The 141711-nt window shown below is 42.5% G+C and overlaps 6 protein-coding genes and 3 long non-coding RNA genes across 18 annotated transcripts in view; 6 read left to right on the top strand and 3 right to left on the bottom strand.

Moving 5' to 3' along the window:
- Positions 1 to 9486: 9486 nt before the first annotated feature.
- Positions 9487 to 16383, bottom strand: LOC136712865 (aquaporin-8). The gene is made up of 5 exons (XM_066689669.1): positions 15873 to 16383; positions 12873 to 12999; positions 12117 to 12331; positions 10958 to 11092; positions 9487 to 10167 (listed from the first exon to the last, which is right to left on the bottom strand). The coding sequence occupies exons 1-5, from the start codon at positions 16124 to 16126 to the stop codon at positions 10125 to 10127; spliced, it is 774 nt and encodes a 257-aa protein (XP_066545766.1). The 5' UTR covers positions 16127 to 16383; the 3' UTR covers positions 9487 to 10124.
- A 3649-nt stretch (positions 16384 to 20032) lies between these two features.
- Positions 20033 to 28406, bottom strand: aqp8a.1 (aquaporin 8a, tandem duplicate 1). The gene is made up of 5 exons (XM_066689583.1): positions 28112 to 28406; positions 26686 to 26812; positions 22328 to 22542; positions 21809 to 21943; positions 20033 to 20703 (listed from the first exon to the last, which is right to left on the bottom strand). The coding sequence occupies exons 1-5, from the start codon at positions 28381 to 28383 to the stop codon at positions 20661 to 20663; spliced, it is 792 nt and encodes a 263-aa protein (XP_066545680.1). The 5' UTR covers positions 28384 to 28406; the 3' UTR covers positions 20033 to 20660.
- Positions 28407 to 41361: 12955 nt separating this feature from the next.
- On the bottom strand, positions 41362 to 51788 carry lcmt1 (leucine carboxyl methyltransferase 1). Its single transcript, XM_066689167.1, has 11 exons — positions 51388 to 51788; positions 50884 to 50975; positions 49714 to 49835; positions 48891 to 48967; positions 47163 to 47224; positions 46723 to 46825; positions 45016 to 45136; positions 44222 to 44323; positions 43438 to 43529; positions 41889 to 41986; positions 41362 to 41562 (listed from the first exon to the last, which is right to left on the bottom strand). The coding sequence occupies exons 1-11, from the start codon at positions 51471 to 51473 to the stop codon at positions 41540 to 41542; spliced, it is 978 nt and encodes a 325-aa protein (XP_066545264.1). The 5' UTR covers positions 51474 to 51788; the 3' UTR covers positions 41362 to 41539.
- Positions 51789 to 53170: 1382 nt separating this feature from the next.
- On the top strand, positions 53171 to 110179 carry LOC136713254 (rho GTPase-activating protein 17). 9 transcript variants are annotated; one of them, XR_010804925.1, is made up of 22 exons: positions 53171 to 53647; positions 81609 to 81648; positions 88120 to 88224; positions 88815 to 88891; positions 90371 to 90482; positions 90860 to 90936; positions 91364 to 91481; positions 93391 to 93459; positions 93921 to 94002; positions 95037 to 95164; positions 96842 to 96953; positions 97307 to 97388; positions 98108 to 98188; positions 98878 to 98991; positions 99205 to 99296; positions 99964 to 100120; positions 101571 to 101843; positions 103231 to 103400; positions 103813 to 104379; positions 105788 to 105811; positions 107278 to 107330; positions 108127 to 110179. XR_010804925.1 is itself a non-coding variant. In XM_066690319.1 (21 exons), the coding sequence occupies exons 1-20, from the start codon at positions 53595 to 53597 to the stop codon at positions 107283 to 107285; spliced, it is 2517 nt and encodes an 838-aa protein (XP_066546416.1). In that variant the 5' UTR covers positions 53171 to 53594; the 3' UTR covers positions 107286 to 107330; positions 108127 to 110179. The 9 variants fall into 9 exon arrangements, 6 of the variants coding, with proteins under 6 accessions (XP_066546416.1, XP_066546417.1, XP_066546418.1 ...); XR_010804924.1 differs by having other exon boundaries at positions 105788 to 107330; XR_010804923.1 differs by lacking the exon at positions 105788 to 105811 and having other exon boundaries at positions 107278 to 107600; positions 108127 to 108234.
- A 4909-nt stretch (positions 110180 to 115088) lies between these two features.
- On the top strand, positions 115089 to 118807 carry LOC136713016 (uncharacterized). 2 transcript variants are annotated; one of them, XR_010804903.1, is made up of 4 exons: positions 115089 to 115619; positions 116962 to 117081; positions 117471 to 117652; positions 118460 to 118807. It is a non-coding gene; the product is annotated as an uncharacterized LOC136713016 (long non-coding RNA). The 2 variants fall into 2 exon arrangements; XR_010804902.1 differs by having other exon boundaries at positions 115091 to 115619; positions 118456 to 118807.
- A 2906-nt stretch (positions 118808 to 121713) lies between these two features.
- Positions 121714 to 125661, top strand: LOC136712912 (uncharacterized). The gene is made up of 2 exons (XR_010804895.1): positions 121714 to 122299; positions 125243 to 125661. It is a non-coding gene; the product is annotated as an uncharacterized LOC136712912 (long non-coding RNA).
- Positions 125662 to 126060: 399 nt separating this feature from the next.
- LOC136712911 (acyl-CoA-binding domain-containing protein 6) lies at positions 126061 to 127383 on the top strand. The gene is made up of 3 exons (XM_066689735.1): positions 126061 to 126520; positions 126779 to 126939; positions 127085 to 127383. Exons 1-3 carry the CDS (start codon positions 126314 to 126316, stop codon positions 127140 to 127142), a joined length of 426 nt encoding a protein of 141 aa, XP_066545832.1. The 5' UTR covers positions 126061 to 126313; the 3' UTR covers positions 127143 to 127383.
- A 10875-nt stretch (positions 127384 to 138258) lies between these two features.
- LOC136712910 (acyl-CoA-binding domain-containing protein 6-like) lies at positions 138259 to 139397 on the top strand. The gene is made up of 3 exons (XM_066689734.1): positions 138259 to 138716; positions 138979 to 139139; positions 139285 to 139397. The coding sequence occupies exons 1-3, from the start codon at positions 138510 to 138512 to the stop codon at positions 139340 to 139342; spliced, it is 426 nt and encodes a 141-aa protein (XP_066545831.1). The 5' UTR covers positions 138259 to 138509; the 3' UTR covers positions 139343 to 139397.
- A 779-nt stretch (positions 139398 to 140176) lies between these two features.
- LOC136712546 (uncharacterized) overlaps positions 140177 to 141711 on the top strand; it is a 3463-nt gene continuing 1928 nt past the window's right edge. Inside the window, exons 1-2 of the long non-coding RNA XR_010804844.1 lie at positions 140177 to 140304; positions 140612 to 141711. The exon at positions 140612 to 141711 is cut by the window's right edge and continues 608 nt beyond it. This is a non-coding gene — a long non-coding RNA (uncharacterized LOC136712546). The remainder of the gene's footprint in view (positions 140305 to 140611) is intronic.

Raw genomic sequence — 141711 nt, 5'->3', positions numbered from 1 at the left:
TTGAAAAAGCTCGATATTACCTTTAGCCAGGACACTAGGGTTAGCCAGGGCGTCAGGACAACAATTTTAACATCTCATCTGAAGAAAACTCTTATATAGCAGGACATGTCTTGTTGTTGGTGTAGTCGTAGCACGTCTTCTTTTAGAAGCTGACTGTGAAAGTTAGCAAGGTCACCAATTTTTCCTGCATCTGTGGCAGTTCAGCAGCGATGGTGAGAAAGTGAGTATGTGTGAGAGAGGGAGCGAGAGAGAGAGAGAGAGAGAGAGAGAGAGAGAGAGAGGTTAGCTGCAATGCCTACTGTGAGAATAGCACTTGACTGTTCAGAAGCAGAAACAGCGTAGCTTTCTTTTACTATAACTATGCAGCCGTGAGTTCATGTTATATGCCTCTCACTTTGCAGTTTTTTGCATTAAAGGCTTTGGGCCATATAAATAAGTTAACATCGTTTTTTTCCTAATGGGGATAAAATAACAACAGCAACAGCAGCAGTCTTGGGCTCTGGACTCCTGAGTGGAGGATCGTGGGTTCAGGCCCAGGTGGAGGACACTGCTTTCGTACACTTGAGCAAGGTACTTTACCAAACTTCCTCCAGTAAAAACCCAGCTGTATAAATGGATAATTGTATGTATAGTTATGTGATGTATTGATACAAATGTAAGTTGTCCTGGATAAGAGTGTCAGCCAAGAATATTAATAATCATATAATAGTTAACAACAATACAAAGTAGTGAATTGTCACTTGAAATTTTCAGCATGCTTAATTTAAAGGAACAAAAGTAAATTGAAAGCTTTACTTTGTAATTTTGTACCACTGGGTAATGTGTTCTTATAGCTGAAATAAAGCAATATATTTAATGATTAGGTATTTAACTAATACGTTTCAATATGAACTATGGGTACAATGAATCATTAGTGGGTAACTACACAGTTTTAAGGGATGTACAGTGAGGGAAAAAAGTATTTGATCCCCTGCTGATTTTGTACGTTTGCCCACTGACAAAGAAATGATCAGTCTATAATTTTAATGGTAGGTGTATTTTAACAGTGTGAGACAGAATAACAACAAAAAAATCCAGAAAAACGCATTTCAAAAAAGTTATACATTGATTTGCATGTTAATGAGGGAAATAAGTATTTGATCCCCTATCAATCAGCAAGATTTCTGGCTCCCAGGTGTCTTTTATACAGGTAACGAGCTGAGAGTAGGAACACTCTCTTAAAGGGAGAGCTCCTAATCTCAGCTCGTTACCTGTATAAAAGACCCTTGTCCACAGAAGCAATCAATCAATCAGATTCCAAACTCTCCACCATGGCCAAGACCAAAGAGCTGTCCAAGGATGTCAGGGACAAGATTGTAGACCTACACAAGGCTGGAATGGGCTACAAGACCATCGCCAAGCAGCTTGGTGAGAAGGTGACAACAGTTGGTGCGATTATTCGCAAATAGAAGAAACACAAAATAACTGTCAGTCTCCCTCGGTCTGGGGATCCATGCAAGATCTCACCTCGTGGAGTTTCAATGATCATGAGAACGGTGAGGAATCAGCCCAGAACTACACGGGAGGATCTTGTTAATGATCTCAAGGCAGCTGGGACCATAGTCACCAAGAAAACAATTGGTAACACACTACGCCGTGAAGGACTGAAATCCTGCAGCGCCCACAAGGCCCCCCTGCTCAAGAAAGCACATGTACAGGCCCGTCTGAAGTTTGCCAATGAACATCTGAATGATTCAGAGGAGAACTGGGTGAAAGTGTTGTGGTCAGATGAGACCAAAATCGAGCTCTTTGGCATCAACTCAACTCGCCGTGTTTGGAGGAGGAGGAATGACCTCAAGAACACCATCCCCACCGTCAAACATGGAGGTGGAAACATTATTCTTTGGTGGTGTTTTTCTGCTAAGGGGACAGGACAACTGCACCGCATCAAAGGGACGATGGACGGGGCCATGTACCGTCAAATCTTGGGTGAGAACCTCCTTCCCTCAGCCAGGGCATTGAAAATGGGTCGTGGATGGGTATTCCAGCATGACAATGACCCAAAACGCACAGCCAAGGCAACAAAGGAGTGGCTCAAGAAGAAGCACATTAAGGTCCTGGAGTGGCCTAGCCAGTCTCCAGACCTTAATCCCATAGCAAATCTGTGGAGGGAGCTGAAGGTGCGAGTTGCCAAACGTCAGCCTCGAAACCTTAATGACTTGGAGAGGATCTGCAAAGAGGAGTGGGACAAAATCCCACCTGAGATGTGTGCAAACCTGGTGGCCAACTACAAGAAACGTCTGGCCTTGTGATCGCCAACAAGGGTTTTGCCACCAAGTACTAAGTCGAAGGGGTCAAATACTTATTTCCCTCATTAACATGCAAATCAATGTATAACTTTTTTGAAATGCGTTTTTCTGGATGTTTTTGTTGTTATTCTGTCTCTCACTGTTAAAATACACCTACCATTAAAATTATAGACTGATCATTTCTTTGTCAGTGGGCAAACGTACAACATCAGCAGGGGATCAAATACTTTTTTCCCTCACTGTATATTAAATGATGACAACAATATTAGGTAAGACCTGCTTATAATCTGTATGTTACCTCACAGTCCCTAGAATTCTCTTAGACGGTAAACTGAAATAAATGAAGGCACAAATTGAGTTAAAACTGGCTAAACTCATAAGGACAGCATTAGCATGCTAATCTCTTATGTAATAACAAACTGCATTTAAAATGTTTTGAAGTTTCCCATCATTCATATGTGCTATTAATCCATACATTCAGAATCTGTGCAAACTCAAATAATTAAGTGTTCACCAAACGATGTTAGCAGGGCTTTTTGTCTGACATGGAACATTTTCATATATTTTAATTCACTTCGTGTTTCTCTTGCAGGTTTAATAACTTAATTCAAAGTGGTTCACATATATGGAGCTGGCAGCCTTGACTAAGCTATTGTATTACAGTGCTGCCCCCCGGTTATCAGGTAGCAGTTATGCAAACGTTGAACGTTCAGGTTACACAGTTTGTTCTGGTACTTTATGGACGTTGATAAAATGCATGCATGCATGTATGTGTGTATTGATGTAGTTAACATCTCTATAATTTAAAGATGCGCAATTCGTTTTGTATTGATTGTATAGCTTATTGTGCTCAGTTAAATAGCATCACTGACAATGCAACGGTTAATATCCGAACGGTTGTTAAATCCGAATAATTTACAGTCAGCAATTGCTCACATTTCAGTAGAACAACCATGAATCATTAGAGCTGCTTTAAACTCCATCAAATATAAGAAGCACTCTCATCCATCGCACGGGGGCTGGATGCGCCACAGGTCCGCAGCCCACTCTCTATTACCGGATCTCTCATCGCATCTGCCTGACCCCCGCTCGTCGCACCTTGAGCTCCATCACACAACTTACTGAAGCTACATGAGAAAGTCTGCAAAAACAACCGAAAGAGCCTGTCCAATTCTCAGACAACCCTAAAGATGGCCATATTATCATGAACAGGATTATTTCCACTTGTCTGTTGAGAATGCCTATTGTGTAACGTGTATTTCCCCCTGGACAAAACAGTGCAAAACATATTAATACATAGATCAATAAAACCAAAGTGAATTTGTCATGGCACTTGAAGGTTTCCTGAGCTGCCAGACAGGTAAAGTCCAGCAATGTGTGATCGGTGGATTGGACTTGCAGATCAGTTCAGTTTTTCTTAGATTCTGCAATTAGCATTAATTACATTAGCTGGCACCGAAAGCCGAGTTAGCTGCATGGACTACACCGTCTGTCGTGTGTCAGAGAGCAATGCAAATAATGCGCCGCGCCTCTGACAGCCTAATCCCCCTTCTCTTTGTGTGATCAAGGTGCTCATATTACTTGTTGTAATACTTTTGATTGCACAAAACGGAATAATAAAACTCCAGCGAATTTGACAACTGAGCTCTCCGTCTGCAACTTCGGTGGCCCTGGAGCGGCACCACCTGAGGAAGCAAAACAGCGCCCTCTTGCGACCGCCGGGGCGATAAGTCAAAGGTATTCTTTTATTGAGTTATTCTGTTTTTCTTCGAAACTAGATATAAAACTCCACCACAAAAAAAAAAAAAAAATACTGTATGCACAAGTCAATATTAATTTACTCATTTTATGTACATGTATTCTATATTATACCTGTTCTTTCCGGTTCTTTGTTTTAAATAACACACACATATCAGTATATATCAGCAGCAGCTTTTAACGATCCCCTGCTGGATGATGGCCTGACCAAGATATTTCCATGATGAACTGGGTTTCTTTTCCAGGACATTGCGGCAAATCTTCTGATATCATCTTCCCATCTTTGATGTAGTCTTTGTCTGGGTCTTTTTCATTTCTATAGCTTATTGTGTCCATCTTTGGTCTGTTCTCCTTGCAGCGTGTCTGACTCATTGCCATTTTAAAATATTAACATTTTTCAATGATGTCACACACTTTGGTTGTTCTTGGATCTATTCATTTGTTTTTTTTCTGTCTCTTCTTGTTCTTCCAAGACATCTTTCCAAGCTCCATTGCGTTGTCTGCAGTTTCTGTATAATTTCTGCATTTAGTGGCCAGGTTTCAGGACCATAGGTGAGCACTGTTAGCTTTGATTTCCTGTCAACTATTGTACCGTTTCTTCCAAATGTTCTCCATCCCCTTTTTAGTCTTATTCTTCCATGAGATTTCCATCTGCGCTGATTTGTTATCCAAGCTACACATACCTTTTGACTCCAAGTAGATTTTGATCTACATTCATTGTATTAATTTTAACATTGCCTTTGGGTTTACTGAAGTTGATTTATCAATTTTCTGTCTATCAATTCATGGCAACTAAGATCGGAAATCCAAGCCATGAAAAAAATATTGAAAACAAATTGATTGTCGTGATTATCTATAAATGCCACAATTAAGACACTATCCAGCCTTCAATAAAATCCAAATAAACCTCACCGCAACCAGCCCCTCGCAATCGAGCACTTGCTGATTTTATGAGTCTATTAATTGCTTTTGGTTTATATGGCTGTTGGTCACTGCTCTGTGGCTACCCTGTGAAGGGCGCTATACGAAATAATTGATTGATTAATTGATTGATTGGTAAGGTATTCAAAAGTGAACCCATCAAAAACACACATGCGCATAAGACATGCTGACAATTACGCAAGACGCACAGAAAATTGGATATAAGTGATTTAACTTTAATTGCACCAGAGATTCACATCAAATAACTGCTCATTACACGACCTTGCAGTAGAGATGCGACACAGAAACCCGAGCAGCCGCTTCAATGTGCCGGTTGCATAACCCACCTGTCTGTCCCGCCCACCGGAGCGCGTTTGTGGCGGGTTATTGGTGGAGAGGGGGAACCTGGGACAGTGTGATTGGTCATAAACACTCTTTAGCTGGTGACGCCTCATAACATGGTGAGTGCAGGCAAAGTCAATGATGTCTTTAAAGTAGAGGCTAGAGACGGTCAAATAAATACATGATCATATTTAAACCTGCCGATCTGCAGGGCTCGCCAAAGGGTTGGGGAAGCAATTACGCATGCATCATTGGAGAAAGCCTATGCATAAACATAACTGCAATTGCTTACGTTATTCGTGTGTTTTGTAACACTAGCTGCCGGTGGCTTTAATATAATTGTACATGTTTTCTGTTGACAGATTAGTCATGCCTACATCCCCAGTGAAAACCAGAATCCCCTTGACTGGTTTTGGCCAGCTCATCACAGAAGTAAAGGTAAGAATTGGTAAGGCAGTGAAGGCACATTGCTCACCATGCACTTTAGCATTCAGGGGACCAAACTCAGTGGACATTGAAGGTCTGCAAAGGCTGACCAGGTGTCCCAGACTCCCCACAATGCACAGAGCTCGTTAGGGTGTTTATAGAGAAATGTACAGAAATGCTTTACAAAAGGGCCCACATCATAAATCATAAGAGTACGAGAAACCTCACTAATTTCCCTTTAAATTATTATTTAGATTACAAACATGCCTTGTGTATCCTTAAAAATAAACAAAGTGTTTCTGTTGCATACATGGCGCTCTACAAAAATCACCTTTCAACCACTTTCTGATTGTGCCCCTTTAAAAAAAAATAATGATGTAATAATTGTTGGGTGAGCAGAGTTACCATTTAGCCTACTACTATACAACTACTGTTCTTAATCTTATCCTGACACGTCAGCCTGTGTCTTTGTGTGTTCTTTGTCAAACATGAGGTGGGGGGTTATTTTATTGCAAGATGTTTGCAGACACTATAATTCGCTGTGTGTGCGATATGTGAGCTGTGAACTGCAGACTTTACTGGACACGTCAAGAAGGTGGCCTTGAATATAGGTGCCTTTCTCTCAAGGATCTGGATGTATTATAGCCCGAGTTTACAAATCCGTACAGGTCACCCCCCCTTGAGGGGAATCACTTCTGGAAAAGTATGACCTGCTATTGACTTTCTAAACCCCACTACTACCTCCTGACAGGGAATGAACAGGCTCAGGAGCTGAAACTGCAGCTGAATATGCATTTCAGGGATCTCTCTCACCTCACTGTTTGGCACAGTGCTTGTGTGAGAAGAGAGAATAGAAATGCAGTCCAATACAGTAATCTCACAAGCAAATAGACATGTTAGTTTTTTTCTCAATAATTATATATTAGTGCTGGCGAATAACTCTTGAGGCAAATTTGAACATGTAATTACCTTTGTTGTTGTTATCGTTGTGTGTTGCATAAGCTTGTGCTCTTTGCCCACTGGTCATAAAGGGCTCTACATATTTTTCAGCCTTTATGGCCTGCTCTCTGAAGGCAGGCTCATAAATCAACCTGATGCATTCGTATGATAGTCCTCCTTTGAAGTGGATGTCATTACTGTACTTGAGCCCTGGCCCCCAGAAAGAGGTGGGCTGTTCAGTAGCACAGTCACCTTCCTAGACCTAATCCCCCCACCACGGGGATCTATTCATCTTCCGGACTTCTAAAATGTGAAGCTGATCCGGCCAATACCCATCTCTGATTAACTGCATGAGAGGTCAGGTTGAATTAAGGGCAGGTTGTTGGGTTTCTTTTTTTGGATGTTAACCAGGGGTACAGCAGGAGCCATGCCAGTGTAAGTGTAGGCATGTAGACCACTGGTGTATAGCAAGGTCATTTAACACTTTACAACTTCATTGTGCTCTTTCTCAAGCACAACCCCTTGAAAATGATTATTTTGAGAGGTGTAATGCTGTGGTGTTCTCTTCAGAAACGGCTCTCGGAGGAGCCCCACACATCCTTCAGCACTGTGTGGCCTGATTATACCAGCAGCAACCTATACATACTGACGTGCATGTTTGTCTGTACCACAGAAGTTCACTATTTGGACCTCAGGGGAACAACAATGATTCAGATTTTTTTGGTGCCACCCAGAATTAAACACTTAATCCCATTAATTATTCACTTTACCAGTCAGTACTGCCTTTCCCAACAGAATCTTTATTGAGGATATTAATTGAGACGCCTATGATTTTGGAAGCCCCTGGTGTACCTGGAAGGCTGTGATGAACTGTGCTCCGTTTTGTCAGCACTGTAAAGCAAATCTCTTTCTGTTAAGCTTCCTCATGTATATTCATTACTGACTTTCGCTTGCGTGCTCTACCTTTCCGCTGATCTGTGCGTGGTTTTAGTGTGTCGCTTTTCCGGCGCCTCTAGAGTGAAACTAATAATAACGCGGCTGCTTTTGACTAGTTCCTCTTGCGTCTGATTCCAAGGTTGTCTGCCAGTGTTTCTTCATTATTGCCTGAGCAGTTGGTCAGGGTCACCTTTTGTAGATACTAGTGCTGTGTTGCTGGAAGCTGTAATCACTTCAAACTGGGATCCTGCCTACATTCGCTCCAGACATCAAATAACCCACAGCGGTGTTTGTAAAGGAGAGCTGAAATTCCTGAGCAGCCTGTTTTGTGGCCCAGCTGAATTAAGCTTTCCTAAGAAGAGACTGCCTTTTGTGTTGTTATTATTTTCATGTGTGTGTCCTTCTTTAATGAGGTCAAGGCCACCATTTGCAATTTTAAACGCACAGTTGTGATCAGCTTTATCTGTGACTGAATTCGAATGGTAATTGGATTCTGCCAGGAACGCGGTTTCTTTGGAGACGTCTCATTTGCTTTGTTACCTCAGTAGAGAACTCCTATTGAAAACAGGCTTTGACACAAGCGTAGCCCACATGCAGTGTTATTGCCGCCCGCATGTATTTAATTGTAGTCCTAATCTCATTCAGTTACAGGAGAACATTGTTGGAAGATGAATCTCATCACAGCCTGTCGGTATAATGAGGAGATTTTGGGCAGCCTGAAACACTCAGAAGGTTTAGTCTTGACTTAAGGATTAAAGTCCTTTTTTTCATGAAGTTTGTGCTGGGGAGTAATGCGAAAATAACGCAGGTAAAGAGGATCTCGACTGCCGCAGTCTCTTGAGACCTGAGTGCAATTCCTGGTCCTGTTTACGAGGCACTTTCTAGTTATTTTGAAGGCGAGGAGGTGATTGACATTGCCTTTTGAGACCCACTTGCCTCAAAGACGTGCTTTTGCTTTGTCGCCATCTACTTATCTGATCTTGACCATGAATTTTCAAGAGCGTATACACCCAGTCACTGTCTAAACTTAGGCAACTAAAAGTGACCCTAAGTCCTGTCTGTTGTTGCTTTGTTGTTGAATAATTGGGGGGGTCCTAATCAGAATGTGAAGCTCATCGGGGAGAAACAGGGGGATGGTAGATTTTTCATTGGCTCGATGGCCACGTTGACTCCACTCTCAAGGATCATAGATCACGACAGACATCAGCACGGCCCAAATGCTAGCCAGGCCCAAATGCTAGCCAGGCCCACCTGCGATGAAACGTCTCTGCTCCTTTCCTCCCAGTTCATTCTTTTGAACCTACGGCACCATCGTGGTCGCAGCTGCCCTCTACGCAGCAAAGAGGAATCGGGCGGGAGAGAGCGGACAAGAGCACGTCCAGCCCGGAAAATGAATGCCCTGCAGGTGACACGGGAGCCCTGTTTTCCCATCAACCCCTGCATTAATAAACTGCTGCTGCGGCTCTGGAGATGGGGGAAGCCAATGAGGAATTTCATGCTGCACCTTCTGTGATTCCTCCCTGACAGACAGAGCTAGACTGTGTGGGCTTTGCGTGCCTTTGCTGGGTTACCATGACAACGTAGCGAATTTCCTTGCAGGTGATTGGCTGGGCGTTGGGTGGTGGTGTTGATGTGTGTTGGGGACGGGGGGCTGCAGTTGTATACTGGCACAGTTAGCAGGCTTTACCTCAGTGACAGCAAGTTAGCAGGGGATGAGTTGTGGGATGAGCCGTTGTGTGCTTCTCAAATGGGATGGAAGGTGTGATATTAATGCTCCCATGTGTTTGTTATTTTCTTACCCAACCCCCAATTTGCTTTGCTGGTGTTAAAACTTTCCTGATCTCCCATGATAAAAACTAATACCAACAGGGCAACATAAAATAAAAAAAAGCTTTATTACATGATGTACAAAATGGGTGCTTGATTTGAACTTGAATTAGGCTTCATTAAAGAAATTCTGAACTATAGACTATGGGCTTCATTACATGCTTCTGATACATAATAGAGGATAATGAAAGACCAAATATGTGCGGAGTTTCCTAAAGGCATTCTGCATTCCTGTCTCTATAATGTACAACAGTGGTCTAAAATCTATATTTGTAACACCATAACATCATAGTTGGATATGTAGGGATACTTCACATTGGCTTTCAGCTCAGCTAACCCTATATTCCCATGCACTTTTAAGGCAGGATGCATTTTGTTTAGATTTTTTTATCAGTGTTTTATGGGCCTCTAATCCTGTTTTTAGAATTTCCTTTTCAATTCCAATTGATTCATTTCACAAGAGCGGAGCAATAATTCCAAGTTGATTGCAGGCAAGAGTGAGAAAATCTAAAAACCGAGAGAATTTGAATCTTACAAGTCTCAGAAGGAAGTGTTTTGTTTTTTCAAAAGATGTTTGTACTTTTTCCAAATGTACGATTCTGTGTGTGTGTGTGTGTGTGTGTGTATATATACGCACAGAAATAAAAAAAGCCCTAACAAATTCAAGCATTGCTTTCAGGCTCTCTGTCATTTCATGATAAGACGGATCTTCTCATCTCCCAGCAGCAGTCTGTGTGAGGAAAAAAAACAGAAAAACCGTTCTGGCATTAGTGTGTGACTGGTGAGGTTCGCTAGGGTTGCCAAGATTTGTACAGTAATTAAAAGGGACTGTCTTTGCTATTCTTGGACTCAAACATATCGGTGCTGTTTGCCAGCTTGTTTACTTTTCAAAGCCCCTGATAATTTATTTAACGCTCATGCGCAACACACTACTGACACGCACCAGTAATATCTGGTGTGAAGCTCCAGAGATAACAAGACATTGATCATGTGATCCTCTCAGATAATTGTTTTTCTCTAGCCTTGTTTTTATTTTAGTTTTTATACTAGAGAAAAGATGAACTGATGACCCTGAGCTATGTGCTGAATCTTACCAGCAATTTAATAGGGATCTGCATTTTTAATCTCGATTATAAACATCATTGTATTGCTGGGATATTCACCTCTGCAGCACGTTTATCACAGTCTGTATTATTATGGGAGCAAAACCACAGCTTTTACGCTTTGTAAGTAGTTGCTTAGAGACCAGCTGCTCTGTTTTCACACAGTGCTCACAATGTACTGCTGCTTCTGTTCTCGTACATTATTCTATTTGAATTACACCAGCCTGCCTGAGTTTAGCAGTCGATACCACACAGCTACTCCCAATCTCTGTAAATTGATGGTCATATCAATGTTTTGTTATGTGAGTTAAAGGGAATGTAATCCGATATCACTATGTTATTGAGCGTTGATATACTATAAAGGATATATTACCCATGCAAGATTTATTTCTTTCTTTCTGTGCAGTCGGGACTCACCTGACCAGTGCTGCTGCAACCAGGCAGCCCCCTATCGGGCCCACCCAGTATACCCAGTGATACGTCCAGTAACTGGTGAGCACAGCGGGGCCAAAGGCTCTGGCCGGGTTCAGACAGGTACCGGACACGTCGCCCCTGCAGAGTGAGAGAGGAAGGCAGCAGCTTAGAGAGCTTCAGTGACTTTGCTGCCTTGCAAAACTGAAGGTTTTTATTTCGGCATTCGCTTATATCTCATAAGGGAGATCTCTGACTTGCGATAGATCCTGGCTTGTCTCCTCTGATGAACAGAGCAGAGCTGGTTTCAGGAATGTGATTGGGGTGAGACGCCCATGATTCAGGGCTTGATCTGGGAACCTCCTAGTACCTCTGTTTGACTTTCAGAGCTTCGTGTCTTCTCTACTAGCCTGAACGACAGTGCTGCGCCACTCTCTAGTCTTGCAGCATTACTGCACTTCACTCTCTATCTCTCTATCTCGGTGCATGCTGATTCAGTGAGAGTTGGCTGCACAACCTGCAAACCATGCCAGTAAGGCTGGTGAAGTCGCACACAAGGTTCCCGATAGGGTACAGCAGGAAGAGATCAGCATCTGTCCATGGCAATGAACAGGAAAGCGAATGGAGAACTGTAACCAGACTGTTCCACAGCCAATGTGGTCCCGGGTTGGGGAATTGAGACCATTCCATAGATGTGAGATGCTGAGTTCTGTGGAGCATCAGCGGAAGCCGCCCTGCTTCACATGTGTGGCATGTTTGTGTGCTCTCATAAATTAAGAAGTGGGAAAATGAGGGGCCAAAACTACATCTTTAAAGGGTTTATTAAAGTAGTGTCATTCCATGGATTCAAAGGCTTTCTCAGTCTTAGACCTGTAGAAAGGAGAATACATGAAATAGAAGGTAAGGCCGAGTATGAAAGCCTGCCTTTATATAATATATAATATATAAATATAACCTGTTCAGTGACTTGTTATAACAAAGTGAAGGACAGCTTTGAAGTTGGATGCCATCATTTTGGATAATATTTTCATATCCACTTTTAAGAGAGAGATATGAAGACCAGCAAATATCTGTCTTATTTATTTATTAGTTTTTTATTTAGTGTGAAAATGTCTACTTGGTACAATGTTGGAGACGTGGTTGCTCTAACTGGAGCCATACTCACCCAGCCAAGACGTTTATGATGACCGTGCAGCCCACCAGGAACGGTGCCAGGGGAGTCTTGCTCCTCTTGTTGACTGCTGCCAACAGCACCACCATTGTGACCAGGCATGTCATTGCCACCTCCCCGAAAATAGCCCCTGCTAGCTGGTCATTTGATTTCAGAATGGTGAAGGCTGCTCCTGTAGCGTTAAAGTAGTGCTCCTTTGATGTCATGGCCTAGAAAATGAAAGCAGTGAAAGGAAGTCTTTTGTTAACAATGACAACCGGGATTTTTTGCTGTTAGCAGTGTTTTGTCTGTACATGCTTTGCTGCAATGTTCTGATTTGGAGGGGAACCCATCTCTAATAATGTACAATTTCTCAGTTCATAGAAATGCATGTGAAGGAGTATTGAAATATCTGAAATTGCTGGCCTACTACTTTAAGAAACAACTCTGAACATTGTGAGGAGAGATTCATGTGTTGCCATGAAGAGTCTGTATTTGCAAGTAGTTTTTTTCTTTTTTTTTGTGTGGGTACAGTGTTTGTGCTGGTGCAATTATGGCTAGTAAACAAACTTGACCGCTGAAAAGACAAAGGGATGTCCTCTTATTTTTGCTCAATCTGTAGGAATGCAAGTGATGCGTTTATGTTATTTCACAAAAGGATGACAGCGGAAGGGATTTTTATTGGCGCATAAACTCGAAGCAGAATCGACAGGAATGGAAATCCCAAGTTGAAGCCCTGATGGCTTGGAAAATGCGAAGCGTCCCACTGACCTTTGACATTGCTGCTCCAAGCACTCCTCCAATCACCTGGCAGACCAGGTAGGGGACAACCATGATGAATTTCATGCCCCCCACCAAGAAGATGGCAATAGTGAACGGGGGGTTGAAGTGGGAGCCACTGGGGGAAGAGGAGATATAGCAGAATCAGGTACTAGTTTTCATCGGGACTCCCAAGTTTTCTGTCTCTTCTCAAACATTTGATCTTTTAACGGTCACAGGAACAACAACAACAACAACTACAGCTACAACAAGGACCACCAGAACTGATAATGCCTCCCGAATAAGAATACTTTCCAAAATGATTCACAATATTAATTAAAAAATGTCTTCATTTTTTAGCCTAAACAAACTAATTTCTTAAGCTACCTTTTAGATAATGAAGTGATGCTCCTAATGTCTCTAAGAATAGTATTTGCACAGTTTCAGGGCTAATCAGATGAAATAATCAAATGATACTGTATAGTAAGGTGAGAGACAACAGAGGGCAGTATCTGTAGGGCATAGTGTTCCTCTGGGCTCAGTGCAGGATGAGGAGAGGGAGTCAGGCCATGAGAAGTTGGCAAAAGTGAACAGAAGAGTTTTGTAATTGGTTATTATGTGCTGTTGGCACTTGAAATGAAAAAGTAAGTCCCTGTGTACGGTTTGCTTTGATTTTGTTATCTGTTAGTTGGAGGGAAAATAGGACCTTAAATATTGTTCATTGGAAGCTGCAGCCCTGAGTGACAGAGATGGCGGTCCGGGCTGTGTGAGCACGTTCAGCTTTTCTGGGGTAGCACTACTCCGCGTCCATTGCCAGGGCAGCACCAGGGGAACTTTTGCACAGCAATCATTTCTGCCTTTGACAGTTGACAGCTTGAGTGTTTTCAAGCGGCACTTAAAGCGTTTGTGTTCCCCGTGAACTGAGGACAGTGTGGCAAGAAAGGAAAATTTCCACAAAAGTCAAAAAAAACATTTGAAGAAGATATCAATTTTAGAGGTGGATCAGTAAAGCCACCATAGTAGCTATACCCTTTCAATTAAATAAGTGTTCTTGGCTTAAGAATAATTTGAATCCTTAACTTCTTAAATTTGATCTTCATAGCATGCCAAGTCTGGAGTAGTTATTAGGTCACTGCTGTGTCTAATTTTGTGGTACAGACGCACTGCACAGATTTTGTGAAGTCTGACTGAAGCTTTAAATGCAGGTTCGGTTATTTGATTTACGTTCATGCAGCACTAATTAAAATTATAATCAGCCATCTAATAAGCCTGCTTTGTTCATAGCAGACATTCAGAGCATACATAAAGAAATACTGAACTGGCTAATTCTTCTTAATTATATGTCCATTCATCCACTGTTGAATATGAATGTACATAAGTTGTCTGCATCCTTTAGTAGTACTTGAATCTTTTTCAAATTCTCCATATTGTTTTCTTTTCCAAGAACTCAGTGAGCAATTAGCAAATATTAACACAATGGCAAATAATTAACTATGAGTCATGCAAAATATCAGTAAAAAAGTTCAAATACCTACAAAACAGTTGTACATGTAAAATAAGATCCACAATCATTATATATATGTGTATATATTCGTTTTGTTTTATTTAATTTTCTCTCACACAGTATTTTACACAATTTATTTTATGTGAATAACGCATGCTTAAGCTGCAGTTTGTAAAGTTATGGCTAAGTTACACGGATCTGTCAATAAGACCCCAGTCATTTGTCTATCTTTTCATTAAACATAAAACATCACTGCAAACATTTAGAAATGGAGTATACCAATTTAGTCTGTTCAGCACGGAAGTGTTTTATGGCACGATTATCATTGTTACAGCTTTCGAACCTGCAAGTCTATGAAATTTTGCCATGCCTGCTAAATCCAGCAGTTGAGATAATATTTTCAATGTATCCATATAATTACAGTATAATATCTAGTATCTCAACATGACTGCACAGTCCTGTAAATTAATGTACATTGATACGGATGGAAAATTTTATCAAATCCCCACTAAAGTTATCCCAGCAACTATTAAAACAATATTTTCAGCACATAGTATTACATGTTAGCCTAGACCAAAACTAATATTGCACATATTTTTAACTTTGTCTTAACTGAGAGAGTTCTTCATGTTTTGTGCCTGCAGTAAATCATGAAGCACTTTATCTTTGCCTATCTTAAAATAACTCCAGTAAAGCTCTATTGTAAACCCTTCAATAATCTCTTATTACCCATTTGTACAGACTGAGGTATACCAGAACTATGTTGATTATATATAGTGTTTAAAATTGCAGATGTAGCTGTCATTGCTGTCTTAATATAAGCTATGATGTTTGTTAGTTTTTTTGTCAGGACGTCCATATTTAATATATGTAATTAATCATTAAAATATGTCACTTCTGCAAAAATACTATGGCATTCTACTGAAGTATTTTCTTTGCTGAATTATCAAAAGCCTTCTAATCCAAAAGTTAGATTAATAACTAACACTTCACCAAATGTCTGACTCAGACTGCCCCGTTATTAGTGTTTCAGTAACCATAAGCACTTCACACATGCAGTTGGGATGCAAGCAGCATTTAAGTATAGCTCAACAGACTGAAGTGTTCACCTATACCTACGCAATAGCAGTGGACACAAAGCATTAGGCATACTTCAGCCTGATTGATATTCCTTAGAAATTAGGTAACGACTTGCCCTTTAATATGACAACAGCTCTGCAGGTAACCGCATCCACATATGCAGCGCTCACTGCAAAGCAAAGCTCACTTGTAATATAGTGCAAAATGTATACATGGTATATGTTGTATATTGTAATATTGTAAACTTTGAATAACGCCTTTGATAAAGCCCTCTGCCAGATGAATAATTATTTATAAAGTAATCAAATCCTCTCAAGGACTCTCCCAACTTTGTGATAAGATAAAGCTAGGAACCCATCTCAGGCCTAGCCCCAAGTTCTCCGGCCTCAGACCAGCAACCCCGGGCCGCAACAGAAAGCGGTGCCCACCTGATGTTGTCCATGATGGCCACCATAATGGCCACTGCCAAGCCGTGCACCAGCGCAGGCTGAAGGCGCCCGGCAGCTTCCACGTTCTCGATGACCGACACACAGCCAATGAACACGAAGAACATGGTGCCCACCAGCTCAGCCGCACAGGGCTGGACAAGCCTTTCGAAGGTGTTGGGGGTCCTGGTGGGCTTCTCGGCATGCTCCAGGAAGGTGGTCTCCAAGTTGCGGAGTTCATGCTTGTCCTCTGTCATCGTAGAGCCGGGTGAGAGCCAAGGACCAGGAGTGCCAGAGAGGTAGGTCGGCAGGCAGGCAGGGAGATAGTCAGAGGTTGGCTGATTATACCAAACTTATATAGCCAAATACTACTATGAACTTTGCCTGGTTGTCAAACTAAAAAGAATCAGCAGCTATTATCCATAAGAGCAGTTGATACCGTTCACATGCCATAAAAAATATAATTTTTCTCCGACTCCAAAGTGGGGTGATGGACTTCGCCCAGGCCGGTTTTCTCTTGATACAACCTTGGTGACCTTTTTGTTTGGCCGTGGGAGCACGCTTCATTCACTATGACTGCTATGACAAATGTCCCTTTAAGGAAAATGTAAAATTGATCTCCTGGGCATTATTGTTACAAAGGTCTAGGTTATTTCAGAATAGCTTTCCAGATCTGGCACAGTTCACTCCAGTATGAGTTTAATCAAGTTTAATAGAGCAATTCCAGGTCTGTAGCATGGCACAGACGAGCTACAAGCCATAAAATGCATTTCATTAACATTTCTCTATAACTAATTGGGAACATAAGTTTGCCACTTGGTAAGCCATTGTGAAGAAGTCTGGAAAATTCTGGAGACAGAAATACAATCACATTTTCATGATGATCTACCTTGCTAATCAATAGTGAAGTAATTATTAATAATTGTTTGTTGAGCAACTTATATCTGCAGTTCTACAGAACTATTGATCAAATGTAAAGTTTTTAAAGAAAGCTAAGCTGTTAAATGTGATCTGTGAACCTGAAATGTAGAAAGGACTATTACTATTATGAATCCATTACAGATTACAAATGTTTAATTTACAATGGAAGCAACTAGCTTTATCATTAAGCAGACATTCTAAGAGATGTGACCTGCTTTGTGTCTGAATTTTATTATTGTCCAATTTCTTGGTGGAATACCTTGACTATATTACTGAATGTTGTGACCAAACAGTCCGTGGCAAAACAGCTGTTATCAACATGTTTAATTAGGTAACTGATTTGCCGTTCCAGCTCATCTGAGAGGTGTTATGGAGCCATATCCTCATTCTGTCACTCTTACACCCCCAGCTTTGTGACAATGCATCATTGAGGATGAACTCAATTCAATGTCATCACTCTAGTCATATGTAGCAATATGTAATGTCAGTCATGGTGCCCTTCACAAAATACAGCCTCTATGTAACGAGGCCTCAGCTGGAATCTATTAGAGACTGAAGCAGGCGGGTTAAAATATGTTTTAAATTAATACATGTTCACTAGTTAGCCATCTCTGCAATATATATATATATATATATATATATATATATATATATATTGATTTTAGTTAATAATCTCCTTAATGAAGTTTCTTTCTGCGATTATGTGGCTATAGATTGAAAGAATGAATGTGGCTTGACTCCCTTTGGAATATCCTAAAATATCCAGAGTAGATTCTTTTGGGTGTCACAAATCTTGTTTTTCTTTGTCTTTTTGTTTGTTTTTATGTGTGTATGTTTTTGCAGTTAATAAACTCCAGTTAAAGGTAGCCCTGTTTTTTGGCCGGGTACACACACAACTGAAGGACAACCTATTAAACATAAACTTGACAGCTTCCCTTACCCCAGTCTCGTGTTCAGACGTTGCTCATTTACGGTGTGTATTGGACAAGGGGCCATAAATGTGTTGCAACTTGTTCCTAACTGCTATGGAAGATCTGTGCCAGGACTAGTTTAGACAATCGGCTGGTGTTTATCTTCCATTCCCACAGTGCCCTGCTTGTTTCTTAACTTACAACCACTTAAAAGCATATGGTACCTGGAGTCCAGGTTTAAAGAGCAAATCTATACACTCACATCTCTATGTATGTACTTGTACTCCTTTATATCATGGTATGTGTAACCTTTTTAGACTCCCCCAGATTTGGGGGAACTATATTGCTGCACACCAGTGTCTTCAAGCCAGAGTAGCAGATTATCTGTTGGCAACAGGTGAAATGCCAAGATCAGGGTTGTGAAAATGGCACAGTCTTCAAAAACACAAATGACCATGACCAAGATAAGACAATGTTAATAATTTCCACTGGGTATATTACTGTGTGAAGGGTTTTAATTTCCAGCTGAAACAAGTATTAACAAAATTACCTACAAGCAGTATACTTTCCTGCATGTTTCTACAGTGTGTTACCAACTGTGTCCTATTCAGTATAGTGTTGGCCCACCGTTCACCTCAGGGACTGCTGCACTCCTTTTGGAGTATAGCTGGAGAAATGGGTGGTCTTCTCTTGGTTTGCTTTTCCAGTTCATCCAATATGTCAGCTACGAACAGTGTCAGAGATGTGGCGTGAGTGCGCTTAAAAACATGCACCAGTGCGGGAGGGGCAGGTGAGGCGTGGGCACAGAGGGGCTCTGATATGAGAGAGAGAGAGATGGCATCTTTTAAAAGAGAGGTCAGGAAAAAGGACAAGGACACAAACATGCCCATTTCCACAGCAAGCAGTTTATGTGCAAATGCTACTGTTTGAAATAATATATCCTGAAATGGTCACATTTTAAAATTGCAACATAACTGGTCCGTTTAATGTGGGTTTCAAGATAAAGTGCTGATGGGCGTTTCATGGTTAATTGCAATGCGTAACCCTTTTGTTTCCTATTATCATTATGCTCTCTATATTATTGTGGGTCTGTTGTGCACTGTTCATGTACATCATGTTATAATCCTGACCTTATCAAGCACATCTATTCACGACTGTAGCTCCGTCAGTGACGTGGAAAACACGTATTAAAACAAGTATTAAACAACAAGGCGCAATGCATAAGACACTCCTTTTCCCTTTGCATTGCTACGGGTAAACTCTCTAGTGCAATAAGCTGACCATGTAAACCCAAGAGGGAGAGAGAGGGGCATTAATCTGTGACTGAGCATAGTGTCTCCAGTGAGGTCAGAACACGCGTGTCAGGGTTATGTATGATATATGTCATGTAGATATGATGGAGTGCGACCTTTACCCTCAGAGTGAACTTTGACTTCTTACCAACAGCCAATATTTAAAAACAGGCAATACAATATGGCTTTTCTCTCTGCCATATTAATAAACTAAAGCACTGTGTCAGTGTGTTTGGGTATGAACAGGTAGGCTTCCTCTGGGCAGAGCAATGAGTAGAGGCTCCTAAACAAAACTGTTTTACTGTTTTACAGAGTGAGAGACCGCCTACTGTAGAAAAACCAAAATCAGTTCAGTGGGTTAATTTGATGTACTGGATGTAAAAATCAATAGCTGCACAAAGGCAAGGATCATATATTTCTTTAACACAAATTCCTGAAATGCTCTACATTGTGAGTCCTGAAATTCAAGCATGTCAGTAAGGAGTAGGCAGAGGGCAGATCAAAGACATCCATGAAGACATTATTATTTCAAGAGGTTTAAGTTTGAGACACCAAACCTTTTTTTGTGGCTCTAGACTGTGCTGTTGGTCTCTGTGCCTGTTCTGGTGTATGTAGGACACAATGTCTTTGTCATTGTATCACGTAGTATTTGTGTAGTTATTTATCATGCACAGACGGGAATAGTGCTGTACCATATTTTTCTTAATCTCTAAGGAGCCCCACTACTCAGTCACTGTGTCCTGCCTGGTGAGGCATCGCTGCACTCTAGGGTGGAGGGGGTGAGATTGGGAATGAGTTGTGTGTGGGTGGGGGGGCACAGGGTTGCGAAGAATCAGAAATGATTCAAACGCTGGTACTTGAGGAAGTGGGGGAACTGTTTATATACCCTGGTTAAATATTTGTACAGAATTTCAAAATCGCTCTTTTCCAGAGGAACAGTTATCTGTAATAATAATAACAACAACATAAAATACAGGAGACTTTGCAATGTTTTAAATAAAATATTTGTATTTAAATATGTACATTTATTTATTTATATATATATATATATATATATATATATATATAATATATAAAACAAGAAAAAAAAACATTGCGAGGCGAGCCATTCCACAATGCAGTCATTCCTTATGGGTCTTCACAGATGCAGAGAGAAATGATCCCGGTGCCTGCATCGGACTTCTGAGAATTCGGAAGCCAGGCAGGATAGAAACTGATGAAAGAGGGAAGACTGGAGTGCACAGTCAGAAGCTGCACATCAATAGAGTCTCTGTCTTAAAATCTATTGATTGTGTAGGAATATCTATGTGAGTAACAAAGCCCTTGATTGATTTTTGCCTTTGTTTGTTTTAAATGCTGGAAGGATTCCCTATGCAAGGCGAAAAAAAAAAAAAAAAAGCTACAATCATTTATAGAAAAAGGCTTTCAGGACAATCATCCCCCAAGGTGCACTTTCCAACACTTCGCGTGTGAAATCTGTGGTTGAAACGCAGTTTTGAAAGGTTTTCGCCGGCCTTTTCCGAGGGGTCTGCAGTCAGTGTATTTAGGGAAAGAGGTAGGCGTGGATCATCCAGCAGGCGTGAATCATATTTCAGCAGAAGACGGGAGCAGCAGAGGTAGAAAAAGGCCTGTGGACATGGGGCTGCAGGTCGTCGGCTCGACAAGGATCACTTGAGAAGGATACGGATTTTACTGTCACCCAACAGCAGTCTACAAATGTAAGAAAACAATATTTAGACACATCTGAAGAGAGTAAAAAGCGGGATATATGAACATTTACAAATTGGTTTGGTAATGTGCCAGATGTCCCATTTTCTCTACTTTGCCATGGCATTCCACAGTTTGTGTCCCTGGGTTACTGCACCGCTACCTGATGTAGGTGCCTACACTTTACTGTGCTCGTGTCATGACATACTGCTTTTAGGAGGATGCCACAACACCTTTGACTTTATACACAAAAGCAGTATGTATTATTGACAAAGGAAGGGGTTTCAGTATATTGTTTTGTAAGTCACCCTGGACAAGGGTGTCTGATAAGAAAGAAATAATAATAATTGTCTTGAGCTGGATATATTATCAGTCTCCCATCTGTAGGCCATGAAAGGTTGCAGGGAACTATCTCCATTGTGAACTGTCAATTAAAGACATAAGGATCCCTCCCCAACTCCACAAGTCTTCTGGTATCTGATTCTGTACCACTGCATATACCATTATCACTTGCAATTAAAGTCATTCTGTAGATATTGTGCAATTGTCATTACAATCGCCCATATCTCCTACTAGATTGGTGAATTCTTAAATGGTGGATGCTGGCTGTAGTGGCATCTTTTCTCCCCCAGAGGGTGCTATTGTGCCCACAAGGGATTAAGGGCTAGGCTGATTGCTAAGGGCCTGCATAGCTGTCGACTCATGGATCTCACATCAGACTCCTGCAGTGTAACTCCTTCTCCCGTAGTATAATTTCTGCTGTATTTGTCCAGTTTATCAAACAAGCATTCTTTGCAGCACAATGTCACAACTGCAGCCCAATAATGGAGTGTGTGTCGGGTTTAGGACCCTGGAGGTGATGTGAAACACAAGGGGATGCCAGGCAGAGCACGAGTGCAAGTACAAGTTCAGAGTTCAACCACTGAATCTAATGAGCATAGATCTGTTGTTTGCGTATTGATCCCCAGGTTTGATGACTTCATAATGTATTTCCAGAAATGGAATGGGGATTTAATTACATGTTGATATTAAACAAAGGGCTCCACATATGTGAACTGTGAACATGTGCCATATGATACACAGGTTATCTTTACACAGGGTGCCTTACCTTATGAAGAAGGCAGTGAACAGGGCCCCAGCCATGGGCCCCACCCAGTAGATCCAGTGGTAGTCCCAGTAGTTTGCCACAACAGCTGGCCCAAATGCACGGGCAGGGTTCATACAGGCACCGGACGCAGCCCCTCTGAAACACCGCAATGCAAGAGTCTATTAAGTCTCGGCGCATACAAAAAGCAGATGATAGATAAAACAAAAACCTTGTGTTGCCAGGAAGGTAAAGGATCAGTGATTCAGGATTCCACTTATCATAAAGTGCACATGCGTAATAGTATAAGTTTCTGTCAGGCTGAAGTTAGGATTCCTTCCCATAGGATATTTGGTCATGTTCACCCAGGCCTTTCCCTCAATCTGTGAATTTCCCAGCACCCATGTTCTAAGCTTTGTGTAAATGGACCGTTGTGTATTTTACATTTCTCTGGGACCAGGCCTTGCCAACCCCCTATGTTAAGCCCAAGCCTGGTGGACAGGGTTTTGCGTCACTGTGTCGGCGCGGGCCTCGGCACCTTACCCTGCCAGGATGTCGGCGGCCACAGTCAGGCCGATACACAGGGGGGCCAGGGGGCTGCGGCTCTTTCCATTGACGGCGCCCATGCACACCACCATGGTCAGGAACAGAGTCATCACTATCTCTGCAATGATGGCCGCGTAAATCTGCTCGTTGCTCTTGACCACATTGAAAGCACCGCCCGTGGCGTTGTCATAACTCACTGGTGTTGAGATAGCCTTGGGGGAGGGGGGAGAAATAGATTTAATATCAGAAGGAGCCTCTGATGTCCCCTTGTATGAAAATACAAGTAGTGTCCCTGTTTTTGTTTTCTTTTTAGACAGGAATATCCAACCCCAAGAGCCCCAATCTGTTAGTGTTATAGGCCACGCATAAACCCGCAGTGTCTAAAAGACCGGGAACACATTAATTTGTTGAATCCAGAGACAACAGAGACTTGTGCTTGAGATCTAAAGGACATTCAGGTGTTTCCAAATGACTGTAAATCACAGCGGAGAAACCAGCCAATCACAGAGCAGAATTTCCAGTCATTGCAATACCTCTTATCTGGTGTATAAATGTAATCTCTTTTATCAGGATTTAAAAGAGAGCATTAAACACATTTCTTAACACATCTTCAGGAAAAATTTGCGCTGCTGTGACTAGTGATGCCCAGTAATACAGTTCCTTTACCAAAGTATTCATAAACTGGAAAAATAATAATTTCACACACGGAGCAAGACAACGCAGGGCAGACGGGAATGCATTTTGTTTCTAAGTTGCTGCTGGTCTCTGCAGTGCTGGTCACTACAGAGTCTGGCAGGAGACATATTGTCAGCTAGCCAAGGTTAATAAGTAGGATTACTCAGCGCCATATGTTCCCCCTTGAAGCGTGTCTTATTGAAATCCTTCTGCTTATTTTTGGTGGCATCTTCTACTTTATTTCAGCGGCACTGTAATGTTTGTAATTAAATCAATTCTACCTGACCCTCTTTGCAGCTCCCTGTAATTTATTACACAATAATGTCTTGAATACAAGCCATGTATGATATAGTATAGTATAGTATAGTATAGTATAACCCCCACAGGTTACTTCACTCTGTGGTTTTGGATGAGAATGCTGGAAAATCTTATGGGACAATATCACGCCATTTTACATGTGGTTTCCTCTTATGAAACTGTTTATTATTATTGTTTGTAACGTTAGAGAGAGGTTATCTCTAGCCTGCTGTATAAACACTTCCATAATACAATTAAACTTTAACACACTCCAACAAAACTAAATATTTAGCTTTGATGCCTGGTACAGATACAAATGATACAGAATTTAAGACCATTGACCATAATAAAATGCATGTGTTTTCCAGTGTTGGGCAAAAATAAAACTCTTGATTCAAAACAATGTGGAGGAATGTGGACTTTGAAAGTACAATCAGTGACAAGTGGAGAAAGGACAAACTCTTTTCTACGTTAACTATTTCTGCTCCAGTTATGCCTGCTCTGTTAGTGTAATCTCGACCACAGCAGTCATAAACTTCACTCTAACATTCTCTTCCCCTCTTGCTATTTTTCTGGTGGAATGTTTTTCAACCGCAGTCCCTTCAATTATTTTTGTTTCTTTGTTTTTTAACATAACCCGCAATTGTTTATGTCAGCAAATTATAGGCATAACAGGATTTGAATTTGTCCTCTGGGTTCACATAGACATGCAGAGTAGTCCTATCCAGGGTTTAAAAAAAAAAAAAAAAGGGGAGTGATTGGGTTACATGACAGTGATGGTCGGGGGCCTTTCAGTAGCAACAGTGTGTAATGCAAATTGGAATTTGTAGTATGTTTTATGCCTTGAACTGCACTGAATTCTTGCACTTTGTATTGCGCTTATATTTTGTAAGTTACCCTGGATAAGGGGGACTGCTAATAAATAAATAATAATAATAAATAAATAATAATAAATAATAATAATAATAATAATAATAATAATAATAATATTATTATTATTATTATTATTATTATTATTATTATTATTATTAATAATAATAATAATGATGTAGCACAACATGCTTTTTTGGGAGGGGATTTGAAAAAGGCAGCTCCCACTTTAACAATATGGCGAAACAACAAGACTTTTATCCCTGGGCTGCCTACAATGTAAATTGTGCAAAAGCATTAAATGTCACCAGCAGGGGTTTTAGTATTGCATAAAAGGAGGGAGTGTGGGGGAAAAATATAGAAATCCTATCCTGCCTTTGTCCTTGGTGTGCCGTTACTCCTAACTTTGTTATCAGCAGCTCACATTCCTTTCTTGCAACGTATTAACTGCAAAGTACCTTCTAATACAATTGGCAATGTAGAGGTTAATGCTTATTATTCATGAGTATTGATTATAATATTGATGAGATGGGAAGGCTTAGTTTAGAATGCCAATGAAATCACTGCTAGTTATTAGAAATGACCATTCAAACACTGTTTGTAAAATGTTAAGGCCCCTTGGGTGTATGTCCCAGAGGGGGTATAAAAGCTTTGTTCTGTCTTAAAACTTTTGAAGAACAGTGTTATACCAGCCTTAAATCTTTTGAGTTGTGTTTGACTGCTGTTCTTCCCGTGCACGTAATAAATTCTGATTAGAACTCCCGACTCCAAAACTTTCTTCCACCACAGGAGAAGTTGTTACAGATTCCTTGCTGCAATTAGTGCACAGTGACAGATGCACAGTCTATGGCCCTCCCTCCCCAGCCTGTATAATCCCCCCCCACACCCGTTTTCCCCATTACAATCCCCAGTGAATCAATGTAGAGATCACAAGGAACTTACTTATAATTTTTCCAGATAGTAACTGCATGTTTATTTTGGCTCACAGGGCAGCCTTTGTCAGGGCTTGACTTTGGGCATTCAGTAACATAAACTATTGTAGTTAACATTGGGCAAAGCAAACAACTGGTCGTCCGCCTTGTCCTCCTACACTGATGCAGAGATGACACAACAGGAGCACTTTGGTCCAATTACTATGTAGCTGTGAGTTTAGCTCTCGTGCTTAAGGAGACTCTGGGCTTCTTGTTAATATAACATCCCAAAAGTACTTTCAGGTCTGAAGGGACTCACTATCCCCCCTTGGATTGCTAGCTATTGTGCCCCAGCTCACCCCTGTGCAGAAATATGAGAGTTAGAAAGTTAGGTAGGCCAGACTGAATTAGAATCCAATCAGGATTCCAAACTTAGCTCCCTGACTCTGGAGAATGGAGGTCTGGGCTCTCTAATGACCAACGGAAAAGTTCAGTCTAACATCTCGTCTGATACATGCAAAGAGTTAGACAGAGTAAGTACTTTCAGTCACCAGTTTCAGAGGCATTAGAGCACTTACTTCCCAGCCCTGCTGTCAGAGCATCAGCATCAGCTCCCAGACTCCAGCTTTTTCATTGCCACAGTTCTGAATGCCCTGTGCACTTCGCTGCTCTACACTGGGAGAATAAGTTTCGAAAGGTATTGATTGCTGTGTTTTTGCAACTACAATGTTTGACTTTGGTCTGTGGTGACAAAGACTGGGCAAACTATATGACTTCTAAAGAATGACAGCGCATCATAAACACTAGTGAAAGTACAGGAAAGTACTTATGAACGCGTGCCAAATACAATACGATGTTTATAATGCCCTCAAGTCACCTAAAACCTCCAGGTTCTTGTTGACATTTCCACCTGCCAGGACCCACTATTCAGGAATTTATAAATATGCAAATTCACAGTACTTCCACCGTGCTGGTAGCACAATCCAGGTGAAAACAAAATCAAAAGACGGTGCCTCCTGGAGTTTATATGATATGTCTTATGTGAAGCCCCCCTTCTCCTTTGGTTTTACTAAGAAACAGTAGTGGTCTGGCTGAGTTCTGGACTTCTGTGTATATATGGTTCTAACACAGGGTTCAGAATGACATTGCAGCTCAGATACTGGACAATAACAGATTGGGTGGCATTTTAGGATGTAAATGAAACTGTGAATAGAGTAACAACAGCTCAATAACTCAGTATGCCCAGCACAGTCCTTAAAACAGTTGCATTTTCTGGACCTGCTTACTGACCCAGTCTCCGTTGACTTATGTTCTAAGATGATAGGAACAGCTTTTTATATCAGATTGTTGGAAATAATTTAGTACAAAACAATAACTGTATGAAGCTAGTTAGTAGTTTGTTTGAACCTGTTAGGCACTAGTAAAACTGTTGTAAAATCAGATGGAATGATGGATAAGCTATTACTGTAGTATGAAAACTGCGTCTCATACTGTTGACACATTAGTTTACTGTTGTGTTACTTATGAGCAGTGCCCAATACACCTTAATGGGAACTGTTTTTCGAGGATGTGTTGTTTTTGGGGGTAAAGTTCAGTCCTTACCATAGCCAGACCAGCTCCGAGCAGCCCGCCACAGCACTGGGCCACCATGTAGGGCAGCAGCAGGATTATGTTGAGACCCCCGATCAGGTAGACAGACAGGGACACTGCTGGGTTGAAGTGCCCCCCACTGAGAGAGAGTGAGAGAGTCCTCATGATTACAACCTGCACTAAAGCACTGGAATGAACAGACAGAAACGCACAGCTCAAGTAATTGTTTTGCCAAGGTTCACAATTTGCTATGTAAATAATGATTATTTTGATTATTTTGTTTGTCGCAAGATTGTCCATGCGGCTAGATCATTTTCCTCTGTAGTTTAAATATTTTGATAGCAATAATATACAGATCATATCAAAGGGATTTGTGCATGTGTGTATATTGAATATTGAATATTTATATATAATGTGTGTGTGTGCATGTGTGTAAATATACAAACATCACTTTTTAAATAATTTCAAATCAACTTGAGAAGAAGTTAAGAAGTCTGTCTTTAAATTTAGTGAATGTAAAAACAGTCATTAGTGGAGCACAGAGATCTTATATCAGGTTGAACTTTAATCTTACTCCAAGAGAGAGAATAATTTCCCTTTATTTTTTGTCTCTTGAGATTTTTCTAAATGCCTCCGATCTGAATAAAACTTAATTGAACAGAGCGATTAACTACATGATATACTGAGTTCGATCTAGACTGGAATAACAAAACAGAACATTAAATTTACATTTATGGATGGTATTCTGCATGAACGAAAAAAGATAATAATTGCACTATTTTAATATTGCCCCGGCATGCACCTGATAGCTCAGATGAGATATCGTTTACCAGTTACACCAGGCTTTGAATGAAAATAGCAAAGAAGCCAAACTGATCATGAAGATAAATTTTTAAGCATATAGAGGCAATTAATAACTAAGATCCCACTAAAGATTATGCATTTGTTTCACTGGATGGGTAATCTTGCACTAGCAAGCCCTAATTGATATGAATTTATATTTATATATTTTTAAAGAGAATCACAAATGCTTTCTACAAAGATGTTAATATCCATTTGATTGCATTTTGTTCTTAATAACTCAAAAGGTTGATTTCATCACAGAGGAAAAAGAGCAACTTTTCCAGATATCGCTTGCCCTCTATCAGGCAACCGTTAAAAATATTGATCTATTCTTCAAAACAACTCGGCTAAAGAGATTAACTCTCAATAAGTCTTTATTTTCAGTCCAAAGCTGACAAATTACATAACTTTGAATGGATGCATTGCTCTGTATCACCTTATTGAGTTTCCTTTTAATGATGAGGAATTGATAACAAATACCTTTAAATGCAGGTGTGGAGAGAAGAAGATCAGCATTGAAAAGTACCAAGCCTACCAATAGACCTGCACACATTTGCTGTCCTGTCTCTTTTGAGTCTAGTCTCTTTCTCTGTACCTGATTTCCCCCAGGACAGCGATGACGATGGCCAGCGCCAAACCATGGGCCAAAGCGGGCTGCAGCCTCCCCGTGCTCTCCACATTCTCGATGACCGAGGAGCAGCCCACGAAGATGAACAGCGCTGATCCCAGGAGCTCAGCAATGCAGGGCTGGGCATACTTCTCATACCAGTTGGGCTTCAGGTGGAAGCTAACTTTCTCCTTATCTGGTTCAGCGATGGAAACAGTGGACATGTTGCATAGTTCTATCTTGGACTCGGTCGCAGACATCTCGTCAGGAAGGGGAGCGTAATTTAGACTGGCATGGACATAGACACGTGGAAATGCACTATGCACACACACGCACACGCACACACACACATAGTGGCACTGATAAGGTTCTGGGAAAGAAAAATAGAGAGCTACATTAATCTCCCCCCAACCCCACCCCCCTAATCACACGCAGAACTGCCTACCAGCTTTGCATCAGGCTATCTGTTAGAAGGACAACAGCAAAATCAGGTCTCGACACGGTCAGGAAAAAGGGCTGATAAAGACTCTACATTTGAGATAGAGTTGTCGCCGGGCCAATGGGTTTCCAATTATGAGTTAGGGAGAAAGAAAGCAAAAAAGAGGAAAAAATAAAGTGATTGAAAGAATGCAATGCAAGTAAGAAAAGCTATTTACATTTTTGGAGAAAGTGCAGTTCTCCACATTGCAGTAAAGATGAGAGTTAATGTATAAACTTTTATTAAGGTCACCACCACCCTTACAGCTGCACTCTGATATGATATGATACTCTGATATAGGTCTGTTTTATCATATGAATTCACTCAAACTACAAGACCCCTTAGTGTAAAAAGCCAAGAATGATCATTCGGCAGTGTAACAGGGAATATGTACCCAAGTTGTCCTGCAGTATTCGTAATCAGCAGCAGGACCCACTTTCTCAGTCATTGTATCACCCACTTGATTTTTATGTTGGTTTTATTTGGATTTTTTTCTTTCCAGAAAAATGTTTGGTAATTATGCCTCTAATGACCATGAAAAAGGGAGCAGCTCAATCGCTCAAGTGTCTGTTTGAAGAGGATAAATGTCACATGTCAGCAAAACAGAACAGAATGTAGACCTCAAAAATGTATACGGGACTTTGATCCATTTCAGAGCTTCATCACACTGCTCGCTCTGCTTCCTGCAGCACTTCACAGTAAACAAACAAAAACACTATATCAGAAGACTGTGGTTTTTAAATTGTACTGTGCAATTATTGTTTGGATTTCATAAAGCGATACAAGGATTCTGAAATGATCCTCATAGCGGCGTTGTATTGAGTTATACAGAGTAATACACTGCTCTCTTCTAGTGCTGGAGGGCTGCAATCCAGCTCAGCTCCATAGTACACTTTAAAACACTAACACTTTGAAGAGAAAATGGTTGAATTTGTTAGTTTGATTGTGTAATAAATGGCTCAAATGGAATGAAAACCAACTCACACTGCGGCCCTCAGTGAGTTAAACTGGCCCAAGCAGTAGACATAATAAAACAGCACAACTTTCTATCACGTTTCCATAAATAAGCCTGCAGGGACCCTGAAATGTGTCTAGAAGTATAAAATATAATAGAACACCTGTTGCAATGTTATAGAATTATTATTATTATTAATTAACACCTATAAGTTGACATGGTGTTTCAGACACTTAAATGCTGCTTACTATACTAGTTCATTATTGGTCATAGGCTGGTTATAAAGCTTTATGATTCCAGTCTCTTGCACTCTTTCAGTTAACAGATACTTGTGTGCTTTCTGGGCCGGGCACGAGCACTGGGGCCGAGTGTGTAGGAGGGAAAGGGACTGTGTGGGTTGGATAAAGAAGTGATGTTGATTTTCAATGAACAATTAGTCCAATTGTTAGGGCCTAAATGAAACAATGCAGGTCAAACCTTAAAGACAGCCAAGCTAAATACTGTGAAGGACAGCACTGACGCCTGTGCAAAGGAAAACAACTTGTAATACAACGGAAGGAAATGTCAAATCAATGTCAAACCGTTACAGACTGCAATGCTACAGAGAGGGTTGTCATCGTGGCTTTGCATGGATTTCTGTTTAGATACCAAAGAGTTGTTGTTAATTATGTTTTAAATATGATTATACCTTCATGTGATGGTGACTAATTCTGCTCACCTGAGCATCATATTTTAAATTATAACAAAAATAAAAACATCACAAATGTTCGCCAAAGGTTTAATCTCTATAAAACAAACCCAAAATCCAGTGACTTGGTTGGTATAATAGACCCATAGAGATACTGCAATATACTTTGTCCAATCAGCTAGAATCTTTAGTTTTCTCAAAGCTGCAGCAATGGTCAACAAATAAAAAAACTAAAACAACACATTGAAATACAAGCACAGTTTAATTAAGCTCCTTTACTAACTCTTAACATATCACCAGATATGTCAGAATTAATGGTCAGATGTAAATACAATCAGTGTTGCCCGGGGGGGATTTCAGTTACAAGTTCATTAATTAATAACTGTGTGATGTGAATTATTTTGACATGCAAAAGGACACTGTTTTATTGGGGTATTGTACTAACAAAACTAAACTAAACTAAATGAAGACTATAGTATTTGCACTCTTGAAATATCAATAGACGTTTATGTGTTATAGACTTGTACACCATTTGTTTTTTGGACCATACCTGTATTGTCATATCTTTATGGTCTTTGTAGTGTTAACTAGGATAGTGAAATCGTAATATATAACTGCTGTAACAGTTTTATTATCTGCCCAGAGATATGGTTGAAACAGCTAGTTCAGGCAGGGAGGTTCTGCGAAGTAGAGGGTCCTTAAAGCCTGAATTAAAATAACAGTGAGCAAATAGTGTTCGAAACCATTCCCAACCGATCATTGGCCAGGTAGGAAATGCAGTCCCTCCGAAAGCTTGCATTTAATTTTCTTAAGAAGAGTAAGACAGAGATTTATCTGGTTTGCCAAGTCCTCCATTAACAGCAGATTACACACTGGTTTTTTTTGTTTTTTATGTACTTATCCCAAAATTGCATCCAGGCATTTGTTGAAGGAACCTATCAAGTGAGATCCAACTGGGCTGCATTACAGTGAATACATTTACACTCTTATATAACTATGTATTGTATTTAGTCAAATTCTGGTATCAGTAATGTTGAATATATTATAAATTAATAAAAATACATAAATAACTAATGTAAACCAAAATACTAACTGATAAGATCACATAACTATATATCTAATCAACTTTGCAGGAATGAGATGGAAAAGAGAAGCTATAGATCGAAAGAATGGGAAACTTCTTGGCCTTCATCCAGCAGTGGAATCATAGGTTGAAGATTATGATAATGATGATATATATAATCAGTATTGTGTAGGTTCTCCTTGGCCACATCACTAAGTTGTGATTAGTTCTTGTGTATTGTACCAGACTCCTTACACAACACACCATTGCTGCCATGCATATAATCCCAGACAGATTTGATGGGGTTAATATGCCAATAAATAAATAATATGGACTTTGGCATAGCCGTTCTAGTAATTATTAAATTACATCCGTTTCATTAATTGACAAATACTGCGTCTACATAGGTATCTGGGGAAAATATGTTTTGGTAATTAATCTATTTTGAATGGATGAGTGCTGATGGGAGGAAACTCTTTCACAGAATTGTACATGCTAATAGATGCAGAAATAATTGTTAGCATTGCGTGATTTTCCAGGTCTCTGCTCCTTGACGCAATGAACTCGTGTAGCAAACCTGCTGAATCAAGGTTTGAAGAGCCCTTGTCTCACCCTAACCCTTGCGCACGTGCAGCCACACACTGTAGAGGACACGCTGGGTTGCTATGTCTGTGACGATCAGATTGACTTAATCATAACCGACAGCCATACAAACAAACAAACAAGCTGACTGAGAGTGACCCCTGGTGACTTCTAAATGATGACTGCATTGCACTGCAGTGGTTTCCTGTCCCAGTCCTCGATTGCCCCGCTCTGTCAGGTCGTGTTATTGTATTCAGCCAGCGTGGTTCAGGATCCTGATATTCCTGACTCAGTACACTAATACCTAGTTGACATTGTGGCTGGAATAGAAACCAGAAACTTCCGTGGTTCGACCCATGTCGTGTTGCAGACCTTACTCACCGTGGTAGGGAACATAAACGAGGCCTGTGGAAATATTCTTTTTTTTGTGGTGTTCAAGGGAAGCTTTTCTCTGTTCTGCCAGTTGCTTTTGTTTCAGTATCTTTGTGCCTTATTTATGTGTGAGAGAGTGTGACTCATCCATCCCCACTTCAATGCAGACAGTTCACCTTGTGCAGTTAATGAAAAGAGCGCCGGCTGTTGTCTCCTGCGTTCCTCTTTATCGTCACCTCTACCTGTCTCTGGCAGGCTATGTGCGGGGGAAAAGTCATGTTCATTAGTGCTGCGAAGGAGACCTTAAATGCAACCTGACACAGGAAGTAGCGCTGGCCAAGAGGATAACTGCGTTGTAATATTTTTTGAGTTTGTTTCGTTTACTAGTTAAATATTTAATATCAGTACAGAATGTATCAGACTGCTTGTATCGTGTTCAAAGCACCCACGAAAAAGGAGGTGGATTGTGTAATTGTTTATTTTCCTTTTAGTTTTTTCAGGTTTATGTACCGTGCAGAAGGGTCAGCCACTGTTGGGTTCATTTTGCATTCCAGCAGTGATACATGCATGGTAGCCAACTGTAGCTAACACCTCAGGTTAGGTGTGCATAAAAAGGGACCGACAGCACAACAATCCCTGAGCAATTGGAAATTTGGCACACAAATGAAAAAACACTGCCAACTCACAGAACCCAAAAAGCAGATTTTCTAGTGGGATACCTTTCACGCATGGCAGAGCCGAATGAAATCGAGAAAATCAAAAGAAGAAAACTGACAGAAGATTTGTTTCGGGTAAGAAATACTATCTAGTGCAAGTGGCATAGTGTAGAGAGGTTAAAGATCTAGGGATAAGGCTTAATGCACATACACTGCAGGGACTGGGAAGAGAGGTAACAATTGGGTACACTAGAGCAGGGAGTATTAATGTAGACCATGCAGCTGTCATTCAAGTGTATAATAATAGCAACAAGATAAAAAAAAGGTGGTGGGGGGGAGGTGAATACATCTACACAACAGTAAATCCACTATTAAATAATCTACATCTATAAAGTCTGTTGTGTTGACTTTGTGATTCTCCACTGATGTAGCTAATTAGACGACCCCATACACACACACTGTTTTCAATTTCCACTAAAACCAGCACCCCTGTGTAAACTACTCAGAGCTCACTCGGGAAATGATTGTGGCGTGTCTGTGGATTGGAGGCCTCTGCAGGGCCTACACTGAGCTTTAACAACAATCTGCTCTCCTACAGCACTTCCTCAGAAACAATAGCTATAGTTGGTGCAACAGTTCACATCGCACAGCATATTATTTAGACAGAAAAATAATATCCAAACTCAAGCACCGACCTACCACAGTTAAGCTAAAATGACTGGAAAATTAATTGCATACATCTGCTCGTTATCTACTACCACTTCAAATGCAAAGTCCATTGGGAATATAGAGTGCAATCTTTTTTATTGTTATTTACAGACTATCATTTAGAAAATTGAGGAGGGCAAAGAATGGAAGGTACTTTGTCCCCCTGAGGATGAAACCAAGTGGTGACACTGTCAGTGCGTTGTGCCTAGTTCGACCACCTCATAAGCAGACAGTATGTAAAAATAAATATAGCAACTGAGAGGATAAACTGTATCCATTAGATATGAATCCTTCAGCTAGCATTAGAGTAGAGGCAAATCTCTGACCACACACACACACTTCTTCTAGGTACACTTGCACACAGTTTTTGAAGGAACTCGGCAGGTAGGTTGGCCCAAACATCTTGGAGAACTAACCACAGTTCTTCTGTGGATTTAGGCAGCCTCAGTTGCTTCTGAGCAGACTTCTCCAGACAGTAGTTGGGTGTACCAGGGTCCCACCATTTTCTGCTAATTCTGAGCTGATGGCACTGTTGGACATCTTCCGATTGTGAAGGGAAGTAAGCATGATGTGTCTTTCATTTGCTGCACTAAGTTTCCTTGACTTTGTACAAGTGTATCTAGAAGAACTGATGCTGCTTTGAAGGCAAAGGGTGGTCACACCAAATATGGATTTGATTTAGATTTTTCTTCTGTTCACTCACTTTGCATTTAGTTGAAAAATATAAACATGTCTATTTTTGAAAGCATTCATACTTTACAGCATTTATGCACACCTGCCTAAAACTTTTGCACAGTACCATATATATATATATATATATATATATATATATATATATATATATATATATATATATATATATATGTGTGTGTGTGTGTGTATATATATATATATATATATATATATACACACACACACACACACACACATATATACATGCCCTCTGGGAATAGTTCAAATCAGTTAAGTATGTCTGTCTACTTTTGATTTCATTATACCAAATGCACATTACATAAGGGATATACTGACACATTTCATTTGCAGCTGAGCCTGTTCCGCAAAATATCATGTTACTGCCACCCAGTCAGTCAGGTATCTCACACGTGCCAATCAGCACAGATGGGGATGCTATTAGCATGGAATTGGTGGATTTTTAGCTTTTCCACTGTTAAATAATAAAACAAGCGTTCAGCACAGAACTCTTTCTCATTGTGTAGGGGTGAGATATTCTGATCCTTGTGGGGCAGCACAGGGTTTCTGAGCTTTTCATTAGACCTTAGGTCTAAATGGCTTAATTGATGGAATTATTGGGATCAATGACATAATGACAATGTTAACAATTGCTAAATGAAAGGTATCCCTAATACCCAGAGAGACAAGCCCTGAGTGTTGTGAAGAGGTTAGAACTTAAATCTGCATCTGTTTCTAAAGAAGTGTGGGCATGGTAGAGAAATAGGCAAATAATATCAGTGCTACAATCTCAGATGTGTATATATGCACACATACATACACAAATAGGTTGGGAGCTTTCAGAAAAAAAACATTTGCTTTAATAATTCAATCAAATCATTTATAGCAGCCTTTAAAGCTCACAAAAAAGCAAGACAACAAGCAATCATGATAAAATCATCCACAAGGAAAAGCAGTATGTATTGATAATCACCTCTGACCTAAACACAAATGAACCTGATCTAAAGCAGGGGTGTCAGACTCCCGTCCTGGGGGGCCACAGTGTCTGCTGGGTTTTTGTGCTAACAGGAGCTCTTAATTATTACAGTGAATGTAATAACTTGATGTGAAACATAAACATTTAAGATTTACCACTGATAACGTAAAATACGTTGATTACTGAAAGTACAGTACCATCTGAATATGAGTCTGGAGATGGAGTTTTACATTTATTCAGTTAATCATTTAATTAGACCAATTAAGGAGCCAAGAGCAGGACTGGAATAAAAACCAGATGACCCCCTAGCACTGTAGGATTGGAGTCTGCTCCCCAATCTAAAGGTTAGATTGTAAACCAATGTCACTGATTAAAAGCAAAATTGCATTGATCTCCTTACAATTACGATTCTTTACAAGGGACTACACTCAACAGTCTAGCACCTGTTGAAAGCGATTTCTCATGCCCTGAGGACAGGAGAGGGTGTGTATTTAACAGGTGTACAGTATTCTGGCCAAACACCTTGGGGTTTGTTTGCCTTTCATAGTTTCAGTTTGCCCAATTGATGTATTGCAAAAAAATAAATAAAATAAAATACCATTCCAAAAGTATGAAGCAAAAGTATTTTCCATGAAGCAAAAGTATTGTGTATTTTCACGTAGAAGCTTGTATTTGACCTGTGATGGCTCAGTGGTTAACAGCCTCAGGCAACAATAATCTGCCATTTTAGCACGTCATAAAACTCCCTACATTACACATATTGTTGACATACGTCTGCATAGTTTTCAAAGGTGATGCTGTATTTAAAATGAGAGGTTGGTGACTTTAGGCAATACTGATTGTCAGTTTCCTATAATATTTAAATTAAAAAAAGAAAGAGTTTGTGCACAAAAGAGGTTTTCCACAAGGAGGTGCTTACCTCAGAGCAAAACCATTGAAAAATGTCTCCAAGTACCAGAGGCAGCTTACTCCTTTAGAAAGCACTGGGTATCCCATTCAGGTTTTTCCTTTAATTTGTCACCCCTCTTTATGTGTGTGTGTTGGTGTGTATTCTTTATGTAATCCATATATTGCAATGTGTTTCAACACTTTGCATGTCTCCATCAGACCACAGACTAAAGTTTAAAAGACACAATGAATGCATTCATTATAAATCCCCCAAGACCTGTGCCACACTCATTGGTAATAGACAAACATACTTTACAATCAATTCATATATTTAGCACTTGTCTTCAATACAATAATTTTCAAGAAACAGATATAGATACCTCAATTACACAAAAAGCACCACATAAGCAGTCCGATGATACTAGACAAGAAGTTAATGCAATTAAGGAATTACAAAATATACACTCACCTAAAGGATTATTAGGAACACCTGTTCAATTTCTCATTAATGCAATTATCTAACCAACCAATCACATGGCAGTTGCTTCAATGCATTTAGGGGTGTGGTCCTGGTCAAGACAATCTCCTGAACTCCAAACTGAATGTCTGAATGGGAAAGAAAGGTGATTTAAGCAATTTTGAGCGTGGCATGGTTGTTGGTGCCAGACGGGCCGGTCTGAGTATTTTACAATCTGCTCAGTTACTGGGCTTTTCACGAACAACCATTTCTAGAGTTTACAAAGAATGGTGTGAAAAGGGAAAAACATCCAGTATGCGGCAGTCCTGTGGGCGAAAATGCCTTGTTGATGCTACAGGTCAGAGGAGAATGGGCCGACTGATTCAAGCTGATAGAAGAGCAACTTTGACTGAAATAACCACTCGTTACAACCGAGGTATGCAGCAAAGCATTTGTGAAGCCACAACACGTACAACCTTGAGGCGGATGGGCTACAACAGCAGAAGACCCCACCGGGTACCACTCATCTCCACTACAAATAGGAAAAAGAGGCTACAATTTGCACAAGCTCACCAAAATTGGACAGTTGAAGACTGGAAAAATGTTGCCTGGTCTGATGAGTCTCGATTTCTGTTGAGACATTCAGATGGTAGAGTCAGAATTTGGCGTAAACAGAATGAGAACATGGATCCATCATGCCTTGTTACCACTGTGCAGGCTGGTGGTGGTGGTGTAATGGTGTGGGGGATGTTTTCCTGGCACACTTTAGGCCCCTTAGTGCCAATTGGGCATCGTTTAAATGCCACGGCCTACCTGAGCATTGTTTCTGACCATGTCCATCCCTTTATGACCACCATGTACCCATCCTCTGATGGCTACTTCCAGCAGGATAATGCACCATGTCACAAAGGTCGAATCATTTCAAATTGGTTTCTTGAACATGACAATGAGTTCACTGTACTAAACTGGCCCCCACAGTCACCAGATCTCTACCCAATAGAGCATCTTTGGGATGTGGTGGAACGGGAGCTTCGTGCCCTGGATGTGCATCCCACAAATCTCCATCAACTGCAAGATGCTATCCTATCAATATGGGCCAACATTTCTAAAGAATGCTTTCAGCACCTTGTTGAATCAATGCCACGTAGAATTAAGGCAGTTCTGAAGGCGAAAGGGGGTCAAACACAGTATTAGTATGGTGTTCCTAATAATCCTTTAGGTGAGTGTATATTGTAATAAAACCAGCAGGCAAAGGATGGTTCTATTGTGATTGTAATTGTGATGGTTATGCAAATGAAATTCACAGACCATCAAGGAATACAGAGTTCTTTAAACCTTTAATGAGTGATCCATTACCGGATTTGAATTGGGAAAGCGATAATCTCTCAAACGAAGCACAGGCAAGGAAATTGATTACTCAGAGTGAAATATGAGTTTCTCAAGATTGATTTCCCATTAACACCCATTTTTATTTTATACATTACCAAAACCACACACAATCCTTATCAATCCCCCCCAGTCAGACCTATTGTGTTGGGTAATCAATCAATCGCTGAGTTTTTATGTCAGCCTGTTGACTTTTATAATCGCACCCATTGTTTCGTAACTGCCTTGTTTTTTTGGCGGATACTAGAGATGTAATCAATTTGCTTGTCAAATATGCAGTTCCAGCTCATTCTTTTTGCGTCACATTTGATGTTGGAAGTCTTTATAGAACCAAACCGCATAATAAATAACTTATTATGGAACATTACTTTTCATGAATGCCGAATAATCAGCCTACTGATTTATTGCGACAGTGAACTAGATCGATTCTTACAATCATTTTATTTTAAATTAGAAGGATTATTTTCAGATACAAGGTACAGCCTCTATTGCTCCTCATTACATATTTATTTTTGGGTTTCTGGGAAGAACAATATATTGGGAACACTTCAAATAATTTATTGTGATCACACGGTTTTGGAAGAGAAATATTGATATACTAGTGGTTTGGATGGGTACTGAAGTGGATCAATACAAGTTTAAAGCTTGCATCAATGAGACCACACTTTATTTTAAACTCACTGTGGAGGAAAGTGAATCTGAGTTACACTTTCTGGATTGATACAGTGAACACTTCTATTTCTCCCATAAGTAGTTTTATGAATTGCAATTCTACACGGATTGTTCTAATCTTAAAGTGTCCTTTTGGTCTCATTTATGTAGGACAAACTAAAATAATCACAAAATCTGAATTGCAGAACAAATCAGCGATAAGGAAGAACATTATGCCATAGATAGACATTATACAGAGTTTAATCATGGTGCTTCAGCACGTTTGAAATTCATAGGATTTGGAAAGGTTTTGGCATCAGTTAGAGAGGTGGTAATATAATTAACTAGTTATTAAAAATATAAGCTTTTGGATACATATTGAATCCATTTGAACCCAATAGCCATAATGAAAAAATCTGAGTTATTTATGAATTGATTGATTTGGAGATTTAAGTTTTGGTTGTAGTCAATATCTGTATTTAAGGCTGACATACTTTAAGATGGACTGATTATGAGGATAACTATGTATACTTTATTAGAATTATTGGTTGTAAAGTATGTTTGTTTATTACCAATGAGTGCAGCCCAGGTCAAGGGATATATAATGAATTGATCCACTGTTTCTTTTAACTTTAGTCTATGGCCTGCTGGAGACATGCAAAGTGTTGGAACACATTGCAATTTCCTGATAAGATAAAGAATGCACACACACACACACACACACACACACAGAGGGGTGACAAATTAACAGAAAATCCTGAATAAATGAGTGGAGGAACTTAACGAATGCAGATGCCTCGAAACAGGTGTACTGCATGATACAATTAAGCAATTAACATCCTATCATGCTCTGTGGAATGTATATAATGTAGTGTAATGACACCAAGAGAACAGTACAGGTCTGACTGCTTGACCCCTACAGTGAGGAGGTCTCTGTTATGCTGTGGGGGGCATTTTCCTGGCATTTTTTTTTTCCCCCCACTTGTCCCTTTAAAGCAGGAGTTCCCAAAGTGCGGTCCGGGGACCAAATGCGGTTCTCGAGGATGTTTGGTGCGGACCCCCAAAGCCAACCTTCAACCACCCCTTTTCTGACGATTTACTGTATTTTTACACTTCATTAACATTTTCTATTACAAATTGTACATGTAACTTGCGGGAAAATAATAAAACAACAATTAAAGTTAATAAATGTTCCCTAACAGAAATGTATAGGAACTAAAATCGGTGGTTCATTTTGTACTGCAGCCACCCATGTCCCATGTAACCTCGGGAAATCGGCCCTCCCTCACCAGACATTAGGAACCCCTGCCTTAATGGGTTACTGCAAATCATTACAAAGTTATTCTTAGTGATCACCTTTATCCTATGGTGAAACATTTCTATCCTGATGGGAGTGGTCTCTTCCAGGATGACAATGCCCCCATCCACAGGGCACGAGGGCTCACCGAATGGTTTGATGAGTATGAAAATTATGTGAATCATATGCTATGGCCTTCGCAGTCACCAGATCTCAACCCAGTTGAACACCTATGGGAGATTTTGGAGCGACATGTTAGACAGCGCTCTCCACCACCATCATCAAAACACCAAATGAGGGAATATCTTTTGGAAGAATGGTGTTCATCCCTCCAGTAGAGTCCAGAGACTCTTAGAATCTGTGCCAAGAGCATTGAAGCTGTTCTGGCGGCTCGTGGTGCCCAACACCTTACTGAGATACTTTACGTTGTTTTTTTCCTTTAATTTGTCACCCATCTGTATGTATATATGTATGTAAAATATATATAATATAATATATATATACACACCGATCAGCCATAACATTATGACCACTGACAGGTGAAGGGAATAACACTGATAATCTCGTTATCATGGCACCTGTAAGTGGGTGGGATATATTAGGCAGCAAGTGAACATTTTGTCCTCAAAGTTGATGTGTTAGAAGCAGGAAAAATGATCAAGCCTAAGGATCTGAGCAACTTTGACAAGGGCCAAATTGTGATGGCTAGCCGACTGGGTCAGAGCATCTCCAAAACTGCAGCTCTTGTGGGGTGTTCCCGGTCTGCAGTGGTCAGTACCTATCAAAAGTGGTCCAAGGAAGGAAAAGCAGTCAGGGTGCCCATGCTGACCCCTGTCCACTGCCGAAAGAACCTACAATGGGTATGTGAGCATCAGAACTGGACCACGGAGCAATGGAAGAAGGTGGCCTGGTCTGATGAATCACGAGTTCAAGGTGTTGACTTGGCCTCCAAATTCGCCAGATCTGAATCCAATCAAGCATCTGTGGGATGTGCTGGACAAACAAGTCCGATCCATGGAGGCCCCACCTCGCAACTTACAGGACTTAAAGGATCTGCTGCTAACGTCTTGGTGCCAGATACCACAGCACACCTTCAGAGGTCTAGTGGAGTCCATGCCTCGACGGGTCAGGGCTGTTTTGGCTGCAAAAGGGGGACCTACACAATATTAGGCAGGTGGTCATCATGTTATGGCTGATTGGTGTATGTATAAGTGTGGATTTGACCTTTAATGACTCCACATCTGAAGACAAACCTCAGTGTAGGGAGAAACACGGTCATGCTTTTTATATAAAATACACAATACTTTTAACATATGAGCTGATCAGCAGTACTATAGCACTCATTCTGGGGGCGAAAAACCCTAAAAACCAAAATTAAAATCAGAGTAAAATTCATGTTTTCCTGGTGTTTTATTGGAGAAGGACCACAGTGGACAAAAGTGGCCACAATGCAGGAGGCTGGATTGTCCTGGTCTATTAGCAAGCGCAGGATTTTATGGCACGAAGGAGCATGTTGAGTGGTTTATCTGGGACACATGTAAAAACTGTCAATTTCCCCCCCTTGGTTGTTTAAAATGAAACACCAGACAGACCTAAAAGAACAAAAAACAAAGAGGAGAGTACAAGTTATTATGTCGTCCGAAGTGTAACATGAATGTAATGGAAACTTGAGAGCTTAACCTTGCATGTGGTTTCCTCTAACGTATACCCTATAGGGGTTTATCTGCCATATCTGCTGCACTGCCTGCCAATCCAACAAACCTCAAACAGGAAAGCTGCCAAGGAATATGAAGTCATGGCAAAAGAGCTTGTGTGTGTCTGAGTGTGTGCCCCCAGATCAAGAAGGTAGAATTTAATTTAATTCTGTCCAACTGCCCACCCCTTTCTCTACAGCTCCAGTGGATCTTAAAGCCCTCACCCAGTTTGAGCTGATCTTTGGTGGCCCAACAGATGCTGTAGTGTTGCAGTAGCTGTTGCAGAAGCTCCCTCTCATCCAGGAACTCAAGCTGCTCGATCCTGCAATGGAGACAAGGGCAGAGCATGTAATAGTCAGTTCTCCAAAATGGCCATCAAAATCAATAGCCTCTAGCCATAATTAAGGTCTAGGCATGTCTATAAAAAGTTCTTACCACTTTCCACACACACCCAATGGTCGACAATAAAAGGAAACATCAAATTTGCTTTTGTTAACTCTTGATAAGAACCCTGATAATGTATGTGACCCGTTTCCTACTTAATGGAGTTTCTTTTTTTGTTCATTAGGAAAAACAGATCTCTTCTTCACGTCATGGTAAGTTTTTTAATATGACCCTATGTCCTTTAAGACGAAAATGTCTTATGAGGGAGAGGGAACTTCACTCACTCACTCACTCAAGACACTGTGGGGCACACTCCAGGTCTTTTCGGACAGGGTAGGCTATCTTCACAGGCCTGACTGACCCCAACAATGACTGGCGAGGTCCTGGAAAGGAGGAAAACTGGGCTGCGACACTAACAGAGCAATGGAGTGCCAGAGCCTTTTCCAAGCCTGCGACTGACTAGTGTAATCCATTGTTTCCAGCATCAAAAAGTTTTTCAGCTTAAGAAAACAGGAAGGGTTGCATCAGTTTGGCACCAGCACAGAGAATGTGAAGTGAGGCGTTTCAGCGGTTATATCCCCGAGGAGAATGATCAGGGTGAAGTACTGTTTGAAATCTTGGAGAGCAAAAGCAACAAAAGTGAAGGATTGTTTATACCAAAATTGCATTTTATTCATCCTATGTATAGTGAGAAAACTATAGAAAATAGTGTAATTTTGCCTACATCATGTACCACAGCAACTAGCCTAATCTACTTTAAGCACTGATGCATTTCATTCAAGTTACCACAAAAATACTATAGTCAACACACTACACTGTTCCTGGCAGATCTGTAAACAGAATGAGAGCAAAGGTTTATAGCCTGTGTCCTTTTTGGGTGGACAAGAGCAAAGCAGGTTACAGCGAAGAAAGAAGAAAAACAGATTCAAAAAGAAAAGATTCTGAGCATGGTTTGAAAGAGCCCTGGCAGAACTGAACAGCTCGCTGGGCTTCTCACCTCATTACCCCAGCAGTGAGAAAAAGCCAGACTGGCATGTGGTCCTATCACGATACGTCTGGAAATAGGCTCTTCTCAAATCACCTTTAGAACCGCAAGGTCAAGTTGATTGTGGATAACAAGGTCAATAACATTTGGCAGCCAGAAGCTTTCTCTGTGCCAGGTCTCATAAATGATTCCATTCCCCTAACCTGCCCCAACTGAGCCCTTATCTAGTCAATAATTAAAGTGTGGATGTCAGAAACTGCTCAGAACATTCACGTCCTCTTTTCCCTACTCCTTAATTACAATTTTAAAATATGGAGTGGAATACAAGAACAAGTGTCATTGACCCTTGACGACTACAGTCAAGAGTGTGACGGTGCAGCCCCAGGGCTGGCCTAGGCCCGTACCTCGCCACGTCGTCTTGGGGAAGGGCGCTATACACCGCCATCATGTCCAGAGCATCCGCACGCTCCCAACCAGTGGTCAGGAACCGGTCTTTCTGAAGTGGGAGAGGGAGACAGAGGTTAGTGCAGAGCTCCCAGCAGTGCTGGAACACATAGTGACAGGAGGCTTGTTGTGAAACTCTGGGCTATGCAGTGTATATGTATTTTCCAATTCCTTTTATTGTGAATAAAAAAAAACCAATGTGTGTGTTGGGGGCCAAGATGCCAGCATTTTTCTGTCAGTTTTAAAAGCTCTGAACACTCCTGTAGGATACCATAGTTCCCCACAAGTATACAACAGATGATATCTTGTTCCATTTGTGTGATAACATGAAAGCATTATTTTGCATATGCAATTTGGGGATCCTCTCACACGGACAAAACCTGCACAATTCGGTAGAATACGATCTAACACAGTTGCCAACACGGGCAAGTTATCTGTGTAACTGTAATGGGATGGCCACAGCAACCACCGATGAACCCCAACCGTGGAAAGTTCTAAATGTTGCAAACAAGACGGACAGATAAATGAGCACACCTCAAATAACTATCACGCTCTCACCGCCTTCCTTAAACAGATAAACTGTATTCACACAGCAACCATATAGAACATGATATACAATATTTACTTAATACAGACTCCAAGTCAACCTAGGTATCTTTGTATGCTGGGAACGACTCTATCCTACCTACTGCAGCCGAGGCCCACGGTGGTCAGCGCTGGCTCACCCCGGACCAACTGACGTACCTGTGAGTCCAGGGATCGGCACACCTCCACTCCAGCCAGATTACACTGCCTCCGCTGCAAGTTCTCGATCATCACCTGTCCAAAACGGTCTGCCATATTCACCTAAGGCACAGAACAGGGATCACACTTTGTACCTTTGTATTACACAGCCGATTAAAACACGAGAACCGCCCTTCATCTCGTGGAGCATCACTATAGCTGAAAATAACATTTGGCTTTTGGAAATAGAATCCAAATCAAAAGAACCTCTTGCTTGTAAGTTAAGAAGGTGGGAAGTTGGGCCCTTTGAAGAGCAAGCTGAGCTCACTAGTACAGATCATCACCAGATCACATTTGGCCAACTGTGACCTGAAGACTCGATTCGCGGGTTAAAGGATCCTGCATCCTACCTGGCACCTGTAAACTGACAGTGTTGTAACTGAGATCCGTATTTGCTCTGCCTCCTAGGTCTTTTGTTTGCACTGTGGACTCGCAATGAGAACTGAAGCAGCGAGCACGAATGCATTTGTTACGAAAGAGAAGTCTACATTGTACATTAACAATAGGCAAATTGGTAATTGGATGGGATATAGCTTATACACTTTTTTTTAAGTTATAACTCAAAAGTACAATATCCTGGTAATCCAGAAATGTTTCCATACGGGCCCTGACCCGCCCTGGTTTGTGCTCCATGTTGCTTATGATAGTCAAGGGGGCAACTTCCAGTTTAAATGGTGCCTTGTCTGAACTGTATAAATGAGCCTCCTTCGGGAACAGACTTTAGATGCACCACAGCAGTGCTAGGTCATGCCTACCTGCTCATAGTTGATGAACATGGCAGTGGGGAAGGTGTTGGCGGCCCACCGTGCCAGGGTGGCAGACTGCTCTGGGGTCATGTACACCAGCACACACTCGGAGACTAACAGCGTCGGCAGCCTGGAGACAAGAGGGCGATTGGCATTAGCCAAATTCTGGGCGGCTTCAAATACCACGGGAAACTACAACCAGAATATTAGAACAGAGCTTGATTTGAACACTGTACCAAAGACATAAGAGGCTGGGATATTTATGACGGAGCCCAAAACATCAAGTACAAGGGCCTCCTTGTATCCCTGTTAGATACAAGGTGCTTATGCATAGGTATACCATGAAAACCATGCCCAGGTGAGGTAACTCTGCTCCCATTGTGAAAAACTGCTTAGGTAATTCAAAACACAGTTACAGTAAAGAGATTTAAGATGCATCTCATTTGAGCAAAACCAGTCAGAGTTCTCCACCACCACGTTCCCAATTGAATGGCTTGATGAAATATCTTAACTCTTTCAGTATGAATGGCTACAAACAGTTCTCCCTCCTCCTTCCAGCCCCGCCTGTGCTTTATCGAGTGCCCATCACGTGGCGAGAATTCCTTAGATACTCTTCTTTCAATCATTAATACAGCCCAATAAGCCACCTTGTGATCTCGTAAACCCTGAAGCAGCGGCCGTCCACTAAAGTAACACAGTGGAATAAAGGGCTACAATCTATACTTCTCAATTTGCCCTTAGATGGAAAATTATCCTTTCAATTGGATAACACATAGGCTGAATGTACTCAGAAGTGCAGACATCCTTGGCATCTTATCTGTAAGATAAAGACAAGAAAATGTGTTCTACTCTGGGCTAAAAGGTCTACTAAGCAGTATTTCACAATAAAAACTAAAATAAAAATCATAAAAAAGGCATTTACTATTAGGTATTAGTATTAACGCCAGTGTATTGTTTATTAGGTTATTGCCTTTAGTTTATCAAATAGTAAAGATTATTAATATAAAGATATCAGATTCCTGCAGGAGTGCAATTAGGAGTTGCACAAGAAGTCTGAATGTTATAGTCAAGCAGCAGAGCAGCCGTCTGTTGGAGAGGTACAGAAGGTTTTTTTCACAGCAGCAGGATCCGCAAGGGAGGATCCATTTTCACAAAGGAACCACTGACTCATTTCCTAGGTTTATTTTAAAAGCAGTGCAATCTACATGTCACAGTGAAATCCTGAAAGACAAGTTCAGACTGCCTCGAGCAGCCCCTTGGCCTACGGTCAATTAGGCATTTCTAATACTAGATTAAATATTGATCTCCAGAATGAAAAAAAAAAAAAGTTATGTTACGAGCATGGAGTTTTGAGGAAAACCTTTTGAGTGTGTGTGTTTTGAGTGGGTTCAAAAGTACTTCAGATAAGATAAGCTGACCTAACAAAAACACCAAGGGATGAGTCAAAAGACTACTATTTTTGAAGATGGTTGAAGGGTTTAAGTGTCAGGAGAGGGGGGGCATTTTCATGAAATAGAAGGGAGGGGTACTGATAGGGAGGATGGTGTGTTACTGATGGGAGAGAGGGTATCTATCACACAGCTGTGGAGGGGGGTATTCAGGGTGGCTGGATGTATTAATGACAGGGGCGGGATTCCTCTATAGTGAGAAGGGATGCTGACAGGGTCGTGTAGGTGTGGTGGGAGTTGCCCCTCAGGAAAGGTGGAATTGACTCACTCGGGCTTCAGCTGGAAGGCTTTGAGCTTCTCCTCCAGGCCTGGGAGGTCCCGCAGATCTGCGCCGATGATGCAGTACCTGTCCGAGTCCAGACTGTGGCCATCTGTCACACACACAGACACACGCGTCACTGAGGGAGACCACTGCCCTCCGCCCTCACATCTGGTCATTATATTAACACGAGGGGACTCTGTGGCTGGTTAAACGTGCAGATGTTCGGATGCGCGTGTCCATAGAGCAGACTGCTTCGATGCCAAGCAGGAGGATCGCCACATTGACAGCGGTAGAATGGCAAATGCAACGGTACGGTGCAATACAGCACACTTGGGAAAATATTTACAAAATAAAATAAAATAAGAAGACACTACAGCTTTCCATTGGTGTGGATTTCAAAACTGAATGCAATCTTTATTCAATTAAGAGGTTATATGGTTACTTACCAATCAGAAGGGCATCAGTAGAGTGGGTTTCCACAATGGGTTTCGACAAAGGAGGTTTCGTCCTGCAGACAAGGGAGAAATGTAATCACCACCGAATCTCAAAGACAAAATTATGCTTTTGCTTTGGTGACCCAGTTACCAATAGGGCAGTGCATTCTGAAACCTTGACCGCATCACCAGAGCGAATTGGCCAGTTTACTGGGTGCAGAAAGAAATGGAGCACATGGTGCACACACACCTCCCCCCCAGAAATACAATCAACCCAGCCTGATCCCGCGTTTCCATTATTGCTGCTGTTGTGGTCATTGCGGCAGATCCCTTTTCCCTTTTTCTATAAAAAGCATGCAATTAGCTAGCGCCCTAGCCTTCTCATTCCTGAGCGCGTCACTGTTTCTCCCTCTTGAGGCGTCATCTGCCATAGCTGAAGGCTGCTTTTGTCATCCATGAGGGAGTAATTGCAGACACATACACAAGACGGAGAATGACACCATGGACTAAAAAAACTGCTGTCTCCAGTCTCCACGGCTACAGGAATGTGAAGATCACGTTGAGGTGAAATTGTCAGCTTCTTTGAAATAAATACATAAATACACCCTACATCTACTGAAGGGTTTTTAAGCAAAATAGCTGGAGCTTGCAAAGTGAGGGCATATTGATGTTAATGTCATTTTAATATGAACAAGTCTTTTCTGACATCTCTCCTGGCAGGTGTTGAACTGCTACATGTCTCCCGGGAAGAACAGGTTAGTTGCAGTAAAGATGTAACTACAATACCAAAGGAGCTTCACCCCTAGTTTTGGGCCACACTTTAGATAGATATAGGGGTCTCTTGCACACCACAATTCTTTGCCTTTGGGTGTGCTCTACCCCTTTACGACCCTATGTCCCAGCAGTAACCTGGCACTGACAGCCCAGATAAACTGAACAATTACCAACTGAAAAAGGATCATGCTTTAAAGATAACATAATTGATTACATAACGCTAGCTCCACCGACACTTCATACATACGGCGCTCACAAAGAGAGAGAAGACCACTACCTCTACTGGTCTCTTTGAGCACTACAAGACCGGGGAGAGTTCAAGTGCCCTGACTGGAATTTAAGGCATTTGCTCATTTTGCTGTTAGTGGGGAAAAAAAAAAAAAAAGCCATTCGAATGAACAGACGACTCTATTTGTTGAAACCAGTTATTGTTTTGGCATCTGATTAAAATTAATTATTCACTCACACCTCTATATGCATCTTTATTACCTTTTCTTGGCGTCGGTGCACATGTGCTGCTGCTCAGCTATTGTAGCACTACATATATGGGTGATGGACTGACATCAGGCACCACTCTGCACTAAACTGTGCATCAAAAGCAAAAGACACAAGACTCAAAAGATCACCAAACATGAAATGCTGAATTGGTTTTAATTCTTGATACACTATTTCAGGAGTTCAGACAACCTGAACAGATGTATGTAGGAGCTACATTTTTATCTGGGCCTAGAATTGCTTGAGTAAGGGAATGATGAGCTGGCCATGAGGAAGAGGCCATCCACACCCCTGTACTGGATTGAGTGAAGGAGCTGCTGCAAAGACAGTTCATGGAGTGAGGGAGTGATGCACACAGGGAATGCTGGGAACGTACAAAAGGAGGCAGTCTTTTAATGTGAGAAGAAACAGCGCTGCGAGACATCTGTTTATGTATGTTTTTATAAGACAGCAAATGACACCAGCCCTTACTTGATATTGTGGATCTTCCTCGCCACGATCATCGGGAAGTCAACTTCAAAGTATTTTTTAGGCAGGAGATTTTCGTCCTGTGTATGAACAATACAAAAAAATATTTCTTACTCACTCCACAGGACCAGAACACGGCAAACTGATTTATGTATGGGATTAAAGACCTAATGTGACGTGCCATAAATTAAAATTTAAAATTACTCTGGCAATTACAAACAGATAAAACAACATTTTTTGGTGGAGATTTTAATTCAATATGGCAACAAATTGTCCATGAACCTGCTGAGGTGTTTTCTAAAGTGGTCCTTTCTTCTGCTGGAGGAAATGTGCATTTATAAATGCTTAAAAAACACACAGCAAGCAAAAGAACACTGTGTATCCTCCCAAATCCACAGCAACACATTGATGTATTGCTTTTAATCTCCTGCATGATAAAATAAGCCCTGGCAAAAACAATTCAGCATCAAAGGCCAAAACAGTGCAGCTAAAGCAGAGGTTACTTAACGGGTCTTATATTTCTTAGCAGACGTATTTATCCAGGGTGACTTACAATTGTTACAATATATCACATTATTTTATTATTTTACATCTTCCAATTTAAAGAGCTGGGATTTTACTGGAGCAGTCTAGTACCTTGCTCAAGAGTACAACAGCTGTGTCCCCCACCTGGGATTGAACCCACAACCCTTAACTCAGGAGTCAAGAGCCCAAGCACTATTCCACACAATTAGTGTGTTCCCAGTCATTTTAAATTGATGATTTTGGGGCTGCCCGACTAACAGGATCAAGGCTTTCCCAGTGCCTACTCTTCAGCATGCGTTACCTTCAATCTCCAGAAGGTGGTGTCCAAACCCGCACCCAGGTTTATCACCTGACAGTTGCAAGCCATCTGTCGGAGGAAGGCATCCAGCAGGTGACTCACGCCCCTCACTCGGGCATAGTACCCTGTGAGGAGAGGGGGAGAGGAAGAGGGCAGGTAACTGCTAGTACTGATGCAATTTAAAACATGTGCCTAACTCTTACACACACTTACACCAGGGATTATTTTGGGCATGGAAATAAGAGTCCCATTGTATAGAAATTGTATCCACTTCTACTGTAAGCTACTTTGAAACTACACTTATAATTATTATTATTATTTGTATTATTATGTATTATTATTTCTTTGCAGACACCCCGATACAATTACCCATTTTAATACAACATGAAGGGGTGGTTTCACAGACCCAGATTAGCACTAGTCTTGAACTACTCAATGTTATTTTTGTTGGGTTACTCCAGGACTATAGATAACCTAGGTCTGTGAAAGCATGATTCAACACAGCATCTAACTTGCTCCGTGCAGTATTTCTCTAGCCAAAGACACACAAAATATTAGGCAGCCGGTACCGGATGAAATACTGGATCTGGTCAGTTATAAAAAGTGAACTGGCTCAAACTGCTTTGCAATGGAAGTCTTATTTATATTGCCGCATGCTTAAAAGTGCAGCCAGCCTATACCCAGGCAAAGTTCAGTGTCACTCCTATGCGATTCCACTGGCTACCACTATGTGGCAGCAAAAGACCATGACACTCAGACACACCAAACTCGCAGGTCTTCATGCACTGCTATTCTATCAACTGACATCAGTGTCTGTGTTGCATATTGCTGGAGGGTGCAGAGCTGCCCACGTAGACAATATGACATTTTACAGAGGTATCAGCAGAAGTGCCTGTGAACATTTTGCCTCTGAGACTTTAAAGCCCACTCTCTACAGCAATTGAATGAAGTGGGTATCATCACTGGCTACATCATCTGCACACCACAGTAATGCACTTCGCATGAACCCATTGTTCTTCACTCCCCTGACATATCCTGTGACAACCTGGAAGATACCAAGTAGCAAAATGCATGAATGTGCACGGACATCTCCAGACCCACTGCCAACAGCATGTGCATCCCTGGTCATTCAGGGAGAATGGGAAATGTAGTTGCGGCTGTGCACTGACTTGCCTCTGTTGATCTCAGGGGCCTTCCGTTCACCAGTCTGCCTCACAAAGTACTGGATGTACGGGTCTTTCCAATAGCCTTTACTGGTTGCAAACCTGGAGAAGAAAGGGTTTCACAAAAATCATCTGCAACAGTTATTCAGCAGATGTCTTTATCCAAGGCGACTATCGTGGTTTTACCATCACTACCATTGTTTACAAATACACCACAGTACAGGGGAGCAACATCATTTTAAATAACAATATGCAGAACAAATAGCCGTCTATGGGGGTGGTAGTGCATGTTAACTGATATGAAGTTATACGTGTATGACTCCCTGCTGTTCATTATTCAAACAGAAAGGTTATTATCCGTTTACAACTACCGAAAAGCTGAATGACTTTATTCACGTTGTACAACAACGAGGAAACACCGATCAGAATAAGGCAATGTATTTCTCAAATGATTGCTGGCGCACATGCGCGGCTTTGTAACTGCCAGGACTGTTGCAAAGAAAAGATAAATTACCTTTTACAGACTGAGGCATCATCGCATGTAGTACGAACTGCTTCGTCGGCCGTGTCGGAGTCTGTGAAAGCCTTTCGGGTGGCCATTATTTACACACAATAACCATTGAACCGCTACTCGCTTAAAAAAAAAAATCTCCCTTGGTTGAAATATAATACCACTCAGACGCCTCTCATCGGATCCCTTTAAATAAAAATGCCTAGCGATGGCTTTTCATAATTGTTGGCACCGTGTCTACACTTTAAAGCTGCTCTTAACAGGACTTAGAAGATCAATACAGAAATAAAATGACAGGTGCTCGTTAGGGCTTGGCGTCGCACTGAAGTTCATCCATGTTTGGCATGTACAGTACAGTACAGTGCAGCAATCCCGGTTTCCGTCTCCAATATCCGCTTCTGCTGTTGTTCCAACAAGGAGGACTTCCATTGGCTACCGCAGGACTTTCGCGTGGTTTGATTGGCTGAGGTGCAGACGTAAGCCACGCCTATAACGCACGCCCGCTGCACATGCATACAGGGAACTGGTTCAATCCGCTGTCAATGAAACCAGAAAATAGTTAATATATTGAAGCATAAGTATATTACATGTTTTTTTTTCTGGTCGTTTCACAACTTTTTTAAATTAGTTTTTTGTGACTTGTGTATTTAACACTGGCACAACGAGTGGTGTGATACTATTTTTATTAACACAACTAAATCAACATAAAAAGAAGGTATACAATGCAACCAAAACCTAGAGCAAATATCTCTAAACTTAAAGTTGACGTGCGCAGTTCGCTGGTTCATGTGTGTTACTATTATTAGATCAGTTTACTTCTTATTGAATAGCGTTGCACTATATCTAAACACTGGGGGGGGCGCTTTGACCACGCACTGCCTAGACGTGACAGCTCAAATTAGTTATACAGGTATTTGCTGTTATTGTCAATATAGTTAAGCTTTTTTAAGTATTATAAAGTACTAAACAGTGAAAGATGCATGTCATGTCGTACCAAATCTCTCTAAGTGTCTGTGTGAAGGGTGATCACCATGTGGAAAAACAAGCCCTTCTGCAAGGTCACCCATCGGTCACATTCCTGTTTCTCTTTTATTAAATACAAAACTAAGATTCCGCCTTCAGCCAGGTAAATCTTGTTTGTGCACCAATTAACACAACCACTTCAATGTCTAAATCTCGGCGCTATGCAACATTTTCCGCAATCTTATTTCCACGGTTGCATTTGCAAGCAAGCCGTGCAATTTCCACCAGTTTTCTCAGTTGCTCAGTTCTCCCCCATCATAGCCACCCAAGGCTACGATTTAATTGGATGCAGAATTGAAAACAGTTGAGTTCTGGTGAGGAAAGGTTTAGCCTTGGACTTTAAAAACGATACCTATTCACTTTTTAAAATGTTGCTGTATCGCCCGTACCACATTCAGGAAACATTTTCTTGCATTTCCCCCACTTGTACCCTTCCTTGTGAATGCGGATACACGACCCACCATCGTGGTATGTTTTCTCTTTTTGTGTGGAGCAATGGCAATCCCTATGGCAGTCATGGGAGTAACTGAGTTTACTGAGTTTACTACCAAAACGTGCTTTGGAAATGGATGGTAAACTTTTGCATGATCCAATTTGTTTGTGCATAGTCTTTTTTTTTTATATAGTGATGCATCTTTAGAGTTAAGCTAATGCAAGACGTTTTTAATTAACATATGCAGATCCCCCCCCCCCCCCTCTTTCTGTTGCATATTCATAAGCGCCGCTCATCCGCAGCACATTGGCGCAGCGCAGACTTGTCTCCACAACTATATCACATGTCAGCCAGCCTGTTCAGTACAGGGAAGTGGATAGTACATGCACTTCCTGCAGTCCAGCCCGCTATGATCGGCTCGGTGCTCGATGAAGTTAAGGTGTGTTAGCAGCGGCTCCCTGTTCAGCCTCACAAGCAACCCAGAGCTGCGTGAAGTAGCGCGGCAGCGCCGGAGCGGAGTGCGCGGCTGTGGTTACAAAGTAGCGATTGTGCGCCAAACAGACGCGCAACCGCAACGACGGGCACCTGGAGCCTCGGCAGCGGGACACGACCATGACACACAGCGACGCCCGGCCTGCCGTCTGTTGAAGAGCATTGCAGGACCCTTTCCGTCGGCTTGTCCGCCTGTTTAGATCGGGTTTGAACCCGACGTGGAGACGGCGGCGGACAGGGCAAACTGGGAAAAGCAGGCAAGATGAAGAAACAGTTCAATCGGATGAAACAACTCGCCAACCAAACAGTTGGCAGGCAAGTACAACTACAGTGTTTTACGAGTTTTTTTGGTGGGGGGACTCACTGCCCGGATGGTGGTGGTTCGGCGTGTTTTGCCGTGTCTGTCTCTGTCGCAGTTTGTTGCCTCGGGTTTGAGTGGTCGGGCGTGATGATTAATAATGGTGACCAGAATGGGAAGTTCTGTTCGTGTGCGTTTCAATGAGCACTGCGTGAGATGGGGCGACGTTGCAACCCGACTGCTTAGTTAGATGGACAGTTTGGCCCACATATACAATTAAAGATAGTTTTGTTTTTCTTTCCTTGGTATTTTGCATTTGCACGGCCGTAGTGTTTGCTTTGGTTTGAGGAGATACTACTTTTGTGTCCGATTGCTGTTGTAGGTGGCCTTCTCTTGGGTGATTGTAGAAATGTCGACTGTGGTGTTCGTGTAGCGCAGGTTTTCGCGGATCTGCGCTGCTCCCCCAATGGTATCGGTGGAATCCCGCAGATCTGCGCAGAACTGCGAAAATCTGCGCCACAAGAACAATCGAGAGCGCAGGCAGGGCTTTGACAGCTGCTGGAGCCGTGGGAACTGCACAGCGGTGAGCTCGGGTGGGTTGTCCCGGCTCTGGAGAAATGAAATCCTATGGGAATGTTGTAGGACTTGTATGACGACACTGTAATTAGTAGCTTTGAGATGCAAATTTGCATTGAGCAGTATCCTATAGTTTTAGTGACATAGTACTGACATCGCTACCTACTTCTTGTATTTGAGTATTTGTTGGACAAACATGCAGCTTGTAAATCAAAAGTGGTGTTCCTTCATAGTCCGTATTGAATGGCATCACAGTCTTTTATCTAATGTGTGTATACATAGAGAGAGAGAGACACTAAGTTGTAATAGTCTTCAACATGGAAGCCAGGATAGTGAAAAGTGTGCTTGCAGCTCTTCTCTATCTTCATTGGGATTCCTGTATGAGGTTTCATATAAGACCTCTAGCTGCAGTACTGAACTACATGAGAGATGGTGTCATCAGCCAAGGTCAAGCCAAGGTCAATCTGGGCCTCCCTGAACCTGTGTTATGATTTATTAAGCATATCATGCACTGTCTGTTTTAATGACCAACAAGGCTAGGTCCTGAGGTAGACTGGATTTGAATGTCCTTGTGTAAGTGCCCTCAATCATAGTTTACCAAAGCAATTCACTGCATACAATACCTGCACTAAATTAAGGCCAGCTCTGCATACATACAAGGGCTGCTATTTGTTTAGTTAAAACCTTGAGGTTACGTCAGTTAAGGGCCCAAGAGGAGCAGTCATTGATCTCAATCTTCTTTAGAATTGAACCCGAACAAACAACAATGCAAACGGACAAACTAAGAATGGCCAACACTCTTATAGCAGCTGTGAGAAATAATGATGCCTTTTGTTTATGTAAATAACCCCCTGGTACAAATCCCAGTTTGTAGTTTACAAGTTGGAATCTGGAGCCTCATAAATCTATATATATATATATATATATATATATATACCTACATTTTGCATTTCACTGCCTGTTTTCATACAATGCATCATTGTTACACATTGATTTACATGATCCAAGGAGTAGGGCCTACAGTAAAGCCTCATCAATACTAAATGTACAGTGCATTTGTATGGATACAACAGGGAATGTTGGATGTCAATGATTTGCAGTGGAAATTGGCAGAATGACCAGTGTCCTAAATCTGAACAGAAACTCGCTGCCTGTCCTCACAGTGTTAACCCAGGCCAATAAAGTAGACAACTATGGTGCATTCCACCTGTGTTATTACACTACATCACTGCCAATACCTCAGTGTTTGGGTTGCCATGCCCAAGATACCTGGGACAATAGCAGCAGCTTGTGCCAGAATGGAGTCCTCTGACCCAGGCCTGGAAGGGAAACACAATGCAGATAAGCAGACTCAGGATAACAACCCACCCACCTCTCCTGTCCCACCTCTCCTGTCCCACCTCCATCTTCTAATCCCAGACCCACAGTTCTGAGTAAAGTTTACCTAATGAGAATGAAATGCTTATAATTGGGGGATATAAGCTTTTTTTTTTTTGTCTTTAAAAAAACAAACAAAAAAAACAGATGCCAAAATGGTTCTCTCTTGGGGTTTTCAATTCAAACTGTATGTAATGCAAATTAAACCTCTTTCTATTTAAACACTATGGAAATGAGAGTATTTTCTTCCTTCTGCTGTAAAGCTCTTGCAAAGCTCAGCAGTGTTTCTAGTGGTGCTTTGCAGATCTTTTTATTCCACCCGCATTGCTGAAGAATCTGTTTCAGTTACTATAGTTATCCTCGTGTCTTTTGATCAATGATAGTTATGTACAATGTTCGGAAATATCACTTTTGAGTCCTATCATCATTGCGATTTATTACTGCCAGTGTTTTAGATGTAATTTAAATGTACACGTTTGTTTGTTTGTATATTTAAATACAATTATCTGACTATCTTCTCAGAAGTCTCATGCTGTGTAATAGATTTCCCACGGTTTTACAGTTTGGCCAATAATTGCAGCCCTCCCGAACATTGGAGAAATCCATAGCAACCCCCCTCTTGACAATCCCACCCCCCCCAAGTATCTTGACTTGTGGCATGTCATGTTACAAAGTTTTTTGGAAGTGTGAGCCTTTGACTATTACAGGGTGATTTAGGGACGAACAAGGGAGTTCTAGAATGTTATCAGCACGGATTGCATCACTTCCTTTCACCTGAGGCGTTGCTGTGTTACAACATATTTGTAGGTCTCTGCCCTTCATTACGGTGTATAAAAGTACTTCCTGCCAAGCAAGAGATGGGCCTCCTCTGATGCTGTGATCCATGTCCATCCTGTCCTGTCTGCTTGTGTGGCAGTCTGTGTCTCTAACTACTAAAACAGATATCATAAGATAAAATAAAATGTTAAGAGCAAGGACAGACTACTCTTCTATACTCCTGTGGGCTTGTTATTAGCTTTCAGAAATAATCAAGCTGTAGCTGATGCACCTGTAAGATCCTTGTAAGTGCTGTGAAGTATTGGTTACATGCTCTCCTGTCTCGCTCGCCCTCTCTCCTCGTGTCTCCATTGCTGACTGTGCCTCCACTTAAATTCCTGGAATACCTTTTCAGTTCTGGTCTCTCTATTGACCTGGAAGTCAGCCAGAAGAATAACTGTGTCTGTAGTTTGTTTGTTTGTTTGGTTAATATGTCATTCTCCAGCAGTATGCTCCAGTGATTAAGCTACCCCACACAAATCAGTGCAGACAAAGAAGTACAGGGTAAAAGTTCACGCGTTCTTAGTTGACGTGCATGTGTTTCAGAGCAGAGGGTCTGATGCGTTACACCACTGATTGCATTGGACTGCCCTTGTTTTACAGCCCAGGTGGAGCTACCTGCCACACCTGAAAGGCCAAACTTGCAGGCCACACCAGCCCACCTGCAGGCCTGAACATACCTTTTTATTTATGGTGTGGCAACAATAATGCTGTCTTATAGTGATCAGCGTTACTTTGTTGCACTGCCCCCTTATCCTTGTAACTACAGGGTGGGTGTGTGGCGTGTTGTGATGCAGTCCAGGAATGCTGAGATCAGGACTCTCCCACTGCCATGCTGGGATTGATCCTCCCCCTCCAGCAGTGACCTTTGACTGTCAAGGGAATGAAGGTGTGGAATGAAGATATTTGACTTGCTTGAGAAAGCCCATTCATTACCTTTGCAATGGTACAGTTATCACACGTGGATTAAAAAAGCAGTGTTCTAACACTGTAGCAGTGTGTCATGTGCTGTTGACATCTTTAAGGGGAAGGGAATTGTGGCATGGATGAGGGAGTATGTCCAGTACACCTATGGGTATGTGTGCGTCCGTGCATTTCCTGATAGAAAGAGGTTTTTCCACATTGCTTTTGACTCTTATCTGTCCACTCTGATTGTTGATTCTCCATTGTCTGTATAAGCAGTTTCCCTTCCTTGGGGTTTTCCTTGGCAGAGTGTTTAGTTTCAGCAGCAATGTGAAAGCCCTTCCTATTACAGCACTGCTGTGTTTTGAGCATTCCTGCGTCCCCATAGCATGGAAGAGAAACTCCCAACAACAGCCAGACCCAGAGCCCGAGACCAGATCCACTCAGATCGTGCGAGCGTGGAGAGATTGTGACACTGGGATTGGAGCACCACTCTAATCCCAGTGTCACAATCTCTCCACGCTCTGTTTTGCTCCACGATCCCTTTAGCCCTCAGCCTACAAACTATCCAAGAATTAGGGGGAAGAAGGCAGGCCGTGCTGTGTGTTCAGTCCTGCTCTGAAAAGGCAATAGAACCCTATTCAATACATCTCAGCAACAGAAACAAGCTTTTAAAATGTTCTTGATTATGAGGTGCACTGTACCAGTCAACATTAGGTTGCCATACACTCCTTTCTCTGAACATTCCCCCCCAAGCATAGTGCCTCATAACAAACACATGTCCTTTGACTATAGATCCAGTACAGCGAAGGTGGGGGGGGCGGGGTGATGGAAGGCCCTTGTTGCTATGAATTCCCATTTGGCAGTGCTTCAAAGAGAATAGTTTTAGCATGGCAGTGTACACTTGCTGAGCAACCCACTATGTCACTGGAGCTTTCCTGTTAGAGTGAAGGTGACGGGTCACATGACTTGCTGTGGCAGGACTGAACACTTGTCACCACATGGCATCCCTGGCCTGTTGCCATAGCGACCCCAACCCCAGCTTCCGAGGTGTGCAGCTCCTGTGAGAGGCTCCTCTTGCCAAGCAGGTGAAGCATCAGGGAGGAAGGAGGGAGGGATAGGAAAGGGCTGGTAGGGAGGGAGAGTGGAAAAGAGATGGTAGAATGGGGAAAGGAGGCAGCAGGAGAGGAAATGATGGAGAGAGAAAAAGTAAAAGGCAGGCCAGGTAGAGAGCATTATCAGCATTTATAGAGAATAAATAACAGGGATATAAGAAAACAAGGTAGAATGAGGCTCTAAATACTAAATGCTCTCTGTTTGGCATTGCACTGGATTAGGAAACAAAATTGTAAAAGCTTAATGTTCTGTTTTTGGAAGCAAACACAAACATAAGTCCTGATTCAGCAGAACTGCTACAGTGTCTGAATTGTGAAGCACAGATTTAAAACAACAGCCTGCATTGTTGAGGAATGAAACCATAGTGCTGTTTCGTATTGATTGTGTGCGATACATGGAAAAAGCTCCCCTCAATGTCACTGAGGCCTAGGGGCACGTTCAGTCTGCAGGGAGGAGCCAGTGACCAGCAAACTGACGGCTACGTTTAAACGGGAAACGTCTAAATAAAAGGGCAGAGATATTAATGACCCCTTATGTCTGCAAGAGAGGGTGTCATTATCACTGGCTAGACTACGGACCAGCTCTCGGACACACTGAGGGGGAGACCGGTGAGGGTGGCTGCTTTTGACATCATTAGTTTAGGAATATCAGGTGACCGTAACCTGAGAACGGGGTGTCGTCAAGTTAGCAGGCCAAAAAAAGTCTGGGAATTTGCGGTTTGTTTAATACATAAATGGAAACGTAGTGCTGCCCCCGCATATAAAGAGAGCTGGATTAGAGATATCTGATGAATTTGTTCCTTTAAATAAATTAAGAATAACGGAAAAGGCCTAGCCCTTTACCAAATCTCTCTGCTGCCCCCTCTCCCCTCTCCCCATGCCCCATTCTCCTGCCAAGGTGACTTTCTGTTTTTGTTTTCTTCGTAAAGATTTTGAGCTGCTTCATAAACATCAGCAGCCAAGAGAGGACTGCCCCTTTCCCCACCTTACAATATATGAATAAATACATTACATTGATCCCACATGACAAGAGCTTAAAAAAAATCTTTCAGTAACAGTAATATATTGTTTTGCTGTAGAGATCCAAAATTATAATTTAATACAGCCAATATACAGTGTTTCGTATGATGATTGCTCAGCCCTTGCATCAATGTGTAGTAAATGCAGGCTATCCAATATGAGGGTATCCTTTTAAGTTAAACTTCTGATCAGCAGCTTCAGCTATCTCTGCAGACTCTTGCATACCTAACACACTCCCATGACTTTCCATGCAAATATATACTGGTCTTGCAGAAACTCGCAGTCTGAAATACCCTTCAGGCTGCACTATCTGCAGAGCACACTTCCCTCTCTGCATTGTTGTTTCGCTACCCTGGGTGTGCTGTTTTAATTTTTTTTTTTTTTTTTTTTTTTCAGGAAGAGGGTTTTCATACTATGATTCGAATGTAGAAGTCATGAGATATTTCCAGCTGTTGACTACTGCTGTTCTATAAACACTGAATGCTTACATAGCGGTTCTCAGAAGCACAGTTTCATGATTGTAGCCTAATTTTGCTAAATCTTGTTTCTCTTTTCTTCCCCCCCCCCCATACACTTTTGATGATATATTTTGAGAACATGCAAGAAGGCTGGTACGATTATTATTCAGCCAGTGAAATACAGATAAGACACTTGGAGCATAGAGTTGTTGATTTGTGCCGTACCACTTAATGACTTGAATAATGATAATTGGTAGAATCTGTTATTTTATCACTGTTTATTTATGTTAATTGGGATTGAGGGGGAAAACATGTCTGTTTCACAACAAAGCAGTTGGTACAGATTCAAGGGAAGTGGGCTCTGTCTGTGTCTGTCTGTCTGTCTCTCTCTCTCTCTCTCTCTCTCTCTGTGTCTGTTGCAAATGAAGGAAGTGTGGAAAACTGTGTGCTCAGAGCTCAGAACAAAACTCCTGTGCTTGTAAGCTTGGGTGCGGACATATAATCAGTGCTTGTTAATACCAATCAATCAACACAGCATAGCAGTTCATACATGTATCGCTGCTGCCTTACTGAGAGAAGATGCACACAACAACTAAGCAATCCAAAATGTGGCAGTGCAGCAATCCCTGTCTTAAATCGTTTTGGAAGTGCAATCTTTATTTCATTGTATTTTTCCTGAATTATCTGCCACCTCTACCTCACTACCACAATCTTGAGCTACAGGACTCCCCCATGTTTACATGAGTGAGGCACAGAGCCACAGCCTTGGGAGAATGAAAGACTGCAGAGTAGAGGGTTTTGTGAGGAGATTGCACTGAACAGGAAGCACAATGTGTTAAACCCATTAGTCTGCTATGGGGCCGGGGGGCAGGAGGGGAGGAAATATCCATTAACACTTTGGCAATCTTTTCCAGAAATGCTATATCTATGCTGTACCATAAGCTCCACAGAAACAGTACCCCAACCTGAGTTTAAATGAAAAACCCTAATCATAATAAATCCTGTACAGAAAAATAGACAGTGATAGTATACCTCCTCTCTAAAACCCCTCCTTCTCAAAATCACCAAAGGAATCGATAGAACAAATTGATACAGCCTGAGATAAGTGCTTTTCTTTTAACTGTCAAGGTCACACTTCAACTCCTGAAATTTCTGCTGGAGTAGGAGGTCTTAGGGGTGGCATAATAAGTTAGTAAAATGCAATACATAGTGCAGTGCTTATTTGGGAGCAATCCGAGCTAATGGCAATTTCAACCAATTAAATATAAATAAAATACAAAAAATAATAATCGCACAAGTAGGCCTCTGTACAGTACATGCAATACAGTACAGGCCAGGGAAGAGGGGCTGTTTGAGTCAGCAGTTCAGTAGCAGACCCTGCACAATGTGGAATGTGGCCAGCAGCAATTGCAGTGCACTGTGGGTAATGGGGAGCATCAGCGTACCACCTAGTACCAGTCTGCCCCCCCCCCCCTACACGCACACCCACCTCAGACTTGGATTCCCAATGCAGGATTCAGTTACACCTGATAACAAGCACAGTTAATCTCGATTCTTGACCAGGCCTCACTCCTGTTCATATTCCACACACCAGATCAAACCGTGCAAAGCAGAACCCTGGCACATGCTGAAAAGCCGGCAAGATACCGAAATACCTAAACCTCACAGCTAATCTTATTTAAGAACGGCACACAACAATAAAGAGTTTATGTCCAGCCACATAAGTGGTGCTGGTTTTCATCCATTGGCAAAACAAAGAATAGTGTGCGTTTTGGCCTGCTAGGCACTTTTTTTTCTTTCTTTTTTCACACTAATTTTCCTTTCCTTTTCTTTTGATGAAAAAACATATTTCCTGACGATGTGAATTTATGTTTTGTAACTTTTGGGCTTTTCTTTATATGCTTTTATAGTTTGTATTGGATTGAATGGACTGGGTCTCTGCAGTCTATTCCTGATTTGCTTCTCCAGGTCATCCCACAGGTGTTCTATGGGATTTGAGGTCGGGGACTCTCAGCAGATACTTGCAATGTTTTCACTGCTTTTCACCTTGACCCACTGTGTCACAATCGCAGCTTTGTGACATGATGCATTATTGTGGTGGTAGAGGTTAGGAGTCAATACCATCATTGCACTACTGTATACTGATTCTCCGTAATTACATGGTGGTTTAAAAAGGAAAACTCTACATAGCATGTAATCTGGTAGAATCTATAACTGCTGATGGGAAACTAGTCTCCATACTTTTGATTAATTAGCAGTATACAGAAATAATATTAGTTTTTGGGTGTATTCATTTATAAAAGTATTGAACAGATCCTTCTGCAGCTTCTGGAGGAAGAGTGTTTTTGTGTTCTTTGCTGCCTTTGTGATTTGACACCTTGTTCATTGTACTCTTCCTGAAATTAAAAATGAAAGCCCATTTGCCAGGACAGCTCCCTTTGCAAAACCAGACGATGTCTCAAATCTGGCTTCCTTGTCTATAACGCAACACTAAAAATAACTCTTACTGTAGCTTTAGTAGAACCAACCAGCTTTTGCCTGTTAGCATTAGGAATTCACATCCGTGGCCCTGCATGGTAACAATACAGGTGTCGGAGCAAAGTCAGAATTTATGTTCAGGACTGACTGCTTTCCCAAAGTCTTGAAACGCTTTTCAGTGCAGTCTTCCATACCCACTGTGGAACCTTTTAGTATAGAACCATATTATCACATCCTGGCTTTCTTCAAAACCACAATCACAATCATGAAATAAGCATCAGAAGTCACTGGCTAAAAACAGCAAAATGAGCCAAACTGACCACCTCACTTGTCACCTTTCTTCTGAATACCCCAATAATAGAATAACGAGTGCTGCAGCTCATCTGATGTAGCACCGTAGGCTTTTACACAAGGTGCGCTGACTTGAATGGGCCTCGCTCTCCTCTCTCTCTGTCCCTGTGTTTGTGTGCCCACTTCAGCACAATGCAGCCCTGGCTCCCTTCCTCCACCCCGTTGTGATCGAACGCTGTGAGGAACGATGGCAGGACTGCTCTTTTGAATCGAATGTCTTGACGACATCCTGCTTGATAATCTCTCCAACAAGCTCCCAGAATATTTCCATTTTGGGGTGCGGTTGGAGGAAATAAGGCCTTGGTGTGCCGAATTGTGCTTCAAAAGCTTTTCTGTTAATTTTCTGTTATCCTACACAATAATCTCAACTTTCCCCGTGGAAGCTTTTCCTAGTTTGAGCCGTTATTGGCTTTTGAATGCAGAGTGTGGCCTGAATCTCTGTTCCTACAGTGAAAAAAGTGAATGTAAAACCAGACCGTGTTTAACTTTCATCCTGCTGCAAATATAGCTACATTTCTATTTTAATCGTCTTGAGACTGTTCCTTGTGATGAGCCAGACACAGAAGTGAAAGCACTACCAGGTACTGATTCCACATGTTTTCCATGTATGGTTACCTTTAAACTAATTGTGCAATTAAACTAAAAATACCTTCTGTTCTAGTTTTGAAATACATGGTTTTCCCTCGTTTGCACACCCACGTATTTCTAGAACTGTTATACTGGCGTACAGAGACGTTGAGACTCGGAGATAAAACTCTTTTTGCACTTGGTGTCCTGGGGATTTGTGAGGGTTTAACCAGAAGCTACTGCTGAAATATTTTGTTGAAATGTATTCCAGGTTTTCTCGGAAGAGAGACCGGAACACTCCTAATTTCTTCAATTTATTTAGTGAACAGTAAATCAGGGATTTTAATGCAAAAAGCAGAGAGCCGTTTCCCCTGGCTGATGGGGGGACCAGGGGCCCCTTTTGCGAGTGTTAGCCCACTGCTGGCTGGTTTCTGTGTTTTGTGAGCAGCTATGGTCTTTGTTGCAGAAGATCACAGCCAAAGACCCCTCCTGTCATTATACAGTGCAGGAAGGCACCAAGGCTGGGGATCCGTTAGAAACAGTGGTGTACTCTTTCATTTACACCCTAGCACCGTAAACCCAAATGCAATTTTTAACGAGTATCAGACAAATAATTGCCTTATATAGTATGTCACTAGGTTGCCTAGTTACAATAACACAACTAGATTTTTTTTTGTTTTGTTCCCATCCCAATGGGTTTTTAAGTTTGAATAGCTACAGTGTCAGAACTATTTATTGACTTAAGTGGATCAATGTAACAATATCTTCCAGTTGTTAAGGTGCTGGTAATTCAGAGATTTTATAAATTCTGTTGGATTATGATACTCCAAGGAGTCGTGCTCCACTTTAACAATGTCAGCGTGCAATAGTACAGGGGGCGTGTCCTCCAGGCAACAGTCTGTCTGATGTCACTTGCTACAGTGATGCTTCCTTGCACCAAACCACAAAGAGCAAGCAAAACTATTTTTGATCGACAGATTCTGTTCTGAATGGCCCCTGTGGAACAAACTCCTCATCCATGTTGATGCAGACCTTAGGATCATTCAAGACTAGACATGTTCATTGTGTTAGAAGAAATGTTTTATGGGACATGCATTAAAACAAATACTTTTATAATTAATTCACAATTGCAGTTGCAACTTGGGTGTTTCTCTTTGTAGTGACTTTGAAGGTAGAACTTAATCAAACATTTCTGGCTTTAGTGGTTATAGCTGAGAGGAAAACTTTAAAATGTCATGTGTAAGTTTCGGTAACATTAATTTTTAACAATATTATTTAAACTGTACAATTGATTATTTGTTGGGCCAGGTCTAGACAGAGTCAGTAATGGACACCAGGGTATTAATCCTCCCCCAATGAGCTGTAAGTAGCCCACAATTTCACACTGCATTGACAGTCTCTGAGCTGCAATGTTGGTATTTTAAATAAAGCTATTGTAATCACCTGTACAAGGGTTATCAGTTTGCCCTCCAGGGGCAGATCACGGACACACAGCTTGAGCATCCAGATCATGTATTTCTTTGGAGCAGCATGTTTTTTGCCCCCAACTGTCAGAATATCTGCCTACAGCAAGAAAACATTTTGTTTCTCTTTCAATAACAGAATAGATGATTTTTATCAGTGCTAATAATGTGTGAATACCAGCGACACATGTTAGGTTATCAGTAATTGGAAAAGCATGTGAATATATATAGTTCTTACCAACATGCTTAATTTGAAACAATATGGATTTGGAGCTTGTTTTATTTTTTGAAGCATTGTTCATGAAATTACTCCGATTTCAGAGTGTGTTGAGCACTGATTCCACCTAGAGAAACCCAGTTGATTCCAGTTGATTGAGCCGAATGTTGACGGGGAGTTGTAACGACGAGCCACTATTTACACACCCACTAATTCGCCGGCATGGGCGCCATGTGCAAATATGAGAAATAGAGTCCAGACAAGTGAGTCATGAGCGCAGTTCAGAGCTCGATCAGGCCCAGTACCTAGGCACATTATGCTCAAATCACGGCTAATTCTCTATTGATCTGGAATCTGAAGAAACTGCAGAGTGGCTGCCGGCTGCAGCAATTTAGCACTTAGTCTGTGTAATTGAATGTGGCGGATGATGTGCCATTAACCCAGTGCTATCAGGTAGCCCGTTATCTGCCCAATTGTCTGTTGTACACCTTTCAGTTGGTCTGCTCTCTGTGCTTTAGCTGATCTACTGGCCTCCTCCTGCTGACGGATCCTCTCCTCGAATCGCTCGGGTGGTGGAAAAGAGGAGGAAAGAATGGGCAAAAAAAGCCATTGTCTCGGGTCCTTGAGGGAAAGCAGATAGAAGATAAAGGGAATTCTTTGGAAAGCATATGCAGTGCTGACTGAAGTCCAAATTGTTTCATTGTGTTTGGGTGATAATACGAATAATCTGTATTTTTATATATTTAATGAATTGATCGATTTAATTATTTGCATATTAGTGAACCAATGCATCAAATTTCAAACCTAGTTTGAAGTCTACTTTTGCAAGAGCAGGAACCGAGCAGCATAGCGGGCTGGCCGGCAGCAAAACAATCAGGGTGAATTTTATTTTATTTTATTCATCCTAACATTTAGTTTTCTTTTCTTTTTTTTTTTTTTTTTTTTTTTTTTTTTTTTTTTTTTTTTTACCCCAAAGCCTCTGAGCCAAACATTTTGCAAGACTTTATGTAAAAATGTTCAACTTTACTCCATGCACAAATGATGATTTGTAAGAGGCAATAGAGCAACTACATGGCTGGGCAGCTTGTCCCAGCCCCCTACAACTCTCTGTGAAAAGCAGTGCCTCCTATTTTCAGTGTCTTGAACACCCCTCATCTTTATTTCTGCTTGTGGCCTTTATTTCCAGTTTCCTTGTTGTTGTCATTGTTGAGATCAGTGTTGTTTTTGGTCTTGACTTTATCCCCTGAATGTTTATGAATACCTGAATTGATGCCTCGTGTGATGTCCTCTGATCCGGCTCCAAGATGTCTTGGGTCTATAAATCCTGCCAGTGAACAGCGTTTCACTGAGGATGAACATTTTCCCATCCCTTCCCTTGGTAGAAAGTTTGCATAAGACTTCACTCTCTGTGCTAACCCCTGATGGGCATTGGAGAAAGATGAGGTGATGGTGAGTAATTAAACACCCCAAAAGAGAACTCTCACACTCAAACTCTTTTTAAGCTCCTGCAAACCATTAAAGTGGTCTGTAACTCCCTGTCACCCCATGCATTTTGGCAATGCATCGGTACTCCTGCTTCCTGCGTACTCCAGGAGAAGAGCTGCTTTCAAGTGAAGCTGCCTTTCAGTCTTTGCTGGCTCCTCCCTCATAGCATCGGCCTGATGGCCCTTCAACCTGCACTCCTGGAGTGCATTGAGGAGTGAAGCTCCATCTGAGCTGTCAATTAGGCCTCTGTAAAAAACCTAAAATAGCGTGACCTTTCATCAGAATAGCAGCTTTTTCTGTTGCAGATTTTTTTTTACCAGAGAGACATCACCTTCTGAGTAAACCTATTTGTGAGATACAGGGCTGCTGATAAATTCAGCCTCATGACATGTGTATGTTTATGCCCGTCAAAGCATTTCCTTTTCCACATAATAATTTTTAATACTTATGACTGCAAATGCATAAGCAGAATACAAAGAAGAAAAGTTCAGATATTTCAGAGCACTGATGCAGTTTCAAAGCTGATGATGTAAAGGGAAAAAAAGCATTGGGCATTTGAAGTGTGGTGCTATATTGCGGTTGTGTCTTGTCCACGTGCAGATTTCAAAGTCTGCTTTTGCCCTGCCCTGCTATCTGTAAAAGAGACTTGTGGTTCTTTATCTGGTCAGATGACTCGATGGAACAAGCTGAAATACTAATTTTTGCACATCAAGCGTTTCAGCGTGGTGTCCTATTATATGACCTGCTGGCAAAACGTTGTTTAAGTTGCAGCTTTGAAGCATTTCTATTGTCACTTGTTTAATCAACTCTCCATACTGCTCTGCATGTTCCAGTGTGTGCTCAGAGCACTTCCCACACCTGATTCAGTTCAAGCCAGGTTGTTAAATTTGTGGAAATTAGCCTTTTTAAATAACATTAAATTCCAGATTATTTTGTCTTTTGTAGTCCCTGTCCATTTTTAAAAAACAGTGATTAACCAACTCAGCTTACCTCCCAAAGGAGAGGTGAATACCATTCCAGTTATCAAAGGTAAGGTAAGCACAAATCCCACGGTGCAGACAGCAGACCTGTATCACAGTAAGGATGCACAGTTCTCATCACATAGCACTGCAGAGCTCCCAGGCACACAGTAAACCCTAGGGATTGCATAGCAAGACAAAGAAACCCTGGCAAGACCACCCTGCCCGGGCACCATTGTAATGCAGGTCTCCAGAATATTCCATATTTATAAAGTTTGCATGACTGGGCTGAACAGTCCTCCACGATCCTTCTTTGTGACCCGAGAAGAATTTACCTAAATGAATGTAATCAAATTGTAAAAAAAAACCTCGGGGCAAAAGCCATAAACCATAATGACATTTCATATGAAATAGGTGGTTCCTTGGACTTGTCCTACAGTGTGTGTTACAACACACACTAAAACAACTGATGGCATGAAACGAGTCGGACTGCTTTTAATATATGATTTTCTTTCCTTGTGTGCCCCTGCTCTACAGTGAGAGAAGCACAAATTACCGAAAGCACGTCTTTATCTTGTGTTTGCGGTTGAAGGAGTTGGAATGATAAGATGAAAAATGATCTCTGGGAATGCACACCAAAAAAATAAGAGTACAGAAACCACGCACAAGAAATGTCTCGCCAGATTTTTCTTATTATTTATTTATTTTTATCTCCCATGTTGTGCTGGTTTAGTTGACCCAGCTCCTGGCATCTTTCTATAAAGTGCTTAAGGAAGTTGCACAATTGTTAAGGAGCTCACAAACTCCCTCTCCCTGCATCGACCTCCTGTTGGTTTTGCATTACAGTGGCCCCTGCAACATCTGCACTGTTTTAAGGCCCTCGCTATGCCATCCATTTATAACTCCAGTCATAGATAATGGGGGGAGATGTTCGTGATTTGAGTTAAAAAGATGTATATACAGCTCTGGAAAAAATGAAGAGACCACTTAACATTGATTTCTGAACTTGGAGTGGTCTCTTAATTTTTTCCAGAGCTGTATGTATATTTGTCTGCAAAGATAGCCCCAACATTTTTTTATTTTTTATTACTCACTCTGTATTTTCAAATGCTCAGGATATTTTTCTTCTAGATCACTGTATTTTAGCCTCTATTTATTTATTTATTGGTCCTCATCTGTTGCTAATGCATAGTCACTCCTTTCATTTAACTTTATCCCTATAAATATCTTACAGGGTAACACATTTCCAGCAGCTGGTATGGCTGGTTCAGAACTGTCGTCAACAGTGGGCCAGATTACATGTTTCTTATGTCATTATGGTTAGTCATGTCCTTGTGAGTAAAAAAAAAAAAAAAAAAACTTGGCATGGATTGGCTGCACTGTGTTGTTGGTTGACGTGTTCTTGAACATCCAAGGTTAAGCAGCCTTCTTTGTGTAATTTAGGAATCAAAATAGAAACTCTTTCAGATTCCCAGAAGGCAACACTCAATCCCACTACTTCTGCTCCTGCACCACACACTCTTCTACTGCACTGAGGCTGCCTGGCAACTAGGTCACCGAGACTAGGGCTGGAGAACCACACTAGCATTCAAGAGTTCATCGAAGCATGTCAGTAGAATATTGAATGCCTGTGCTTCCAGTAATGAACTGATTCGATCACTCCTTGCACTTGACTTCAATACCATTATATTCCTCAGGCTTTCCAGAGCTGTGTTCAGAAGTCCAGAAGTTTATTCCCCGACCAGGAATTCAATGGTAGCTCTGTGTCTAAATCATCAATGATGTGTACAGCCTGCAGTCTGATTTTCATTACCCCCCTCCAGTTGACACAAACCTTTTAGTGGGTATGCAGTCATATGGTGCTCAGATTAAGAAGAGGTGGGCCCAGTACCCCTGCAGTTCATATGGTTTTCATCTCCTTCATCTGGCCTTGCAGTTGGCTGGCTAAAGGAGACTGTTTCATGTTTACAATTACAGGAGAGTACCTAATTTGCCATTTTCTTTCTTCTGAAAAACTGTCTAATGAGCAGGGCCGGGGGGGGGGTTGTCTGGATATATCTTTCTTCAAATGCTAATTAAACACGATTAATCAACAGCAATTGTGTAAGTACTGAAAGTAGATTTTGCATTATGTATCTACATTTCAGGCAAAATGCAACATATAAATAATAAATTGTATTCAGTATATAAATTAGTCACATTTTTACGATTGCAATTTACTTGTCTGTCTTTCAGGGGCACCACAGTTTAACCACACTTAAGCCACAGTTTGAGTAAAACCTTTAATCTAGAGTTTCAGAGGATCACTGTTTGTTCCTCTTTTTTTGCAGTTGCTCAGTTTCACACTGCACCCCCAGGGGGTTAAAATTAAAAAAATTAAAAAATACAAAATCCACCTTGTCTTTAACTTCCTATGGCCTGATTGACTGCTCATTCATAACAACAGTTACTCCAGGTGCAGCCATTCAGTTCCCGCTTTTCATTTTGGATGACTATCTGCTCCTGGCACATCAAGCTTCTTTGTGAAGCCCCCACTGCTCTTACCTGGCTGGCAGAGGGCTGTGTTGATTGGTGCGCTGAGCACAGAACACAAGAAATGCTCTCAAGCTAGTTTCCAGTAAAGCTTGTGAACGAGAAATGCTTGCTCCTCCCGGAAAACCAAGCTCTTCAATAATGCATTCGATCGCCTTCCTTTGTCTGTTTGATTTGGTTGTACGGCACAGTGGCTTTCAATGGCTCTAGAGGCCAGGGCTTCATTTGTGCTTACTGACACAGTGAGTTTTTGCTGTCCAGATCAATGTACCGCCTGGCACACAGTGGCCAGGGTGCATTAGAAACTAAACGTCATTGACAATTAACTTTTCCACTCGCCGCCAGAAAGCATGCTAATATCTGATGATATTACAGACACTAGTTAGTCATTTCATATCAGTTTACTGAGAACAGGAGGTCAGCAGTACATGATAAATAATGATTCCTTACAACAGGGTCTTGGCTTTCTGTTGGTATATCTCTCCAACGGATCCATGGCAGAGCTCAAACTTGGGCCAGGAAACTGCTTTATCTAATCCACTGGTCAAACTGTACTATGTATGCAAGTGTAGTGGTGTAATGTTATGGTTCTGTTCACAAATCCCAAACTCATCTAAACAAGTTAAAATTCAGGTTCTCTGGTTCCCTGTGGATAGATCAAAGGAGTAATGGCAGTGAAACGGTTAAGGTTTTTGCAAAATTTGGAAACAGCCGGGACTGGTATCTGCATGGCCTATGCCAGGCAGCTGTTTTGAGTTTAGTGATGGGGGAAATCAGGAGAGCGGAGTTACACAGCAGAGTCAAGACAACAACCGCAATCTCTTTATATAGACCTCTATACCTAGCCATGCTCGGCAGCCTGCTGGTCTAGGTTTAGTTAGCAACATTTGTACATCCACAATAATGTACCCCTTTGTTGTAAAAGGCAATTTTTTCAGCCCATGTGACTTACTTCTCTATCTAAGCTACAGATCTGCCATTGTGACTGCGACCCATTCTGATCGGGCCTTAAATGTCACGAAGGGTTTGGAATTTCGTTTTAGACGGGCTTCTTCCACCATGTTCTATGATGCTTTCAGATCATCCTTACGCAATAAAGCGTAATTGTCCAGAACACGTGATCTAAAGCAGTGTGACCCGTGTTAGTGTGACAGGGCTCTCATTGTGTTCAAGAGCCTGTTTTGGTGATATCACTCCCATTAGTTTTGGGAGTGTGTTTGCATAGCTGGTTCGCTCGTTGGTGGCCATGCAACTCGGACACTCTGAGGTGGGTCTGAGTTGATCATAACAAGACAGCGGCAATCATTTGATGATAAATTATAAATTCTGATCAGAACCCCCCCCCAACACACACACACACACACGCACACACACCCCTGTCAACACAGAAAACTAAACTATACAAGACAAATGTTTCTTTTTGGAAAACTTAAAATTTGTTCCATTTTCTTTTTCTATTTCTATTTGCAGTGAACTTCCTCTTAATTTGTTCTCTGGTCCTTGTAAGGGATTGTCAGTGATTTGTCATGATGTTGAATACTTGTAGCAAGGCTCCTTCTCTTGTAGACAAAAGAGATTCAGTTCTTTTAACCTGTCTGTGTAAAAAAGAAACCTGTGGTTCTTCTGCAAAACGAATTTATACCAATGAAGAAAGTGTAAACAGCAAGGCAAGAGGCAACGCAAGCTCGAGGTGCCAACTTCCAACCACAGTTGATCAACAGCAGCAAGAACTAGGTTGCATACAGGGGTAAAAAAGTAGAAAGCGGAACTTCAGTTACCAAAATACTTCTAGGTTTACTTCAATGCAATACTTCTGTGAGGTACATACTTAATCCTAACCTGAAAAAGGTTTTGATGACGGTTCCCGTATTATCTGGGGACATCCAAGATTATTGATTTGTTTAATGGTAGGGGAAACACTGTGGCTTTCTGTGATCATGACATGTAGAGATGTGTTTTTAAAAGTGCACCTAGGGAATTCCCTCTGCCTTAAACCCATAAGTATCTGTAGTATGCCGTGTCCAATCAACTCTGGTCGCAGTTTGTCATTCTGAGATTCACTACCATAGATTATTCACTGTTAATCAAGATCCTGCCTTGTGAAAGTGAAATGATAAGCCTCCTCCTTAAACTGTGAATCGACTTGCGTCAGTCAGATTTGATTTCACCGCGACAGATTCAGGGCATGTTTGGATTAGGTGTTTGTTATGTGGGGTACATGGAATTGTCTTGTAAATGTATTAGTGGGTTTTTATTAAGCGTTGAAAACCTGAAGTTATCAAAATGGTATCAATGATTTAACTATTCAGAAAGTATTGTCTATGAAGGAAGGGGATAGGATGGCACTCATTGTACCTTAATAAACAGCCACAAGTTGCCGTTGATCAATCAGCACTGTATAGAAACAAATCAGGACAGGTGACTGATTCAGCTGGTGACCGTAAACCCCTACAAATGTGAAGAATTCCTCTCTTGCTCGGTTTTCTTGATCTTTTTATCACCAAGTAGAAATTGATGACTAATCGATTCAAACTTCAGGTTTCAGCACTGGTCCCCTCACTCCAGGTCATTCTGTAGCCCTTATTGGAGAACACCATCCACATAATACAATAATCCCTTTACACAGCAACTAGGCTAGTGCAAATACGATCCGTCTTGATTCTTCAAGATACTCCGAAAGGAGGAATTCCTTTGCATCCTCCTTGGCTGCCAAACGTATTTCTATTTTGCTACTCTGCGTTCAAATCTCTTGATCTTTTCTTTCCCTTCACCGGTGTGACGTGTAGGTAATTGTGTCGGCCAGCCATCCTCCGTTTGACGCTGGCATATTTTGAAGAACAATTCGGCCGCTCCGACTTCTCCTCCTGTTTGGCAGGCTGGCGGATACAGGCTGAAGCAGGAGTACACCCTGCACACCACAGCCCTCTCTCTCTCTCTCTAAACCACATCAGCAGTGTGAGAACAGGAATCGCCTCACCGTAGTCCTCTGTCTCCTGCACTTCCTTGGGCTGACCTGGAAAACCAGTGGGACGTCCCTGAGCGCTGTTATGTCTGTGGCTGGACTGGCTGTGGAGTTTGAACAAGCTTCAGTTTCTGTTTTGCGTTTTTGTTGTTTTTTTCCCCTTTGCAACTGTGGGAATTGGCGTGTCTTATTTTTCCGGTGGCGTTCCTAACTGGACTCATCAGAAGCAGCTCCCTCCATTTTGCATTTAGCTCAGACTACACCCACGGGTTATTTAGAAAAGCACAAAACCGTCACTCACGAATTCTGCAGGTGTTTTCTTGTAAAAAAAAAAAAAAAAAAAAAAAAAAAAAAGGGAAATGGACAATTAGAATTGAACAGCTGCGAGTTTATCAAAGCCTGTTTAGAGTACCTTTAATAAAGGACCCCAAACCAGTAGGATTGCTTAAAATGGACAGAATGTAACGCACAAATGGATTGCATCTAAGTTGGCTTTAGTCCCCAAATTAAGACCGAACTAGACAGTGCATGATCTGAGGAAGGAAAGGGCAGAGGGGTTGGTCACTGGCAGAAAGATGCGATGAAAAGCATAGTGGATGGTATTGAAGTGTTGAAGGGAAGTGAAATTGAGTGCCTATTTGTTATGTCTGCTGGCTTCCTCTCTGAGTTGCCCTGCGCTCTACAACTCATGGGAATGCTAAGCCTCGGTGCTCTGCTCACTGGTGCGGAAGCATTAAATAACTTTGTAGACTTCTGAGAAGAAAGAAATGGTCGAAGTAAAGATTTTTGATTCAGAGTTCCAGAGCTAAGGAGGAAGGTCAATACCGAGCACTTTTGACCTTCTCTTCTATTTTTTTATTTTTCCCCACATATCCTGAATGTTGCAGGTCACACAAGGATAGCTATTGGAAATCCCCAGCTGCAGAAAAAGCAGGATGTGACTTTTGCTGCTGTTGTTTGAACGTGACTTTCATTGTCATTTATTTTGCGAATGGACACGTGCGCACACGCACACACACGCACTAGAATCAAATAACCCTCTCAAGGTATTTATAATGGTCCTGCTATTAAATTGTGATCAATTTAGCAGTTTTAGTTAATTTATAAGGCTAAATAACTCAAGGTTCGTAACAAAGGATATACCTTCCAACAATTAAACAAGATAGCAGAGCCCACCACAACAAAGCAAAAGTTGAGGACTGGGCAGCCAGTCTGTGGCAGTATGGCACCCCAGCAAGTGGGTGGGGATTCCAGGGATAGAAGCGGCATTGTCCTGGAAGTGTGTGGCCGAATGTTGCCCTGACAGCACAGCAACAAACCTGCTTTGGGTGTGTGGGTGATGTTCTTTTAATATCACAAAGGAAGAAAGTGAAACTCAAGTGTTAGGTGAGCTGAAATGCTATGAAAATAACCGCTGCCAAAAACTTACGGGCCAGAACATGTTGCAAGGCTTTGTGTTTTTTGTGTTTTGTTTTTCTTGCACAATCCCCTCTCAATTCAGATCAGTTTTGGCTGCTGCATGAACATTAACCCGGGCACACCCCAAGCCCACCCAACCATGATAGTACACAGACTATTTTGAGGCTACCCCATGGGGAATCCAGGGCACAGCTGGCTATGACACAGCCCAGACTGGAATCAGTGCTGTCCACAAAAGTGAATCAACCTGCACTCATCCCACAAGACTTCTGTAGACCTTTCCGCTTAGTACATTTTCTCCTTTGAATCAGTTACAGTTACTCAAGAAGAAATAGTGCTCTGAAGCCAAAAATGTCAGCAGACACATGGTCAGGGCTCCAGGATGGCTAGGTGGACTTGCTTGCCCCAGTGCTGTCACAACCTTGTCCTGAAGCTTTCCTGCTCTATGTACACTTTGCCTGCCAGACGCTTCTCCTGAGGAATTCTTCTCAGCCTATCTGTGCTTGACTGTGTCTTTTTTTTTCTTCTTCCTTTCTTCCTTTTAATTGGAAGCAGCAGTCTGCCACTGTCATGAGGTTACTGTACAGCACAGATCTGGAATGGAGGAGAAGGAGTTAGTTTTGTGGGCAACTTGGCAGGCAGGAGAGAGAGAGTGGAGAGGCACAGTGAGCGTGGGGGAGGGGGAGGCTGTATGTTGGGGCGTACATGGGGGTTTCTTTTCGAGGGCCTGTATTGTCCAAGACCAAAAAAGCAGTCTGTTATTTTATTGGGACACGCCACTAGATGTGCCAAGGCCTGTATTTGTTTGTCACTTCTAGAAGTTTACAGTGAAATGTCTTTGTTGACTAGCTATTCCTCTCCTTCCCTGTCTTGTCTTGTATGCCCCCAGCTGGTGTCTACAGATGGACACAGTGAGACTGACAACTACAAAGTCTTATCACCAGCATCATTGCTGCTGTTATGCAACACTGTATTACATTGTTTCAGACTGGCTGACTGTGAAGGTCACTATCACTTCATCACTGGCCAGTGACTCTAACCATGACTGGTGAACCAAAACCCACTGGTGTTAATTTTTCACTACAGCGGAAACCAAATCTTAATAGGCCTGTTGTACATTGGTCAGATTTTATTTGTATTTTAAAAGCCTGTTTATAAAAAGCAGGACGCTGTGCTAATCCACACGTTTGTGAAGTGTCCATAACCTGCACATTCTTCATCGCATTCTTCAGTACGCATAATAATGTGCATGACTAGTTAATCTAATCTGGATTTGGTTAGTGTTGACCGGCGATCGTGTCCAGGGTACAATAGGGCAGCCATGCATTATATACAGTTTAGTTAAATACTGTTTAGTTCTCTAAAAACAGAACATCCTAGTTCCGGTAGGTGTGAGTGTGCTGTAATAAGTAGCTCCATTATTTTTCCCTGACAGGCAGTGCCTTCTGTCTGTGTTAGTTCCAGGGTGACATAACTCCAGCACTAGTGTTTCTGAGTAGAAATGCACCTTTGAACGGCTTCCTGAATTGTCTGGCTGTTACAAGCAGTGGGAGGTGTATGTTGCCCTTTGGTACTCTAACACATGGCATGGTTTTGTGAGTAACTGTGTATCTCGGCTACGGAGGGCAACGTCGGTCGAAAAAGCTCACACTCCGTGTTCATGCCTGACCTTCCCCCTGCCAGCTGGGTGCAGAGTGAGAGGTTGACAAAGCTAAGTCTTAGAAACATCAGCATCATTTAACAGAGTCTGAAACACAATGTCTACACAGGTAACAGCCTAAAGCCACACCTCGGGGCCTGCACAGACAGTGGCCCAGGGGTGCCATTGTGCATCAGGACAATAGAGCAATAGAGCAATCTGGCATGTGACCCAACAGACCCAGCATAGCACGGCACAGTCAAGACAGGAGTAAGTGAAATTGCAAGTACAGGAGTCCAGTGGCATAGATTTAACCAGAGGTCATATCAGGACTGTGTTACTCTGCATCACTGGCCAGTGTTTGCCTTCCACGTCTCTGATTGAGAATCGAGAGCTACCCATGAAATGCCATCTTGTACTGAACTGACCATCTGATTGCCCTGAGATAACACTGTCATAGTGTTGCCATTTTAAGTTTGCCATCTTGTACTGCAATCTTTTCGGTTTGTTTGCAAGACACAGAGCGAGAGTGAGCGCCGATCTTTGATAAGAAAAGTTGTTTCCTTTTTCTTTGTGGCTGGGCATTTCTTCTTCTCGGTTATATAATCATTTACTTCCTATCCATTTTGCTGCCGGTTTTCAGTTTCTAATTTGTGAAAAGCACTCTCTTGACTTAGTCAGCCTGAGTGTGGTGCCAAATAAGATAAGCAAACCATGCAGAAAAAGTCAGTGTTTTTATTTTTTATTTTTTATTTGTAAGACAAATTAAAATACTTGGTACTCTGGAAACCACAATAAAAGGAAAGCAAGAAAAAAATTAAGGTGGGGCTTGATCATTTTTCTGACCCTGTGATCTTTGGAATCGGCTGTCAGTCGTGAGTATTTTTAGATTGAGAACAAGAAAATCTGTTTTCAAGGCCATATAAATGTAGCCCTGGGAGTGACTGAGAGAAGGGAGGGGCGTGGTTGGCTATTCTGAGCACGCTGACAGGGTTGCCTTGCAGTCCATGCCCCACCCATGTTAATGACGACACGCCAGACTTCAACACCCCCCTCCACATTTGCAGAATTGTTGCCATAACAAACTCTAGGAATGCAAGGAGCAGGAAGTGAAATGCTGGAACACAGGAATGACTTTCCGACAGAAACCGAAGAACAAGAATAAAGTCGGAAAACGATGGTACGAAGCTGTGTCTGCTTGTGAGAGGGTGATCACACATTACTGTACATAAGAATATTGTACTGCTATACTGGAAACTGCCCCCCCCCCCCCAAGTGGTCACCCTAAGCTTGTGTGCAGTGAGGTGAAGTTTGTGTGTTACACTGAAGCCTATTAGCCTGGAACAGAGACACAATGAATGCTTTGAGTTAGTCCTCCAGTCCCCTCCCTCTCTCTCACCCAATATTGAGATTAGGTGCCATTTTCAGGACTGCTATTTTGATGTTATTTTAAAAGAAAGGGATACTTTCTCAAAGCTGGCGCTTGTTTGCAGGTCCTGTATTTACAGATTCCCTAACAGTCCCAGTTTGGTGATACTTTCACACGGAGTACCCGTTCTGAACGTTTCGGCTTACACAGTGACCTTAAGGCTGATAATGAAAGGGCCAGCTGCACAGACTTTCTTTTGTATTGGATTGCATCAAAGCGGTGAGAATTGAAAGCCAGTCTGATCTGTATCCACTAGTCTTGAGATCTGGCTTTTTAAAAGTCGTTTCATTGGACACTGCTTGTGTGAATACTGGCAGATAGGCTGTTTTGCGTCCCATCTGAATGCTTGAATACAGAGGGAAGAGTGTAAAAGTGAACTCAAAGGAAGTAATGTTAGGATCCGTGACTCCTCACTTTGATCATTGTGTTCAGTTTTTGTCTCCACTTTTTGTAAAAATGTACTTCTTGTCCTTGGAGAGAGTGTAGAGAAAAGTGATTTAAACTCCCATCTTGCAAGAAGGGTTTTAAGGGGACGGGGTGAGAGGAACTGAATCGTATTAGTCTTGAGCAGAGGAGATCTGGGTTGAGATGTTCACGATCCATAAGTGGTTGGATTAACTACTTCAAGCTCAACGAGCACCAGTGTGTGTAAGACTGAAAGGAGGAGGAATCTCTCTTTATTTATTTATTTATTTTAAAGATCTGGATGCTGTTATAGCTGTTATAGCTGTCTTACTATTGATTTAGTTTGTGTAATGTGCTCAGAAACATGCCCTTCCCAATAGCTAAGTTAAAATTGTAGCAGTGCCTAGCATCCAATACATTTGTTGGAAGTAGGCTAGAGTGAAGCATTCAAAATGTTTTTGCTGCACTAGTTTAGTTACTGCACACTTTACTAGGCATACAAATGCACACACCACCAGTGTTCCTCTCAGATCAGTGACAGACAGCAGTCTAGACTCTGCACTATGAAGAACACCCGTGTCATGTTGTAGTTAATGGGGTGCATCCTGTGTTGTCAATGTCGGGTGCTTCTGCAGATTGTTGGCATGTGAATCGGAAAGAAAGCACCTTCAAGATCAAACTTTACGAAGCCCTGTGGTGGAGCTGTCCAGACTAGACCTGTACTCTGTGTAACAGCCCCTCTTCCTCAGTCTCTGTTTCTCAAGGCCTTCAAAGAGCTTTATAAGCATGATACTGTTTTATCAGTGTTGCCAAAGCATACACAGGCACATAGTGATGTCATAGGTATGTTAGCAGCAATACGGTCTATCTCTCCGGCACTGTCACTCCAAATTCAGATTCAAAATCAAATAGTTTTTTGGCATGGCAATATATTATGTTACCAAAGCAATGAGGTAAGATGATAATAACGGACCCATTCTATAAATAACAGTTTTGACTATTTTATGACACCCACCCTCCATCCCTTCTCGGTAATAACAGAATGTTCTATACTCCTTCACTCTCTCTGTTCCTGGCACTGTCTGTCTTGTCTCTCTTTACACTGTATCTGTTTCTCTCTTAAGCACAGCAGCCCCTGAAAGTGAATCTCTTTACGTCAGCATAAAAATAAATTGTAACTTGAGGTATTTGAATTGCGTATTTGGCAGACTTGTGTCAGACGGCTGGTTTAATGTAAAAGTAAATTTGTCTTAAAGTTTCAGAAGCTAATCATTAGCACTAGCACTAATGCACCGGAGATATTGGAGTCGGTTCAAAGTTCTTCTGATGTTTAGGATCTTCTGCATGGCTTGGAACATTTGCCAAATGTTGGAAAGTCTACTAAGCAAGGTTGTAGTCCAAAAACAGGGCCCACACACAAGAAAAACCTTGACATGCAGTGGTTATGGGAAGGTAAGGAATGAAGGCACACAGCAGCTGGGTTCCTGTTGGCCAGTGTGTTATTTACTGTAGGGGAAACAGTTGATGGTGTTGCTGGGAACAAACATCTATTATACCAGAAAACTACTTTAAGTCTGTGATCTCTGGCTATACACTATGAGCGAGTGACTTAGTCAGAGAACGTGAGAGAGAGTGTTTTTGTGTATGTGAGTGTGGCTGAAGGGCATCTTACAATGATCAGGGCAATTTTTCAGTGTATGTATTTGTGATATGGACTGTAATGCCACACTGAGTTGTTGAGATTTATTGATTTATTGTCGTTGGGCCCTGGCTTTCTCTGTCAGTGGAATTTCCTTTGCAAGCAAGATAATAAAGTATTGTTTTGTGCTGTACTGCAGTGTGGAGTGATCTGATGGGGGAGCAAGGCTCAGTTTAGTCGGCCAGTGCCAGGGGCAGTCTGGGCGCTGCAATGTGAAGCAGCTGGACAGGGTGTCCTTGAAGGAACGGGCACTCACTGGTTTATTGCCTTGCTCTTATTGGTGGCTGAACCGACCTTCAGGCACCAATTAGAGGGAGCAACACGTGCCCAGCTACACAACTTCTAGCCCAGTCTTACACTCTCCCACATGGAACACGCAAATACTTATCATATGCGTTTATAGGTTTGTTTTTCTAAATATATGAAAACCTATATCATATATTTTACATATAGGAATTGTCCATATGGGTTAGCCCCTCTCCCTGCACCACAAATGCAGTAGGTTAAGCTTCTCCTTACCTGTAATGATTTTCACCAGAGGTCATGTTCTCTGTATTGGTTGGTGTTTGTGTCTGTTGTCGGTTTGATTTTTGGATTTCAGTAGTCTCTCTGGGTTTGTTTATCAGCTGCGGTGTTGGGCGTGGGGCTCTATTGCAGGGTCCCCAGTGATTGATGACATTCTGGGCAGAAATGGATATGAAATCATATCTTTCTGGTTTAACCGCAGAGCTGTACAGTTCTAGATAACGGGCCCTTTGGGATTGTGAGTTTCTTAAAGCCCCACCTCTCCATCTCCTCTCTCTTTCTCTCTGTGGGGGTTGTTTTGTGATTTTAATGTGCAGAATATGTTTAGTTTTCTCTCTCCTTCTCTAACTCTTCTTTGGCTCGGCTGGACTGAGCAGCCACATTCAACAGACAAGGAGATCCATTGTAATAAACTAGTTGGGAACTATTTCGACTGCATTGTAAAGTCCCATAACTGCACTCTCATGATCACTCTTTTCAAGCTCGTATGCTTCAGTGACATGGTGTGATCTGGCTTCAAGTTGAAATGGCAGCCAATCACTGGATCTTGTCAGTCAGTAATGTAACCCTGTCCAAAAGGGATCTTGACTAGTACGGTCTCCAAAACTGAGTCTTCCATAAAATGTAATTCCTCACTTTCCTAATTATTATTAATACAAATATTACAACTAATACTACATTATCTCATATCTTCAATGTTCTGTGGTTTGGACAGTGAGTAGGCAACGGCAGGAAACATTGACTCAAATTCAATTGACTACTTTGCTAAATGCATTCCACAGCACAGACTTAATATAGATAAGGAAACCTTGGTATGTAGTGGAATACTTTGTACTGTCACCTGTTGCGGCCAAGGTGCTAGCCCTGAAAGAGAAAGCAGAACAGCTGAGCACAGTTGGCATTGAGAGGGCAGTGCTCTCTGTTTCCCTCTCAGCCCCCGTCTCTCGAATAAAGCTGCACTCTCCCCTGCTTTATTAAGGTCTGTTTCCACCTCTCATTGTTTTCTGGAGAAAGTAAACTGTCTGACCCTGAGATTGTTCTGCTGGCAGTGCATTATGCTAGGAATACCGCAACACTCCTTGTTATTTGATACCTAGTATAAAAAGGCAATATGTTTTGTTCTTGGTGCTGTCTGGAAGTGCAGTTTGCAAAATAACCACAACTGTCTGATCCTGCTGGCTATATCTCACACTGTTGCTGTACACTTTGGAAAAGGCCCACATCTGAGGGATAACTGTCTACCTCTTCCCACATCTACATGCGATCTCATCACACCAGGCTGTTTTCAGCTCTGATGTTGCTAGACAGACAAAGATAAATGTCGGAGTTACTGACCCATGTAGTGTCAATTTTGTTCCACGGGACTACATGTTTTGTGTTCGTATCTGAGGATGTGGGATTTAATGAGTGAGAAGAGTGCTAGGTATTGTTCCATGATCTCGTCTGGCCTGGTTATTCTTGTTTTTCAAGAACACAATCCTGTTAAAATGGTCTGTCTTTTTTTTCGTGGAATTCTGTTGCAATCATGTTTGGAATTATTTTGATGCTCAAAACTAATCTCCAGTTTTCTATCTCATCCACAGAGCTGAGAAAACAGAAGTCCTAGGTGATGATCTGTTACAGGTAATTATTATTATTATTATTATTGGTGTATTTAGCTAATGTATTTACCCAATGGATCTGACATTTAAAACCACAATATGAAAACAAACCAAAATACAAGGAATGCCAAAAATATTGCTCAGCACCATTACATAGTGTTTAGTGGTTTAACAAAAAGATGTACAGCCCAACATCGCAGAGTAAGTTATGTAGACAAAATTCAGCACTATACAGCAACTAGAGATTTTTTTTTTTTTCTTCTTCTCCCCCCTGCCACTTTATATTGCCTTGTAATATATCAGCCGGATCCTCTTCTCAGTGTTTGGACAGTGCGTCTGCCACAGCAGCGGAAAGTGGGCTTCAGTGTTTGTGTTATAATGCCAGTCTTGAGATGCAGGCTGTGAAAGTCTCGGTGTGTATTGTGTATGTGTATACAGAAGTATTTACAAGTTGCCACAGAGAGAGACAGGAGAGTACAGGTGAGAGGTAGCCATCTTGTTGTTTGACTAGTTTCAGAATAGTCTTAGCATTGCTCATTTTGTTTTAAGTTTGCCTTAAATTGACGTTAGCATTGTCTGTAGTTTGCCTAAATTGAAGTCAATTCAGTTCAGCTGCTGAGTTGGTGAAAGTAAACAGTTTGTAGAAGGGAGTTGCTGTCTAGGACTGTCTTGGAAAACGAACAAGATGTGGCAATTTATTCTAAATGAGTATTTCACAGAGGTTTTTACAAAAGAAAAAACAATGACATGCCACAGGTTGACAATCAGTCCAGTCAAACCCTAAGAGAGATCAGGATAAACGAGGAGGAGGTACTAAAGGGACTAGCAGAATTAAAAACAAACAAATCACCTGGGCCAGATGGTATATTTCTTACAGTACTTAAAAAAATGAGGGAAATGATTTATAGGCCGCTAACTCGATTATTCCAAATGACACTTAAAACAGGGGTTTTGCCAACTGACTGGAAGACGGCAAATGTCAAACCAATCCACAAGAAAGGGGACAAAACTGAGCCAGGAAATTACAGACCAATCAGTCTTACCTGCATCACCTGTAAAATGTTGGAAAAAATAATTGGACAGAAAATAGAGGAGCATCTCAATGAAAACCATGTTCTTGGAGGTAGTCAACATGGGTTTAGACGAGGCAGATCATGTCTTACTAATTTATTTAAAAAATTTGAACATGCAACTGCAGCTGCAGATCACGTGAAAGCATATGATATGATATGATATACTTAGATTTCCAAAAAGCTTTTGATAAGGTTCCACACCAAAGACTGATCCTCTAACTGGAAGCTGTAGGCAAACAGGGTAATGTAAGTAGATGGATTATGAACTGGTTGATGTATAGGAAACAGAGGGTGTCGATTAGAGGAGTCACTTCTAACTGGAGTGAGGTTGTTAGTGGAGTTCCACAGGGATCAGTACTAGGGCCTTTGCTTTTTCTAATCTATATTAATGATCTGGACTCTGGGATAGTTAGCAAACTAGTCAAATTTGCAGATGATACTAAAATAGGTGACTCAGCAGATACAATCTCTGCAGCACAGGTTATTCAAAGGGACTTATATATTATTCAGTTGTGGGCCGACACCTGACAGATGAAATTCAATGTGGACAAGTGAGAGGTATTACATGCAGATAACAAAAATGTCCACTATAATTACACTATGGGAGGAATAGAACTAGATGAAGTAACGCATGAGAAAGACCTAGGAGTCTATGTGGACTCCTCACTTTCTCCATCCAAGTCTTCAAAATCATGAAAGGCATCGACCACATCAACCCAGAGGAGCTTTTCCAGATCAGACACGCACACGGGGACACAAATGGAAATTGGGCTTCAAGGCATTCAAAACGGAAAACAGGAGACACTTCTTCACACAGTAGTCACAATTTGGAATAAACTACCCAGCGATGTGGTAGAAGCTGAAAGTTTGGGAACGTTTAAAAATAGTCTGGATAGGATCCTTGGATCACTTAGATATTAATGAACACCAAACGAGCACGATGGGTCAAATGGCCCCCTCTCGCTTGTAAACTTTCTTATGTTCTTATGTGTCTGCATTTCTGACCCCCTCTCTTCCTGCTGCTCCCCACTCACTAATTCCCTCACTTCCCTGCATCCCAAAACCCCTTCTGATAATAGGCGACCGTGCTAATCTGCTCGGGGCTGCATTCCTACAGAGCCCATCCGTCTTCTCCCTACCATCCCTCCCAGGCGTAAATATGTGTGGGGAAGCAATGTCTCGAGTCCCCTTTGCTCTGGCAGCAGCTGTGTCCCCATGACTGAACTTTGATATAGTAGTGCTGCAATGCCAGGCACTTTAATTCCTCTTAACAGGCTTTTTTCCTTCTCCACCTCCCACCCCCCCCAACCTCCCTCATCTCAGCTCTCATAAATCTGCTTTAGATTATGAATGAAATTACATTGATGCATTGTTCTGATACACCATTTGATGATTCCCCCCCCCCTTACACCATTACCACACTACACCATGAAGTACATTCAATATGTGTATGTTTGTACGTACATACATACATACAATTTACTTAAATTATACCATGTTCAGTTGAAGAACATTCAGGCTATTTTTTTTCCCCAAATGAACCATGAATGACTGAATATACCATTACACCATTGGCTTAACTGATCAGCCCAAACTGCAAAGGTGTCCACTCAGATTGCTGGTTGGGTCTTCAATCCAGAGTACACTACTTTAATCCTGGACAATGTCATTATCCACACTGACTGATCCCCCTAAGAGAGGTGTGTAACTAGCTGTGCTCTGCCAGGGTTGGATGCATTTGAAGCAGGGTAGGGTTTACTGTAGTTGGCACACAGTGAGTCCTGGGCCTTGTTTGCCTGTGTTATCGATCTAAGCACGCCACAGTTTGTGACGTGGCAAGTGGGTTCAGCAGCTTGTGGTTTACCAGTGTATGGTGTGCAGAACAAGCGTATGTTGTTGACCTTTCTCCTGTACCAGCCGGTAGCTGGGGAGCAAAGTTGTTTATAGTTTGCAATGCCAAGTTTTGGAAAACGTTGAGAAAATGCTGGTTGTGTTTATCAAGCACCAAAGCTTATTATTATATTTTTAGGTTATAAATAGAAAACAAATAATAGAAAATGTGGTTGTACTTTTTGTCCGAGTTTTCTATGGGTAGTGTGTGTGTGTGTGTGTGTCAGTGCTCTGGAGGTCACTTGTGGTGATGCACTATAGCGCTGCTCTGTGTCCCATCGCTGTGGCTGCCCTGGGCCCTGCTCCTGCTCCTTCTGCCCAGTCTAGGTCACTCAATTCTGGAGGGATTATATAGTGTCAGGAATGCTCTGTGAAAACTTCTGCTTCAGGTAGCTGGGTTGGTCAGCTGTAAACACCTCCACAGCCCCATGCCGTTTTCCTTGTCTGAAATGAGCCTGACTTATATCAAGCCAATGCAGGCTAGTGACGTGTCTCAGGCCTGAAGATCAAACAGGTTTAAGAAGAAACCACTCTTTAGACCACCAACCCCCATTCTTCCCTGAGGCCTGTGATCAGTGCTTTTGGAATTGTGGCTTTTGGAATCCGTATCAGAAATTGAGCTCAATGTGCTTTGGTTTCGTTTCGGCTCTTCCCCTCATCTTGGGGATGGACATAACAACAGTGAGTCAGTAAGAGGGATGCCTGACTACATTGTGCCATAAAACCGTATCCTCCCATCTGATTTCCCACACTTCATTTCCGGGTATCACTGCATCCCAGAGGCTCCTTTGCTACGTGGAAAAGGGAAGCCAGCGATGGCCTCAGAAACCGCTCACGGCGCACATAAAGGGCCAGACAGGATCCCGCCACTCAGCAGAAAGCCAGTGAGTGGCGATGGACGATGGGGGAGGGGGGAGAGAGAGATGTTTTTTCCCCTTGTTGGAGCACCAGGGCAAGGCTGGGACTCTCTCACTCCAGCCGGGTCAGAACAGGGCGCGATGGAAATCATGAGCTGTGTCTTGCTGGAGGGGAGGGTGTGGCGGACCGTGGTAATCTCCATAGCCAGCCTGTGGAAACCCTGATCTGTTTTTGGAGGAATACCAAAATAATTACTTATCCCCCCCTGCATGTCCTTCATCCCACACGCATTGTTCGCCACCGACCACTTTTCCCTTTTTTGTTTCTCTTCCCTATTTTTTTTTGTTTTTGGGAACTCCTTTTTTATTTTGTTTTGCTTTCATTGTATCTTATGTCATCAGGGAATTCGACCGAAACAGGAATTGTGCTGTTACTCTCGTTCACAGCAACCCCCCAAAATTTCAATTCCTCTATTTCAGGCTCATGCATTTCTCCCATGGGGTTTTCTTTATCACTGCAAGAATTCAATTTCTGTTGATCGTGTCCCCAGGTGTGCTTCTATTTGTGGTGTATGCTGCTGAGTATCACCCCCTGCTGTTGTCTTTCTCCAAAACACTGGAGGCCATGTAAACTCTGATTGGATCTCTATAGAGTGGCAATTTTGCCTGAACTCGGTTAAATAAACCTGACCGTCAAAGTTAATGGTGCTAAATTAGCAATTAGACATAATTTAAAAATATCTGTATTTTAATGGTCAATATGCCTTTAACCACATGAATTATTATTATTATTTTATTTTTATTATATATTATTAGACAACATTGTTTCCAGTGAGAGTAATTTAAGTAATTTACTTGGTTCCCATTTCACTGGCCTTTTCTCTACCTGCCTTGTCCATGATGAATTTCCCAGTAATGGCACCAAGCCTGGTTTGGAATTTGAATCGGTGTGAAAAGCAACACCCCCCAAGAGAATCAAAACCTCAATACTGTGTTGGTGTCGAAGGCAATGTCATGTTGCTATTGTTACTGATGAAAAGCATGTTGGAGCTTGATAAATTTTTTTCCCTATGTGGGCTTGTAGCTTTCAGAAAATCTGCATCTTTTGCCCTTGGCTGAAATGCGTTCCGCGCTTGTCAAGGGTAACAGGTCGCCACCTCCTCCAGTAACTCCAGTAACTCCCCCACCCCCATTGCACCCTCCCCCAGTTTAATGTGCAAGTGCAAGCTTATGTGTCTGTAGGAGTAGTGTGGCCAGGCTCTCTCTACCTGCCTCCAATCACAGCAGCTGCTCCACCTCAGAAGATGAAGTATTCCAGTTATGTGTCTGGAATGGCTGCACTGCCCCTGCTTCAGGACTCCCCATGCCCTTTTCTATGACAGCTCTCAGCTCGATCCCTAAAGCAATTAGTGGTGTTTTCAGTTGAACACTTTTATGGCAAGCAGCATCTCAAAGGACTTCTTAAGGTCAGGTGGCAACAGGGCATAGAAAATGTTTTTGTACAGTATTTAAGTTTTTGAGAGTAAAGTTGAAAGTAAAGTAATCAGATAAACAATTTTTATAACTGTATATGGCAGACATGCCTATTCTTTGATTGATTGCGTACTGCTTGGGGTGAAAAACCACTGAGGAGAATTGGAAGGTCGGATGTCCCCTCTCATAGGACATGCACAATGAGCATGCACAGATTGGTGCATAAAGTGCAGAGTGTGCAGTGTGCACAGTGTGTCGTCTCTGCGGTGCATGTCAAAGGTGGGAGGCCCCAGTAAAACGCTATGTATGAGTCATCAGATTTCTAAAAAAGAAAGCACTTAATCGTGTGCATTCTTTCTCATTGTGCGGAGTGCCTCGCTGCAAGCTGTTATCAATCATCACTGAACTTTGGCTCGTTTCAGCTGCACGGCCCCGCTGCCAGTGAAAATACAGCCCGTTACTAAGGACTGCCAGCGAGAGGCAGAGCAGGGAGTTAAACAGGGATCGAGCGTGACTAATAACATAATCTCCCTTACCCTGTGCTTGGGAGACCATTAAACTTCGGCCTTTTATTCCGACCATTTCGTTAACACATAAAATGAAAAGGAAAGAGAATAGGATGTGGGAGGAGGCTTTAAAAGACCCAAGTTAGTTTTTAATGGAGAAACTGTTAGGCAGAAGTGGTTAACACCTAGATTCTCTTGAAGGCCACAGAAGCCTGGAGAGCTGGCTTTCTACCCTGCAGGTCTGTGTTGATGCAGGATCAGAGAGGCAGGAACTAGAAATGTTTGGTTTAATTTGGTTACAAGTGTATTGCACCGCTCTCTAATGAGATGCATTTAATTAATGTATACATGTATGTGAATTAAAAATATAAAATCATCATGATGTATATAATCTCTATTCTATTTCCTGATTGTCATTTTGACTTCAGATTTAGATTGCTTTATCTAAGGTGATTTACATACTTTAGGAAATTGTGATATATATATGATGCATCAGAAATGTGTTTTGTGTTATTTTTAAAAATGTATGACATTTGTGTAATGAAATGATCTTGAATTGATCAGTGGGACAATCATTATCGTTATGCCCTGCTTTTGATGTGTAGGATGTGTGAGAGGCAATATAAACTGGTAGACTAATGGCAGTACACTCAAGATTGGTTTATTTCAAAAAACTTTCTCTCTCTCTGAGCAGATAGAGAGGCGGATGGAGATGGTGCGACTGGTCTCTCACCACACACATAAGCGTTTGGTGACATGTCTTCAGGGCCACATTGGGACGGATGCCGAAAAGAGACAGGTAGGTCCAGTTGAGCAGCTTGAATAAACAAATCTGCCTTCCAGAACAGCTGCTCTCCCCTTTGGCTGTGAATGTAACAGAGTGACTGTGTGCTTCCAGAGTAAATGGGACATGAAGGAAGGACAGGATATTTAAAGTGACTTTAAATTGAACAACTTTAACATTTATATCAAGCATTGCAGCTCTGCTCAACTGGATATTGTTGTTGGGCTGCTCATGTACAGCTACACAAACAGATGCAGGCTTATACAATGTGTATTGCTAAGTATTTGTTTTGTTTCATTATTGTATGTCGGTGTGCATGTATGAAACGATGTATGCATGCGTCTGTATTAATTTATGTATTGTTATTTGCAGGCAATGTTGCCAGGCTTAATACATATTACATGTCTTTCTGTTTAAGGGCTATACAAAGGTATACAAATCTCATCCCGCCTCATTGATAATGTCCATTGATAATATAGTCTACAACTGTGTATGGGTACAGAAATTAAAAGAACAAGCTTCACCAGCAGGGGTCTGTGTTGAGAGGAGTGCAGTGTGGGTGTCAATAACATGGCAATGACTGGGATTTGTGTCCCGCCCCTTAGAAAAAGATCCCGCTGACCGCACTATCCCAGACCATGCAGGATGGAGGAAACCAGCTGGGAGAGGAGTCTCTCATTGGGTGAGTGGTGACAGTCTTCTGGGATGAGGTACAGTTGACACAGATATGCCCAGCTCTGGAACCAGATGCCCTTAGAAAAGGAAGGCAGCTTTTTTTTTTTTTTACAGATATCAAACTTATGTTACTTCTCATCACATCTGTGTATTTTCTATGCCTTGAGTACATTTTCTGTATATATTTTCAAGTTTATAATTGATAACCTGGAAGTAAGATGAGAATGCATGGGTTTGGTGGCTTAATCCCAGGTATCCATGCCAACTTTTATTAAAGATGTATTGAGCAGTATGTCCTCAGAAAAACTGACCAAAACTGAATACTGTATTTTCGTATCTGTTTTGCAATTTAGAATGTTGTTGTTTTGCTTTATTGTATTGTAGATGATACTTTATTACACTTTATTGTTTTACGCTTTCTAATGCTTAATCTGGACACATTGTTTTAGCAATAACACTGCACATATTCTTTGTACACATATAGAGATTAGTGTTTAGGGTTTGATTTTAATTAAAGACTGTTAGTTAACTGTTAGTAACTTGCTAACATGAATTGCCAGTTCTCTTTGACTTGCAGTTCGAGCATTGGTGGCCTTATTTCGCCCTGGATTTCCTCCCTTCTTAAGGAGCCCATATTGTTTACATGTGTTTGTCAGTCATTTACCCTGCTGTGGAGAGAGAAAAGGAAGAGTGAACTACTGGGACTAATAATGACTAAAGATATACGGAGAGTGGGGTGGGGGGAGAGTCCCAGCAATGTTGAACTCCCATTGCGGTCTTTGCAAAGAGGAAATGGCAAGATTTAAACATTGTAGCTCCTTCCTCAAGAAATATGTGACTGATAATGTGGAAAATCTGAGTTGATGGAATCCTGAAGCAAGTTCTACTTCCCTTGCATTCAAGAACGGCCTTCAGAAATGACAATAAACATATCAAAATACAAATAAAATCCATGCAGGCTCTTTTGCTTAGTACTCTAATTAAGTGTGCCTTGATGAACACACCAATCACAGATAAAGACACAGGAGGAGACCAACCCAAGCTTCCGCTACAAAATAAACCCCTTGTTTGTGTTGAATGTTAGGCAATTTCTTGGTTGAACAGTGCAGCATAGTAGGTCTCATTGTGGGTTCTTGCTGTTTTTTTCCCTACAACAGTCTGCAGTTAATCTCTGTTTAAGTACTGGAGAAAAGAGCTTTTACTAAGCCTTTTACTGTGCAATAATTCACTCGTTAAGTCAAATTTTATTTACCTTCAGCCTCGTAGTGTTTGGGTTTGAGCATTTACAGTGTGAGCAGGGGAGGGAGGGTCCGGGCTTGCGTTTTGTTGACCTTGTACATTCCCTGACTACCAACCGAAAAGTATAAAATCCCAAAATGACCGTTCAGTATCGGGGATTGAAGTGAAGCTTCCTGGTTACTGATCTGAGCTGTAAACCGATACATTTCTCTTTTGTTTTTGTGTGTGTGTCCATGTGGGTATGCAGAAAAATGATGGATGTCTGTGGGGAGGCAGAGAACCGGCTGGCATCGGAGCTCATGCAGCACGAGATGCAGATAGAGAAGGATGTCATGGACCCCCTCAACCAGCTGGCCGAGGTCAGCCCCTGTCTGGATGCTTCTTTTCTTCTGTCTGCTTGCTTTTCGTGCTGCCCCTGAGGACCAGAGACTACTGCCCTGGTCCCTGAGAGCCACAGGGTCTTCATTTTAATTACTTAATCGTGGCCACAACAATGTGAATCAGTTGAACATGTTCACCCAAATGTCTACTCATTGACCAGTAGTGCAGCTTGATCTCTCACAAGTTAATTAGCCCTGTGCCCTGGCCCTGACTATATAGCCCAGCCATTCCCTATTCCCAACCTTGCAAGCCCATCTCTAATTCCCCTGTTGCCTGTGGTTTGCAAAGCTGAATTCCCATTACCTCCACTTTACTGATGAGTGGCTGTTATATTAAATTGAGACCTCTCCCCCAGGTGGAAATTCCCAACATCCTCAAACAGAGGAAGCAGCTGGCCAAGCTGGTACTGGACTATGACTCTGCTAAAGCCAGGTGAGGACTCCATTTCAATCAGTCTTTATTTAGTTTAATGCCCTTCACTGAGTAGCCACAGAGCGCTTGACAGATTGAACGTAAAGAGAAAAATAAAATAATAAATAAATCTTTTGCATGGAGGAGAGAAACAAAATCTCTTATAGGATGGCTGATTGTTATAGGAGATCTATCTCTAATCTACCTCTTTAGCTACCCATCTTCTATTTATCGATCTGTCTTTCCATGTCTGTACCTGTTGATCTGTCTCTCTCTGTCTATGTAATGATATCTCTGTCTGTGTATCGGTCGGTAAGTCTTATTTGTCCATATGTCCCAGTCTCTCTCAGCCTCCAGTCCACTTCAACCTGCAAAGTGTAGATGTGAAGGACTGAATCTCTCTCACTAGTTGTGCCTGAGTGTTCAGCTGCTGGCTTGTGTGTTTCAGGTGGGCCCAGGCAACCAAGTCCATCGTGTCAGGAACCAACTTCCAGACCCTGACAGCCAAGGCAGATTCCCTCAAGGAGGAGGTGGATGAAGCCATGAACAAAATGGAGTTGTGCAAGGTACACTGTCCAGGCCTGCTCTACTGTTGTGGGGTGGGGGGGTACTTTCCCTTCCACAATACACTGATAAAGCACAACCTGACCAACTGAAACTGCGCAATAGACCAGTATCATTTTGCAGTCAGCCGAGGAGTATATTTGTTTAAAACCACAGTTGGGCCCATCCAGGAAAAGCACTCTGTGCTTGTGCAAGGTTGTGTCCAACATACTGGATGAGCTGATCTCCAATCCGGCCTTTGACGTCCCAGGTTTTGGAGTTCCCAGTAGGTCACATAGGAGTCATGGTTGAGAGAACTACAAAGTGATTTAGCCGAATCCCTTATCCAAGAAGACTGACATAATTCAACAGTCACTCAAATGTTATTGTATTTGCTTTACATAGTAATATCTCTGGCAGGAGGCTTAAAGCAGGGCATGATTGTTCAGGAGGTTTTATCCTTCATCCCAGGGTGACCGTTTCAAAACATTTACAGTAAAAGTGCAGTAAATACAATCCGTGCAAAATACAATTAGCATACATCCTATTATAAACAAATTAAAATGTGAGATGTTACAGTAAAATTATAAAAGTGCTAAAAATACAAAAGTATTTAGGAGCATAGTTAATAAGAAAGTGCATAAGAGCAAAGTACTTAGATGCCCAGGAGATAATGTATTACAGGTACAGTCTGGTTGAGAGTCTTCTGGCACATGAAGACTGGAGTGACTGTAAGAAGAGATGAATCTGTTGGTAGATAGGTGTAGTCTAATTGAGACCATGGTAGGCCAGAACCAAAGCCTTGAACTGAATGGCAGCAAAGATGCCGTAGCCAGTGGAGAGAGAAGAGCAGTGGAGTAGCATGTGTGAGTCTAGGCAGAGAGAACATCAGACTTGCAGCAGTTCTGAATGAGCTGGAACGGACAGATAACAGATGCAGGCAGGCCAGCCGGGAAGGAGTTGCAGTAATCAAGACTGGAGAGAACCAGAATCCTATTATGGAATGCACAGGGAGTCGCCAGAAATACTGATATATATATCTTATATCAAACTTGGTAATTTTGCAAAGGAACGACCAAAATGTAATATTTTATCAAGAGCTAAATCTTAACCTTCTGTGTAAGAACATGGGCATGTCTCCATCAGCTTTCCCAATGGACTTTCGCTCCATCTGATCAAGCCCTTTCTCTTTGCTCAGATAATGGATACTATTGAATGTCAAGGGAGAAGTGCAAACAATTTATTTTGTTTTGTGGTAAAGAAAAGGTTGAAGGATGCTGCTTTATGAATATTTTTTTTGATGTTTATTGTTCTATGAATCAGTGGATTCAATAAATTAATAAATAATGGACATTGCATGCCATTAGTGTTTCAGCCAACTCTGCAGACTGGGGTTCTGTTGATCAGGTTGTTTTTTCATTGTTCGAATCTTCACGTTTGCAGCCATTGGCCACAGCTATAGAAACTGCTTCCTCCGTATTCTAGCCTGTGCTGTGCGCTTCCATGCCGAGTTTGGACTGTTAGGAAAGGAATTTAAAGCTGCACCATCATCTATTTGAGAGAAATGTATCCAAGGAAATTTGTTCATGGGTAGACTGTATAATGTGGGCCAATGACCAGGATTTCCCAAAGTAGGTGTTTTTCGGAGCGGGTTGTCAAGGGGTCCTCGGAGAAGGCCAGGGATTTCAAGGTGTGCCACTCAACAGCACCCCCTGTAGACTACAGGACGGGCGCCTTTACATTTGCAGTTTTACCATCTGGTACAACTAGTCAGAATGGCTAAGACCCGTGGTCTCTGGTGGCAGCTTCTGGTCGGCATTAAAAACCTCCAGCTACAGATAGAGAAATAGAAATGATTCTGAATATTTTTTTATTTTTGTTTGCCTTTGCCATTGCTAACCTGGCTTCCTCTTTTACTTACCTGCTTTCCAGGACCAGCTTGCTGCAGACATGTACAATTTCTATTCTAAAGAAGGAGACTACGCTCGCTACTTTGTAACGGTGAGCAACTGACTTATATACAGAATATTGTTTAGTTGCATTATTCCCAGCTGGGCAGTATTTTCTTTTGTCTGATTCTTACAGGCATTATTTAATGTTTGACACTCCACTTGCCATCAAAGCCTTACTTTTCCTTACTGCTAATCTAAGCAGTGGTTTTGAGATTCTTTTATTTCCTTGGAGTTCATACATGCTATTCCAGAGCCTCTTCTACCTTGACCCTTTGTTTAACGTATCTTTCAATCCCCATCCAAGTGCCTTCTAACTTTTTTCCTTCTTAATCTGTCGGAGACCCTGGCTTTAATGGAGCCTTCCCATTTCCCCTTCATTCATTAACTTCTGCTTTTTATTATTCTTTGTTTGTTATGCCAGGTGACAAGACCAGTCTGTTTGTTCTGTTGTCTTTGTGTCATTTGTTTGTGTCTTGTTTTTCTTCCTACAATATGGGTTTCTGTTCACAGTTACTAGAGGCACAAGCTGAATACCACAGGAAGTCTTTAGCAGTGGTCGAGAAATTCCTGCCCACCATCCAGGCCCAGCAAGGTAGGGTATGATCATGTGACCCTGTGTGAAGGCATGCTTTTCTTTCAGGACCTAACAAAAAGTGACGAGAAAAGATAGCTTCTCATTGTCCTTTTACTGTTCCAAGACTACCAGATTGTTTGTGGTTTCCTGATTAAGTATACCAGACATTCAACCTCATGTGTTTTTTTTTTTGTGTGTGTGTGTGTAGCCTTTTGATGTGCTACAATACTGACCCTCCTTGTATTTTAACTTCACATGAGACTGTACCACAAGTTCTGTTGTCAGTGACTCGGCAGTAGCTTTTCTTGATACCTACTTCACCCTCCATATCCGTCTCTATAAATTGCTTTGGATTAAAGTGTCTTTTGAGGGACTGGTTTCTTCTTATAATATTGTTTTCCTCTGTCAAGTGAAGCTCATTCCTGGAGAACTAACTACACTAAAGCAAGATCTTACTCAATAGACTTAATGTGGAATAAGTGCCTTTTGTCTTTATACCGAACTGTGCCTTTTTACAACTTGACTGTTGCTGGCATTAAAGAGATTCCTGGCTCTGCTGTTCTTTTTAAATGCAGTTGGATGGTATGGTCAAACTAACAGCAACCTGGATTTGTGAAATGTTGAAAATGCACATCATGCAGTGTTGCTTAGGCCTGCATTTCCTTAATTTTAGTCAGTCTTGTTCAAGATCAGGAAAAACATTGTGGGAGTTGAGCAGCATCTTGTCCAGATTTAATGGTGCTCAAGCCACTCTCTTGCATGAATCAGCTAAAATTGTCCTAAGCTGGCCTTTACAGGATTGTGGTCTCTTGTTGTTAATGTACAGTGCTCATCAGGGATTGCATCAAAATGAATTGAAAGGTGATTCATCCTAATAGCATTGACTGGACACAGACTGTGACTAAAACCAATGAAAAGACCTACATTAACACAGATGTTCGAGTGGGAAAGCAATGAAGGAGGGGTTCTCCTACAACTCAGTCGGTGCAATAAGTGGGAGTCACATGGCAGTTCAGGGGCTAACATCAGTTCCCCCCCCTCCTATTCTGCAGACTCGTGGACAGAGAAGCCCGCATTTGGCACTGGCCTTGAAGAACACCTGAAACGCAGCAACCGGGAAATCGCGCTGCCCATTGAAGCCTGTGTCATGATGCTGCTGGAGACTGGCATGAAAGAGGAGGTAGGCCACATTATCTCATTCAGGTTTTTCAGACCTGCTTCATGGAGGTAGCAGCTGTGTGTGTGTGTGTGTGTGTGTGTGTGTGTGTGTTTTGTGTGTTTTTGTTCCATCTGAGCAGTGGTGACTCACTGAGGCCAGGACCACATAAATAAATGTGTACCAGCAAACCCAGAACAAACCCAAGCAAGCTCTGGGTCCTGCCCCAGCCAGTTAAGTTGATGACTCCGTCTGAAGGCACTGCACTACATTCTGGGGAATTCTGTAATGACCACTCAATCCCATTTTGTGTCCTAAAAAGTATTGAATGGCTAGTTGGCCAGAAGACTCCGTCATTACCCCCCTCCCTCATGTGTATGCTCCTGCTGGCCTAGGGTACCTATCACTCCCACATAGAGAACACTCTAGAAGTGCATCAGACACGGGACAGACACCACGTGTGCCCTTGCCACCACAACGATTATTTATAACTCTGAGACAGAGCTGCCATTTCCCCATGTCACACTTTCTATATCAGCAGTGAGCAATCTGTAGTGTGTTTGGCCACTTCACCCAATTTCGAGATTCTTCCAGTCTTCATTCTGCGTGACGCTTTACCTCATTTAAAATATTAATGGTTTAAATGTTATTTTAATGCAGGATGTTTTGGGGAGTAGAGATAACGTACTAGTATTTTTGCATCTATTCTAGTTATCAATTACTCATCATGGCTTTCTCAATGCCTTTTATTTTTCTATAACAGCAGCTGTTTGAGGATCCCTTTATCTTAACAATAAAGTTGTGCTTTTGTCTTCTGTGAGTTTCTCCTGAGCCACACTGCATTGTGTACTTTGTCCTTCTGCACTTGTGTAATACTGGTGTAATATTTCACCTGGGGTTGTTGGCTGCATACAAATGTGTAGCGTGTAATCACATGTACATTTCGAATAATTTGAAAATAAATAATAATTGGTGTAGTAACATGAACATTTGGAAGCATCTATTTTTCAGTGGGTCACATTGTCGATTTATGTGCTTCTTAATATTCGGCAAAGTTGGTGAGTGAACTGTAATTGATCAGGTAAACAGATTAGGGTATTATTGATTTGATTGATTTATTTTGTTTTTTATCCCAAGTGACTCGCCTTGAAAACGGTGGCATTATAATCTCAGGAAACTTTAATAGTTGTGGAGGTACATAGAACCTAACAGTGCAATTAATTATACAGTGAAACAAACTACAGCAAAAGAGTACAAGACACAGCAACTGCAACAATGACGTGCTAGGTAACAATTGGCTGTAATAGCCAGCCTGTAGAATGAAGAATTTTACAAAGGCGCTTGTAATCTGATATAAAGTCATCAGTATAAAGTTATACTGAACTCTATTTGACTGTGCTGGGCTGATAACAGTTTGCAGAGTGAGGGATCCGAGTCTTTACAGGGGCTGTCTGAGCAGACTGCAGGTGCCATCCGAAGGCTGTGAGAGGGTGCAATCCTGATGTTTCTGGTTTGCTGGTGCCATCCCTTTCTACAAGTACATACTTCTGACAAAGGCCAACTTACAGTCAGCCTTGCATTGCTACTGTAACAAAGTGTGAAGCGACCAGTTTGAGGTGTGATAGAACCCCAGTTTGCCATTTCATTTCTCTCTCTCTCTCTCTCTGTGTGTGTGTGTGTGTGTGTGTGTGTGTGATACAGGGCTTGTTCCGGATCGCGGCTGGAGCCTCCAAGCTGAAGAAGCTGAAGGCAGCCCTGGACTGTTCCACCTCCCAGCTGGAAGAGTTCTACTCCGACCCCCACGCAGTCGCTGGTATAGTCCACTTCCTTATACAGGCACCACAGCCACGACACCAGCTGTAAACTGTTTTTTCTATCCCGCTGTAGTTGTGACGATTGGAACCAGCTGGTGTAATGCAGCGTCTGTGGCTAATTGCTCCACATACCTTTTAAAGAGACTTCCAGCAGTGTGTCTTACGAGTCTAAAGAATGTTGACCCCAGGATGCTAGTTTCTGTAAAGGGAATCGGATGCATTCATTTGGGGATTTTGACAGGCGAGCCGGGGTGTTTGTTCTTCCATTTGACAGCTGTATTTGAACCCTGTAGGGATAAAGCAGATCTGTTCTGAATACCTTCACTCACCCCTTGATGTCCCTTCTTCCCAGGCGCCCTGAAGTCCTACCTGCGGGAGCTGCCAGAGCCCCTGATGACTTTCCAGCTGTATGATGAATGGATACAGGCATCCGGGTAAGGTTCTGTGCCTGTGCCCATTATTTAAGAGCTGAAACCCCGGGTCTGGCCTCAGTGCAGTTTTAAACTGTGTTCACAGTTCGCAGAATCTGCGTCATACTGAAGGGTTTTATTTTTAATACTGGATGAAAGGGCAAATAGTAAGAATACAGTTAGGATCCTGGTTTCTATAGCAATGTATTAATGCAAGACTCTCCTCAAATGTCTTCCAGTCCCACTGTGAAATGCTTTACATATGTATAAAAAAACTAAAAAGAAACGCATTACATATTTCACCTGAGCAAGAACCTTCCACCCAGTCTTTATTTAGGGGGTACATCACCCTCTGCAGAAAGTTATTGTATGTTTTTAATGCAGGTATGGTTAATAAAAGTCAAAGACTGTGTTTCTGAAATAAAAATAAAAACTTCTACCTCTGAAGTGTCCAGATCAAATCATCTGCCAAACAGTCATAGTTCTATCCCAAAATGCATTATGCCTAAACTGCCTTTGTCGCGATGTCTTCACAAAGACCTAAATCAAAACTCTGCGTTTCTCACATGTAATAGTTCTTGATTTAACTTGAAGTTGAAAGGCTTCATCTTCTATTTAGTCACATTGATGCTGCTGATGTGCAATCACTGCAACAAGAGCCCTTAATGAAAAACATGGACAATAGGATAGAACAACAAAATTATTGAATTTCTCCCCCCCTCCATTTTATGTCTTTTTCCCAGCGTGTCAGACCCAGACAAGAGACTCCAGGCTCTCTGGGTGACGTGTAACAACATGCCAAAGAACAATAAGGCCAACTTCAGGTAGGTGTCGGGCAGACCTGGAGAAAGAGAGACAAGAAAAATGGGCCTTTGAATGAAAGCCAGCTGTCTTACTGTGCAAGTGGTGCTGAGAAATCAAATATGTCCACTGTTTTACTACAAGAAAGACTGGGAAGCATTTAATCTATGAAGACTTATCTATCAGGACAGCTGGACAATACATAAATGACCTCAATTGACTCCTGGCATGTTCCAAAAGGAGCTAGCAGTTAATAAGTGCATCCATCTCTGTCTGCATTGTGAGATGCTAATTGTAGCCAACTGTTCCGTTACAAAATCGTAGGTGGTATAACTAATATATGAAATATACCAGAATCAAGCAGCTGTGCTTGTGGTGTGTGGATCACTAGAGCTGGGGAAAGTGCCTGGTTTTGGGCCTTGGTGTTTTTGGGTGGGGCATTGATTATTATTATTATTTGTATTTCTTGGCAGACGGCCTTATCCAGGGCGACTTACAACATAAGTGCAAAAATAAAGAGAAGTACAAGGCATCAATCATTACAAATTCAACTTAGCTAAAACATAGCAATTCAAAATAATACATTTTACAAATTCCAATTACAATTTACACAAGTACAGTAAGAGACTTCCTACATCCTGGACGGTGAAAGCTAAGTGCTTTGATGTGACAGTGCACATTGATGTGACATGCCTCTTCTCCTCGTTTTCAGGTATCTGGTGAAGTTTCTGGCCAAGCTGGCCCAAGACAGTGATGTGAATAAGATGACACCAAGCAACATCGCCATCGTGTTGGGTCCCAACCTGCTGTGGGCCAAGACTGAGGGGTGAGGGGGCTGGGCAGGGGTCAGGAGATACAAAACCCCTGCCTGTGTAACTTCCTGCATCAGGGACTGTAGTGGTTGCTCTGGGTGACTGGGGCTTTAACTCTCTCCTCTTCCTCATTCTCTCCTACCCTCCTCTGCTTTTTCCCCTCTATCTCCCTCTCTATTCTCTTTTTCTCTACTGGCTCATTCTTCACCCTCTCTCTCATACCCCAGGACTTTGGCTGAGATGGCAGCAGCTACCTCAGTCCACGTGGTGACCATCATTGAGCCCATCATCCAGCACGCCGACTGGTTCTTCCCTGGAGGTACGGCATTTCCCCCGCTGTGCAGAGACCCCACATGAAGCTTATCTGGGGAGGCTGACCAAGCGTGTCTCCTCAGGGACACAATTAGTTCCACATTGAATCTGCACATTCTTCTTTATCCATTTTAGTTCAATATAGAATCTGAATGCAACGTCTTTCCTAAAACTACATTCACAAGGGCTATATTGTTGCAAGAATTTTGATTTAAAGCACACATTCTGAAAGCTTAAAGAATTCAGCAAACCAGACCGCCTACAAGACTGGATGCACCGCTATTGCTCCTGTTCCTGCTGCTCGCTCACCTTTCATTATGTGGTGTCCGAAGAAGGAATTTTATCAGTTTCTGTCCTTCTGCTGAATGCTACAAAGAAAATGTGCCAGCTACACCAAAAGAAAAACTGTGAAACACAGGATAGTATTCTGTTCTCCACCCCCGGGCTGATTTAAAAATTGCTTTTATTTAGCAGGATCGCTATGCGTCTGATCTGCCATGGCCTACAGTTACACAATATCTATCCTTCCGCTGAAGACAATATTAGATTGCTAAAATTAAGTTAAACAGAGCTACCATTCTCTAAAAACAGGAAAACTCATCCAGCCGCCCACAAGTGTTACTTCCCTGCAACTGGAAGTGGGTAACTCTTTCTCGCTCTCTCTCCCTTTCCAGAGGTGGATTTCAACGTGTCGGGCATGTTTGCCATGCCCACAGCCCCTGCCAACCACACCAACCATCTGATGGCTTCTGACTCTGACTCGGGCACTCTGGAGAGGAAAAGGCCTGTCAGCATGGCTCCGATGGACAGTGACTTGATGCGCAAAGACAGGTACCGTGCAGCACAGGCCTGGCGTCACCTCCAACACACAGAGCTGGAGCTTGAGAGCGCCTCAGTTTGGACATATCAGCTGATCACAGCACCAGATGCACTGATTGTCTGAAAACCGGCTGGCCTATGTTTGTTAAATGAGTGCTTGAAAGGTTGTTTTAAAACTGAAGGTATGAGTTGACGCAAAGTCCTCGATCCAGGGTCAACTCCTATAGTCAATTTAACCGTTTTCCCAACTACTTGCACGACTCGAGAGGAGTCGTGGTCTTGCAAGCACAGAACATGCTACATTGTGGATGGAAGCAGACGTAGCCAAATTATAGTTCCTACCAGTTTCCTTACTTTACAGTCTTTACAGGCTGCTAAAAACATCAAGGAATTAAAATATTAATCTTCCTAACATCGCTAGATGCAACCCATTGTGAAGATGACTCTGTTTATATTTGGTTTCTACATGTCACCGAGTTTTGTGTTGCTTTAAACCAGTCATTCCCTTACAGGGTAAATGTCATTTTCCACTTTATGCTTTCACTACAGACCTGTGTAACATCCTTAATAAATACAGAAAATATAAGGCATGTCAAATAAATGTATTGATTTAAAAAATGCTGCTAATCACAACTTGTTTAAAACAATCTGATTGTGGAAATAGTGATGGCATCAATATTAAACACAGAGAGACCAGGATTTAGAACCACTTCATATAAGTTTTCACGACCTGGAATTGAAAATCCACTTGTACTGAAGATTGGTGCAGCTTGGGTGTTTTTCCACTTATACCACTTCAATGAGTTAAGCAACGGACCTCAAGCAATAGCCTTGGTTGAAAGCTGATCTGCATATTGCTCTGTGGAGTAGATTGACCCCTACCTCAGAGCTGTCTCAGACCATGCACTACTGGTATAAACTGCAGAGGTGTCACGCTGATCATTCTTACGACTGATCCACACCAAGGCTGTGTATCAGTTTAAATGTGTAAACGTGAGGTTTCGTTCAATGTTTCGAATAAACACATCCCCAAGTCCGGTCAGGGTGCAAAGTTATTTTTAATGCAGCCTTATGGTCTCATGCTGGTGCTATGAGTTTTAATATGGCAAAATAATAAGAAAATGCCAAGTTTACAGATTTGACCCTATACAGCCTTGGTTGTTCCGTTAGAGTAACAGAGCAGAACCAGGACACCAGTCACCTGGATGCATTTGTTTACTATACTGTGCAATTTACCTTCCTTTTGGAACGACAGCTCTGCTTTGTGTTGCTCTGCAGCTGCACTGGAGGATGGCTGAGAGTGTGTGTGGGGAGGAGCTGCTCTGACCCCTGACTCGGCTGCCCATTGTCATTACTGTACCATAACTTCCTCCATTTGCTGTACTGGGGCCTTGGGTCTCTCTGCCTGCTGTCCTTGCCCATCACAGTCTGTGTCTCTTTACTGTCTCCTCTCTCTCTGTAGCCCTGCTAACAAACTCTTGGACCACACTCCACGTAGAAGCAACACACTTAGTAGAAAGCCGCACGCCTCGCCCACCTTCCAGCCGCCCTTGCCCCCAGTCGAGGCTGGTGGGGGGGCCCTGGCCCAGCCTGCTGCAGAGCACCTGATGCAGCAGCAGGCTCAGCCAATGGGCGTGCTGGGGAGCTCTGATGCCGGCCAATCAGGCTTGGTGCAGGGTGTGGGGGCAGTGGCCGCATTACAGCAGCCCCTAGCCCAGATCGCTGAGAACGGCAGGTAAGGATTGTGCTCAGGGCACTGTAAGCCCTGCCACAGTCTTGAGTTGATGGCAGAAGAAATCATAACCACCAGAAAGACTCTGTGTATTTAAATTTATTATTATTTTCAGTGGTAATATTTAGTATTATAGTATATTTGTGTATTAGAAGTGTTATTACTTTTTCTAATATTAGGCCAGGAGCTTTATTCTCACCTTACATTCAAAGTTAATTGACAATGAACTGTAATCTGTATTTGCACCAAATTAAAACTTTTACCCATTTACTAATCACAAACCCCAATGGTAATACTTATGCTATCTTCCTTTTTGACTTCGTTCCTTGCAACTAATGCAAACCTGGCATTCAGTACAGTTTATTTTATTCCATTTGGCCTAGTGGTAATAACCAAACAAAACAAACTACCCCCAAAGAAGTGCTCTAATAACTTGTACAATTATTTCCAAAAAAAATTGGTTCAATTGTGAGTGTAGTAGAACTGAGAGGTGTTTGTGATCTGAGCTTTGCAGTGGGCAGCCTGAAGTAACACTACTTGTATCCTTCAAATAAACGAGTGATTTCAGTGCTCCTTTTATATATAAATGGTTAAAGGACCGAGTTGGAAATTCCCCCTGTCTTGTTATTTCATTTCCAGCTTTGGCTTTACACTGTTTATTTATTTGTGTGATTTAATTGAAAAAGTCTCCTGATATTTATCAGCAATAAATACATATTATAGAACAAAAGGGAACTCGGCATTGAAAGGCATTGCAATAGGTTATTTGATTTTCTCATCGAAAGTCATAAAGAAACTTCAGATTAAGGAGAAAATGTGATTGAACCCGTGAGGCCATCAGCCTTTACCTTGTCAAGCTGTCAGCAGACTGAATCACAGACGGGATCTGAAAAATGCTGCTGCTTCTGCTGCTGCTGCTGCTGCTGCTTCCTCTTCCCGCCCCCCACCCCCCAAGGCATTTGGCTCTGGATGCTTTTCATGTGTCTGCGTGTTGTAAAATCCTGGCCGATCCTACACATGAGCATGTCTCCATGTCTGATTCCACACATCACCCCCTACCCTTCCTGTCCTGCTGTAAACCTCTCCTCCCTCATTCCTCTTTTTCAAGGACATGGCTCTTGTAATCTCACTGCCGCCACCTGGTGGACACTTGTGTTGTAGGGTCATTGTGCACAAGACATGATGGGGGAAATCTCCCATCAGCCACCTTGATTTGCATGCACGCCACTGTTTGCACTTACAACTCATGCCGCCCTGACGCTTTCTTTTGAATTCACAAGATTAAAAAAAAAAAGATAAATAGGAGGCAGTTACGTTTTGTTTTTAACAACATTAGCAGGTTTTAAGGTTGCAAAGAGTGACTGAAGTTGTCCAATTATTATTTTTTAAGTGCATCGAAGCCGAAGGAGCAGACCTCGACGCCCCCGCCACTGAGGAATGGGCAGACGGGGGTGCAAACCCAGTCCCCAAATCCTGCAGCAGGAGCGGGAGCGGGACAGCTCAGCGTGGGGCCCCCGCAAGCAGCATCCATGACCCCAAGCCCTCACATGATTCGCAGAGGTGAGGGACAAAGCTGGAGCTTTCAATCCTCAAATCCTCAATCGTCAAAAAGTTACGTAGTTGGTCAGGTTTGCAGATTAACTGCATGAATGTATCATGTAATGATTGAAACTCCAGTTGGAATGATGTCAGTTTTCCAAGAAGTTGAGTTTATGGGGGCCAGGAGAATGAGAGAGGGAGGGGAGAGGGAGAAAATGGGAGATGGATTAGGAAAAAGCAGAAAGAGAGAAGGGGGACAGAGAGATTGAGAATAAGGTATGGAGATCAGGAGAGAGAGATGGGGTTGGAGGAGAGAGTTGGATTGAGAGGGAGAGGCAATGGAGGAGGAGGAAGAGAGACTGAAAGGGTGGGAGAGGGCGGATTTCACAGAGCACAATTGTTCATTGTTGAAATCCTCGTGTTGTGCTTGCAGCTACCAAGAAGCCAGCTCCAGCCCCACCCAAGCCAGCCAACCTACCCCCAGCACAGGCCAGCAGCCAGACACCTGCCCCCTCAGGGACCAATCAGTCGCTCACCTCCACACCCAAACCTGCCTCCAGCCACTCCCCTCCAAATCCGGCCTCCAATCAGACCGCGGCACAGGTCCAATCCCCTACCCAGCCCTATGCTCAGCCACGCAGGCATTCAAGCAACCAGCCGCCCATCCAGGCCCCCAGCCACCCACCCCCCCAGCCTCCCTCCCAGGTCACACCCCCCACCCAGCCCAAGGCCTTGAGCCAGACTCCAGGAGCTGCCGCCGAGACAGGCACAGAACACTCTCCCCCCAGAACGCCCACACCGCCCGACACCCCCCCACCCTCCACGGCTGCCCATGACAGCTCCCAGAGCCCCTCCACCTTCCAATCCTCCTCCCTACCTCGCCCCAGACCGGTCCCCAAGCCCCGGCACAGGCCTAGCGTGCCCCCCCCTCCACAGCCCCCCAACCCCGGTGATGACAACGCCAACGGCATCTACAACACCGCTTCCAAAATCATCACAGGTAAAGCAGCTGTCCAGCCTATTTAATATATTCACACCCTGACACCACTTCACATCCTCTGAAAAGGTTGTGTTTCTCTGGAGAGTCAGACTGGTATAATTTTCATTCCCAAGAGGGTAAGATCACACAGGTTATAATTGTCTTTAATCTGTATCCTGCCAAAAACCCCAAGAAAGATGGCAGTTGTGACCAGCTTAGTCAATAATTAAATGAAGTGGTTAAGAACTCGCAATGGAAAGAAAAGCAGATGCATTTGTTGTCCTCGTGGGACTGCACTTGCACACCTCTAATTGCATCTTGCTCAGAAGTGAGAGAGAACAGAGCTGAATGTTGAAGCTTGACCAACTCCTGTTCTCTGAGCAGTTATACAAGAACTACTTCAAACCAAGATGTGTTTGTGTATATATATATGTTTTTGTTCCTCAGAATTGGAAAAGATTGCTTCCTCCTTTTGCTTAAGTTGCCGGAAAAAAAAAACTTAGGAGTGTTTTGTTCTTTCCTTCATGCGACCAAGAAATGTCATGTGAATCTTAGAGAGTTCAGTCTGGGCAGGAGCAGACAATTCCAGACATGGTGGAGGAAGCTTCTCAGACTAAAGGAATAAAATCAAACCAAAAGACGTGATTATCTACAGTGGCAGAAGCAGGCTAACATGTAACGCCGCTGAAAAGGAACCGACTCTAGGTGAACAGACAGATGCCAGCCTTCAGTCATTGCCTGGCTTACGACCCATACCCTATAACACTTCTTCACAGAACAAAACTTCGAACACAATCGACAGGTTCCCCCCCACCACCCCCACCTGTTTTGGTTTGATTTGTTACAATGGTATTGCTTTCACAAGTGACTTAGGATTGACGTATGGATGAACACCTTAATGGATGAATTACAGTTGATGGCATCAGATCGAAAAGAGGAGAAACCAGTCGCTGACTCTTTCCGTAAGCCAAACCTTGCTTCCGGGAGCCTGACATTTCCTTGTTCTCGGAAAGAAGCAGCCGCTGTGAAAGTGCACAGCAGTCTTCACGCCATAGCTCGACTTTGTTTCATTGTCAATTCGTACGCTTCAATTGTCACTTAAGCAGCTGACCGTAATGGATACTTTAAATTAGTAAGCAAATTCATTCAGTTTGCCAAACCTACGAAATTCTTAATGCGGATCTGGGCTGTTTAGTTTCTACCTACTCTGTTCAGGACAGCAGAAGGCAACAACCTAGAGGAGTCAAGCCTGATTGCAATTGAAACCAGCTTCCTCCTCCATCGTACATAAAAGTAATCCTGTTTCACCTTCCCCTCGTCCTAGTTATTAACATTGTACAAACATAACCTCCCTTAGTCTAGTATACCCCTAACGGTGTTCTGTGGGTACCCTGTGAACTAATAGTTGTGTGTCATAATACCTCCACAGGTTAAGGATCTTTCCATCAGGAAGGTTTGTAACGAGACAACATTTTGCATTTGCAGCTACCATCGCTCCTGCTCTCCGCTCCCTGTACATTGTCTGTTACCGTCGCCCGCCTCCACCGTCCCCATACTTGCTTATGGCGTTTTGCGCGCCATCGGGCACTAAACCTCTGTCCTTCATGTAATCCCTGAAAAAAAAAACATTCCCATCTATATAACCTGTCTTTGGCCTGGATCCCATTGAGAGAGATTGTTGTTCATGCCATTGAACCCAAATGGAAAAGTCCCCCACTCCCTAATATCAGATATTAGAATTAAACCCCAACTCAAGCCACGAGTTCAATCCAATTTTTGAAATCCTGCGATGACGTCCCTGGAGCAGAAGAGACAGACGTTGCCTGCTTTTTATGTGTATGCATTTATGTATATGTATAAATTTAAGTGCATTTATTTTGGTTATTTTATTACAATATCTCAACAACTGCTTCATGTTCCAAAACCGGGAGCTTTGAGAGTGTCTGTATAGTGGTGTTACGATTCCCTTTCTGAGCAGATTACTGCCTTCCACCACAAAGCAAAAGTTTAAATGCATTATTTTGCTTTGCACTTTAGCAGCATCCCCCTAGCGTTCTGCTCATTAGAAGCTAGTGTCGTGGCTTTAGGTGTGCAAAAAACATTCCAGCATGTGGTATTTCACACACTCTTGACACGCATGCTGTAGTGGTGTTCACTGCCAGATTGCATGCTGCAAAAACATGCTTTTGTACCTGAGAGCAGTGTTGTGAGTGGGGAGGGGATGAAAGCGCAGTGAAACGGAGTCTTCCTGTCCCTGTCCCTGTCCATCAGTCCTGCCTGCGGTCACCGCCTGCTGACCCAGCTTCGGTTTTGATGAACGCCATTGCACGCAGTAATCCCAGCTCCCTTAGTTTGCTTGAAGGGGGGGGGGGGGGAGGAATACAAAAACCTATGCATTTTCCCAAACTGATTGTCCCATCCGTACCTCAATCAGTTTGATCATCAGTGTCCTTTAAATTTCTTTCTGATGTGATGCATGATGTAATCGGGTGAAGGTTGGAAATACTGTCACTTGTCTACAGAGCAAAGCAGAGGATTGATAAGCTGTCATGGGTGACCGATCTTCTGAATGTTTTTTTTAATTATTAATTTAATTTAATTTTGAATCTAATTGTCAGTACCCCTTAAGATCTGCCATAGAGAGCCTAATCCAGGTACCACCCCTCTCCTCCCTGGATATAACTGGTCTCGGGGATAAGGGATGGTGGGTTAGGTCATTATTAAGCAGCAGATCCATCCAAGGTAGACAACCAAGTGCGGAGATCAGTGTCTGTATCAGAATGGGCTATAGTTAATGGATCCACACTGGCAGATCAATTTGTGTGACTTAGAGAACCATACGTGTGTGTAGAGCACTATTTTGTAGTTGTCTTAAAGTAAATGCACTGGTATTTTGAGCTGAATATTAAATATTTGCAGATGTCTGACCTGCCCTTCTGTCTAAGAGCTGAGGTTTGGGGAGGCAGGCTATGGTAAGCACCCCCCGGCTCGTGATTGGCCATAAAATTATCCGTTTTGAATTCACTCATGCTGCTCTGTGCTCATTAACCCGTGTGAGACCTAACCCCGCTTGGCTGCCCTGACTAACAATGCATGTGGGACACTCTGCAATCGCCCAGCCCAGCCCAGCCCAGCCCAGCCCAGGAACCTGTTGGCACGGACTGGCCTACAATAACTAACTGCTGTCTGTCTCAACTCCCCGTGGGTATTGCCCTTTACATGTACCGTGGGAATACTGAGGGGTTTGTACAAAATCAATGTTTCGTTTATTTATTCATGGATGTATTTATTGTGTTTTTCTTGTATAATATTGAGGTGGGGGGTGAGAGTCATTGTTAGCAGGGGGTGAATTGTGTCATGTGTTCTTCCTGACTTATAATGTTGAGTGGTTAACTATGTCTTTAGGAGAAGAAACCTATTTTTTTGGTTTTGTAACAAGTAGACTTTTAAATGGATCCAAACATACATTTTTATTTAGATAAAAACATTTAGTTTGGATCATATAATAATACTATACGTACTGATACTAAGTACTATGTTTTCTGTCACGGATCTCTTAAGTAACCTAACACAGCTATGGATGGCCATGCATTATTTCTTGTCTGAAGAGTTTAAAGAAGAAAACTATTGATCTCATGAAAGCCAGGTGGTATTTCTCTATTTAAATAGTGTGCACCGACCTTCCATTGGGCTGTAATAGCCCCTGTGTGACGTTTCTGAGCTGGGAGCTGACATGGGCTGTGTTTGGCTGCCTCTGTTTCTGTGCAGATGCCGGGTTCACCGTGAAGTGGCCGACGCGCGCCCTGATCCCTGACCTCCTTGTGGAGCCGCCTGCAGTAACCCCCCCGCCTCACCCTCTGGAACCTGTGCTCGACTCGGAGAGCACTGCCTTGTGAAGGTGAAAAAAAGAAAAAGACGCCAATCCCTCCTCCTGCCAGCTCTCTCCATCTGCCCAATCGCCACCAATTCCTCCTCCTCCCTCCCTCCCTCTCCCTGTCCTTCCCTCAGCCCTGCCTCCAAACCCATATCTCTGTGATGGTAGACTTGCCACCCCCGCACCCCCCAACCCCTCGTCTTCCTCTGTAAGAGCTTCAGACAATCACCCCGAGACTGCAAGACCAGGACGGGCATTCCCTCAAAAGCCTTCTCTCCTGTAGCTGCACTGGCAGTGTGCTGCTGAGCGTTAATGGGCGCTGAGCAAAAACAATTAAGTACCAATATTGAATCTCTACATGCAAAGAGAAATGTGCAGCTTCTGGGATGGTTGCTATCCAATGGAGATGTATGAATTGAACAAAAAGCAGTGTTTTTGTTGTTTTTGTTTTCATGTCTGTCATCTTTTGCCACTATTCTGGAATCTGTGTGGAGCCTTGAGTATCTACAGGTATATATACTTTTTTGTTTGTCTTGTTTTTTTTTCTACTTTTGGAAAACTGTGGCTGTTGAATGATGGTGGCCTTTGCTTAAAAGACATTCCTTCTTGCTGTCGGTAAACCGTCATAATGTTAGTACTGAGGAGTAGAGAGGAGATAGAAACCAAATACTGTTGATCATAGTAACTTAGTGCTGGTGACTGCAGGATCTCAGTTGTCAGTTCGATTTGCTATAGTGCCTTCTTTCAGCGCTTCAGGTCACAGGCCGACTCTCTGCCCATTTCATCCACTTTCCCTGTGACTGCGTGTGCAATATGCAAATCTATTTTTTTAGCAGCCTTTATTCAGTAGTTTGATTAATTTTGCATTTGCTGTTTTGCGTGTTTCGGTACATGCAAATAATCGCCAAATTGTTTATTTTTTATGGTCTTTTTTGTTTTTTTGGTGTTTCCTTTTTTTCATATGTATAAGAGGACAGTTACTAGGTTGTAAGGAGGGTTCAGTAGTTGTGAATGTTAACGTTTGGCCTTGACTTTACTTTCTTCGTGTTTTTTTTTTTTTTTTTTTTTTACTTTTAACCTTGCGGCTGGTGCAGGAAATAAAGAAGAATTGTATGTGATTGCACCAGGATATGGAACTACTTACTGTATATAAATAGACTTAATTGGAAGTTCAGTGCTGCAGGGAGGGCCAATTTTCTAGTGAGAATTAACAAGCAGCTTTGACCAGTCTGCTTACCTCGTTTTAATACAAAAGCCTACCACCAGTATCTAAGGTTAAAGTAGCTACTTTTCCACATTTAAATTAAAGGGGTGCTGTGCACTGCGAGGTCGTGATCGTTAAAACGAGAGATGCTAAAGTATGCCTTTCTTAGTTTTTTTTTCTTATGTTTTTTTAATGCCCACTATGAGTGTGCATCTGATTTGTCATTTCCACTGAGCTGTGTTGAAAAGTTACTCTTTTATAAGAAAACGTGAAATCCTTAAGACTCGGCAGTGAAGTGGTAAAGACCCGGATCAGGCCAGAAGTGCTCCATATATACATTCTGCATACTTCTCACTCCACTGTTATCCATTGTGCTGTTCTCTGTGAGCAGGGCACATATATGGTCCTAAGGGCTTACTGTGTGTTACATGGGCTACCCTACGAGGAGTATTTATGAGTTTGTATTTAAGTTATCATAACAGGAATGGGCTATACTCTCTTTGGCTGTAGTCAGTTTTTCCTTTTGCCTTAATGCTCAATTTATATGAAGTGCACTTCAATTTTTTTTTTCCTTTTTTTTTTTTTTTTTGGAAAGGCTTTGACATGAACAAGGATCTTCATATATGTTAATTGTTAAGGCTGTGTTTTTAAGCTCAGCCACTCCTTTCTGATTATAAATATTACAAAAATAATGCTTAATAACAATACTCTATTTCAAAGTAATAAAAAGTATGAAAAAGAAACCTGATTTGTTATTTATTTTGTGGCCGTCACCCTCAGTGTGTTTTACCTATATTTTCAGATCACCTTCAAGTTCAACCCAAGTCAAAGTGAGCGGGAATAGTCTTGTCAGGGCACGTCTATCCAGTTAGAGATACAGACACACGCACCTAAATATTCACACTAAAGGTTTAGTGCCGTGTAGGAGTTGTTTTGTTTGGGCGGGAAAAGTAGTTTACCATTTTGAACCACAGTGGACTGCTAGTATTGATGGCATCTTATGGTGAGAGTATGTGTAAGGTCTACATGCACTGTCACAAAGGTGGAATCATTCAATATTCATTTCATGGCCTGTGGACAATCGGGTTTACATAGAACACTCCTGGGATGATCTGGATCAGAGAATCGGGTAGAGGCCTCTACATGCAGATCTCACACAGCACAGTTTTTTCCCAGCATTTCATTGGTGGTGGCCTAGTATGTATTTAACATTAGATCAGTGCTGCATGCAGATTCCCCCTCCACACAAAAGTGATCGAATTTAATCTGTGATCATTATTCTTACTAAATTAGCAAGTTTTTAATAACTTCTGTCATGCTTTATGGGACTGCTTGACAGTGACACAAATTACCCCAGAGGGAACAAAGACATGGGGAAAACATTTCACAATATGTTTCTGCGCTGCGTGATATTCTCTCACTGTGTGCATTTGGAGACAAAGAAGACGAAATGTTGAGATCAAATTTTTGAGAAAACGCACAGTACGCAAATTCGTGAACGTTTACTGCTTGAGCCTGATCTTACCTTAGAGAAAGCGATACAAATTGCAACTCAAGTGGAGAATGCAATTGCAAACGTAAGCAATTTTGCAAAGACCGCCGAACTCCCAGTACAAAGATTGCATGTAAAAACCAAACCGAGCTCTTCCAAAGGCGTGAGCTCTACAAAGGGGAGAACACAGTCGCAGGATGGTGCACTCTGACCGCAAATGCTACCGTTGTGGTTCAAATACTCATTTTGCAAACTCGCAGCAGTGCCCAGCTGTGGATAAGACATGCAAAGTATGTGGCAAAACCAGACATTTTGCAAAAGTGTGCTGTTCAGCGCAAAAACATGACGTCAGGGAAGTCGAAGTCCCAGAACTGACTGTTTTGTACATGGCCAGTTCTGCCCCTTTCTCAAACAAAATTGTGTGCACTGTTGAACTGGACACATTATCAGGCACTCAACCACTGGAACTAATTGTGGATACTGGATCTGCTGTATCCTTGCTCCCAGAGGACTTACATGCACAATATCTTTCTGAACTGCCATTGAGACGCTCTGATGTACATCTGGTCACTTATTCAAAAAAATAACTTGCCTGTGCTCGGACACATAGAGACGCATGTCATATACGGAGAGCGCTCAGTGCCAGCCACATTCTACATAGTGAAAAGTGGAACCCCATTAATGGGCATGGACTTGATAAGTGCTTTGAATTTGTGCATTACAGGAAATAAAGTCCTTGACTCAAAACAGCCTGTGCTGGAAGTATCAACCCCAAGTGAACTTACAATTGGCTGTGCAAAGAACTTTGTACACAAAGTGAGATTGCGTGAAAATGTCTCGTCAGTACAACAGAAGCTGCGCAGGCTGCCTTTTTCCATAAGAGATGCCGTGTTGGCGGAACTGAAACGTCTGGTAGATGCTGACATTATTGAATGAGTGGATGCCTCGCCCTGGGTGTCGCCTATTGTAGTGACTCAAAAGAAATCTGGAGGTATCAGAATGTGTGTGGATCTGAGGGAACCTAATAAGGCAATTATTATAGACAGCTACCCGATCCCACACACTGAGGAACTGTTCTCTCAACTGAGGGGAGCCACAATATTTTATATTTTATTTATATTGGTGGCCTAAAATGGAATTACAAGTGCATTCCGTAATTGCAACTTGTGTCACATGTCAACTAAACAACAAGACTGCTAGGACTGTACATGCCCTTCTGACCCCAGTAGAGTACCCACAGGGCCCTTGGCAGAAACTTGCCATTGATGTAGTTGGTCCTTTTGAGACTGGTCCTGCTGAATGCAGATTTGCCATTACACTAGTGGACTATTACTCCAAATGGCCTGAGGTGGCATTTGCGCCACACATGACAGCTACCACTGTTACCACCTTTTCAGCCAGAAAGGAAATCCACTAGAGATGGTGACCGACAACGGTCCTCAGTTTCTAGCCACAGAATTCAAACTTCCTGCAGGAGAGAGATGTGAAACACATCCACACTTCCATATACCACCCTGAAGGAAACGGTGCTGTGGAAGAGTGGAATAGGGTGCTCAAGGATACTATCATCATGGCTGAGAGAGAGAGAGCACCATGGAAATCATACATCACAGAATTCTTACAAACCTACAGGGCTACTCCTCACGCAACCACAGGGATGTCTCCTTTCGAGCTCCTATTTGGAAGGAAAATGAGAACAAAGCTGACAGTTCTCCACAAAGCCAATGTGAGCCCATCAACAAAGAAATTGAGAATGAAAATAAAGGACAAACAGGAAAAAATGAAAGCATACGTTGATGGCAAACGCAATGCAAAAATACCAAGGTTCAAAGAAGGTGATTGGGTAAGAATAAGAAACCTGTGCATGTACAGAAAGGGAAATCCAAATTTACTGATCCTCTGCAGATTACTCAGAAAAAAGGAACGCACAGCTATGAACTGACTGATGGGCGTACATGGGATGCTTCTCATCTTGCACCGCTACCCATGGAGTTTACCCCTTCAGTTGAGCAACCAAGTCCGGTACCAGCATTCGCTAGTATTGCAAACACTAGAGTACCAAGCCAGCGTAGTCGGAACAAACCTGCATGGTTGAAAGACTATGTAACTCAACCTTAATAACAGACTAGGGGGATTCAATTGAATACATTCAAGTGAATACATGTTCTACATTACATAGTAAACTGAATTGATCAAAAGACCATTGCTGTTTGGTTAATGTTCAAATGCCATTGTGGATGATGCATTGTTCTGTTTGAATGTTGTCATTCCTGTAGCTAATTGTTGGGTTGAAGTAACTCAGAATTCCTAAGAACGTGTGTATATTATGACTGTGTTGTTAATGTACTTTATTATCTTCCATTTAGGTTTTAGACCTTGGCCATAGTACAAGTATAATTCTTAAGTGGTGGAGAGATGTTGTGTTCACTTTAATGTGTTGTATATTGTGAGTATCCACTAGGGGGTGCTATAATTATATATAATGTTATGGTCTGCTAGAGAAAAGTTAAGATGTCTTCCTGGCTTTAACAAAGACTTGTTGAACCCGACTACTGTGTCTGTCTCCTGATTTTAACACTAACTATCTTCTAGTAGATTCATGAAATGAAACAACAAACTCCGCTCGCTCGCAGCTCTGGCCAGCCCTTGCACAATCAGTCTCACAGAGGCGCTGTTAAACCCCGGGTGCGCTCCGGTTGGCCGCGCCTCGTCCCGCCTCCAGGGTCCGCCAGCTCAGCGCCCATTGGCCGTTGTCAAGGCGACAGATGCGTGGAGCCAGGATGCGGAAGCAAAACAAAACAAAAGCATCTGCAACACAATGCACGACATGAACATGCGCACATAGCCGACCTGAGCCTCGCCACTCCGCACCGCAGCCCGGCTGAGATGTGATGAGTATCCGTTAGAAAACAACTACTTTCTCTAGAGCCTTAGGAAGGGAAGGTTTGAGAGCTCCATCGTGTTTTAGTAGGTTAGGGTCGCCACTGGATGTCTTAAGAAGTGGTTTAATTACAGCTATTTGAAACGATTCGGGAACAGACCCTGAGGATAAAGAGGCATTAATAACATTGTGTATTAGATGAATAAATAATTTCAGAGATTGTTTTAGCAGTTTAGTGGGTATAGGGTGTAGTGCGCAGGTTGTAGTTTTCATTTTAGTATTTACGGAGACCAATTCCTGGTGATTTGCTGCGTTAAACGAGTTCAAAGTAGGCAGGTAGGCAAAATTAACGTTTTTGGCCACTAGCCACTGTGTCTGATAGAAGGAAAAAACTTACCAGCCACTTCGTATTTTTACCAGCCAAAGGCAAACATCACCAGAAATAAATGTGTGGTCAACATGTTAAAACATGACATTTATTCAGGTAATGAATCAATCACAATAACAAAAGCTAATCCCACACCTGTATAGACTCTTAGACAGGTGTGTATGAGGGAAAAGGATCTGGGTAGAAAGGACATGCTCCCACACAGTTTCTACTTGCAAGTGTTATAAGGCCTTTGACCAAAACACTGCATTCTACTGAATTATAACACATGAGAGACTATCTCAAGTAGAGACTGTGCGGGAGCATCTTTTTCAAATCAATCACATATGCAGTAACATGGCAGCTAATGGGGATCTGTATAAACACACTAAACTAACACATGAGAAGGAGTGTTATATGGTGGCACATTATTGCTCTTCATACTACTCTTCCTCTTCACTCCTACTCCCTTCTCTGGGTTTCCACACGGTCATTAAAAGTCATTACATTTCAAAGTATTTTCTTAAGGCCCTTAAAAGTCATTAAAATTAATGTTGTCATTAAAAGTCATTGTTTATAAGCTACAATGTAAAAGTCTGTTTCTCTCTCTCATCTGCACTCTGACCACTGCTCTCGCAGCAGCGCATAACCATCGAGGTAAAGTTGGTTTTATATTCACACATTCGCCAATAGCCATTTAAAGCAATACAAAAAATCAATAACTAATTCAGGTATTGTCACAAAAACCTCAAACTAGATACATTTAATTCTAAAAATGTCTGGCATACTTTGACAACCTTTGATTCGAATCACAATTCTACTTTTGATTTTATAAAAATAAGTAAATTCAATAATATTGCATTTAAGGTGGTAAAAAATCTATAACTAATTCAGGGATTTCACAGAAACCTCAAACTAGATACAATTAATTCTAAAATTGTCTGGCATACTTTTACAACCTTTGTTTCGAATCAAAATTCTTTTGATTTTATAAAAATAAATAGTCAATAATATTGCATTTAAGGCATTTGATTTTATAAAAATAAATAAAATAACGATTGTTCAGAGCATGAAAACCAGAGAGACCCACTGCCATGCCAAAATCTGGTTTGGTATTGTGAAGAATTCTATTCTTCAGAAGGAGAGAGGTCTTTGGCCTGCTTGTTTCATACAGAAACTGTATGCTTCCCTACGAGCATATACGGCGATACCGTGAGCGTGTAATCCGGCATGGTTTGCCAGAAACCATGCTAGAAAGGCCACTGAAGCCTAAGAAGCACAAGCTCGAGCATAATGAGGAGCAGTGGGCCAAAAGAGCAGACTCAATCCCCCAACCCCCAATAACGATTTTTCGATGCCCCCGTCACAATACCAACTCCAAAAGGTCCCTCCAGAAGAACAAAGCCAAGGGTCAACAAGAAGCCTAACAATAAGCCCATGAAGGTATAATTGAATTCATAAATGTAATAATTAATATTTTATTTTATTAGGCAGGGTTAACGTAGCCATAACATGGCTGGATTTCATATTCACAATTTTCATTTCCAAACAGATTTAACTTTATTATATTTAACAAGTTAGAGTAGTAAATACATACAGTTTAATATGTTTATTGTACTGGTCAAACACACAACCCTGGTCTTGCAAGCACCATGATCTACAAACTGAGCCACACAGAACAGTTCCACTAACCAAAATGTGGAATGTACTGCCAGCAAACCAATCCATTCGAAAAGCTTTAACAATAGGAAGGTATTTTGTTTCATGTAAAAAACAGCATCACATTTTTAAAAACCAAAACATTTCGGTCACCCCCCCCCCAACCTTCACTCAGTAAATGCTAAAATAATCAACACTGTTAGTGAGTGTATAAAGGCATCAACAAGACTAACTACACAATTTAAATAGGGTATTTAAATAGCAGCATCAAATATGCTAGACAGGTGGCTGTTTGAGGCTGTTTTAAATTCATTGTTTACTGTCTAAAACTAATATAATGAGAACATGCAATAGTACAGTAAATCAATGGATAACTTAGCATTCTATTTTGAACCAGGTCAGGAATGTATATCTTCAATTTCTGCTGAAAAACAGTGGCACAGCACAAAGAATATATCTCCTTGATAATTTTACTGCTTCAGTTATTGTGCATGGAACCAGGGATGCCATGATACGTCAAACACTGTGAAAGGAAAGTGTGAAACTCTATTCCTGTATGAAGATTCTTTGTGGATTTGGACTTTTCTTATATCCTTGTACTTTTCCTACTTATCTACCCTATATTATCACCTAGAAAGTATTTTAAATAGTGTCTCAAGGATCCTGATCTGAAGTCAGTCATATTCTAACTTTGTTATACCTGACCTCCAGTGAGTCAGTTAATCAAGTTTGTAGACTAAAGTCCCAGTGTTTAACATTAAAGCACTGCAACACAACTACCAATCTCAGTTTGCTACCTCTGCTCCACAAAATGGTCCTTTTCACCCATCAGTTATATTGTACACTGAACTATTTTGTTCACCTTTATTATTTGTATGTATTTATTTATTTATTTATTAGCAGATGCCCTTATTCAGGGCTTATACCTCAGTTCTTCTTCCACCCCACCATACACACAAACAGCACACACACTACCCTTGCCTGCTGCGTGAAAAAGGTATTTCTCCCATTGTGATAAACCTTATTTTAATTTCAATTAATTTTAATGAATTTACATGTGTTATTACTAAGGTCAGAAATCCTAGAATTCTGTCCATATGAGTGAATGCACACTTCTACATTGTAGGTTGTGTTTTCTAACTACGATGCGATCCTGGCATGTGTCCACATTACAACATGGAAGGGAGCCACCATCCAACATACAGTGCAAAAAGACTCCTTCAGCTGTGGGGTCTTTGTATTGGAGGTGAGTTGATAATATTAATGAATAATTGAGATCAGAGCAGAAGATGAAATTCTGTTGTTCGCTGTGACATATGGACAATAAAGTTATATTACTTACATTTCATTAAATGAGAAAACTGAGGGGTGATACCTCAGACAGTACAGGCAGGCCCTACTCCTAGGAACTGTTGCCAGGACATGCCTGGAATACTGTAATTTCTACAGAGGTTGCATACTGAATGATACATCCACAAAGATGTCACACCTGTTTTATAACCTACACATTTCTCTTACACCTGTTATTCAATGCTCATGTTGATATAATTGTTTCATGCCATATGTGATATAATCACAAAAAGAATGTACTGTATGTTCTGTCAATTATATGTGTTTCTGTTATTCATTTTGCAGATACAGTGTTCTAGCTGCCAGCGATGGTAGCACACCATGTGGGTACAAAATAATGAGTTGGTTGATGGTGGCTAGGCCCCCCACAGCCTGTTGTACGGGCCTTCTGGCAGTAAGAGAAGTCATTAGGGGAGACTTCTACTAATGGAACAGTGTTGTCTGGTCTTTACCAGGTCTCAGTCAAGGTGAGCACATCTATGTGTGTGTCAGTTATGGTGTCATTTATTAAGGCTACTTTGCTAGGTATTGACTGGATGTTTAAGACTGCAAGCTTGTACATGGGAGAAGTAATGTGAACAGAGAATTTCTGTTGTGTAGTTTTAACTTTTATTAGATTGTTAAAGTGAGGGCCCCGAGAGGTAGGAATACATCCAAGCCTATGAAACTGCAGTGTAGGACTGCGAGGCTGCAGCCTGACCGGTGCTCTGAAGAGTCACGTTTTTAAACAATGTAAACAAAATAATTGTAATAATATTGATGAGATGGGTAGGCTTATTTTAGAAAGCCAATGAAATTACTATCATAGTTATTTAGATGACCAATCAGACACTGCTTGTGAAATGTCAAACCCCTTGAAGGTATGTCCCAAAATGGGAATAAAAGCTTTATACGTCCTTGAACTAACTGGAATAACAGCATTATACTTGTTGAATACAAAATATATGTTATGTGTCAGGGCAACTCTTACCATACAAACAAAACTTAAATATGATACACAATAATGCTGGAATACACAGTGATATTCCATAGATAGGTAGGTAGATAGAACATGTCAGATTGATAGGCAGACAGAACAATAAAGCTGGTTGCCCTTCTTAACTACGGGGATCCTGAGCTCAGTACACAGACTGTACTACAAGCCACTAATGTATCAGTGATGAACAGGCAGCTTTTTGAACAGTGTATGCTGCCTGTGCTGGACGTTTGTGTACTGTGTCTCAGTCGTTCCAAGGCAATTCTCACTCAGCGCCTTCCTCCTGCATCTCAGTCAGATCCTGCACGATTGTGTTCAAGACGTCTGAAGAGGACTGGAAAGCAGACAACTGACAAACCACTGCCTGGATCTATTTGGCATGGGAAACGAATGAAGACTTATAACCGCAAGCGCCTCGGCAGCAGCTAAAGCACAGCGGGACTATGGCAAGTCATCTTGAAATCACAGCACTTGAAATGACTCAGTCAATGGCCAGTGCAAAGCACAGCGATGGATAACATGAAAGGATTTTATATTAGGATGTGAACATCAATTGGGGAGAGCATGCAGAGTAGACTGAACAATGTCCGTTGATACCTCCAGCACATGCATGCTACAGCTGGGGTACAGCAGCGACAGGCCAGTGCCTTTGACAGGGTGGTCCTTTGCACCTTGTTATCCAGGTTCTGATAGTCGTCTATATAATGCGGCACAGAACACACCATAAATACATACACCATATAATGACATCTATATAATGACAAATGATGAAGTCCATACTATGTGAAGCAAGCGTGGAGAGAACTGCTGAAGCTGCAACCCCTAGGTTACTACATCACGTAGATTTGCCACTTTACAGAGATACTCAATTGGATGTATATGATGTTGATGGCGTCACTTGGCGGCTAATATATGGCATTACAAGCAGCAGCAGTGCCCGTTTTTGAAGTTAATGATTGTTTTTGCTTTTTATGACTTCTTCACCACAGCGAGAATTAAGCCCTTTGCATGTACGATCATAGGTTCAAACATTTAATCTACGAATCCGATAGCTAAAGAGGCTTTCTTGATCATAAACCCCTGTGGCATGTTCCTTGATGACATACTTAAGAAGCTTTATTTGATTTTCATTAACAATTAAGTTTTAATCATTTAATTACCAGTTAATGGGTTCTATTGTGTGTGATCTGTAATAAAGAGCTATTAGCTATTGCTTATTCAAGACACATCTTTTACTCAAGACACATGTTTTCAGACAGTACTTGTAATATTAGTCCCTTACTCTCCTGTGAGATAGCCCTTTACAACATGTGCTCATGCTTCTTGCGTCACTAATACTTGTATTATTGATTTCCCCCTTGCTCCCTTTCCCGTAGCCCTTGAGTGTGACCTAACATCTTGACTGCACTCCAGGATGTCAGAGCTCATTATGGCATTTACTTGTGTAAATTGCAATGTGTACAATGTCTTATGCTTTGAATTGCTTGTATTATGTAAATTTGAATGTGCAATGTTTGATGCCTTGTACTGAACTGTATTATTGCACTTTGTATTGCACTTATGTTGTAAGTCGCCCTGGATAAGGGCGTCTGCCAAGAAATAATAATAACAATAATAATATTAATAATAATATTAGAATTCTTTACATTTGCATTGGAATAGCTCCAATGACAGTAACAGTGCATTTTCCAGTGGCAGTCCCCCGAAATATTAGATGTTTTTCATAATGAACACATGGAAGTGATATGCAAATTAAATTCAATTGCTTATGTCTTATCCACTTTACTGATTGCTGGACAGTGACTTAACAGCATTTGGGGGTTTATTCCCATCCCAGAGTGCTCGAGCTGCAGTCCTGTGAGGGTCCCTGTGGCATTTAAAAACACGGGGAGAGATATGTATTACAATATACAGTGAGGGAAAAGAGTATTTGATCCCCTGCTGATTTTGTACGTTTGCCCACTGACAAAGAAATGATCAGTCTATAATTTTTATGGTAGGTGTATTTTAACAGTGAGAGACAGAATAACAACAAACAAATCCAGAAAAACACATTTCAAATAAGTTATACATTGATTTGCATGTTAATGAGGGAAATAAGTATTTGATCCCCTATCAATCAGCAAGATTTCTGGCTCCCAGGTGTCTTTTATACAGGTAATGAGCTGAGATTAGGAGCACTCTCTTAAAGGGAGAGCTCCTAATCTCAGCTCGTTACCTGTATAAAAGACACCTGTCCACAGAAGCAATCAATCAATCAGATTCCAAACTCTCCACCATGGCCAAGACCAAAGAGCTGTCCAAGGATGTCAGGGACAAGATTGTAGACCTACACAAGGCTGGAATGGGCTACAAGACCATCGCCAAGCAGCTTGGTGAGAAGGTGACAACAGTTGGTGCGATTATTCGCAAATGGAAGAAACACAAAATAACTGTCAGTCTCCCTCGGTCTGGGGCTCCATGCAAGATCTCACCTCGTGGAGTTACAATGATCATGAGAACGGTGAGGAATCAGCCCAGAACTACATGGGAGGATCTTGTTAATGATCTCAAGGCAGCTGGGACCATAGTCACCAAGAAAACAATTGGTAACACACTACGCCGTGAAGAACTGAAATCCTGCAGCGCCCACAAGGTCCCCCTGCTCAAGAAAGCACATGTACAGGCCCGTCTGAAGTTGCCAATGAACATCTGAATGATTCAGAGGAGAACTGGGTGAAAGTGTTGTGGTCAGATGAGACCAAAATCGAGCTCTTTGGCATCAACTCAACTCGCCGTGTTTGGAGCAGGAGGAATGACCCCAAGAACACCATCCCCACCGTCAAACATGGAGGTGGAAACATTATGCTTTGGGGGTGTTTTTCTGCTAAGGGGACAGGACAACTGCACCGCATCAAAGGGACGATGGACGGGACCATGTACCATCAAATCTTGGGTGAGAACCTCCTTCCCTCAGCCAGGGCATTGAAAATGGGTCGTGGATGGGTATTCCAGCATGACAATGACCCAAAACGCACAGCCAAGGCAACAAAGGAGTGGCTCAAGAAGAAGCACATTAAGGTCCTGGAGTGGCCTAGCCAGTCTCCAGACCTTAATCCCATAGCAAATCTGTGGAGGGAGCTGAAGGTTCGAGTTGCCAAACGTCAGCCTCGAAACCTTAATGACTTGGAGAGGATCTGCAAAGAGGAGTGGGACAAAATCCCTCCTGAGATGTGTGCAAACCTGGTGGCCAACTACAAGAAACGTCTGACCTCTGTGATCGCCAACAAGGGTTTTGCCACCAAGTACTAAGTCGAAGGGGTCAAATACTTATTTCCCTCATTAACATGCAAATCAATGTGCAACTTTTTTGAAATGCATTTTTCTGGATTTGTTTGTTGTTATTCTGTCTCTCACTGTTAAAATACACCTACCATTAAAATTACAGACTGATCATGTCTTTGTCAGTGGGCAAACGTACAACATCAGCAGGGGATCAAATACTTTTTTCCCTCACTGTACATGTTGATTCATTACAAGGAAATACACAAATAGTAATGTCTAAATAGTGTATACTGTGCCACAGTGTAGTTGTGTAAATAAGAATACATATAATCAGTTCAATATTTAGTTTGTTGGTTAATGCCTTGTTACAGTCCAGCTTCCAGGAGGGCCACTTTATCACATGATTTGTGGAGTGTATACCAGTGTCAATCAGATTGCCCTCGATTAATGCCCAGCATTGATTTCAAGCCATCAGAAGTGAGCATTTAACAGCTGTATCCTGAAAGAAAAAGTGCAGACATTGATTCGGTGTGGCTGCAGCTCATTTTATTAAGGACGCTGTTAACTGAGTATTAGGCGCAGATGTTAGGTATAACCTGTAGACAGCGTGATATATCATCTTAATGCTATGCGCTCTTTTGCGCTAAAATATGCGTGTTTATGTGTATGTCCAATACAGTATTGAAGGAGAGAGACTCTTAAGCGGCCATTTCTTTGGACAAGGAATAGCACTGATCGCTGGTAACGTGTGGTCGCCCCGCCCCCATTGTGATGTCACTGTGATGCGAACTCTTGTCGAGCAGATTGTCCCGCTTGCGGTAAAGTGTGAGTTTCGCTCAACCGCTTCAACCCAGTGCCAGTATGGGGCAAAGACGTGAGTTTTCTCTTCACTAATGTGTACATGTATCCCTTCAGTATTGAATGCGTTGTTTCCTTAAGATAGTGGTTCACATCACTGAACTGGACACTGGCTAAATGGTGCTATTCTGCGCAGATGCATTCTGGGCGTGCTCGTTTTCTGTACAAAAAGTGCGCTTACACGTCTGGATGAAGGGATGAGATGAAATGGTTGAAAAACACACGGCAGCTGCTGTGGGTCGCTATGATTGCATACGTCTGTTTTGCACTCCTTTGTACGAATCAGACGAGACCGTAATAGCCCGTTTCCTCTGGCCCTGTTCAGGGCTCCTCCGTGGCCTTTGGGCTGAAACGTGTTGACGGTATCTAACACAGTCTTATAGTATAAGTTGTAGCAGATATTCACAATTGGAAACCGGGACACATTGAAACAATATATCAAACACATGACATGACTTAACATCGTAAATACCCGTGTTACTAGTCCCTGTATCATGATCCGATGAACATTGACAATATAGATGAATTGAAGTATCCTAGATATTGTCCCTTATTATTTCTCTGTGGGAGAATGAGCTGCGTTGCATTATTAAATCCAGGGCGCTGGTTTCAATGTGTCCGTGTAGCCACTACATACTGTAATGAAAGCTGTCCTAGTGAGGGGGTGTCTGACTGGACTGGACACAGTGGCGAGTATCTGCAGCACCTTTGTTTTACCGGGACGGTCCGGGCAAATAACCCTGGCAGCTGGAGGTAGTTATGTGAAGGGACAGTGAAATGCCAAGAGGAAATGTATAACACAGTGTGGGGTGTTCCCGGTCTGCAGTGGCCAGTACCTATCAAAAGTGGTCCATGGAAGGAGAAGCGGTGAACCGGCGACAGGGTCATGGGCGGCCAAGGCTCACTGATGCACGTGGGGAGCGAAGACGAGCTACTGTAGCTCAAATTGCTGAAAAAGTGAAAGCTGGTTCTGATAGAAAGGTGTCAGTATCGCAGTTTGTTGCGTATGGGGCTGCGTAGCCGCAGTCCAGTCAGGGTGCCCATGCTGACCCCTGTCCACTGCCGAAAGCGCCTACAATGGGCACGTGAGCATCAGAACTGGACCAATGGAAGCAATGGAAGAAGGTGTCCTGGTCCGATGAATCACGAGTTCAAGGTGTTGATCTCAATCCAATCGAGCATCTGTGGGATGTGCTGGACAAGCAAATTCGATCCATGGAGGCCCCACCTCGCAACTGACAGGACTTAAAGGATCTGCTGCTGACGTCTTGGTGCCAGAGAGCACAGCACACCTTCAGAGGTCTAGTGGAGTCCACGCCTCGACGGGTCAGGGCTGTTTTGGCGGCAAAAGGGGGGCCTACACAATATTAGGCAGGTGGTCATCATGTTATGGCTGATCGGTGTATAGTTATAGCAATAATGAGGGATTACAAATATAATGAAAATATATACGATTCTTCATGCGATTGATCACATAAACTTTAGGCTCTGTTTTAAACATTGTAATAGTTTTAAGATAGTGTAAACAGGGGGAAGCTAAAAACTATGCCATTTAAATAATTTTGAGAGAATATACAAGACATGGGACATTTAATTTAAATCCAGGACGAATGTTTCATGTTTGCGTGTATTTACAACAAAGAAAAGGAATGTATTTCGTCACGGCACATTGTATGCAGTCCATCTACTATTAGGTTTTAGCAGAGCTTATGATATTTTGTTTAATTGGTTTCAATAAGTAGTGATTTCTAACCGAAATCTTGATCACAATTTTGTATCGGTGACTTATTGTCAGTCAGCTGTGATGCATTGTCTCAGGTGATGAAAAGTGTGCAAATGAACACGGTACAGCAGACCACTGTTACCAGCTGGGAGGGTACATTTTAAATTAAAAAACATTCCAAGTCATGAGGATCGAAACATTATGATTTCAATATAATAATAGTCTAATTGAGTAGAGTAATAGATGAAATAACTAAACAAATATAATGGAAAATAGACAGACATGCCAGCAGACTGAATAGGACAATTCAGAAATAGGATAGATGACAAGTCTAGGAAGATCAGCTGGAAGTGTGGAAAAAGGTGTCAGAGCCCTGTGTACTGGTAGTAGGCTACATGCTCAGCATCAGGTTGGCAGAGCTATATCCCGACTGTGATATGTAAAGCTATGTTGATTACATGAATGTATTGGAAGCTATTGCATGTTAATCAAGTGTAAGTACTGTTTTAAGATGATTTTGTCATGATTTGTGCATGATTTTGAGATTGCATGCATTTTTAGGTATTTCAAGAAGAGAGAGCCACCAGATGAAAAGGAAAAAACAGCAACAAAGCTAACTAGGATAGTTCACATAGTTAGATGTAACATTTTCTCCCGGGGGGCCCCAGCACACTTACCCAAAATCATGTGGGAAACACTGCTTACGTTGTATTAGTACTGTAGCGTTTCAGGCTTTTGGCTACCAAAGAAGTATGAAATAGTTTACAAAATGAGAGGAGGCCACTCCTGGCAAGCTTCTTAAGAAATCTTAGTCCCGATCTGGCAACTGTCCCGGCCTGTGGGAGATGCACACAGGGTGAACCAGGGCAGATGCATTTTTAAACATTTGTTTTATATAGTGTTGCTATTATTTTTATTTCACACTCCTTTAACAGCTTCAGATAACATGTGTGGCTTGTGGTGCACCTGTATTGTACTTTTCAATGCTTAAATATAGCTAGACACATCACATTGTCAATACCTATTATATGTACATAAGTTTGGTGCAGTGTATTTGTGTTAATGTAATAAATGACATGCAGGTGGCTCAAGATGGCAAGTCAACCTGGACCGTAGTGTCCAGTCTGTCAGTGTGTCTGTACTGTACTGTATTAACCCTCTCTCTCTTCGTAGTTGGATGTGGACATATAGATGACTCTCTCTCTCTCTCTCTCTCTCTCTCTCTCTCTCTCTCAGACCGATGTCAATAAGGGTGACTATGATGGGAGAAGAGCCCTTCATACGGCTTGCAAGCTGGGCCACATAGACATGGTCAAGTACCTACTGCGCTGTGGGGCCAAGACTGATGTCACAGACCAATGTGGACACACTCCTCTCCACCTGGCGATCAAGCACAGGTCAGTGCTCGACTGTGTGTCTGGCCTGCACTGCAGCGTGTGTGTTTTGTACCAAGACTGTGTCTAGACTGTGTGTTTTGTAGTGTTGGCACTGTGCGTCTGTGTTTCTGTTGCAGTTTAATGCAGTGTAACCCTGTGTTCCCAGGCAACGTGCTGTCGTCAAGATGCTGAGGACGGAGGGAGCCACAGGAGCCACTTTTTAGAAAAAAGTTTTTAAGGATCTCTGTTAGTTACAAGTTTTAAAATAATCTTTTCAGACTTTCTATTGCTTGCTCTCCTTTATTGGCTAACCTAGCTGCTGGTTTTCTTGATTATTTTGTTGTGCTGTGTGTACTGCACTGCTGTGTTGCATCTGTGTACTGTGTCTGCTTTGTCTGTTGCTTGAGTGTAGCGTGTGAGTATAAGAGCACATTATTAATCAAATGTATAAGTCTAAAAAGTCTTCCCCAGCCTGAATCCCTGAGAGCAGCTCCCGGTCGAACTCCCGGTCGAACTCCCGGTCGAGCACCCGGTCGAACTCCCGGTCGAGCACCCGGTCGAGCACCCGGTCGAACTCCCGGTCGAGCACCCGGTCGAGCACCCGGTCGAGCACCCGGTCGAACTCCCGGTCGAGCACCCGGTCGAGCACCCGGTCGAGCACCCGGTCGAACTCCCGGTCGAACTCCCGGTCGAGCACCCGGTCGAACTCCCGGTCGAGCACCCGGTCGAGCACCCGGTCACAGCGAGCATCTTGGAGCCTCGTGAGTTCATCGAGGAGGTCCTGAGCAGCCTGCTGTTGCAACTGTGCCCCATCGACTCTGCACGGGACACGGAGCTGTACCGCAGGCGGGAGGAGCTGGAGAGCAAGCTGCTGGAGCAGGTTTTCAGTTTGGTCGAGAGGTCACGAGACAGAGAGATCTTCTTCCTGGGGATGAGGAGGGGTATACCGTCAGACCTGGTGGTGACCCCTGTGCTCCGGGAGCTACAGCAGACTCTGACCGTGGATGGCTACCAGCCTGTGGGCACCCTGGATGAGAGTCGGGGTCTGCAGCGACGAGTGGCCAGAGCGGTGATCAGGCAGGTGCTTGATACCTGCGAGGAGCAGACCCCTGCCAGCCTGGCTGTGCCAGCCACTGAGGTACGGACAGCGTGAGCAGCCAGCCTTGAAGTCTGCATGAACCAGTACATTTATTTATTTATTTATTTTTCCATGTTTTTTTTTTTATTTGTGTTAATGTAATAAATGACATGCAGGTGGCTCAAGATGGCAAGTCAACCTGGACTGTAGTGTCCAGTCTGTCAGTGTGTCTGTACTGTACTGTATTAACCCTCTCTCTCTTCGTAGTTGGATGTGGATATATAGATGACTCTCTCTCTCTCTCTCTCTCTCTCTCAGACCGATGTCAATAAGGGTGACTATGATGGGAGAAGAGCCCTTCATACGGCTTGCAAGCTGGGCCACATAGACATGGTCAAGTACCTACTGCGCTGTGGGGCCAAGACTGATGTCACAGACCAATGTGGACACACTCCTCTCCACCTGGCGATCAAGCACAGGTCAGTGCTCGACTGTGTGTCTGGCCTGCACTGCAGCGTGTGTGTTTTGTACCAAGACTGTGTCTAGACTGTGTGTTTTGTAGTGTTGGCACTGTGCGTCTGTGTTTCTGTTGCAGTTTAATGCAGTGTAACCCTGTGTTCCCAGGCAACGTGCTGTCGTCAAGATGCTGAGGACGGAGGGAGCCACAGGAGTCACTTTTTAGAAAAAAGTTTTTAAGGATCTCTGTTAGTTACAAGTTTTAAAATAATCTTTTCAGACTTTCTATTGCTTGCTCTCCTTTATTGGCTAACCTAGCTGCTGGTTTTCTTGATTATTTTGTTGTGCTGTGTGTACTGCACTGCTGTGTTGCATCTGTGTACTGTGTCTGCTTTGTCTGTTGCTTGAGTGTAGCGTGTGAGTATAAGAGCACATTATTAATCAAATGTATAAGTCTAAAAACTCTTCCCCAGCCTGAATCCCAGAGAGCAGCTCCCGGTCGAACTCCCGGTCGAGCACCCGGTCGAGCACCCGGTCGAACTCCCGGTCGAGCACCCGGTCGAGCACCCGGTCGAACTCCCGGTCGAGCACCCGGTCGAACTCCCGGTCGAGCACCCGGTCGAGCACCCGGTCGAGCACCCGGTCGAACTCCCGGTCGAGCACCCGGTCGAGCACCCGGTCGAACTCCCGGTCGAGCACCCGGTCGAACTCCCGGTCGAGCACCCGGTCGAGCACCCGGTCGAGCACCCGGTCGAGCACCCGGTCGAGCTCCCGGTCGAACTCCCGGTCGAGCACCCGGTCACAGCGAGCATCTTGGAGCCTCGTGAGTTCATCGAGGAGGTCCTGAGCAGCCTGCTGTTGCAACTGTGCCCCATCGACTCTGCACGGGACACGGAGCTGTACCGCAGGCGGGAGGAGCTGGAGAGCAAGCTGCTGGAGCAGGTTTTCAGTTTGGTCGAGAGGTCACGAGACAGAGAGATCTTCTTCCTGGGGATGAGGAGGGGTATACCGTCAGACCTGGTGGTGACCCCTGTGCTCCGGGAGCTACAGCAGACTCTGACCGTGGATGGCTACCAGCCTGTGGGCACCCTGGATGAGAGTCGGGGTCTGCAGCGACGAGTGGCCAGAGCGGTGATCAGGCAGGTGCTTGATACCTGCGAGGAGCAGACCCCTGCCAGCCTGGCTGTGCCAGCCACTGAGGTACGGACAGCGTGAGCAGCCAGCCTTGAAGTCTGCATGAACCAGTACATTTATTTATTTATTTATTTATTTTTCCATGTTTTTTTTTTTTTTTGGAAAGGCTTTGACATGAACAAGGATCTTCATATATGCTAATTGTTAAGGCTGTGTTTTTAAGCTCAGCCACTCCTTTCTGATTATAAATATTACAAAAATAATGCTTAATAACAATACTCTATTTCAAAGTAATAAAAAGTATGAAAAAGAAACCTGATTTGTTATTTATTTTGTGGCCGTCACCCTCAGTGTGTTTTACCTATATTTTCAGATCACCTTCAAGTTCAACCCAAGTCAAAGTGAGCGGGAATAGTCTTGTCAGGGCACGTCTATCCAGTTAGAGATACAGACACACACACCTAAATATTCACACTAAAGGTTTAGTGCCGTGTAGGAGTTGTTTTGTTTGGGCGGGAAAAGTAGTTTACCATTTTGAACCACAGTGGACTGCTAGTATTGATGGCATCTTATGGTGAGAGTATGTGTAAGGTCTACATGCACTGTCACAAAGGTGGAATCATTCAATATTCATTTCATGGCCTGTGGACAATCGGGTTTACATAGAACACTCCTGGGATGATCTGGATCAGAGAATCGGGTAGAGGCCTCTACATGCAGATCTCACACAGCACAGTTTTTTCCCAGCATTTCATTGGTGGTGGCCTAGTATGTATTTAACATTAGATCAGTGCTGCATGCAGATTCCCCCTCCACACAAAAGTGATCGAATTTAATCTGTGATCATTATTCTTACTCTGATTTTATTTAGAAGGTCATAGACGTTCGTTAGATTAAATTAGCAAGTTTTCAATAACTTCTGTCATGCTTTATGGGACTGCTTGACAGTGAGCACTAAATGGGCTACTGACTTGGAGAACGACACAAGCTCAACAAAAGCATCCAGGTAAATACAGGTCCACATACAGGTGCACAGTCTCCGCAGCTCCAGACTTGCAGTTACCAGTAAAGGCACAATTTCTCCATGTAAAGAAGCGAGCCATGGTTACACAGTGTATTGAAAGAGAGAAATTAAATAAGGAAACGTGCACATCCAAAATGAAATTGCCAGGTAAAGAAATCAAATGTAAAAACCAAGTAGTAGTCACTCAACTCCCATATAGGCTCCAACAGAAGTTATTAACCCCGAGACGATAATTCACAAACAATTGCATTTAAATACAAGCATAGAATGCATTTAAATCAATTAACCCCTCAGTTCTGTTTTAACAATGCACATTTGATTATGGGTAAAGGAATAGTGATTGTAAAATAAGCATGATCACAGCAGGCTGTGAGTGGAAATACCTTTTGCATTTAAACCACTAACTGAGCGATACATTTGCTGTGTTCCTGTGTGACAACTTCCCTACACTTCATAATCAAGAACCTCGTTCTGTATTGTGTGCACAAGTTAATCCTCAAGCCAATCCACTACATCTGAGGAATTTCTTCGCCCTTTTAATGTACTGTTGAAAGAATGTCAGTAGGACTTTTCCACCCATTATTTATAATGGCAAGCTGCTCCAAATGTCAGTTTGAGTGCTTTCACCACACAAACCGGTCTAATATTGCCTAAACCTCTGCTCATGACCACAGAGAGATTCCTGGGTATTGAACTTTGAGGGTAGTGTGAGAGCTTTTAAATTAACCCTGCAGAAGCAACTCGCGGCTCAACTGGGCGCCCCACCTTCTGTGGGTCTTAGACCTTTAGGTTTAGAGGCCAGTGCCTTTGCAATGGTAGGTAATAAGGCCGAACACCTGCTTTTAACAAAGCTCTGTGAAGTTCAACTCTTCTTGTGGTTACTTTTGAAGGGGTTTTATAACCCTCCGAAATCCAACCAGGATTAGGACATCGGCAGATCCCTGGCAGCCTACAGGAAGGAGCCGCACACATGGAGCAAGGCTGTCAGAGTGGATTAAACGGGTCGTCTATAATCTGTCATCCAGGGAAGGATCAATTTCCTTGGTCTTGGAACAAGGTAACATTAATTTGTATTATTTATGTTGTGTTGCTTGTAATTATTAAGAAACTCACTATTGGTCTGATTTGAATAAGTAATCAAATTGTGTACCGTGTACAATTGAATGAGTCGTTACTGTAAGATGGACAGCAGTGCCACAGAACCACTGATGTGAGTTACCAGTTAGCAGTATTCATTACTGTGTGCAGTATTAAAGTGGGAGCGTCTCAATATATATGTTATGTGTCAGGGCAACTCTTACCATACAAACAAAACTTAAATATGATACACAATAATGCTGGAATACACAGTGATATTCCATAGATAGGTAGGTAGATAGAACATGTCAGATTGATAGGCAGACAGAACAATAAAGCTGGTTGCCCTTCTTAACTACGGGGATCCTGAGCTCAGTACACAGACTGTACTACAAGCCACTAATGTATCAGTGATGAACAGGCAGCTTTTTGAACAGTGTATGCTGCCTGTGCTGGACGTTTGTGTACTGTGTCTCAGTCGTTCCAAGGCAATTCTCACTCAGCGCCTTCCTCCTGCATCTCAGTCAGATCCTGCACGATTGTGTTCAAGACGTCTGAAGAGGACTGGAAAGCAGACAACTGACAAACCACTGCCTGGATCTATTTGGCATGGGAAACGAATGAAGACTTATAACCGCAAGCGCCTCGGCAGCAGCTAAAGCACAGCGGGACTATGGCAAGTCATCTTGAAATCACAGCACTTGAAATGACTCAGTCAATGGCCAGTGCAAAGCACAGCGATGGATAACATGAAAGGATTTTATATTAGGATTTGAACATCAATTGGGGAGAGCATGCAGAGTAGACTGAACAATGTCCGTTGATACCTCCAGCACATGCATGCTACAGCTGGGGTACAGCAGCGACAGGCCAGTGCCTTTGACAGGGTGGTCCTTTGCATCTTGTTAACCAGGTTCTCATAGTCGTCTATATAATGCGGCACAGAACACACCATAAATACATACACCATATAATGACATGTATATAATGACAAATGATGAAGTCCATACTATGTGAAGCAAGCGTGGAGAGAACTGCTGAAGCTGCAACCCCTAGGTTACTACATCACGTAGATTTGCCACTTTACAGAGATACTCAATTGGATGTATATGATGTTGATGGCGTCACTTGGCGGCTAATATATGGCATTACAAGCAGCAGCAGTGCCCGTTTTTGAAGTTAATGATTGTTTTTGCTTTTTATGACTTCTTCACCACAGCGAGAATTAAGCCCTTTGCATGTACGATCATAGGTTCAAACATTTAATGTACGAATCCGATAGCTAAAGAGGCTTTCTTGATCATAAACCCCTGTGGCATATTCCTTGATGACATACTTAAGAAGCTTTATTTGATTTTCATTAACAATTAAGTTTTAATCATTTAATTACCAGTTAATGGGTTCTATTGTGTGTGATCTATAATAAAGAGCTATTAGCTATTGCTTATTCAAGACACATCTTTTACTCAAGACACATGTTTTCAGACAGTACTTGTAATATTAGTCCCTTACTCTCCTGTGAGATAGCCCTTTACAACATGTGCTCATGCTTCTTGCGTCACTAATACTTGTATTATTGATTTCCCCCTTGCTCCCTTTCCCGTAGCCCTTGAGTGTGACCTAACATCTTGACTGCACTCCAGGATGTCAGAGCTCATTATGGCATTTACTTGTGTAAATTGCAATGTGTACAATGTCTTATGCTTTGAATTGCTTGTATTATGTAAATTTGAATGTGCAATGTTTGATGCCTTGTACTGAACTGTATTATTGCACTTTGTATTGCACTTATGTTGTAAGTCGCCCTGGATAAGGGCGTCTGCCAAGAAATAATAATAATAATAATAATAATAATATTAATAATAATATTAGAATCCTTTACATTTGCATTGGAATAGCTCCAATGACAGTAACAGTGCATTTTCCAGTGGCAGTCCCCCGAAATATTAGATGTTTTTTATAATGAACATATGGAAGTGATATACAAATTAAATTCAATTGCTTATGTCTTATCCACTTTACTGATTGCTGGACAGTGACTTAACAGCATTTGGGGGTTTATTCCCATCCCAGAGTGCTCGAGCTGCAGTCCTGTGATGGTCCCTGTGGCATTTAAAAACGCGGGGAGAGATATGTATTACAATATACAGTGAGGGAAAAGAGTATTTGATCCCCTGCTGATTTTGTACGTTTGCCCACTGACAAAGAAATGATCAGTCTATAATTTTAATGGTAGGTGTATTTTAACAGTGAGAGACAGAATAACAACAAAAAAATCCAGAAAAACGCATTTCAAAAAAGTTATAAATTGATTTGCATGTTAATGAGGGAAATAAGTATTTGATCCCCTATCAATCAGCAAGATTTCTGGCTCCCAGGTGTCTTTTATACAGGTAACGAGCTGAGATTAGGAGCACTCTCTTAAAGGGAGAGCTCCTAATCTCAGCTCGTTACCTGTATAAAAGACACCTGTCCACAGAAGCAATCAATCAATCAGATTCCAAACTCTTCACCATGGCCAAGACCAAAGAGCTGTCCAAGGATGTCAGGGACAAGATTGTAGACCTACACAATGCTGGAATGGGCTACAAGACCATCGCCAAGCAGCTTGGTGAGATGGTGACAACAGTTGGTGCGATTATTCGCAAATGGAAGAAACACAAAATAACTGTCAGTCTCCCTCGGTCTGGGGCTCTATGCAAGATCTCACCTCGTGGAGTTACAATGATCATGAGAACGGTGAGGAATCAGCCCAGAACTACACGGGAGGATCTTGTTAATGATCTCAAGGCAGCTGGGACCATAGTCACCAAGAAAACAATTGGTAACACACTACGCCGTGAAGGACTGAAATCCTGCAGCGCCCGCAAGGTCCCCCTGCTCAAGAAAGCACATGTACAGGCCCGTCTGAAGTTTGCCAATGAACATCTGAATGATTCAGAGGAGAACTGGGTGAAATTGTTGTGGTCAGATGAGACCAAAATCGAGCTCTTTGGCATCAACTCAACTCGCTGTGTTTGGAGGAGGAGGAATGACCCCAAGAACACCATCCCCACCGTCAAACATGGAAGTGGAAACATTATGCTTTGGGGGTGTTTTTCTGCTAAGGGGACAGGACAACTGCACCGCATCAAAGGGACGATGGACGGGGCCATGTACCGTCAAATCTTGGGTGAGAACCTCCTTCCCTCAGCCAGGGCATTGAAAATGGGTCGTGGATGGGTATTCCAGCATGACAATGACCCAAAACGCACAGCCAAGGCAACAAAGGAGTGGCTCAAGAAGAAGCACATTAAGGTCCTGGAGTGGCCTAGCCAGTCTCCAGACCTTAATCCCATAGCAAATCTGTGGAGGGAGCTGAAGGTTCGAGTTGCCAAACGTCAGCCTCGAAACCTTAATGACTTGGAGAGGATCTGCAAAGAGGAGTGGGACAAAATCCCTCCTGAGATGTGTGCAAACCTGGTGGCCAACTACAAGAAACGTCTGGCCTCTGTGATCGCCAACACGGGTTTTGCCACCAAGTACTAAGTCGAAGGGGTCAAATACTTATTTCCCTCATTAACATGCAAATCAATGTGCAACTTTTTTGAAATGCATTTTTCTGGATTTGTTTGTTGTTATTCTGTCTCTCACTGTTAAAATACACCTACCATTAAAATTATAGACTGATCATGTCTTTGTCAGTGGGCAAACGTACAACATCAGCAGGGGATCAAATACTTTTTTCCCTCACTGTACATGTTGATTCATTACAAGGAAATACACAAATAGTAATGTCTAAATAGTGTATACTGTGCCACAGTGTAGTTGTGTAAATAAGAATACATATAATCAGTTCAATATTTAGTTTGTTGGTTAATGCCTTGTTACAGTCCAGCTTCCAGGAGGGCCACTTTATCACATGATTTGTGGAGTGTATACCAGTGTCAATCAGATTGCCCTCGATTAATGCCCAGCATTGATTTCAAGCCATCAGAAGTGAGCATTTAACAGCTGTATCCTGAAAGAAAAAGTGCAGACATTGATTCGGTGTGGCTGCAGCTCATTTTATTAAGGACGCTGTTAACTGAGTATTAGGCGCAGATGTTAGGTATAACCTGTAGACAGCGTGATATATCATCTTAATGCTATGCGCTCTTTTGCGCTAAAATATGCGTGTTTATGTGTATGTCCAATACAGTATTGAAGGAGAGAGACTCTTAAGCGGCCATTTCTTTGGACAAGGAATAGCACTGATCGCTGGTAACGTGTGGTCGCCCCGCCCCCATTGTGATGTCACTGTGATGCGAACTCTTGTCGAGCAGATTGTCCCGCTTGCGGTAAAGTGTGAGTTTCGCTCAACCGCTTCAACCCAGTGCCAGTATGGGGCAAAGACGTGAGTTTTCTCTTCACTAATGTGTACATGTATCCCTTCAGTATTGAATGCGTTGTTTCCTTAAGATAGTGGTTCACATCACTGAACTGGACACTGGCTAAATGGTGCTATTCTGCGCAGATGCATTCTGGGCGTGCTCGTTTTCTGTACAAAAAGTGCGCTTACACGTCTGGATGAAGGGATGAGATGAAATGGTTGAAAAACACACGGCAGCTGCTGTGGGTCGCTATGATTGCATACGTCTGTTTTGCACTCCTTTGTACGAATCAGACGAGACCGTAATAGCCTGTTTCCTCTGGCCCTGTTCAGGGCTCCTCCGTGGCCTTTGGGCTGAAACGTGTTGACGGTATCTAACACAGTCTTATAGTATAAGTTGTAGCAGATATTCACAATTGGAAACCGGGACACATTGAAACAATATATCAAACACATGACATGACTTAACATCGTAAATACCCGTGTTACTAGTCCCTGTATCATGATCCGATGAACATTGACAATATAGATGAATTGAAGTATCCTAGATATTGTCCCTTATTATTTCTCTGTGGGAGAATGAGCTGCGTTGCATTATTAAATCCAGGGCGCTGGTTTCAATGTGTCCGTGTAGCCACTACATACTGTAATGAAAGCTGTCCTAGTGAGGGGGTGTCTGACTGGACTGGACACAGTGGCGAGTATCTGCAGCACCTTTGTTTTACCGGGACGGTCCGGGCAAATAACCCTGGCAGCTGGAGGTAGTTATGTGAAGGGACAGTGAAATGCCAAGAGGAAATGTATAACACAGTGTGGGGTGTTCCCGGTCTGCAGTGGCCAGTACCTATCAAAAGTGGTCCATGGAAGGAGAAGCGGTGAACCGGCGACAGGGTCATGGGCGGCCAAGGCTCACTGATGCACGTGGGGAGCGAAGACGAGCTACTGTAGCTCAAATTGCTGAAAAAGTGAAAGCTGGTTCTGATAGAAAGGTGTCAGTATCGCAGTTTGTTGCGTATGGGGCTGCGTAGCCGCAGTCCAGTCAGGGTGCCCATGCTGACCCCTGTCCACTGCCGAAAGCGCCTACAATGGGCACGTGAGCATCAGAACTGGACCAATGGAAGCAATGGAAGAAGGTGTCCTGGTCCGATGAATCACGAGTTCAAGGTGTTGATCTCAATCCAATCGAGCATCTGTGGGATGTGCTGGACAAGCAAATTCGATCCATGGAGGCCCCACCTCGCAACTGACAGGACTTAAAGGATCTGCTGCTGACGTCTTGGTGCCAGAGAGCACAGCACACCTTCAGAGGTCTAGTGGAGTCCACGCCTCGACGGGTCAGGGCTGTTTTGGCGGCAAAAGGGGGGCCTACACAATATTAGGCAGGTGGTCATCATGTTATGGCTGATCGGTGTATAGTTATAGCAATAATGAGGGATTACAAATATAATGAAAATATATACGATTCTTCATGCGATTGATCACATAAACTTTAGGCTCTGTTTTAAACATTTTAATAGTTTTAAGATAGTGTAAACAGGGGGAAGCTAAAAACCATGCCATTTAAATAATTTTGAGAGAATATACAAGACATGGGACATTTAATTTAAATCCAGGACGAATGTTTCATGTTTGCGTGTATTTACAACAAAGAAAAGGAATGTATTTCGTCACGGCACATTGTATGCAGTCCATCTACTATTAGGTTTTAGCAGAGCTTATGATATTTTGTTTAATTGGTTTCAATAAGTAGTGATTTCTAACCGAAATCTCGATCACAATTTTGTATCGGTGACTTAATGTCAGTCAGCTGTGATGCATTGTCTCAGGTGATGAAAAGTGTGCAAATGAACACGGTACAGCAGACCACTGTTACCAGCTGGGAGGGTACATTTTAAATTAAAAAACATTCCAAGTCATGAGGATCGAAACATTATGATTTCAATATAATAATAGTCTAATTGAGTAGAGTAATAGATGAAATAACTAAACAAATATAATGGAAAATAGACAGACATGCCAGCAGACTGAATAGGACAATTCAGAAATAGGATAGATGACAAGTCTAGGAAGATGAGTTGGAAGTGTGGAAAAAGGTGTCAGAGCCCTGTGTACTGGTAGTAGGCTACATGCTCAGCATCAGGTTGGCAGAGCTATATCCCGACTGTGATATGTAAAGCTATGTTGATTACATGAATGTATTGGAAGCTATTGCATGTTAATCAAGTGTAAGTACTGTTTTAAGATGATTTTGTCATGATTTGTGCATGATTTTGAGATTGCATGCATTTTTAGGTATTTCAAGAAGAGAGAGCCACCAGATGAAACGGAAAAAACAGCAACAAAGCTAACTAGGATAGTTCACATAGTTAGATGTAACATTTTCTCCCGGGGGGCCCCAGCACACTTACCCAAAATCATGTGGGAAACACTGCTTACGTTGTATTAGTACTGTAGCGTTTCAGGCTTTTGGCTACCAAAGAAGTATGAAATAGTTTACAAAATGAGAGGAGGCCACTCCTGGCAAGCTTCTTAAGAAATCTTAGTCCCGATCTGGCAACTGTCCCGGCCTGTGGGAGATGCACACAGGGTGAACCAGGGCAGATGCATTTTTAAACATTTGTTTTATATAGTGTTGCTATTATTTTTATTTCACACTCCTTTAACAGCTTCAGATAACATGTGTGGCTTGTGGTGCACCTGTATTGTACTTTTCAATGCTTAAATATAGCTAGACACATCACATTGTCAATACCTATTATATGTACATAAGTTTGGTGCAGTGTATTTGTGTTAATGTAATAAATGACATGCAGGTGGCTCAAGATGGCAAGTCAACCTGGACTGTAGTGTCCAGTCTGTCAGTGTGTCTGTACTGTACTGTATTAACCCTCTCTCTCTTCGTAGTTGGATGTGGATATATAGATGACTCTCTCTCTCTCTCTCTCTCAGACCGATGTCAATAAGGGTGACTATGATGGGAGAAGAGCCCTTCATACGGCTTGCAAGCTGGGCCACATAGACATGGTCAAGTACCTACTGCGCTGTGGGGCCAAGACTGATGTCACAGACCAATGTGGACACACTCCTCTCCACCTGGCGATCAAGCACAGGTCAGTGCTCGACTGTGTGTCTGGCCTGCACTGCAGCGTGTGTGTTTTGTACCAAGACTGTGTCTAGACTGTGTGTTTTGTAGTGTTGGCACTGTGCGTCTGTGTTTCTGTTGCAGTTTAATGCAGTGTAACCCTGTGTTCCCAGGCAACGTGCTGTCGTCAAGATGCTGAGGACGGAGGGAGCCACAGGAGCCACTTTTTAGAAAAATGTTTTTAAGGATCTCTGTTAGTTACAAGTTTTAAAGTAATCTTTTCAGACTTTCTATTGCTTGCTCTCCTTTATTGGCTAACCTAGCTGCTGGTTTTCTTGATTATTTTGTTGTGCTGTGTGTACTGCACTGCTGTGTTGCATCTGTGTACTGTGTCTGCTTTGTCTGTTGCTTGAGTGTAGCGTGTGAGTATAAGAGCACATTATTAATCAATCTATAAGTCTAAAAAGTCTTCCCCAGCCTGAATCCCTGAGAGCAGCTCCCGGTCGAACTCCCGGTCGAGCACCCGGTCGAACTCCCGGTCGAGCACCCGGTCGAGCACCCGGTCGAACTCCCGGTCGAGCACCCGGTCGAGCACCCGGTCGAACTCCCGGTCGAGCACCCGGTCGAGCACCCGGTCGAGCACCCGGTCGAACTCCCGGTCGAGCACCCGGTCGAGCACCCGGTCGAACTCCCGGTCGAACTCCCGGTCGAGCACCAGGTCGAGCACCCGGTCACAGCGAGCATCTTGGAGCCTCGTGAGTTCATCGAGGAGGTCCTGAGCAGCCTGCTGTTGCAACTGTGCCCCATCGACTCTGCACGGGACACGGAGCTGTACCGCAGGCGGGAGGAGCTGGAGAGCAAGCTGCTGGAGCAGGTTTTCAGTTTGGTCGAGAGGTCACGAGACAGAGAGATCTTCTTCCTGGGGATGAGGAGGGGTATACCGTCAGACCTGGTGGTGACCCCTGTGCTCCGGGAGCTACAGCAGACTCTGACCGTGGATGGCTACCAGCCTGTGGGCACCCTGGATGAGAGTCGGGGTCTGCAGCGACGAGTGGCCAGAGCGGTGATCAGGCAGGTGCTTGATACCTGCGAGGAGCAGACCCCTGCCAGCCTGGCTGTGCCAGCCACTGAGGTACGGACAGCGTGAGCAGCCAGCCTTGAAGTCTGCATGAACCAGTACATTTATTTATTTATTTATTTATTTTTCCATGTTTTTTTTTTTATTTGTGTTAATGTAATAAATGACATGCAGGTGGCTCAAGATGGCAAGTCAACCTGGACTGTAGTGTCCAGTCTGTCTGTGTGTCTGTACTGTACTGTATTAACCCTCTCTCTCTTCGTAGTTGGATGTGGATATATAGATGACTCTCTCTCTCTCTCTCTCTCTCTCTCAGACCGATGTCAATAAGGGTGACTATGATGGGAGAAGAGCCCTTCATACGGCTTGCAAGCTGGGCCACATAGACATGGTCAAGTACCTACTGCGCTGTGGGGCCAAGACTGATGTCACAGACCAATGTGGACACACTCCTCTCCACCTGGCGATCAAGCACAGGTCAGTGCTCGACTGTGTGTCTGGCCTGCACTGCAGCGTGTGTGTTTTGTACCAAGACTGTGTCTAGACTGTGTGTTTTGTAGTGTTGGCACTGTGCGTCTGTGTTTCTGTTGCAGTTTAATGCAGTGTAACCCTGTGTTCCCAGGCAACGTGCTGTCGTCAAGATGCTGAGGACGGAGGGAGCCACAGGAGCCACTTTTTAGAAAAAAGTTTTTAAGGATCTCTGTTAGTTACAAGTTTTAAAATAATCTTTTCAGACTTTCTATTGCTTGCTCTCCTTTATTGGCTAACCTAGCTGCTGGTTTTCTTGATTATTTTGTTGTGCTGTGTGTACTGCACTGCTGTGTTGCATCTGTGTACTGTGTCTGCTTTGTCTGTTGCTTGAGTGTAGCGTGTGAGTATAAGAGCACATTATTAATCAAATGTATAAGTCTAAAAACTCTTCCCCAGCCTGAATCCCTGAGAGCAGCTCCCGGTCGAACTCCCGGTCGAGCACCCGGTCGAGCACCCGGTCGAACTCCCGGTCGAGCACCCGGTCGAGCACCCGGTCGAACTCCCGGTCGAGCACCCGGTCGAACTCCCGGTCGAGCACCCGGTCGAGCACCCGGTCGAGCACCCGGTCGAGCACCCGGTCGAACTCCCGGTCGAGCACCCGGTCGAACTCCCGGTCGAGCACCCGGTCGAGCACCCGGTCGAGCACCCGGTCGAGCACCCGGTCGAGCTCCCGGTCGAGCACCCGGTCGAGCACCCGGTCGAGCACCCGGTCACAGCGAGCATCTTGGAGCCTCGTGAGTTCATCGAGGAGGTCCTGAGCAGCCTGCTGTTGCAACTGTGCCCCATCGACTCTGCACGGGACACGGAGCTGTACCGCAGGCGGGAGGAGCTGGAGAGCAAGCTGCTGGAGCAGGTTTTCAGTTTGGTCGAGAGGTCACGAGACAGAGAGATCTTCTTCCTGGGGATGAGGAGGGGTATACCGTCAGACCTGGTGGTGACCCCTGTGCTCCGGGAGCTACAGCAGACTCTGACCGTTGATGGCTACCAGCCTGTGGGCACCCTGGATGAGAGTCGGGGTCTGCAGCGACGAGTGGCCAGAGCGGTGATCAGGCAGGTGCTTGATACCTGCGAGGAGCAGACCCCTGCCAGCCTGGCTGTGCCAGCCACTGAGGTACGGACAGCGTGAGCAGCCAGCCTTGAAGTCTGCATGAACCAGTACATTTATTTATTTATTTATTTATTTTTCCATGTTTTTTTTTTTTTTTGGAAAGGCTTTGACATGAACAAGGATCTTCATATATGCTAATTGTTAAGGCTGTGTTTTTAAGCTCAGCCACTCCTTTCTGATTATAAATATTACAAAAATAATGCTTAATAACAATACTCTATTTCAAAGTAATAAAAAGTATGAAAAAGAAACCTGATTTGTTATTTATTTTGTGGCCGTCACCCTCAGTGTGTTTTACCTATATTTTCAGATCACCTTCAAGTTCAACCCAAGTCAAAGTGAGCGGGAATAGTCTTGTCAGGGCACGTCTATCCAGTTAGAGATACAGACACACACACCTAAATATTCACACTAAAGGTTTAGTGCCGTGTAGGAGTTGTTTTGTTTGGGCGGGAAAAGTAGTTTACCATTTTGAACCACAGTGGACTGCTAGTATTGATGGCATCTTATGGTGAGAGTATGTGTAAGGTCTACATGCACTGTCACAAAGGTGGAATCATTCAATATTCATTTCATGGCCTGTGGACAATCGGGTTTACATAGAACACTCCTGGGATGATCTGGATCAGAGAATCGGGTAGAGGCCTCTACATGCAGATCTCACACAGCACAGTTTTTTCCCAGCATTTCATTGGTGGTGGCCTAGTATGTATTTAACATTAGATCAGTGCTGCATGCAGATTCCCCCTCCACACAAAAGTGATCGAATTTAATCTGTGATCATTATTCTTACTCTGATTTTATTTAGAAGGTCATAGACGTTCGTTAGATTAAATTAGCAAGTTTTCAATAACTTCTGTCATGCTTTATGGGACTGCTTGACAGTGAGCACTAAATGGGCTACTGACTTGGAGAACGACACAAGCTCAACAAAAGCATCCAGGTAAATACAGGTCCACATACAGGTGCACAGTCTCCGCAGCTCCAGACTTGCAGTTACCAGTAAAGGCACAATTTCTCCATGTAAAGAAGCGAGCCATGGTTACACAGTGTATTGAAAGAGAGAAATTAAATAAGGAAACGTGCACATCCAAAATGAAATTGCCAGGTAAAGAAATCAAATGTAAAAACCAAGTAGTAGTCACTCAACTCCCATATAGGCTCCAACAGAAGTTATTAACCCCGAGACGATAATTCACAAACAATTGCATTTAAATACAAGCATAGAATGCATTTAAATCAATTAACCCCTCAGTTCTGTTTTAACAATGCACATTTGATTATGGGTAAAGGAATAGTGATTGTAAAATAAGCATGATCACAGCAGGCTGTGAGTGGAAATACCTTTTGCATTTAAACCACTAACTGAGCGATACATTTGCTGTGTTCCTGTGTGACAACTTCCCTACA

The sequence above is a fragment of the Amia ocellicauda genome, chromosome 17, assembly GCF_036373705.1.
Source record: "Amia ocellicauda isolate fAmiCal2 chromosome 17, fAmiCal2.hap1, whole genome shotgun sequence".
NCBI classification, from domain to species: domain Eukaryota; kingdom Metazoa; phylum Chordata; class Actinopteri; order Amiiformes; family Amiidae; genus Amia; species Amia ocellicauda.
This window is presented reverse-complemented; position numbering and strand designations above follow the sequence as displayed.

Bases quoted from the DNA above. Each gene is read 5' to 3' on its own strand.
- LOC136712865 (XM_066689669.1), bottom strand. From the start codon at position 16,126: ATGACAGAGGACAAGCATGAACTCCGCAACTTGGAGACCACCTTCCTG. The intron at 13,000-15,872 runs GTGGGCACCGCT...CTCTTCCCCCAG, and splicing joins GCCATCATGGACAACATCAG to TGGCTCCCACTTCAACCCCC. The intron at 10,168-10,957 runs GTGAGTCCCGAC...TTCCTCACACAG, and splicing joins GTTGCAGCAGCACTGGTCAG to ACTGCTGCTGGGAGATGAGA.
- lcmt1 (XM_066689167.1), bottom strand. From the start codon at position 51,473: ATGGCCACCCGAAAGGCTTTCACAGACTCCGACACGGCCGACGAAGCA. The intron at 46,826-47,162 runs GTAAGTAACCAT...TGTGTGTGACAG, and splicing joins TACTGATGCCCTTCTGATTG to ATGGCCACAGTCTGGACTCG. The intron at 43,530-44,221 runs GTACGTCAGTTG...CTCCCACTTCAG, and splicing joins GCCGATCCCTGGACTCACAG to AAAGACCGGTTCCTGACCAC.
- LOC136713254 (XM_066690317.1), top strand. From the start codon at position 53,595: ATGAAGAAACAGTTCAATCGGATGAAACAACTCGCCAACCAAACAGTT. The intron at 88,892-90,370 runs GTGAGTGGTGAC...GTGGGTATGCAG, and splicing joins GGAGAGGAGTCTCTCATTGG to AAAAATGATGGATGTCTGTG. The intron at 98,189-98,877 runs GTAGGTGTCGGG...CCTCGTTTTCAG, and splicing joins AACAATAAGGCCAACTTCAG to GTATCTGGTGAAGTTTCTGG.
- aqp8a.1 (XM_066689583.1), bottom strand. From the start codon at position 28,383: ATGTCTGCGACCGAGTCCAAGATAGAACTATGCAACATGTCCACTGTT. The intron at 26,813-28,111 runs GTACAGAGAAAG...ACTCTCTCTCAG, and splicing joins GCTGTCCTGGGGGAAATCAG to TGGGGGGCACTTCAACCCAG. The intron at 20,704-21,808 runs GTAAGGCACCCT...TTACATTTGTAG, and splicing joins TTCACTGCCTTCTTCATAAG to ACTGCTGTTGGGTGACAGTA.
- LOC136712911 (XM_066689735.1), top strand. From the start codon at position 126,314: ATGAGGAGGGGTATACCGTCAGACCTGGTGGTGACCCCTGTGCTCCGG. The intron at 126,521-126,778 runs GTACGGACAGCG...TCTCTCTCTCAG, and splicing joins TGGCTGTGCCAGCCACTGAG to ACCGATGTCAATAAGGGTGA. The intron at 126,940-127,084 runs GTCAGTGCTCGA...CTGTGTTCCCAG, and splicing joins CACCTGGCGATCAAGCACAG to GCAACGTGCTGTCGTCAAGA.
- LOC136712910 (XM_066689734.1), top strand. From the start codon at position 138,510: ATGAGGAGGGGTATACCGTCAGACCTGGTGGTGACCCCTGTGCTCCGG. The intron at 138,717-138,978 runs GTACGGACAGCG...TCTCTCTCTCAG, and splicing joins TGGCTGTGCCAGCCACTGAG to ACCGATGTCAATAAGGGTGA. The intron at 139,140-139,284 runs GTCAGTGCTCGA...CTGTGTTCCCAG, and splicing joins CACCTGGCGATCAAGCACAG to GCAACGTGCTGTCGTCAAGA.